This window comes from Ursus maritimus, unplaced genomic scaffold (assembly GCF_017311325.1).
Source record: "Ursus maritimus isolate PB19 unplaced genomic scaffold, ASM1731132v1 scaffold_13, whole genome shotgun sequence".
Taxonomy (NCBI): domain Eukaryota; kingdom Metazoa; phylum Chordata; class Mammalia; order Carnivora; family Ursidae; genus Ursus; species Ursus maritimus.
Window position 1 is genome coordinate 50993599 of NW_024423675.1, and position 144179 is coordinate 51137777.

The following is a 144179-nucleotide window of genomic DNA, read 5'->3' on the forward strand; positions in this document are numbered from 1 at the left end:
CTCGTCTAATTAGCCTGTCATGTTAAATACAGCTTTCTTTTGATGGTTAGTGATTGCATTTTCCTACTTGATCTATGTACACTTTAGAAAGTATTACGCTGTTCAAACGATAGATATACAACTCATGTTTGTTTAATATGATGTGTGGCATCATTTATAGGATTTGGGCATGGGGCTTTAGCTAGGGACTCTATGACAAAATTATGTCTATGGGAAAATCAGAATAAATTTTCAACATTGTAATGTAATGTGCTTTTTTTATGGAATACTCTTTGCTATGAACATAGGGTCCACTTAGATTTTAAAGTATGTATCATTACTATGTTCAGAATAACTGATCCATGTAGTCAAATCAATGCCTGGAAATGGTAAAAGCAATCTAGAAACAAAATTGTCTGTGTTCCAAGAGGCAACGTTGCGGTGCCTTTTGTTTCAAATAATACAAGACATTTGCAATACAAAAAAAGAAACAAAGAAACCAAAGGTCAACCATAGTAAAGGTCTCAGACTAAGCAGAAGCAGGATTGCAGTGAGAAGGAGAGTATGATAATGTACATTTACAGAATTGCTTCCACCTGATGATTCTGATTCCAGCCAGCATAAAACACTGTGGAAGCTCGGGTGCCAATGGCCAAGCCGCTTTGCTGGCTGTGAATACCATCATGGGAAAGAGCGGCAACAGGCATTGGAAAGGCAGGAGGAGGAGAAATTTTAAGTTGAATTCTGTTCTTCCTGAGTGGCAGAAATGAGTATACATTGAAGATAATTAACAGTATCGAAGGTAGATTTTTGTTTAATGATTGTTAATCTTTTTTTTTTTTTAAGCTTTATTTACTTGAGAGAGAAAGAGACCACACAGGGAAGGTAGGAGGGGGAGAAGCCAAGGGAGAGGGAGAGAGAGTCCCAGACGGACTCTACACAGAGCATGGAGCCTGACAGGGGCTCGATCTCACAACCCCGAGATCATGACCTGAGCCGAAACCAAGAGTTGGCCACTCAACCGACTGAGCCACCCAGGCGCCCCTAACAATTGTTAATCTTTAAACAAAATTTAGCCTTCTTATTACCTAAATTTAAATTGTATGTTAATATAACCCCCTACGCTTTTAAAATTATTTTGGAACAGGCGTTCATCACTGATGAATGAAAAGTGTACTGGAGGACGAGTATTCTGTATTCCCAGCCCCTAGCACACAGTTTACCAGTCACATAGAGGATGTTGAACAATTGCTTTTGTGTTTCAGGTCTCAAACCCTGGGTTCCGAATGTATGAGGCACTGCATTTCTCTGTGAAACAGTATTTTCATGTCTGTGTAAGAGTAATGAAGAAGTAAAGAATATTTTGCTTTTATTTTCCTGTTTTTTCCATCAAGCTATTTACATGAATGTCTTAGGAAACGCTCTCTCATATGCAACCAGGGTGTAAGATTATTCATTTTTTTCTGGGTTATAGCCCGAGGCAGGAAGCATGTTTTATTAATCTCTGCATTCCCTGTGCCTGGCATGTTATAAGGACCTGGCACATAGTAGATGTTCAGTTAATTTTGGTTGGGTGAATGAGACAAGCTGTATGTAGGGTTAAATCTCATTAAACTGGCACTTGACCCTGAGAATAGCAGGTGTTGCATGACAAGCACGTGTCTGACTCTGTTTTAGTGCTGAGGACACAGGTGCATACAGCAGGCACACCTAGCCTGAATCAGGCAGATACACAAACACATCTAATATAATGCCGTGGTCTAAGCACCATAACTAAAGTATGAAAGAAGAGCTATGGAGGAACAGGGACAGAAGTGAAGTTTTCCAGATGAAGTGCTACTTGTGTTGGGACTTGAAAATAAGAAAAAATGCAGCTTTGATTAAAGTTAACCAAGAAGTCTTCAGAATAATGTGTTTAATGCAACCAAGACTAGCCATAAAAAAGTAGACATTGGTAAGACCAAGTTTCCAAAGAAATGCATGGATAAATGTAAGTATCTCCCAAGTTTGAGTTGTATAGCTCCTTCAATAAGAAACAAGTATTTTAAGCAACAGAATATTTGAAGGAAGAAGCTGACAGTAGCAGGTCGCTGTTTTCCAATAGTCCCTGGTGTTAAAAACACAGGGAAGGGAAAGGAGAGCATTCTGGGTAGAGAAGCAGCCTATGCAAAGGCACTCAGGTGTTGAGGGGATGGAAGCTTAGTGGGATTAGAGTGTTGTTTGGAAACAGTGGCTATTTTAGTCTGCTTCAGGTGCCTTAACAAAGCACTATAGATTGGAGGTTTAAATAACAGAAATTTATTTCTCACAGTTCCGGAGGCTGGAAAGTCCAAGATCAAGGTGCCAGCTGGTTCATTTTCTGGTCAAGGCTCTGTTTCTGGCTTGCAGATAGCAGCCTTGTCACTCTGTCCTCACATGGCTTTTCCTAGGTGCATGCTTAGGGTAACAGGGGGAGCAAGGTCTCTGGTGTCTCTTCTTGTAAGGATATTAATCCCATCACAAGGGCCCCAACCTCATGACCTCTTGTAACTCTAATTATGTGTCAAAGGTTCCATTTCCAAATACCATCACTGTAGGGGATAGAGCTCAATATGAATTTGGGGGGACGCAATTCAGTTCATAGAAGTGGCTGAGATGGGACTGGACATGGAGGGCGGGCCAGCTAATAGAGGACAGACTGTACCCCGTCTCAGAGTTTGGGACACTTCCAATGTCAACAAGGAGCCAGTAAAAGTTTTTAAGAAGGGAAGGGACATGACCCAAGTATTTTTCAAAAGGTACCTTTGACAAGCAGCATCTCCTGGCTCCTGCCTCCTCTTGCCTCTAGTGACTCTTTAAGTGTCTGGCTGTCGGGAGTCAGGACCTACACCCGGGACGATACAAGGTATTGAAGAATTGCAATTATTCGTGATGTATCATTGGGAAATTACTGCTGAACAGGATGTGTTAATATCTTTTGTGATCATCTTTTTTTACCTATTTTTATCCATGTGAGAAACTTGAATCGTAAGTGTCTGGCAGCGGTTCCATGAACCTTTATTTATTTTTATTTATTTATTTTTTTAAGATTTTATTTATTTATTTGACAGAGAGAGACAGGAGAGGGAACACAAGCAGGGGGTGTGGGAGAGGAAGAAGCAGGCTCCTAGCGGAGGAGCCTGGTGTGGGGCTCGATCCCAGAACGCCGGGATCACGCCCTGAGCCGAAGGCAGACACTTAACGACTGTGCCGCCCAGGCGCCCCTCCATAAACCTTTAAAGCATTTCTTCATGTCAGTGGTTTATTCTCTCATCCTGTTGACAAATTAGATCACTTCTCCTCTCCTTGTTGTGTGACTTTAATTTCAGACAAGTCCCGCAGGGCTATCACTGATGGTCTCATCTCCTTGTTTCCTGATTCTCTTCTTGGAAGAGAATCAGGAAACACCTTTCTTTGTTTTGGACTTGAATTTGGGGGTCTTCACATTATTCCTTAAGGACATTTATTACTGAATAGCCCTACTATTTTACTCATGCCAAACATCTTTAAGCTGATAAAGATCCTTGAAAAAAATAATTAAAAAAAATTTTTAAACAATGATAAGAAGAGGAAAAGTAGGGGCGCCTGGGTGGTACAGCGGTTAAGCGTCTGCCTTCAGCTCAGGGCGTGATCCCGGCGTTATGGGATCGAGCCCCACATCAGGCTCCTCCGCTATGAGCCTGCTTCTTCCTCTCCCACTCCCCCTGCTTGTGTTCCCTCTCTCGCTGGCTGTCTCTATCTCTGCTGAATAAATGAATAAAATCTTAAAAAAAAAAAAAGAAGAGGAAAAGTAAAACTGAAAACAACAGCAAAGGATAATGCTTCTTGTAAAGAAGCAGTGTTTTGCTAACTGGTGTTAAGATTTTGTTGTTGTTGTTTTATTTTGGTTTTTTAGTTTTTTTTTTCTAAGTCACTTAGCTTATGAACAAGATTTTTAAAGGTTTCAAGCATAAAGGCAAGAAAAAAAAAAAAAAAGCACAGCCTTCTTTCCAAGTGAAAAGCCCAAAGGGACCACAAGGTTTGGTGATGTCCTAGATTTCTGGGACAGTCTACACTGAAATGATTATTTGTTTCTTTTTCAGTTGCCACTTTTTTTTTTTTTTTTTTTAGGTCATTGGTGGTAGGCAAAGTCATTAATGCTACTATCTTTTTTTTAGCTCAATAAATCTAAAGCACCAAATAAAAATTTAAAATACAAACACATAATTTGAGACTGTGGTGCTTTTCTATTTATTTCTAGTATGGAACTGTCAGAACTGTAAGCTGTCACATTTCCATAAGCTGCTATGGTTTTATTATTCTGGGCTGAAGATTATCTTCCCTATAGCTGTGACCAAGCCAGGTCCCTGACTTAAGCACCTGTCTGAGTTCAACATATTGGCACTTTTGACCCCTCTTAGACATTTTCTACCTGAATTTAAAAGGAAGGAGACGGTTACTTTTCATTCCAATTCAAGTTGCTATTCCAACTGCAGTGAGACGTTAGTACTCGTTTGAGCAAATTCCAAAGCTGGCCCCGTTTCAGGAGTTGTGTCCTGGCCGGAGGAGAGGTTTGGGTGGCCCCCCAAGAGCTGGGTTCCACTGCATCTTGGTCTACTGGCTGTTTCAGTAGGATTTCCAGACAAAGCAGGGCTGACTGTGGATAGCAGGAGTCTCTCCCCAGTTGACCTTTATGCTCTCATTTGCAAATTTTGGAGGCATCTTTATTTTGCCTGATGAAGGAGACAAAAGAGTACCTTTCCCAGAAGCTGGGACCATGCCGTGGGTGGAACAAACTGTGTTCAGTGCCAGAGAGTCTAAGATTTGCATCCACGTTCTAATCGGGAAAGCCTGCGTATTGTCTACGTGTCCTTCTTCAAGTTCCTTGATTTTGAGTCCATGGGAGTCGTTTTATAATTCTGTACATGGTCAGGAAGAGGCGTACAAATTCTGTCCTGCCGGGTGTGAGTTTTATTGACCTCTGTCTCCCTCTGCTTCTAGTGGGGTGGACAACAATTTTGCTTCCATTTGCAATTCGCTTTACGCTTCCTTTATTCCATAAAACGTGTGCTTCTTGACTTCTTTTTTTTTAAGATTTTATTTATTCATTTGACAGAGAGAGAGAGCACAAGCAGGGGGAGCGGCAGAGGGAGAGGGAGAAGCAGGCTTCCCGCTGAGCAGAGGGCCCGATGCGGGGCTCGATCTGAGGACCCTGCGATCATGACCTGAGTCGAAGGCAGCTGCTTAACCGACTGAGCCCCCCAGGCGCCCCTCGACTTCTTCTTTGAACCAGCTGTACCGACTGCCTCATTCTCTCACCAAATGAGTTTAACAAAATATTGAATGCATGTCCATTTTTTAAATCTGTACCAAAGTCACAGTTTTTTTTTTTTGAAATTAGCTTTTTAACACTCAACTTCCTTATTTGGAGAATGAGCATAATAATACCTCCTTCATGTTCCTCCTGGAGTTTTTGGAATTCAATGAATTATAATTACCTGCGTTGAAACAATACCTAAGAGCTGAAAATGTTCTCTTATCTCCTTTTGTGTTCCTAGTATCTGGGAAAGAGAATCTGCACCAAAGTGCTCTTGATGGTAAAATACCAGACTAATAGGAGGTATTGTTGTTCTTAGCAGACATTATTGGCAGTGCAGGAGCCAGCAACCTCTGACCTCATTTTGAAAGTGGCCAGAGGGTTCACCTTAGGTGGCGTTCAGAGTCAAAGGTAGAGCGCTCACGTGCTGGGCAAATGGGGACATGGTGGTTTCCGATTCCAGGGAAGAGGCATTAAAGGTGACTCTTAAGAGTTGGCTTTTCCTTTCTGGGCCCTTTGCCAGTAGGGGTTCAGAGGTCAAAAATGCTTTTGCCACAGAAACATCAGCTGGTCCAAGACACAGCTGCTTGCCGCCTAAGACACGATTGCTCGCCGCCTCTCCTGGCCTTTGCCTGTGCTGGCTGAGGTGAGCGGAGCAGAGCAGGATTTCTGGAACACAAAATCTCACAGCGAATGTAAAGATTTGTCAAAACACTTAACGATTGCCAACACTTATTGGCTAGGTCTGTGTCCTACTTTTTTACCTTCAGCTTATTTCAGTTCCAAAATATGAAATCCAGAACTTTGGAGTAGGAAGCTAACACTTAAAATGGAGGTCCCTGCAGAAATGTTCTGTGCCGGTTTTTAACAGTGCCAGCATTCTTAGCTTCCATTTTCCCCTCTTTCTCCCTGATCTCAAAATGAACAAGTGCACTAAACACTTTGCTCATGAAACATTACTAACTGGAGGTTCCTGGGAAGGCAACTTGCATTCACCCAGGGAGAATCTGAAGGTGTCCTTCTTTCAGAAACAGTCACAGGCTGCCCAAGGGCTCCCGAAGAGAGCACTCCTGTCCCTGGGATCTGGAACAGTACCTTATGGAGATACAGGTCTTTATAAAAGTGATCGAGTAAAACAGCATGACAAGGGACCATTATCTGGATTAACCTGGTGGGCCCTGGATACAATCATAAGTATCACTCTGAAAGGGGGAATTCAATTCAAGTATCTTCGTACTACCTGTTTCATACGTTTTCTACTGGTTACATGATTATTTTATGTTAAATGTGATGAAACAACTAGAAAATCGATCTTTTCCTCCAGACAGTGTTTTAAAAGCAATTGTTGGTATATAGTGTCGTTCTTGGACAAGTCTGGTATTTCCAAAGAGCTGCAGAGATGATTACATAATCAGACTCTTTCAAAGGCATGTGAACTCCTAGCCAGAGAACTGAGTTTTTTATGTGGCTTAATTATGTGAAAAGAGGGCTTCCAGGTAATTATAACACCCGAAAGTACTCAAAAAGAGGATAAAACTGTTCCCCTTGCTTTCTTTATTTTCCACAGGTTAGTCATAACTTCCAAACAATAAGATTAATGATGACTAGATTTATATATAGACAATAAATGTATCTGTTATCTGCTTTCCAAGCCATTAACAGACTTCAAAGAAGTTTTACAAATTCACGGTATGTATAATTAGTTGACCATAACAGTTTTGAACCTTTCGGAGATTGCCTTGTTTCCACCTGTTAAAGTGGCATAGCCTGTACCACCTGAGGAGAGAAGAAGCATATTGGCCCTTCAGTCCAGAACATCCATACAGGGAGGAAAACCCCCAGACTGGTATTTGAAATAAATCCATATTAATAAGGCTGGAAATTCTTTATAAAAGCAACAACAATGACAAAAAAACTGCTTGGGATTTCCACATGATTCAAATCTTTGGAACAAATGATGGTCTCACTGATTTCTGCCTGAGATTTGATGTTGCTGGTCAAAACACAACCTACTAGTAATGTGTGCTATTTAGGTGCTAATCTTAAGAGAAATCTTTATACAAAATTATCAGGGCACAGCTTTTTTTTTTTTTTTACATTTATTTATTTTTTTAAATTAACATACAATGTATTATTTGTTTCAGGGTACAGGTCTGCGATTCATCAGTCTTACACAATTCACAGGGCTCACCATAGCACATACCCTCCCCAGTGTCCATCACCCAGCCACCCCATCCCTCCACCCCCCTGCCCTCCAGCAACCCTGTTTGTTTCCTGAGATTGAGTCTCTTATAGTTTGTCTCCCTCTCTGGTTTCATCTTGTTTTATGTTTCCCTTCCTCCCCCTACGATCCTCTGTTTTGTTTCTTAAATTCCACATATGAGTGAGGTCATGTGATAATTCTTTCTCTGATTGACTTATTTCACTTAGCATAATACCCTCTAGTTCTATCCACATTGTTACAAATGGCAAGATCTCTTTTTTGATGACTGAGTAATATTCCATTGTATATATTATACCATTTCTTCTTTATCCATCACCTGCTGAGGGACATCTAGGCTCTTTCAATAGTTTGGCTGCTGTGGACATTGCTGCTATAAACATTGGGATGCAGAGGCCCCTTCGGATCACTACATTTGTCTCATTGGGGTAAATATCCAGTAGGGCAATTGCTGGGTCATAGAGTAGCTCTATTTTTTGAGGAACCTCCATACTGTTTTCCAGAGTGGCTACACCAGCTTGCATTCCCTCAACAGTGTAGGAGGGTTCCCCTTTCTCTGAATCCTTGCCAACATCTGTCATTTCCTGACTCAGGGCACAGCTTTTTTCCTAGCTTTCCACCATGTCTAGAGATTCAAGTCACCCTTCTCTTTCCTGGGCTGTGAAAGAATTCGTGTGAGGGCTCTCTGACATAAGGAGACTAACACACATCATACTCCGGGTCTCCGGGGGTGCCTTCACTTACGTTGCAAACGCATCTGCCCTGGAAATTTACGACAGTTGTCTCACTCTTCTTTTTACACGCTATTTGAAGTTGGTTTCTCGGACACTGATAAGTTGTACTTATTTCATTTGGTGGTGATGAAAGAGCAACGCGTTGATTCTTGTAAGTGGATGGCAGACAAGTGCAGCTTGTTTTTCTTTCTTTCCTTTTTAAAAAGGATTTTATTTCTTTATTTGAGAGACAGAGTGAGAGCGAGAGAGCTAGCCCAAGAGGGCAGGGGTAGGGGCAGAGGGAGAGGGAGCGGGAGAAGCAGACTCCTAGCTGAGCAGGGAGCCTGACGTGGGGCTCGATCTGGGGACTCCGGGATCATGATGTGAGCTGAAGGCGGACGCCTAACCGATTGAGCCACCCAGGCACCCCACAGCTTGTTTTTCTATTTCAGTATCATATAACATCGTAAAATACTAGAACGTTGACACATCACATTTCTGTTCAACCCATGGTCTGCACAGTTAAAAAGGAGCTACACCATTAGAGAGTTTCTCTGCAGGTACTGCACCCATAGACGAGGGATTCTGAGCGTGGTCTCTGGACCAGCAGCATCAGCACTATCTGGAACTTGTTAGAAATAATCAGTCTCCACTCAGACCTCCTGCATTAGACGCTCTGGTGGCAGGACCCAGCAATCTGTATTTTAACATGCCCCCCCCACCCCAGGATTCTAAAGTGGGCTTTAGTGCTGTAGTTTGAGAACCAATGATACAGTACGTTTCTATCCGAAGGATAAGACTCATCGGGATATTAACCCCTGTTAGGTCTGATGCAACGATGGGTTAAAAAAGGGGGGGGAGCTATGACTGACATTCACACTCTGCTTGGTTACCTCTTGATTTCTTCTTAGAATCAGAATCTGTAGATGATAAAATTAAGTTGCTTTATAGCTGAAACAAATTTAAATAAAGGACTTGAAATGAGAAGATGGTCTGGTAGGGAGAGTATTTTTAGAAAAATTCTTTAACAGGAATCTGGGAAAGATGTACTACAGAAAGTCGTTAAAAATCTCCAAATTTTGCCACTGGGAGAAACTGAAAGAGACCCTCATATCTGCCTTTGAGAGCAGGTGCCAGTTAAGTGACATGTCATTCGTTACCTAACCACACATCTGAAGATTCAAAAAACCCAGAATTAAATTAGTGAACAGTTAAATGCTGCAGTGAGACCCATAATAAATATTATTGAATTGTGCTAAATTTTTTACTGTATAAAAAGTTGGTGCTATTGCCTTGAGGATTAAAAATAATGATTTCTTGGGAGAAGAAGCTAAAGAGTTTTAACATATAGCCCCATATAAAAGGGAAAATTAAAGTACACGGAAAAGCATAAAAGGTACCTATAATTTTTGCCTGGGTTGGGAAAGGAGTGGCTTGTGGAGGGGTATAAAAAAATGGGAGGGCATTTGAGCATGTAAGGGCTCTGAAGCATGTAAGGATTTATCTATCTATATCTATCTATCTATCTATCTATCTATCTATCTATCTATCTATCTATCTTTCATCTATCTACCAACTAGCTATCATCTATTACCTATACTTATATTTTTAAATTTATTTAATATTTTTATTTATTTCCAAATAAATTTCCGATTTTTAGAGCACTTTTAGGACACAGAAGGTCCAGAGATTTCCCATATACACCTTGCCCCCACGCATGTATAGCCTTCCCCATACCAATGTCCCCCACTAGGGTGGTACACTTGTTGCAATCAATGGACCTACACTGACACATCATTATCATCCAGGGTCCATGGTTTACATGAGGGGTCAGTCTTGGAGTTATACATTCTATGGGTTTGGACAAACTTGTAATGACATGCATCCACCATTATAGTTCGTACAGAGTACTTTCACTGCCCTAAAAATCCTCGTGCTCTCCCTATTCATCCCTTCCTCCCCCTAGTCCTGGTAACCAGTGATCTTTCTACTGTCTCCATAATTTTACCTTTTCCAGAATATCATATAGTTGGGATCATTAATATGTAATGTTTTCAGATTCACTTCTTTCACTTACTAAGTTTGCATAGTTTTATAGCTCATTCTTTTTGGCACCGAACGATATTTCACTGCTGGATATACCGCAGTTTTATTTATCCATCCACATACTGAAGGACATCTTTGGTTGCTTCCAAGTTTTGGCAATTTTGAATAAAGCTGCTATAAATATCTATATGCAGGTTTTTGTGGGGACATATGTTTTGAACTCCTTCAGGTAAATACCATAGAGCGTGATGGCTAGATCAGATGATAAAAGTATGTTTAGTTTTGTAAGAAATCAACAAGGTGTCTTCCAAAGGGGCTGTGCTATTCTGCATTCCTGCACACAATGAATTAGAGTTGCTGTTCCTCCACATCTTCACCCGAAGTTGGTATCAGTGTTCTGGATTTGGGCCATTCTAACGGGTGTGTAATGGTATCCCATCGTAGTTTTATTTTCCATTTCCCTGATGACATAGGATGTGGAGCATATCTTCATATGCTCATTTACCATCTATATATCTTCTTCTTCAGTGAGGTGTCTCATTTTTTAATCAGTTGTTTGTTTAGTTATTATTGAGTCTCATTTTTTAATCAGTTGTTTGTTTAGTTATTATTGAGTTTTAAGAATTCTTTGTATATTTTGGGCAACAGTTCTTTATCAGATGTGTCTTTTACAAATAATTTCTCCTGGTTTGTTGCTTGTCTTTTCATTCTCTTGATAGTGTCTTTCACAAGGCAAAAAATTTTAATTTTAATGAAGCACATTTATCAATTCTTTCTTTCGTGGATTGTGCCTTTGGTGTTGTCTCTAAAACTCAACAAACCCAAGTTCATCTATATTTCTCCTAGATTATATTCCGGCAGTTTTAGAATTCTGAGTTTTACATTTATGCCTGATCCGGTTTGAGCAATTTTTGTTGAGTATATAGGGTCTGTGTCCAGATTCTTTTCTTTTTTTTTTTTTTTGCATGTGGATGTCCAGTTGTTCCAGCACTATTTGTGCAATTTTAGGCTGTCCAGCTAGAGTATGGAAAATAAAGACTTTGGTTAGGCATAATTCTCATCTCATCCCAATTATCTCTAGTGACCAAAATATTCCAATACGTTGTTGAGAGTGGCTGAGCTAACCCAGCTTTCTATTTCACACATGAGGAAGCTGAGAGAATCATTGTTTTGTTCAGGGAAACCCCACTTGTTAATGATAAAGTCAGATCATTCAAGAGCTCAAATAGCCTTACTTCAAACTGAGGTGTTGCTGGATACACTCAAAGGCAAGTTAGAAACAAGGGTTTGGGGCCAGAAGGAGAGTTGAAGAGTGGAAATAAAGATTAGGGGGTCATTTATAAATGTTATGATTGAAGCTGAAGCCATGATTGATTATAAGGCAAAGCCTTAATTAGCAGGAACTAGTCCAAAAACTATAATCCATAATACCTAAAATGTATCCCATATTCTACTTTAGGGAACAATGAGATAAATTATAAGCTTTTGATGTGTTTTTTAAAACCCAACAATTTCTATGGGAAGTCTTTAGAATAGTACTAATCCCAACTCCATCTATTAAATGTAAGACAAGATCTTATTCATTCATTTTTCCAATAAGGAGCTATTGAGCTCCTACTGTTTACCAGGTGCTGGGCTATAACAGCAAACAAAATAAAATTTCAGCTCTTAGGGAGTTTATTTTCTATCAAGGAAGACAGAAAAAAATAGATAAAATGAATATATGTCAGATGGTGATAAGAGCTTGGGGAAAATGAATAAGGGGGATAGAATGACAGTGGTGGATAGGAAGGGTGCAATTTTGTGCAGAATGCTTGATATGTCCTCACTGATGAGCTGGCATGGGAGCAGCGGCTCACAAGAAGTGAGGCAAGGGGCCATATGAATATCTGGAGGAAGATCATTACAGGCAGAGGGAATAGCCATTTCAACGCCCTGAGGGAACATCCTTGGCAAGTTATAGATACAAGAAGCTTCCCAAGGATAGAACAGAGGGATAGAGGAGGGGTGTGAGTGATGAGGACAGAGGCCACAGAGGCTCAGATCAGCAGGGGCCTTCCAGCCTTCATATAGATTTAGGTTTCTCTCTGAGTGAGTTGAATAACCATTGGAGGGCTTTGCCCGGAGCTGGGACATTATCTGTCATATGTCTTAAAAGGATCACCCTGGGGGCTGTGTTGGGAAAAGACTCTAGGAGGCCGTCACAATAACCCAGTTATGAGGATCATGGCAGGGATGAGGTGTTCGCTATGGTAGTGATGACAAGTGTTTGGAGCCCAGATGCATTCTGAGGGTGAACTGATGGATTGGATGTGAGGGGTGAGAGAAGAAAAAGACATGAGGATGACCACAAGGTTTTTGGCTTGCACAAGGTAAAGATGGAGTGCCATTTACTGAGATACAGAAAACAGCCAGTAGGTTTATTATGACACTGTTCGTTCACAAAACTTCCAATTAAGAAGTGTATTTTGTTTTTTACTGCTCCTGATGTTATATGTCTGTAGTAGCCGTCTGTAGCCAATGCCATGGACGTGAACTCTGGGCGGCCTTGGTAAAGCCTCCCATCCTGCTGCTAGGAGAGGCCAGCGTGTGCATGCTTGCCTGCAGTGTAATTACAAAGGGTGGGTGGGATATTAGCTTCAGTGTCTCAGTGACGCTTGTTATGGGAGGTGGGAAGGAAGGGAAAGGGAGGCAGGGAGGGTGGGAGGCTGGGAGGGAGGAAGGAGGGATAGTTAGCAACCATTTCATCCCATCTTTTAAAAGACCATCCGGTCTATGGTCCTTGTGAGGCAGGTGAAGACTTTTCAGTAGGAAAATTAAGGTCACAAAGTAGTATTATATTAATGCTATGCTATATCAGAATGTGTGGGCAGATGCCATCCATACCATAGTTTCAGATGCAGTAAGTTCAATTAAAACCCTTGAAGTACAATGTGTCGAAACTTAAAGGACAATGTATCAAAGCTTAAATGACAATGTCCTTCATTCTTAGGTGATTTAACTGGTAGGCGAGAAGGACAATGAAAGTGAGTTCTACCGTGCTGAGTTGTTGTCCTTAATAATAACGACATAGAGTGTATTTGCAAACTGTCCATAGCAAATCTTTTACCATGTAGCAAAACTCATAAAATTACATTCCTGTTTTTTAAAAAAAATGTTTCCATTTATGAGTGTCCAAGGGCAGTCTTTTACTATAATATAAACATTCATTCCTTCTGTGGCTCCAAGCTGGCATTTCAGCATTGGATTCAAATTTTAGATTAAAATATGATAATCTTCCAAATAAAACTGGCAAAGAATATGGTCACCTAAATTTAGTAAGTTCAATGGAACTGCTTTTTATACAATATTCTGGATATTTCAAATCAACAGAGCTTATACGACTAAAGTAGAAATCAAACATGAGTTTCTTCTTTTGGTACGCGGTGTTCCATGAAAAATCACGAAGTCTTCCTCGACTTATGGCAGTGGTTCTCAATTTTGCCCCCTACGAAATATGTGATAATGTCTGGAAACATTTTTTGGTTGTCATAACATGGGGGTTAGGCTGTGCTACTGGCATCTAGGGGGCTGTTAAAGATCTTATAATGCCCAGGACAGCCCCCACAAGAGTGATCTGGCCCATGATGTCAATAGTGCTGAGATTAAGAATCCCTGATATATGCCATTGCTCACGGTTCATTCTATAGCTCGTATCACTGTCTCATTCCTTTAAGATAGTTCAACTGTTCAACTGTTCAAGTCAATATTTGAGTGCAAAAGGTAGATTGGCACTATGATGTATTTCTAGGATGGGACAAACACATCACTTTGGGGTTACATGATTATTAGTTCATCATTACTTGGGTTGAAAGACTATAGGAGGGGTGCCTGGGTGGTTCAATTGGTTAAGCGTCTGCCTTTGGCTCAGGTCATGATCCTAGGGTTCTGGGACCGAGCCCTGCATCAGGCTCCTTGCTCAATGGGGAGCCTGCTTCTCCGTCTCCCTGCTTCTCCCTTTCCCTGCCGCTCCCCCTGCTTGTACTCTGTCTCTCTCTCTCTGTTAAATAAATAAATAAAATCTTAAACAAAAAAACAAAAAAAGAAGACCATAAGATTCTTTAGTGGAAAATGGCAAGTGTGTCAGATTAAGGCTTTTCACGAAGAGTACCATCAAGGTTAGGGAATTTTTGAAAGATAATAGCCACCTTTATTTCTAAGAATTTGATCTCTATATTGTTTAGTCATTCCATTTCCATAGCTATTTATTCAGATGAGTATCAATTACAGCCAGTAATACTAGAGGCTACAACATTTAAACTGTGGCTTCCAGGTATCAGTGTGATTCACAGGCCTAGGGCACAATATTCTCCACAACGTGTGCATGATATTTTCAACACTGTCTTATTTTAATTTAGGTTTTGCCAAACCCTTTGCATGCCAAATGACTGAAAAAAAAAAGTTTGTGCTATGTTAAAAAATGTTTTAAAAATTTTTCTTGAGATATAATTCACATACCACAAAATCCAGCCATTTAAAGTATATAACTCGGTGTTTTTTAGTATATTCACAGAGTTGTGCAACTATCACTAAGACCTAGTTTAGAACATTTTCACCATCCTATAAAGAGACTTCATACCCGTTAACAGTCGCTCCGTGTATCCCAGCCCCTCTCCGGGGCCTAGACAACCACAAATGTACTTTTTGACTCTCCAGATGACTACTCTGGATATCTCCTGTAAATAGAAGCGTAGCCGATTTTTCTTACTGGTTCTTTCACTTTGCCTAATGTTTTCAAGATTCATCCTTTTGTAAAAGCACGTTATCTGTACTTCATTTCTTTTTATCTTCAAATAATATTCCATTGTAAGTATATACATGTAAGTATATACAATCATTGCAAGTCTATCCATTTGTCATTTGCTGGGACATTTGGATTTTTTCCACTGTGCTTACTGTAAATAATGCTGGTAACAACAACTTTTAGGGTGGGGCTGGAAGCCAACCTGACTGGTGTCTGAGAAGAAAGAGACATCAGGGGTGCGGGCACTCAGAAGAGACACCATGTGAAGGGCGCAGGGAGAAGAATCGGTCTGCAAACCAAAGGGAAACCTCAGAGGAAACCAGACCTACCAGCACCTTGATCTTTCCAATTCCAGCCTCTAGAGCTGTGAGAAATGCATTGCTCTGGTGGAAGCCAGTCGGTCTGCGGTATTTGTTATGGCAGCCGTAGCAATCGGCCACAGGTCTAGGCTTAGGAGTGGAACTGCTGGGTCATAAGGGAACTGTGACAATTTGCAGAAATGCCAGACCATTCATATGTCCATCTTTGTATGGATATATATTTTCTTTTCTTTTTAGTAAATACATAGGAGTGGCATAGCTGGTAAGTGGATGTGTAACTTTTTAAAGAAACGAACCAACTATTCTCCAAACTGGCTGTACTGTTTTTCATTCCCACCAGCAATATAGGAAGGCTCTGGAGCCAGCCAGGGGTCTTGGTGAGTCAGTGGTCTTAGAAAACCTTCATGACGACCCTGCCCGGTCGCTCCACAGATTGTGCTCAAAGACTCCGAAGAAATCAGTAAATCCTTGACCTTTACAAGGAAGACACTCTCTCTGCGCTATAAGGTGTGGGTAAGGCGACAGTGTAGTTCCTGGGAGAATGCAAGCAGGAAAAGCAGCAAATAAAGCAGTTTTTCATGGGGTCACCTTAGCTGCCCTGTTTCAATATATTTGTCTTTCTCAGCGTGATTTATCTTAGATGGGGTTCACTCTTGGTGTTGTGCACTCTACGGGTGTACATACGTGTAGTAGCATAGCCACCATCGTAGTATCCTACAGAATGGTTCCACTGCCCTAAAAATCCTCTGTGCCCTGCTGATTCATCCCTCTCTTCCCCTCCTGCAACCCCTCATTATGGTTTTGATTTGTACTTGATTTGCATTTTCCCTAATACTGTTAATCATCTTTTCTTTTTTTCCCCTTTCTTTCTTGCTTTCCCTTTCTTTCCCTCTTTCTCTTTCTTCCTCTTTCTCTTTTCTTTCCTTCCTTCTTCCTTCCTTCCTTCCTTCCTTCCTTCCTTCCTTCCTTCCTTCCTTCTTTCTTTTCTTTTCTTTCTTTCTTTCTTTCTTTCTTTCTTTCTTTCTTTCTTTCTTTCTTCTTTCTTTCCTTGTCAGAGAGAGAGTGAGTGAGCAAAAGAAGGGGGAGAGCAGGCCGCAGGGAGAAGCAGGCTCCCCGCTGAGCAAGGAGCCAGGATGCAGGACTCAATCCCAGGACCCTGGTATCATGACCTGTCTTTTCATGTGCTTATTGGCCACTTACATAGCTTTGTCTGCAGGGAAGGGAGATGTAGGTACAAACTTTCAGTTGTAAGGTAAGTAAGTTCTGAGGCTCTGAAGTACAGCGCAATGACTATAGGTGACAATATAGTACTGTGTACTTGTAACTGGCTGACAAGAGATCTTAAGCTTTCTTACCACACACGCAAACAAATGATTAAGTATGTGAGGTGATGAGGGTGTTAATTATCTTGGTAATCATTTCACAGTGTGTATGTATATCAAATGGTACGCTTTAAATAGATATACGATCGTATTTGTCAGTTATTCCTCTTGCTAAAGCTGGGAAAAATCCCTGCAAAGTTAAAATGCTACTATTTGTACTGACTACCTGATAAATCATTTCTGAGGTCACACATTTAGTGTCACTATATTGTGGCAATACCAAATACACAAGATATTTTTGAAGTAATTTTATAGAACTTTTAAAATTTTTATGCTTTCAATGTTCATTTTGAAATAAAAATATGTCTACCAAAAAAACACACAAATCCTGAGCACTTTTAAATTGGGTTGTCTTTTTATTGTCGAATATCAGTGCTTTTTAAGGTTGAATTTGCTTCCAACTGGAGAAGAAAACAACCCACGATTTTGTCTAGTATAGGGGCCAAGGGCAGGCCGCCCCAAGATGGGCTATTTTCGCACAAAGATTATTGAATTAAAAAGCAATCAAACCCCAGCAGATTCTGAAAACGCTCTTTACCTCCCCCTCATTACTGTCTAAAAGAATTTAGATAGAGGACCCACTCCAGGAAGAGAGCAATCACCATAGCTAACTACATTATCCTGTGAACTGGGTGAGGCCTGTTTGGTTAAAGTCTTTTGTGTCCCCTTGTTGCTCAGTGGCCCAGCAAACATTTACTCTTTTTCATTTTCCTGTGAATTGCATTTCATCCCTCTGATGTCCAGACCCCAACCCCCTTCTCCTTAGTTCAGAATGACATATATACTTCATTTTGCCTGTCTTGGAGTTTCCTTGTCTGTGTGGATTCCCCATATACTTGAGATTAAATTTCACTTAATCAGGGCGCCTGGGTGGCTTAGTCAATTCAGTGGCTGCCTTTAGCTCGGGTCATGATCCCAGGGTCCTGGTGGGGAAATCCCAGCCCCTAAGTGGGAAATCCCTGCTTTGCTGGGTGGGTGGGGGGGGGGGGGAGTCTCCTTCTCCCTCTGCCCCTCCCCCTGCCCAAACACACACCTACTCTCTCTCAAATAAACACGTAAAATCTAAAAAAATAAATAAATTGACTTTCTCCTGTTGTTTCATGTCTATTTCTTTGTCCACCTAGAAAGATCTCGAAGGGAACAGAAAATTCTTGCTTCCTGACACTAGTGTGAGAGAAACCCAGTAATACCTTATGATGAGGGAGCACAAGGATGGCTGAACAAGGCACAAGCGGACCCCCTGCAACCATCCCTCACCCCCCACTCCAGGGTGGGACGTGTGTGACATTCTTCTAGGAATCTCCCAACTATCTTAATGTTAATGCCTTGCTAGAGGGGAAAACAACCTTAATTTGACAACGGCAAGACCTCTGGTATCTTGTAGGTCAGTCCTCCACAGCACATGAAAGTTCTTTTGAAACCTCCCTTTCCTTACTTCTCCCAACTCCCAGTATTTAATCACCACTCCTCCAGACCCTGGTGTAGCAGCTCTTTCTGCCCACGGGTCCTGTCCCCGGGCTTTAATAAGCCACCACTTTGCACCAAAGACGTCTGAAGAATTCTTTCTTGGTCGTCGGCTCTGGACCTCACCCCACCGGACCTCACCTATATTCCAAAACCACATCACTTTATTATGCTGGAAGGTGGCCTTCTCAACAGAGCCATTGCCCCTTTCTATCCGTGACGCAGACAATGCCTTGTGATTTCAGGGCAGAGCTACCATGGTTTTTTGACAGTTGGGCTCACGGGAATCCAAAAAAACCCAAACAGCTCAACACAATATTAAATAAATCTTAGAGATAAAAGTTAGTGTAACAGTTACTGATATCAAAATCAATAAGAATCAAACAGCACTTACTACCAAATATGGAACACACAGGAATAGTACAGTTAGGAGAAATGTGAAATGATTTCTCAGTGTTTATTAGCTAGCGCTCTTTAGTGGGCAGGATCTTTGCGAATGTTTCAGCAGCCCTCACAACTCTGCTCTGATGTGAACCATGTTTATCAGTCATTCCAATGAATTAAATTCAACGCCCCCCCCATTTACTGCACACACAATGGAAGGTGATGCCTTTTCTATTGAAATCATTGAATTCTTGATAAAATTTTAGAAAATAGTTGCATTTTCTGTTTACTAACTTTTTAGAAAAGGAAATAGCGGTGCCCTTTTTTTTTTGTATTTATTATTCACTTGGGTAAAGAGATTCTGGAGCTTAACAACCATGCATTTTGGGAGAAAGAAAATAAAAACCTAAAATGGGAAATGCCGTAATTATTTAACTAAAGGACTTAAAAGAACCTTCGAGTTCACTTGCAGTTAGATAAAAATCCTTGCCTTTTCTTAAAATCTTTCAGAAATGATTTCATTATCTCCTTCGAGTACCTATTTCATGTTCCAAACTTTTTTTCTTGCAGATACTCAAAATCATATTGGATGCTATACAGCCCTCCTCTGCATTTAGTAGCTACGGTGACTAGCTTCTCCCCACCATCTTCATTCAAAAATGAAACTCTTCATCCTTCCTTACCTGATGTACGAGAGCTCCCGTCTCCACTTACATAGGTGACATGTGACTGCCATATATGTGGATGGGAATAAGGTTGTCATTGTCGATCTGCATATTAAATAAAAGGAAACTTAATTTCTCTTTTTATAAATAATCCTCCCACTCAATATAAGTTCCAATATCTTCTTTCCACACCTTAATGGATCTCCTTGCCTGTTTCTGGAATGTGAAGTGCCACACTAGAGGCCATCATGGACGCCAGTGATACTCATTTTAAAAGCCTTACCCCCCCCCCCCCCCACCCCTGCAATCTTCATCCAGTATATAAACGGTTAGGGCATGTCTAAACATTTTTGGGTATAGTTTCTAAGAAATATTACAATGCTATTTAAAAGCGGCACCCAAAGGTGGTGTGTCAAGTTTCGATCAGAGACACAAAAGCAGCAGGAGAGATCTATTAAAGGATTTATTGCAGGGCATTGGCTTCTGATCGTGGAGGTCGGTTGGGCGAGTCCAGTCTGTAGGGCAGGCGGGAACTCTCAAGCGTGAATGGAAGCCTCTGTCCACATGTAAGTTTCACTTCTGCTCCAAATGTCCGTTTGCTGATTGAATCAAGCCCATCCAGGTCATCTAGAATAATCTCCCTTTAAGTTGGCTGATTATGGACTTTAATCATACCTACCAAACACTTTCACAGCAACACATAAATATTTGATTGAATGACTGAGACTGGCCTAGCAGAGGTGACTCATACAAATTGGCATCACAGGTAAGAACTATCTCCGTGGTCATGGAGTAGTCACTGAATGAGTATCAGTGTTTCATTTTATATTCATATGGAGAGAGCTTTTGGTTTAAAAAGTCAGCTGTTATAAGCAACTCAACCCTTTTTTTTTTTTAACAATGCATGATGCAAAATTAAATGGAACTCCTTGTTATATTTGGTGCAAGATCCACCAGACTTGCATATACTGTTGCTGCTGTGTGGGTAGATTTTTTACCACAAACTTCTGACTGTGATCAATAAAAATGTACATATAGCAAACTTACAAGGACGGCTAGAAAAATTTTGCTATTCCCTTCCTTAATCTTAATGAACAAGTAAGTCCCCAACTGAAGATACTTCAAAAATAGGCTATTGTAGTTCTTCTCAAACTTTTTGGTCTCAGGACCCGCATATGTATCAAACTTACTGAGGGCCTTAGGGCTTTTGTTTATATGGGTTATGTCATTAGTTTGGGCTGCTCCAGGTGCGATGTACTTTCTCCAGGGAGTTGCAAACTATACAATTTGGTGGTGGTGGGGGGGTTGCCCTCTGAAGCTTGTTGGAGGAGCCTCTTCTCCGCCCCCTACTCTCCCCCCCCCAGGAGCCCACTGACTCCGGGTTAGGAGTGTTTGGGTAGGAGTCTGATAAGTACCCTTTTACCTAAAAACTACTTTTCTGATACAGAGACTTACAGTCTCAAAACTGAGGAAAAAGAGAACAGATATGAAGAAAGGAAGGAACAATGGAAGAAAGGGAAGAAAGAAGAGAATTAAAAAGTGGTTTATTGGGTAAAGATCTTTATCTTAATGCTTGAAAGACCAAAACCATTTAAGAAAACTTGCTAATCTTTTGCTCTATGCATAGAGAAAGATTGAGTAAAAATAATCATCCCTTTAAAAGATTTACTATATAAATTAGATGTCTGTTTATCTGAGTTGTCCTTAGCAATTTAGTAGGAAGCCGGAAGTGCTATGTATTTATTTGTACCATATCACGCTGGTAAGCAATCATGTGAGAAGCAGGGCAGAATGGTCACCTGCAGAATAAAAGCACTAACCTGATTAGCAATTAGAGACTTAAAAAGTGAGAAGCACTGAGGAAGGTTTAAGCAAATAAAACATTCCACAATGATCCTTAATAGTTTAATAATTAATCACTGATAAACATCCTGATACGATAAAGCCAGATCAGGCACTAAAATACATTCTCTGTTTAAACACAGGTTTGCATTTACCAAAGACATTTTTTCGTGAAAGGAAAATATTTTCAACACAATCAACAGGCAATAATGATCTCATCTTAGTCAATGGAGATTTTTTATGAAGACTGAAAAACTGACTGGATGTAGCACTCATGTGATTATAGGAAACTGGCAAGATGAGCCTCTGTAGGTCCGAGTACAGAATTAGGGATGTGGTGAATAGAAACTAAATGGTCTTCAAAGAAAATAAACACAAGTAATCTCCATAGACATACTCTAAATAAATTATTAATAAAGGGAGGAGAAACTAGATTTCCAAGGAAATTTGGGCACAAATATTTGCTCTAGAAGGCACCGGAGGGGTCAATGCTCAGACTGTGCTGGGATACAAATCACAGATCTGAAAGGGATGTGGAGCATAAATAAGAACAGGTTTCCAGGAGACAAAGATACCAAAGGGCTTTGGAGGAAGACCCTTAAGAAAAGACTGAAGGGATGAGTTATTTGACAGGAAGAAAGAAAAAGTTACTGAACAATTTAATAACGATAGACACCTATACAAAGGATCATCATACAGATAAAGGAGGCTAAATATTATTTCTAGTTCGCAAGAAAAAGAAGTTGCGTGCATAAGCTGCAGTACAAAGGACTCAGTTTCAACAAATGAAGGAAGGTCAGTTTCAACAAACAAAATGAGTCTTCAGTCACTGACACTAAACAATGGAACAGGGTCCAAGGGATGGTGTGGGACCTTCAAAGACAAGGTATGTGTGTCCTTGAAAAGGCTGACTGAAGGCAAGGGAAGATGTAAATTCTCATGCTATTTTCTGTGTGTGATACTGCACGTTCTAGAATTCAGATGCAACACTGCATACCTATCACAAGACCTGGAATTCTCCTTGGATTATCAATTACCACACACTCCTCTAAAAGGCGGCTTTCAAGTGGTTCATATTCAACCCTTAATGTGATAACATTCTTGTGGGCTTCACTATGTAACAGAGATACATGGAGATTCTCATAAATTTTATAAAATATAGTTAATTGGTCCCACCTTGAAGAAATACTATTAAAGATTAGATTTCCATTACCAGAGTAGAAGGGCTCAAAGTGCATTGCCCGTACTGTACTGTTTTACTGACATTTCATTTTTAAATCAGTATGTCAATTAAAAATTATGAAATGACATGTTACTGGGGGGATGCTGTTTAAATTCTAGAAAAATTGAAAGACACTTTTTAAAATAGGCTCCACGCCCCACATGGGGCTCAAACTCGCGACCCTAAGAGTCACATGCTCTACCTACTGAGCCAGCCAGGTGCCCCTGAAAGGTACTTTTTATTTAATTTAACTAAGCCTGAGGTCATTTAGCATGGGTGATTTTTGCATTTCAGAAAGGCTATTCTGTAGTTTAATAAACAATTCAAGCACACTACATCTTTAATGTGCTAAATCTTGCAAATGAGAGCAGAAGATTTAAAAGACAATTGGTTCCTTTGTCCACATGAAAGGGCAGCTTAAGTTGATGACTAATTACTCTTGCATTGCTCAATTCCATTCCTAAATATTTTTTTTAAATTTTTTAAAAAGATTTTATTTATTTATTTGACAGAGATAGAGACAGCCAGCGAGAGAGGGAACACAAGCAGGCGGAGTGGGAGAGGAAGAAGCAGGCTCATAGCGGAGGAGCCTGATGTGGGGCTCGATCCCATAACGCCGGGATCACGCCCTGAGCCGAAGGCAGACGCTTAACCGCTGTGCCACCCAGGCACCCCGCATTCCTAAATATTTTGATAAGTACTGTGAGTTTGATAGTTATTCGTAAAGCATTTGTGGTTACATGTGCAATTATCATGTCGAAAGTTTTTAGTTTGTTGTTCTTAATATGACACGAAAAGGGGGAATCCCTAAAAAACCAAACACATGGACCACCGCCGCAATCACACACCAAGAGAAAAGCTGAAGCTGCAATCAACAGGGAAGCTACCTGGGTCTGAGGCAAAGGATCACGGAATTAGGCACATGTATTTTACAATGCATTTACCCCATCTCTTCAGTCCTAATAAGCTCAGTTGGATTCATGTAGCAGGGAATGCTTCCCCAGAGCCAAACACATTTAAGCTCCTTAACAATTGGCACGATCTCATTTTTTCTCACTGGTTCATTAGTGCAGCACCCGCTTCTGGACAACGATCTGTGAGCAGAGTGATAGTTCAGAAAATATAAAATGATGGAAGAAGAAAACAAGAAAGTCCTTTGTTTGCAGCCAAGAAGATGTGGGGATTAGATCTGTTTATTTGTTCTGAACAACTGTCTGGAAGAACTGCCACAACTGTTTTGAAGAAATAATAAATGTCTATAAAATACAGAATTCTATAGTATAAACAATTTTGACATCTTTTGTTGAGAGACCAAAATAAAAAACAAGAAATCATAGTGTATGTAATATGGCTCAGAAATTAATAAGTCCCCAAATTTCAATTTCCACTAAAATATTTATTTAATTAATGATATCTTACAGAAATAAATAAGAACAGTTTTTCTCTAATACAGATAGGTATATTTATATATATATATTTTTCCTGTTTTACAAAATCGAAGCATATCAAATTGTTTTCCCTAAAACTTTAGCTCAAAAAGGAATACCAGGAAACAAACAGAAATACTGAAATATGCTCATCATTAAATTATAACCATGGGCCTTCTGAATCTCAGCATGACATAAGATTTAGAGAAAGACCATGAGATTGGGAGTCAGGGCACCTGGGCTCCACTATTTCCTTGCTATGTGTCACAAGCACCGTTTTCTGTATTTCTGAACCTTGGTTCTCTACCTTTAGAACAGGAATGATATCAGTTATATCAACTTCACAGGACTGTTGGGCAAATTAAAGCTGAATGTGAATGTACAGGAAAGCTCTTTATAATATGTAAAGAGCTACAAAAATAATAGTTTTGTTTAATTTCATATAAAAGAATCAATGCATATCTTCCTTCAACTGAAGAATAAGCACCAAAAATGTGTGTGTGTTTTCTTCAGCTGAATTATGTCACCCTATAAGCCTAGAATAAGAAAATGCACCTGAACTAAGCACCAAAGCTTCTCGGACAATGTGATAGAAGGGATATTTCTATTACAGTTTTCTGGGCAGCTAAGGAGGAGCTAATGAGTCCTGAGGGTCATTTAAAACTCGGAAGGCTCAAAGAAAACAAAACAAGAACATTTGTATTACATCAAATGGCCAGGATAAAACAAGCTACTCCTTATTTAGTGATTTCAAAGTCCATTAATTCTTCACAGAAGAAGAAACACTCAGTTGTTATCCCTCGCAATTATCTGCTTATGTAAATACGACATTCTCTTGTTCCAAAGATCAAATACTAGTCCTTGAGAGAAGTCCTAGTGAAATAAAATAACAAATTATCACAAATTTAGATACTAGTGGCTAAAAGGCTAGTTTCCCAAGGACACGGAAAAGGAAAAGAATCCAAGACATCAGTATAATAATGGTAAAAAAAGAAAAAAAAAGAAAAAAAAAAAAAAAAGAAAACCCTGCCATGTTATGATTAAAAACTAAAATTATAAAAATTGCAATATTTACAGATACATCAATCTTAAAATATGTAAAAACAATAAGGAAAATTAAAAGTAAAGAAAGCTGTTTTGATAATTTTACAATAAACATGAATACACTTAAAATGCTAAAGTTCACTGCTTACACTGACACTACTTAACATATCACAGAAATAAGAAAAGTGTTCAATGTTTCAATTTTTAGTAGCAACATACAGAGAAAATAAATACTTGGCTAATATTAACTTATTGTTAGGAATTGTATTACTGTAAAGTTACTATGCATGGCGTTATAGTCTAAAGCTACTCGAATAACTAGGAGTTAATATAATTCACCATCTACTTAAAATATTACTACCAAGATATTGGTGAATCATATGCTAAAGATACTGAAGGCCCTTCCAAAACTTAGATTTAAGTGGGTCAAATATACTAGGTGGTATGAAACTAGACCAGTTTACTCTCTCCTTTTTCCAACTCTTTTTAAGACTCATCTTACCAAAAGAGAAATACACGTTACCTCTCTTAATTCCCTTGCCTCATCAGATACAGTTATTCTTTGGGACAAAAATAAATGTTTCATTAAGAGTGTAAAATTAAAAATCTTTATGGATCTTTTGAAAACAAGATAATTGGAAAGGACTCAGTAACTACTAGGACGCCGTACAACTAAAAAAAGGAAAGAAATTCATTCAATGAAGAAGAGTATTTACTGACATCTACTGGATTTTTTTACTTATAACTTTGCCCTATAAGCTATGAAAAATTTAAATACATTAAAGTCTGTGGATTCAATCAAGTGTATTTCATTCAAGTTCTTCAGTTTCTTTGGTAAACAGGTCTGCCAGGTCAGCCAAGGTTAAGACGGAGGCCTCTGGATGCTTCACTGATGAGTTTGTGTGGCTGTAGGATTTTCCAAGTGAGTAGAGTTAGAAAGAAACCAAGGAATAAATGATTACATTTGTGTTATATTTTGCTCTAGTCCTATAATAACATGAAGACATAATGATATAAGAATATTCTTATAATATAAAAACATATTTCCTCATCAGGATTTGTAAGTAAGCCACAAGAACCTCCAAGAACAAAGTCAATGATGGGATCATTGTTACATCTTGTCAAAATTAGTGAAGACTTCTGTATAGCGCTTTCAGACTTTGTTATAAAATGGCTTGTCTCTCCACAATTCCTGAAACAAAGAAACAAAACCTATGCCAACTGCTGCTAAGGCTCTCACTTTAGAATTTGCCTTCTTACTTCCCAATGTTAGTGTATTTCAAGAGAATTTCAACAGCTCTTCTGTTATTTTATTTAAGCAGCTTAACTGTAATTGCTGAATTCTGTTACACATGGAAACAACATCGACAATAAAAAGCCTTCATGTCTGATGCAAACAGCTTTCACAGTAGACTCTTTCCTTCCCATAAACCACCAATGGAAGGAGATCACTGGTTTCAAGCTGCTTCTGTGCTATGCACAGGGCTTCTGTAGAGACATGCCCCCAAGGCAATTGCTCCTCTCTATCTGCCAACCGTACCTATCTCCCAAGAATGCAGTAAAGCACTGGTTTATGTTTCGAAAAGACTTTGAAGAAAATTATGGAAAAAATATTAGAAAGTTTTATAATTCTAAAGTTAAGTTTTTAAAATTAAGGCTACTCTGGTCTCTCTGCTTCTGTTCTGACTTTGGAATGATTATCAAAATCACCAGCTGAGTTTTAAGTCCAGCTCTTCCTATGTGCATGTGACTAACATGTGTGATATATAAAGCAACACTTTGTAAAGTAAGTATCCTTTTACAGATATCAGACTAAGGCTTTTAGGGTGGGCATAAAGATAGATTTCTTTAAAAAGTAATCCAATATGGCAAAGAAATGTAGGGCAGTTTAAATATTTTTAAACATTACAATCCCTATTATTAAATGAAATCAAATATAGGATGTCCAGAGCATTAACTGGGAAATTTTAGGTGGGTAAAATGTCCTGTCTTGCTTTTAAAAAGTATCTGGTCATCTAACTGAAAAAGTCCCAGACACCTGCATAATCTTAAATAAACAGGAAACATCCATGGGCTTGTAGGAGACTGTTACCTACCTCTTCTCAGCAGTTTTCAGCATTGCCTGCATTCTTTCTTCTATTGTTGCCTTAATTAAGAATCTGTGTACAATAGTAGGTCTAGAAGGTACATAACAATAAATTTAAAAACATCTTAAAACCAATTAGAACAAATAAGACTTCACATATTATACGCTATATTCATCAGTCATGTGGTGCCCACTGTGGCAAATACCAATCAAGGTGCTGGGGGGGTGGGTGGTCAGCAGTGAATAAAACAAACTAGTCTTAATGAATTAACATTCTAATGAGGTGAGACACACAATAAACACATCAACTGGATGGTACAGATAATGCCACGAGGAAGCTGACAGGAGATGAAACATGACTGATGGGAATGAAGCTGCTAAGCCAAGGACATCCGAACAGAAGCAACAGTAAATAAATGCAAGCTCTCGGGAAGAGAACACGCTTGGAACAAGTCGGGCAGGAAGAAGCCTAGCATTGTAACGGAGCGGCAGACAGTGGAAGTGAGATTGGAGAGTGGGCAGGGAGCAGATTGTGTAGGGCCTGGAGGGACATGGCAGGAACCTGGATTTTATTGTGGTTATGAGAGAAAGCCATCTGTGGGTTTTATGTGTGATTTGATTTATACTTGATTATACTTTAGACATCCCTTTGGCTGCTGCACGGGGGGTAGACTGTTAGGGAGCAAAAGTGAAGGCTGAGAAGCCAATTAAGGAGTTCTGGAGGAGTCCAGGTAAGAGGGTGGGCTGAGCTCTGGTTGTATCTGTGGAAACAGTAAGTAGCAGAAGGTCTGGAATATCTTTCACAGGTCGAGTTGGCAAGACTTCAGGGATGGTTTGGATGTGTGGCACAAAGAGAGGAAGTATGGAAAAGTCCTAGATTTATGGTCTGAGAAACGACAGATGAGAGAGTCAGATGATAAGATGGCGAGGGCTGGGGGTGGGTGGGAGCACAGTAGGAATACACTTTCTTTTACCACGTTAAACCTAGGTTTTCCATTAGCTAGGAATCCAAGGGGAGGCGGAGTCCAGATAGTGTGAAGCAGCAGAACTGGGTATGTGAGTCTGAGACAGGAGCTGAAGGGGCCTATCTGGACCGGGGACATAAGTCTGAGAGTCGTCCACATATCAATGCTACTTAAAGCTCTGGGACTGGATAAGCTCATCCAGCAAGTGTAGATGAGAACAGAAAGAACCCTCAGGGACCATTGGCAAGAAGTAGGTCATTAATAACATTATGAACCTCATTTCAGGGGCACAGTGAGGACAAAAACCCAACGAGAAAGGCTGAGAGAGGAGGGGTAAGGAATTGGGAGGTGGAAGTGGAATGTACGAGAGTGTTTTTTAAGACAGATGATATTAAGACATATTTTTGCGGTCATGTATTACAAAAGGAATGCCCTTGAGAATACGAGAAGGGATGGGACCCATGACAAGTGGAATGGCTGGCTTTTGAAAGAAAAGGGACGCTTCTCCCACCGTAATAAAAGGGAAGGAACATACTGTGCCTTCGGGCTTATTGCTACAGACGAACTATCCACACCCCTTCCTACAACCAGCGCTTGCATCGGAGCAGTATTTTGGCGCTCTCCCCTCTCTCCTGCTTCACTAGCTCTCCGTTTCTAATGAATCACTCCATTACTTCTCCCACATGAAAGGAAACAACAACAGAAAAACCTCCTGATCTCATACTCTTCCTTTTCTCTGCTCTTTGCAGCAAAACTGCTCAAAACACGAGTCCTACCAGCGACGTAGAGGCAGGAGTGCACTGCGCTTGAAAGTAGGGACTGGGGAGGCAGAGCAGCGGTGTCTGAGACCCGCCAACACTTTTGCTAGCTATGCGACCTGGGACAAGTTACTTAACCCCTCTCTGTTAGATAAATGTTTATTAATAAATAAATAAAACCCTATTCTCTCTTATACTCAAATCAGGCCATGGCTTCCACCACTACCAAAACTGGTTTCAATCTCCATGCTGTTAAATTGAAGGGTCGATTCTCAATCTTTATCTTACTTGACATTTTAACAGTACATGATATATAGTTGGTCACATCCTTCTTCTTGAGTTACATTTCTTTACTTTACTTCCAGGAACCTTTCTTCTGGTTTTCTTCCCAACTCATTGTTTGATCTTTATCTGTTACCTTGGCTGGTGCCTTCTCTTCTCCCACAGCCTTTAACTTTGGTGTGCTCTGGAGTCCAGTCCTTGGTCCTCTTCTCTACCTATACCTATTCCCTAGGAAATCTCTCTTAGTCCTGTGACTTAAAAATACCATTTATACTGTTGACTTTCAAATTTATCTCTAGCACAGACTTCTCCTGAGCTCGAGACTTGTATATCCAATTACAGAATAGCTATCTCCATTTGTCTAATAAATATCAGATAAACATTTCAAATTTCTATGTAAAATAAGCTTCTGTTTTTCCCTCACCAAACCTGCTCTACCCTGTAGTCTTCCCCAGCTCAGCTGAAGGCTACTTCATCCTTCCAGTTGTCTAGGTCAAAAACCACAGCACTGAACTTGACTTGCTCACATCCCATGTCCAGTCTGTCCACACATAACTGTTGGTTCTACCCTCAAAATAAGTCCAGAACCTAACCACTTCTCACCACTTCCACTGCTGCTACCACGGTCCAGGTCGCCTTTAACTCTTACCAGGACTACACAACAGCCTCCTAACTGTTCTCCCTGCTTCTACTCCCCTGCCCCTGAACATGGCATTCAGAATGATTCTCTCAAAACTGAAGTTAGAACTTGCTGCACCTTCACTCAAAGCCTTCCGCTGGCTCCCTATCTCATACACAGTGAAAGCAAGGTCCTCATAGGGACCTCCTAGGCCCTATAAAATCCCCTCTCCTATCGGCTCTCTGAGTTCATCTCCTACTTCTCTACTCTTTGCTTGTTCTGCTTCAGCAACTCTGGCTCCTTGCTCTTCCTCAAACGTATCAGGTATACTCCTGACAGGGTCTTTGCACTGGGCGTGCTGTCTGCTTGAATGTTATTCCCCATGATATCTGCATGGCTTTCTTGTCCCTTTCAGATGTTAACTTCCCCATAAAAATCTTGCATGCTGGGTGGCTCAGTGGGTTAAGCTCCTGACTCTTGATTTTGGTTCAGGTCATGATCTCAGGGTTGTGAGACTGAGCCCTGTATTGGGCTACGTGGAGCCTGCTTAAGATTCTCCCTCTCCCTTTCTTCCTCCCCCTCCTTTCTTTCTCTCCCTCTCTAAACAAAACAAAACAAAACAAAACAAAACAAAACAAAACAACCTTGCATGCCACTCTGCTCAGCCAAATGTACTTATAACTTACAAAAAAAAAAAAAAAAAAAAAAAAAAGAAAGAGAGAGAGAGAGAGATCAAGACCTTAGCTGAGATCAAGAGTTGGACGTTTAACCAACTGCGCCATTCAGGGGTCCCTAGCTAAGTGCACTCTTCATCCTCCCTTAGCCGGCTCTACTTTTCTAGATCCTAACATAGTGTATCTTTTACTTATGCTATTGTTTACTGTCTGTGTCTCTATTGTCGTGACTAGAATTTAAGTTCCATGACGGTATCTCAGAAGGTGTTCAATAAAAATTTACTGAACGAAGTATATAGGTATTGACGCAGGTAGACTGTTCAAGTTGGTGATGAAAAGATGAGATGCTTTGAATATGACTTCATCTGTTTTCCATGTAATGAGGCAAGACTGTCATCAGTGGGGCAGGAAGTTATAGAAGACTTTTAAGATAGTCTCTTCAGAAAGTGGAAAAATCTATCTACTAGGGAGGCATAGTAGGATTGTCAAGCAGTGCTGAATGGCTTTTTAGACTGTGGTCTTACATCTGAGCTGAACCCAGTCTATGCTTTGGAAAACATTGATAAGAAAGCAATGTTTAAAAATATAAGAAAAAAACAAAGAAGAACAACCAAATAAGATATAACTGCGTTTTAAATGACACTCGATAGTACTTGGAACAAGTGTGCATTTATTACAGTTATATTACTTTGCCATATTTTACTACAGGTTTGTTTGATGAACATGTCTCTTTCCTGCTGAAAATTAAAGTCCTCATTTGTTCACCTGGCAACTGCTTACAGAGCAGTCCCGTTTTCTGAGTAGGTCATACAAGATGGCATCTCCTGTCACTCCTCTCCACATACTCTATACCCCAGCAATTCCAAACTCCTTCTGGTCCCTAGGAGTATCATGGTGTTTATCTCCTCTGTGTTCCTGCACATGCGACTCTCTCTGGCTATGTGAGCACCCTTTTCTAGACCAGCTTTGAAATAATTATTCCTTCGAGACTCAACCTAATGAAGCTTTCCCTGACTCTCTAGGCACAACCGATCGCTCCCTTCTTTTATTACCACAATACTTCTATTATATTTTTGCACACTCTGCTGCAATATTTCTTGTACTACACAGTGACCTTCTTGGGGGAGCAGATTACGTCCTACTCAATTTGAGTCTTCAGTATGTAGCACACATGACATACAGTTGCCACTCGATATTTATTTAATGAATACTAAGTATGGATTTTTTTTAAACATTCAAGGCATCTAACATCTAGGAGGTAATAATACATCTAGGAGGTCTTATGAAGGATAACTGTCTATTCTGGTATCTGAATAAAAGTAGTAGATATTACACAGTATTCACTATTAAGTTTGGGCCCAGTATCAGGTTGGGCCTAAATGAAATCTAATTACCTCTTAGAATAGACCTAAGGGACAGTCTTATTCTAAGGGGAAGGATTTAAAAAGGAGTCATGAACGAGATATGCCTTTTTTTAAATACAGGCTAATTTAGACAATCAAAAATCAATTCTTCTCAAAGTCATGATCGATGCCTTCAACTCTGCAGCTATCTTAAATATTTTACAAAACTGTTTTGGTGACGTGATCAGGGTAGTTTTTGGAGGAAAGACAAAGATCTGGGAGAAGTAGGGGATTTGATGTTTGGATGACGGAGGTTTAGAAATCTCAATATGTTTTTTGGTCATACACCTGAAAATTTAATAAAGACGTGATTAAAAATGAATAGGTTATAATGAACACAAATGAAGAGTTTAAACAGTGATTTGTATCTTAGAAACTTGAAGCAAATTTAACTGATGCTAATTTTCGTCCTTACTTTGTTTGTCCAATTCGGTGCACCCTCCCAATGGCCTGAAGCTCATGGGCGGGGTTCAATATGGGCTCCACCAAGAGAACATGAGTTGCTTCAATGATAGTTAATCCATTAGAACCTGTGTGCAGGGGCAGCAGCAAAATATTGATTTGAGGATCATGTTTAAATGCTGAAAGGTTCTCCTAAAAAAAGAAAGGTACATTTAAATTTTACTTGGGTTACTTAAAAGTAAGAGCAGTATATTATACCTCATATTACAAAGCCTAATAGAATCCAGGTCATTGTGAAACGTAACAATGAAGACAGTTAAATGTAAAATTACCAATTTTAGAAAATGTAAACTTGTTGCCTGACTTCATGAGAAGTATCACATAAACTCTCTTGTTTTTTATGATACAGTAGAAGCACAAGACACATGTACATGATGTATGCAAATTAAACTACATGCGCTTGGAGGAAAAAGAAAGAAAGAGAATGAGTGTGTCAGAGTGAGGATGAGATCAGAGACATGAATCTGCAACATTTGCACTTGGTCCTCTTTGTGTTTTTGTTTCCTGGGGTGTGCGCCTCTTGTTGTGCTGAGTGTAGCGTAAGGAATTTGACCATCTAGAGCTTTGCCTGGCGCAGTGTCCTGAAGACCTAATCCCAGCATGAGGGCCCTGTCCATTCAACAGGTGCATCATAGGCCATCTCAGAAGATCTTTAAAAAAAATGATCTTGCTATGGGTATAAATGGATAGAAAATAATTACAGTTTCTCTACTTTGCTTTTGAAAATTCATTTTATAATGAATCAGTAACTGAAACCCTTACACAAGACAATACATGCAAGTAAACTATTAAAAGCAATTTTAGTTTGCGACTAAATCCACCCCGCCAGAAAAGCAAGAAAAATCTTGACATACCTGAAATGTCTTAACACGACTGATCTGAGCAAATTCCATGTTGTTGTCAGTGAGGGCTTTTGAAATAATATCTAACACATCTTGCCACTAGAACACATAAAACAATAAGAAAACAAATATTTACACAAAGCTATCATAAAAAAAGGAGTTGAAAAGGGACTAAATCTAACTTTTGCACCTCAGAATTAAGAAACATAAAAATAAACCTTCAAATGTGGTTCCACTGATATTATTTCATACTACCAAAATGGTAGCGTTTTTTTGGTTTTTTTTTCTATTTGTTTTAAGTCAAATGCTGGTGAAAGATAAGATAAAAGACATGGATGTCTTTGGGAACTGAATTAAGATAAACATAAATAACAGAAAATAAATGGAGTGCTTAATGGATATAGTAGCTTACCTTATAAAAATAAAAAACTAGAATTTTTACTTGGTATTTTATTCAGTGGCTTACTTTAACTTTCTTTTTCTCCAAAAACCAATTTCATTTGTGAAATGCGACTTTCAAGGTTATAGATTCTAATTTTGAACATATTAATATTAGAAAATCCTCATAAAACATATTAACAGGAAATGTAGCTACAGAAAATGCCTTGCAAAACATCACCGAATTTCTCTAAAAATAATTCTATCCTATGGAAAAATGAACATGGAAAAATCTAGCAGTAATTCTAAATCTCAACTATATTATGGTGAATAATGAACGTGAGTTTTCAGATACAACTGAGCAGAGACAGAAAGCCAGTCTGAGCGAAGACTCAGGGTGAAAACGCTCACTGTACCGTTGAGAAGACGAGTGCCTTGGCACCTGGGTCTCTAAGCTGGATTCTCATCAGAGTTCTGACCACAGCTTCCACTTTTGTAGAGTGGCTGCCCTTTGAACACAAACAAGGAAACACATCACTACCAAATAAAATCTGGTTTATAATGAGAAGGAAAACCACTTTATAAAATACTTGTATTACCAAAACTACACGTGCATCAAAACAAACTATCAGGTGCATATGTGTTTACTCTTCTTTATTTTGTATTTGCTGGAAATTTTCTTTAGCCTCAAACTGTAGAAGCTATAGAACTTACACTCGGGAAAATGGAATATGAAACACACCAGAAACTAATACAGTGCTAAGACTCTGAAGAGAAGATTTTTAGGTTAAAGTGGTTAGGATTTGTAGTTACAAGATTCTGTTATTTTAGATAAGCAGAATTTATATTAAAAATATTAAAAACACTCTTCCCTTCAGATATCAGGGCATTAGAAATGTTAAGAATACAATGAATCAAAATTCCCATGTAAGCAAACTGTGAAGGATCCAACCCAGGAGGGATTCTTTCCTGCAAAGGAATTACAAAGGACAATGACATAGGTACAAATGACATCCCTTGGACAGCAGATTTCTACAAAGCTAGACAAACACTCAATGAGTGGTTTTTGCATTTTCTATAACCATTTCCATCATAAAAGTACGAAAAGGAAAAAAATGAAGAAATAATAAAATGAGGAAATGAGCAAACGTTTTTGTAGCTTTCACAGAGAAAGCTTTCCTCCTGGAATGCTCTGGGAGATGGCAGGACATGAAGATATTAAGGGCATGGGATTTTGAGACAGATCTAAATTCAAAACTGACCAGCCAGTTCTGCATTTTGCTGGTTAGGCAGACTAACCTTTCCAAGGCTTAGTTTCCTCATCTATTAAACAGGGATGATAATTCTATTTCCAAAGATTGCTGTGATGGTTAAATTAGAGAAATACATGTATAGCATTTAACTCAACACTTGGCAGAGGAGATACTCAGTAACTTATTATCTTTCTAAGACACTGAATACAAGCACAGATAATGACACAGATAAGTTCACAAGGGGGCAGGTCTAACCAAAAAGAAGTAAAAATAGTCCCACAGTAGCGTTACTCTTCTCCTCAAACCGACTCCTCGCACCACCTTTACACAGAGACATCAAAGGTAAAATATGTAAAGGAAACAAGAAAGAAAGGCATATCAACTTTAAGTTAGCAAGACAGAATTATGGAAGAAGTTTTAAAACCCTAATACTAAAATCCTGAGTCTACAGAATTATTTTTCTGCTATGCAGATTGCCAATTATACTTGAAAGGTTAAAAAATACAAAGGATCTGTTTCAGTCTAAACAGTGTCTTAAATAGAGCAAAATCGTCTCAAATGAGAGAAAGCAGGAAATCAGCATGAAGTATTGTTTAATGAGTTTAGACAGAAACATTCATATCCTTTGCAAGTTCTCATTTTCAAAAATATTTTCAAATGAAATACCATAATAACTATAAAACCTTCCATCTATTAAGCTGCTTATGAAAAGTTCAAAAGAAAACATAACAACCTTTTATCAGCAACATTCCAAACTAGAGTGCTAACTCTGAGGAGGAAAAGACCAGAATATTTGCTTTTATCAAAATTTGGACAGTTCAGTGGTAGCTTTCAATGATCCCGTACAAATGTCACAGCTTGGAACCATTTGGTCCTAGTCCAGTTACTTCCACTATGAAAGAATAATAATAAGGAAGTGCAGAAATCCAAAGCTCTGCTTGGCAGAAAGCTACATGGGGAGTGAGACTACCTTAATACCCTTTTCTTCCACTTGGACAGAAGTGGCCACTGAGAATGAGAACAATGGATGGACTTCTTAGTGGGTGGCCCATGTATATTGGCAGGTCTTGGTTTGAGCATGCATGCCCTGCATAATTTTAAAAAACAAATCCAATAAATGCAAAATCCTTATGGTAGGCCAATATGTTAAGGTAGCTTCTGTAAAGACAAAAGATTTCCTATTTTAGACTACTTGAAAACATTTAAATTATCATAAATTGTCAATAAAAATGTTGCCTCCCAGTTGCAAGAGGATATGTTGAGTTTATTTTATTTTTTAAAAGATTTATTTACTTGAGAGAGTGAGAGCACACACGTGTGTGTGTGTGTGTGTGTGTGTGTCTGGGGGGGGGCAGACGGAGAGGGGGAGTCTTAAGCAGACTCTGCGCTGAACACGGAGCCCTACATGGGCCTTGATCCCATGACAAGGAGATCATGACCTGAGCTGAAACCAAGAGTCAGATGCTCAACCAACTACGCCACCCAGGCGCCCCTGTTGAGTTTAATAACAATTCCTAATTTGTTGCTAAATGGAAAGAAAATGCTATGCACAATGAAGGATTACTGACCTAACAAGTTAACACAGAAAGGCAGTTAACCATAGGAGAAAAACTGAATAGAAGTTCGATTAGGATCTGGTTTCTGTCTATTTACTGTATCACAAGCACATTTTGGATAACTTTAAAAAAAATTACATAAAAGCTATTGGACAACTAAGCTAACAGAAATATACAGAATTAAAGAAGTAAAATCTTTTTTTTTAAAAAGCCCTACCCTCTCAAAACACCACTAAGAATTGGCATTTATCTTGTTAGACCTCTTTAGGCATTTTAGAAGCTTACATAAAAATGCATGCATACTCCACGAATATTTGTAAACGTGTTTTATAAAATGGCCTTTTCATTTAACATTGTATCTTAGCAATCTATTCCTGTAGGACCTTTATTTTACTTGACCTCAACAGCTGTACAACACTTAGGGTATAATAACTTATTAAATATTTGCTTATTAATATCATTTAGATTCTTACATTCATTTTGCTATTATAAACAATACTTCAGTCATACTTGTTCTTTTGGCTTTGGATGCATGTGAAAATATTTTTGTTGGATAGGTACACCAAAGTAGAATTGTTGGTCAAAGACTCAAAAAATTTACTAGATACTGGGATTTTGGTGGATCAAATCGCCATCTAAAAATGCTGGAACTGGGGTGCCTGGGTGGCTCAGTCAGTTAGGCATCTGCCTTCAGTTCAGGTCATGATCCTGGAGTCCTGGGATCCAGCCCCATGTTGGCTCCCTGCTCCGTGGGGAGTCTGCTTCTCCCTCTCTCTCTCTGCCCCTCCCCTGCTCCTTCTCTCTCTCTCTCACTCTCTCTCTCAAATAAATAAAACCTAAAAAAAAAATACTGGAACTTTTAACTACCAATGGTTAAAAATGTCTGTTTCTTTGCACACTTGTTAAAACGTGATTTTTTTGCCAGTCTGATAGGTGAAACGAGGAGCCAAATTTTCATTTAGTCTACATTTTCCTGAGAGTGAATTTGAATATCATTAACTGGCCATTTAGAATTCCTCTTTTGTGAACTGTATTCATATCCTTTGCCAATTACAAAAAAAACCCCAAACCCTAAGTTTTCATTTCTTACTGATTTGTAGGATCTCTTGTATACTGTACATGTTAAATTTACGTTGTATTTTCCTACCTCTCTGTATGTGGTTCACAGTTGTGTTAAATGCAATAATGTAAACAAAAGTGCTTTATTAATTCATATTAATTACAGTAACCCACAAATATTTGATGAAATGACAACTGGGATTTAAAAAATAAGTATTCTTTGATTTTACTCTTCTATCAGACTTTTCTGTGCTTAACATTTAGCTGTCTTTCATAAGAGAAAGATGAGATTTTTTTTTGGAGAAGAGCACCTTTTCCTCAGTTGTCTTGCCATGGTTCTTTTTTCATATTTTATTTAAGTAGGTTCCATGCCCAACATGGGGCTTGATCTCACAACCCTGAGCCTAAATCCAGTCAGATGCTTAACCGACTGAGCCACCCAGGCGCCCAAACCTGGTGGGCTTTTATCTTTAATCTTTAGAAACCTAGATTCCCACCACATTATGCCCTTATTCATGAACTTTTTTCTTTTTCTTGCTTGTGCTTTTTACTTCCAAATGAAAAAGCAAGAGTCCCAAAATAATACTGAGAAGACTATGGTTGGTCTTACAGCAGAGTCAATGAAAGTGAATAAAAAGATAGGGCAGACTTTCTTCTGCATTTTCCTTATCGCTCAAGTCTCTCCAACATTTCAAGTAAGTTCATATTTGATTATTCAAATCATTCATTTATTTATTCAACAAAAATGCCAAGAACTATATTAGGCACTGGACATACAAAGATCAAAAGCTACACTCCCTTACTCCCCAAAACATATAGTCTAATGCATGTTACAGAATATAGAAAACAACAAAAAAGATGGTTTATACTCCTGGTTTGGCCTGGATGCAATTTAAGTCAATGTTTTATTATACCATCTTAATGAGTACTATATATATTCTACCGCTCTCTTTAATGTTTCTATCTCAAGTGCATAAATGAAGTTTGGCTCAAATCTGTCAGCTTCTAAGAAGACTATTTGATGTGGCCACTGCTACAGAAAATAAGTACTTAGTCTGTTAAAAAAGGTTAAAACACAAAGAAGGGGATGGTTTATATACAGGCAAGGCTGGAGGATATCATAGAAGAGGCACAAAAGAGATTAGGATGAGGAACTGTGCACAGGAATCTATCGCTATGCAAGGTGTTAACAAAGTATGAATATTCTCAAGACTAAGTCCAACTTAGCTTATTTTTTTAGATGTATCAGTAAACATACAGATGCAAAGTTAAGCTGGAATGATATGTATTCGTGAGGAGGGTACATGGGAATAGAAAGCCCACAAAACTGCTAGACATAAATATATTATGTTGATAAAGTTGTACTTAATTATAAGCACCTTCATCCTCTTCTGAAGTTTTTGTCCCTTTCCTCATTTCCATCCTTTCTTGAGAATCTCTTTGGTTTTTCCAGCTATATATCCACCAACCCTGACTTTGTGATCAATGCTTGGCTTTTCTTCATGTTTCTGAAACATCAATGATGAAGGCCCAGCTTTGAAGTAAAGACACATCATCTGTCCCTGCTTTTCACTGGCCATATCTTCACGGTTGTTCTCCCTAAGGCGCTACTTCTAAGGTCAACTGGAGAACCAGCATGGGAGACATACAAAGTGTCACCAGTCAGATCAAGTCAGTACCTCTCCTGGTGTTCCACTCATGAGGTAAGTAGTCAAGAGTATTATAACAGTTAATGAAGACAAAGGATGGAATTTTCCTTCTTTTTAGCAAAAGAATTATATAAAATATTCTTTACAGAAATCTTTGTTCCCTTGCTTGTAATTTAATTAAGAAAAACCAAAGGTCTTCACGCTACATATATAGGTGGTTTTTCTACTTTCTGGAAAATAAACTGCAAAGTTAAAAGCTCTAGACTTTTGGGTAGAAGTCAAGGCAATGAAAAAATAGTGGATACCATTAGGTCTAAAGGCCAACAAAGAATATTTCTTATTAAGTCTGGCCCAGAGGTTGTCTAGTTGCATGACTAAAGATCTGAAATGTTATGCAGCCTCTTAACTACTCTAAATAAATGCAACCAGCTTATTTTCATCATGGAGTTAAACTTGACTGGAGTAGCTCTACAGTCTCAGGTTCATGTTATAAAGTTCCGAGACCCTAAAGTTTGAGTTAAAATTTGTTAAATGTGTTAAAAGGATGGAAAACTCACTTTTGTTTTCTTGTCATATATTCAGTAGATTAAAAGAACTCTAATAATAAAGCTATCAAGTAGTATTGATTTAGACTTTGATCAACACTTCCTCCCTCCAGAATGGGACCAAATATCTCATTAGGTCATTCGTAGAGTGAGGTACTGCTTTTCAACCCCTAAAGTCTTATTATTGGGGAAAGAGGAGGGAATAGGTAAAAGCTTTGAGTATGGTGTAGAAGATACGCAGTGGTTGGTTCACTCTATTTCTTTCATGCCTATTTCCTCTTGCTGAGAATCCTTATTTAGGGAAAGCAGGAAAGGAAGGAGAGGAAATATGAGATCTCCCTACTGTAGCAGCAAAGTGCTATTTGCACTTGATTTATAGAAATAAAACCAGTGCTCTATGACTGGTAAGTTATTGTTGGTTTGTATTATAAACCCTTTGTCACCAGTCTGTCCTTCCTTGAGCCCCTCTAATTTCTCTATTTACTTAATCTGTCCACATTCCTCTCTCAATTTTTCTCTGCAGTATCTATGGAGTCTCATGGTTATGTTTTACTCCACTGGCAGAATTAAGGGCTAAAGTGGCGGCTGGGTCTTGAAGAACATAAGAAAAAAGTCAAACAGTGCAGATGCTGAACGCACTCTTTTCTAATTCTAATTCTAATTCTAATTAGTGAATTCTAATTCACTCTTTTCTGAAACTAATGTTTTCACCGAACATTAGAGAGAATATTGTTTAGAGACTACTTTATGTCAACACGCAGGCCATATCTTTAGAGACTTTACACATATAAATTCCATACATGTGAAATACACACTAGTATATGTGAAACATTTCAAATCATGGCTTACATTAGAGGGGGCTGTTAGTCACTTATCACTCTAAAGCAAAAGCAAAATGAAGTCATTTTCTGAAATTTGCCATTCATACTCATCATGCTAAAATTTCTTGAAGCGGTACAGCACAGTGAAAAAAACATTACAATGAGCATTATAGGGGTATTATAGAAAGTCATGGGGGATCTTTAGCACTAAAAATAGAAACTGATCATAGTGGCAACGCAAATAAGAGAACGAAGGACAGCATTACTTTTCATTGTGTGCCTTCCATTTTATTGAGTTTATTTTTCTTTCTTTTGTGTCAATTATTACTACTAAAAACTAAATGTACTTTTTGTCTACCCTTATTTCTTACAGATGGACAAGAGATTCAGGGGGAGGGAAGAGAGGCCTCTAATTCTGGGATGCTTTTAACGTATCACCTTGCCAGCAAACCTGCCCTCTGAATTCTGTCAGTGCTCGAGTGCTGGGCGCCACTGTGCCTACAGTGCCTCCTCCTGCTCTAGGGTCAAACGGATGCCTAACCTGTGCCACCTGCCACGGACGAGTCTCAGCTTTGTGAGACTAAGGCAATCCCATCTGAAACACAGCAAATATTTTACTTTAATCTTCCAGTTATTAGACAGATTGATTTTTGCAATCATTAAAACATACTACAAAGGTCTTGAGATTAGAGATTTTTTGGAAGATTTCATCTGACTGAAAACAACACTCTAAAGAAGACAAACTTAGGCCCCACCCCAAAAGAGAACTATGTCCTCTAATCAGTAACATGACCAACTAGGATCATAACATGGTGACAGATAATAGATGTTTTTCTCTAGGTTTTCATAGTGGGCTTGTAACTTGCAAATAACTTGAATGTTCAGTATAAAGTCATTTCTGTCTTGGTATTACCTGACTTTTGTTACATTTATTCTGGACTTTTCTTTTTGAAAGACAGATAACTCTTTGAATGCGCCTGTGCTATCCATAGTAGTTTCCGCTGAGTAAGATCAGTTAACATTGTTTTATTTCTGTCTGCACCTGTTCACCATGCTAAAAACCCATGTCAGTAGTGACAGATACAATTTAGTGCAGTTATACAGCTTGTATGATTGGTTTCATGAAGTAGGAACACTTCTCAAGCATATACCTGGGGCAAGTGCTGGGTTCTTCAAGCATTCACATGTTACTTGAATGAAGTTCAATGAAATGCCACCTATGCGGTAGGAAATCTTACAAGTGCATTAGGCCATAAAAATATTCTGTTCCTTTAAACGCTTTGCATAATGATTTCAAAGAGACAGGTTAGCAACTGTAAAAAAGTTAAAAATTTCATTTGTACCCAAAGGCTTTTAGGGATATTATATGTAAATAGTAATCAACGGCTTATCTGTTCGTCCGTCCGTCCATCCATCCATCCATCCATCCATCCATCCATCCATCCATCCAGATATCCACATACTTACTGAGGACCTGTTATATACCAGACATTGTTCTAGATGCTGGGGATACAGCAGTAAATAAACCAAAGTCCCCACTTCACGAACAATGTCCTTTCCACATTTTAATGGAGTTTACACCCTGCAAAGTGTAAGTTTTTCAGAACAGTAACTTCATAAAGATAATTTACATCTTAGAAGTTTCTATTGTTTGATTTTTGTAAGCTATTGCTAACTTTAACAGACTCCTTAACAGTTTAGAATTACAAGTGCTAACTTGGCCAATGAATAGAAATTGTTTTTTGTGATTATAATTATACTTACTCATGACATTTCCTAACAAAAACACACAACTGTATTGTAAAATTACCAGTTAATGTTCACATACAAATATCTTACATAAAAATATTTAGATATACTTAAATATATATATATTAAATTTTATTTATTTATTCGACAGAGATAAAGACAGCCAGCGAGAGAGGGAACACAAGCAGGGGGAGTGGGAGAGGAAGAAGCAGGCTCATAGCGGAGGAGCCTGATGTGGGGCTCGATCCCATAACGCCGGGATCACGCCCTGAGCCGAAGGCAGACGCTTAACCGCTGTGCCACCAAGGCGCCCCTACTTAAATATATTTAAATAAATAAAGCTTGTGGATTATGTTCACCGAATTATTTTAGGCTCAGTCAGAATTTTGGAACCAGTTTTTTTCCATCCAGATGTTTAATTATATTTAGAAAGTACAAGACAGACTTCACAAGTCACCCTTGAATAACTGAACAAAAACTCAAAAAAGAAAAGAAAAGAAACAACAGAATTCTACACATACGATGTGACACATGGTACTGCTAAAATTCTCGGGGAGTATAAGTGTAGAAATACAGTTTTGGTTTTTTTTTTCTCTCTACAAAGAGGCTATTTAAGACATCTCTGCTATCAATAGACTTATTTATTAAAAATGCAGATTCATGGACCAGATCCCAGATCTAATGAGTTAAAATTTAAATGGGAATGGGGCCTGATAAAAATCTTTATTTTAGGAAGCAGGCCAGTTATTAGACACTCAAAAGCTTGAGAAGATGAAGCAGTTGTGCTGTGTGCAGGATGGGTGGGAAGGCTGCTGTTTTGCTGTGGCTACACCCAGGTAGCATATTTGCTCCTGGATAGAAACTTCTTATGATGTAAGAACCGTGTCCATCATAGGGTCAGGGTTTCCACTGACAAAAATGCTTTGTATGAAACTTATCCAAACTTAGAACACAAGGAACATGCCACATGGCGTGTGTGTTCTGCCAGGAAGCCTACTTCACCATCCCAAATGCCTGGCAGTTGTCAGAACTTGCAAGGGGAATTTTGTTTACTTTGTAAAATGCCCAGTACGTTCCAAGGGTCATTTAGGAATACTGTCACACAGACGTTAGGGTAGGTACAGTCTTTAACTTACATGTGTCCACTAAAGAGAACACTGTGATCTCAATATTCAGTTTATTTCTATGGTCCATCAATAGGATTCCTTATATTGTGAAATACCAGTAGAAAAAAAATGTCTTATATTATTGAATACTATTTTTATGTTTTCCAGATATCCTTTATCCAAGACCAGCTTTATGATTATGTATGCTACATTGTTTGCTCTGAGAGTCTTTGACATGACTACTTAGAGTGAAATAAACATTTCAGATAATACAAAAACTTCAATGAAATAAAAAAAATTACTTCTCAGTATTGTTTAATAAAGGCCAGAGATTTGATAATCAACATAAAAGAAAAAAACCCTAGGGTTAGCAATAGTTTGAACTAATATTTAGAAAATTTCAAAATAATGCCTTAATTATTCATATAGAATCATCTTTTTTTAATGTATGATTACTCCCTCAACTTCACAATAGACGGTATGACTGTTCAGTAGGGTAGTTTCAGAAGCAGTTGAGAGTCTGAGAAAACAATAGGCAGATGCTTCAAAGAGGAGGTGGCAGACAGTAGGGCAGAAACGTGACAGAAGTCAGAAAAGGGGACAGGCAGCAGAAGGCAGAAGTGGCAGGAACAAATGGTGACAGTAAAGGCAGCGAGAGAAGCAAAAGTAAATGTGGCAAGAAGCAATGTAAGAATGTGGAAGACAGATAAAACTCATAAGCATAATAGGTATAATATTCGGTCATGTTTAATAAAAAGGAAATACAAGTATATATGCATCTATGACAAAAGAAAAATTAACTTTAGTAAATTCTATAATCATAACTTTTTATGAGATGTTTCAATTAATTTTATGTGTTCATCAGTACGCAGGAAAGACAGGAAGAAGTCAGAGCATAGTAAACAGTATTTGTACACTGATATTCCTGTCCCAACAGGACAACGAATGTAACTGTCCTGACCTCTCTCCTGTGTGTCTCGGAAAGGTGCCATAAAACGAACAGGTGTTTGGGTCTGATGGGCTCCATGACTCAGTTTCATAGAGGCTGTGCTGTTTACTGGTAGCTAGAGCAATCACTTCCTAAACCTCACGGCGTGAAGCCTGACACAGCAGTTCTTTCTCACACTGGTTTCTGACACTGGGATGAATGCTTTTATCTAAGGGTTAGCAGCCCTTTAGCCACGAATGCCATCAGTGGCCCTTAGGATGCCTATGCCAAAGGAAGAGACAGGAGAAGAGAAAGAGGGGCGAATAAGACTATTTTTAAGGGAAGAAGGAAGCTGGGAGGAAAGCAGTTCTTTGGGTGGGGAGGAAGATCAAGTCTGACCATCAAATGCCTCATCAGGGCTGGTCAGCAGATTGCACCACAGACCACCTTTCTCTTCACTACGCAGCTCTTCGGCATTTGGTTTAAAAATACGTATTTATGCAGGGGATTCCCAGAGAGGGAGCAGGACTACACAGCCCCTTGAAATCATGATCCTCTCATCACTTAACCTGGCCAGTTGTGTTATTCCCAGACTGCTCTGCAGTTTCTTCCCACTCCTCACCCTCCCACTTTTTTCTTTCCACTCCCCAACTCTGGTGGTTCCCCAGAAACTAGTGCTTTATGGGCAACAAACTCTTTTCCACTTTTAACCTTTTGTGGAAATACTGTACTCTACTTCCTTGCTTTAACTAGAACCTGGCTGTCCTCTGAGCACACTGCTTTCTCGGCAGGCCTCTTTGCGGAGACATTCACTCTTTCCTATTCCTTGCACTATGAGTACTGGTGTCCTCTGGTCCCTGATGCAGGTTTCAGATCATTATTTCTCATTTTTGTAAAAGTTTCCAAGTTTTGGGCCTCATGAAAACCAGTTATACCCCTAATTCTACTCTTTGCTGTCATCATTTAGTGAACACTACCTTTCATTCACGGCACAATTTTGGTACCTAACTCTATCCCTCAACTCTAGGTGTGATACACTGATACACTCTCGATGTGTCCCCCAAGGGGACAATCCCTCCAACGTTCAAGTCTTACCACTTCATCTTCTACCACCTTGTCTCCTCCACCTCACTTGGGTCACTGCTTCTTCAGTCGCATCTGGAGTACTGAACAAGCTGTCCTTTCTGAAATGACTAAGAGAGCCCACCATCTGACAAGGACACCTACCCTAATAGCTTATTTGCTCAGTAGCCCAACCTCTTCCTGTTATTTGAATGAGATCTCTACTTCCTCTCTATACGTTAGCACTCTGTCTTTTCAAGAAACTTACACTGCAGATTATCCCTTCTCTTTCCTGTATCTTCAAACTACCCTCCTTTGCCAGAGATTAAACATACTCAAGAATATTTATCATTAAAAAAACCCCTAAAACCAAACCCCCAACCCCAAAAAATCCATAAACCCCCTTTCTGCACTTTGTATCTCTTGCTGGTTATAATTCTCTTTTCTACTTCACAGCTAAATTTATAAAATGGTTGGTCATTTTCTCTACTTATTCACTTCTTGTTCACTCTTCATTCCCTCCAATCTGCCTTTTGCATCTAAATTTCCACGGAAAGAGCTCTTCTGAAGTTTATCAGTGACCTTCATTAGCCAAACTGGTCCACAGTGCCACTGAGCCACGTCAGCATCACTGGATGCGGCTGACGACTGCCTGCTTCCTGAAGTAGTTCTCCTGTGGCCTTTCCTCGACTGCTGATGCCTCCAGCTGCTCCTTCCTGGTCTCCTTTTCAGCTTCTCCCCCTTTGTTCAACCTTTAAAGAGCTCTGGATTCCTAGGGGACCTGGTCTGAAGCTAACTTCTGTGTCTCTCCTCAGTAATCTCATTCACCTCATGGCTTCGCACATCATTATGCCAGTGACTCTGAATTTTCTCTCTCTCGTTCCACAGAGCAATACTTTGCTATATAGTTCTACTTGGATGTCCTAGGCATTTCAAACACAGTATGTTTCAATGTGCTCCTCTTCCAAATACCTTCTATCAGTAACTATACTATTATCCACCTGATTTTTCACATCAGAAACCAGGGGGTCCCCTACGAAATCACCATCAATCCCTCCAGCATTCTATTTTACCAATCAGCCTTCGAACACCTCATGACTATATCCACTTCTTTCTATCTCCACTACCACTGACCTAATCAAAGCCACCATCACTACTGCTGTGGCCATCTGACCTGGTCTCTCCAAAGTTTTTGTTTTGTTTTTTTTCTATTTCTGCTAATCTAATTTCCACACGGCAGCAAGGGATCTTTTAAAGATTCAAATTTGATCATGATACTTCTCTACATATAACATGTAATGCCTTTCTGTTTAAAGGAAAAGGAAATTCTCAAATCTTCAGATGGCCCTTCAGCATCTGGCCCCTCTTTGGTTTTCAGACTCATTTCATTCACTTGTCCTTGGTGCCTTCTACACTATAGCCACTGAGTTCCACTCAGTTCTTCCTTGTCTCAGACATTTCTGTGCATTGTCTTTTGTTTGTTTCTGTCTGGCAGCCTCTTCCCCACAGGATCACGTCTCTCTTCGCCTCAGCCTGGTGAATTCATCCATCCTTTAGGCGTCTACTTCACTGTCATTCCCTCAGAGGAGCCAGGTTTGATTTTCTTCTGTAGGGCTTACCACAATTATAATACATTAACTGTTTGTATAATGTCTATTGCTTCCTGCCCCAATTCAAATTCTGTTCCCCCTTTGCCAAACTGTAACACCCACAAGAACAGCAATCATGGCTGTTTTATTCAGGAGTGTGTGTTGTGTCTGTGAGGCCTAGCACACCAAGTGGCACACACTATGTGTCCAATAAACAGGTATGGGACGAATGAATGAATGAAGTTCATTCCAACTTTGGGATTCTGTTTATCTCAACACATTAGAGAACAATGTTACTGATATTTTCAGGTTTTACTCAAATAATGATAGGAATAAATAGCAATTAGACGTACTTTAATTTCACCACACTTTTGTCAGGAGGGGGAGCCCACATTCCTGATAGTTTCCACTTGCAGTTCATTTTCCTCAAAAAAAATACAATCCTTAAAAATAGGATTTTTAACTCAATTACTCCTTTGGGCCTATATTCTTTACTACAATCACATATTAATTTGTCCTTTGTCTAAGTTTGGTTAGGAAGGGAAAAAAAAGCATGTTTAAGGAAGGCAAAGAACAAAAAAGTTCTTTCATTAGATAAAAAAGGTTTTTCATTAGATAAATGCCCCTTAGAAAGTCCAATTACAGATTCTGTTTGGACTTCAAATTCTAGTCACTGTCTTAGAATTCCAAATGAAGCATGGGAAAACATGAGGAAAATAAAGCCAAGTTTTGGCTCTACCATGAAATGCCAATCTGTGTCATTTCAAGTACACTACCTCCTTCTTGTGACCGTCTCCATTAACTTCATAAGCATTCTATTCTTTTCCTCCAATTAGGCTGGGCTCACCCCTTTTCCCTGCTATCTAGGGAGAACGAGAGAATGAGGAAGAAGCTTTCTTTAAGTAAAATGCTAATTTAACCAGAGCTCTATCTGTAGTAGACAGAAAAACCATCAAAGATAATGGAGAACTGAAATTCTAAGGTGTCACAGTGGAGCTGACTATGGCCAGCCATGTTTGAAAAAGCCTTCTTGCCTTCCTCCCACATAGAAAGCGTAGATGGTAAAGCTGAGGCTTTCAGGCTATACTCCTACAGACAGAAACAGTGGTCTCTACACATTCACTGCGCCGGCCTTGTTCTCATTCTGATGCTCTCATGGTCAGATACTGATTCCTACTACATTGCTCTAACTATGCTTCCACATGTTCTTAACCTATTTTACCTTCACAGGGATGTCTTCTTCCTGGCTGGCTTTCTCGGAGGTGAAGACATACGAGATTTCTTTGTGAGAAGTGGTCTGGCGGCAGATGGCACACTTAATGGAGCTTCTGTGAGACCCCACGCTGTACTGTTCAATAATAATTGAAATGCACTCATTACAGAAACAGTGTCCACAGGTCAGTACTGCCCACTGAAAGAGAAAACACACAATATACCTCAGTGAGGTGCTAACAAAGATGCCTTCTAATCTATAAATATATTAAAACAGGGAGAAGGGAGTCATAAAAACTAAGTTGTACTTGAACTATTTTTCAGTTCAACCAGAGTACGCCTTCATAGTTTTTAGTTCTACTCACTCTAATGGTGAGCATAACAGTCAGCCACCAATTATTTTGTTTGGTGTTCTCATTTCTGTATTTAGGAAAAATGCAAATGACTCTTTTAGCACTGCAACAGCAGATATAATCGAGGGACTGAGAACATTAATTTGGAGATAATATCATCCTCAGTATATTCTATACAACTATTCTATATAACTCTTCTATATAACTCATTAAATGGATTTCACATGTTGCAGTATTTATTATATAGAAAATGAGATGGGCTAGTATCTCAGGTTTATTTAAAAGCTGTTCTAGATATATTAAAAACCCCAAATAAAAAGACATTTTTGAAAACCCCTTTGTCCTATTTCAAGAAAAGTACAATAGTTCTCTCTGACTCTTGGAGTCTACCAAAGCAACTCCCTGATTTTGGCAATGAGGGGTGTAGAAGAGTACTGGTTTTAGGTGAGGTGTCAGTTCTAAAAGTTACGGGATCTTATGCAAATTAATTTAACTTTTTCACCTGGAAAAGAACGACAACAAAACCTGAGTGGTATTACGAGTGACTAGGTTCCTAAGCACTAAACTGTGTTTTTCTAGGATTCAGACACGTATGGATGTCCATGGAAAGAAGATGCATGGCTGGGCCCACTTGGGGTGCTTTGCAGGATAGACTAAGAAGACCCTTAGAAAAGAACTCACACTAAGGGGGGGAGAAAAATGAGGTATATAAACTTAGTTTGAAAATAATTTTTGAGGGGCGCCTGGGTGGCTCAGTTGGTTGAATGTCTGCCTTCGGCTCAGGTCATGATCCCAGGGTCCTGGGATCAAGTCCCGCATCGGGCTCCCTGCTCGGGGGGGGGGGGAGCCTGTTTCTCCTTCTCCCTCTGCCATTCCTCCTGCTTGTGCTCTCTGGCTCTCTCTACCTCTCTGTCAAATAGATAAAATCTTAAAAAAAGAAAAATAAGAAAAAGAAAAAAAAATAATTTTTCAGAAGGGGGAGGGGCTGTTTGGGGTTTTACTGGCTGATACTGTTCATGCTGTTGTCTAGCTGCACATCTGCTCTCTTGCATCAGGCCTGGGGAGTTGAGGCTGCAGTAAAATTTAAGAGCTGTTTCATTAGCAATTTTCTTTTTTAAAAGACTTTTCTATTTTTTTGGGGGGGGCAGGGGAAGAGAGAGAGGCCCAAGCAGACTCCATGCCAAGCTTGATCCCATGACCCGAGATCATAACCTGAGCTGAAACCAAGAGTTGGTCATTTTACTGACTGAGCCACTCACATACCCCTCACTAGCATTTTTGTAAACACAGCAGCATTTTGCTGTACCCTGTGTACCTTTAGTGCCCATGGGGATGAAGGGCACTTCCTCTACTCGAGATAAGTTTTGTGGCTCCTGAGAGCTCAGAATGGACAAGCTGTAAAGCAAGTCCATCTACACCTGCAATTCAGGAGAAATCAGACACTTGGCACCAGAGCCTCAGGAGTGACTAGAAGTTGAATGAAGCAGCCCAAACAGAAGACCAGACAAACGGCAGTGCCTCCAGGGGTGTTAGCCAGTATATGAGCTCTCTCTGATCGATTCTCTAAATTAGGAGGGGAAGAGGAGAACTGAGAAAGATAAAAAGGATCTGGAGTTCCTACAGATTGTGGTGAGGAACAGAATTTAAAAAGTGAAGCAGTTACTCTTATTGTAATCCAGTATGTTCTCCTAAGTGAAGGAAATATGGGTTATATTAAAATTAAATGAAATAATGTATATGAAAGAACTTTAAAAACTGGAAATGTTTAAGACATAAACAAAATTTCTAATTCATCCAGTTGCGTGAATCTCAACGAAACTGAAAGTAAAAAAGACACTGCTTACCTCAAGATCCTTTCCATTTTTATCATGACTTTTATCATATTTTTACCAGTGACTTTTCTAAGAAATCACCAGCATCTGTACATTACTATTCTGCTTGGTTTCCAAAGTAATATTGATACATTTAAGATTTATTATCAATAAAATGTCCTTAAAATCTCACTTTCTCCATAAATTATGGAAACTAAAAGGTACTTTCTTTCTGATTATTGCCGGTCAGAATGTGAAGCTCATATATTTAAATTTTACTCTTGGTTCCATAGAAAAAAAAGTCAAGAACACTTTTTACTCACTTTAAATTCTGAGAAGCAATTAATATTCTGATACTGTATATATTGATTTATCATACAAAGTAGAAATTTGTAGTTTTAAAAATCACGGTTGGTAGGATAGAAGAATCTCTCTGAACTAATACGGTGCCATTAAGTTTACAGAAATTTGCACACCAGTATTTGAAAAGAAAGATTTATTCTTATTATAATGGCCTTGTAAAAATCACATTTAAATTCCCCTAGGATAGATATTATTTATACTTTAAAGTCTGGTTATTAAATATTAATAATCCCAAGTAAGAGCTATGTTACTATACCTTTGTAATACCTTAAGTAAATCTACGTATGCTCTATTATATTTCCACACAATTACTAAATAAACATGTTAAACTGACAAAGTCAAATTACTTAGACTTGATCTTGTGACTGGAAACAACATGCAAAACTATGCATCTTTAATGAAAAATGTGGGGTTATTCTAGAAACACGTTTTCACCTATCACTTAAGGAGGAATACTGCTCAAACATATGTGGCACTAAGCTTCTCACCTAATCTTTGGCCCTATTTTTAAGATGGAGGTCATTTTTGCCTTGGATATAAAACTGTCATGAGAGAAAAAGAGAACTATTTACAGGTAAATGCCTTTGAAAAGTGTAAAGTGTTTTATAAATGCATATGCTATTTATTATTATTTCACCTGTTTTCCCAGCTGCCGAGCACAGATTGGACAAGGTTCTGGATTAATGCCTCCTGATGTTTTATCTTGAGACTATTCAAAAAAATAATTAAAGAAGAGATTAGTTGCATTTTAAAACCTGATATGCATTTTACAACTGACTTCATAAATCCTGGCAACTGCTATTTAAATAAACTTGATAATTAAAGTGACTTAATGTACTACTTAATACTAATATTCCTGGGATTTATAAATAACATTCAAAGAACAAATAAAAAATGGAAATAACTTTCATTAGAGTTTATCAAAGTTACTATATTACTAATATGTGTGACTATCGTAGAAGGCAAAGTGAAAAACTGTGATGTAACAGGTAAATTCAAAATTTTACTTTCAAGCTAGTTTTTGTTATAAAGAAATACGTATTATTTTAAAAAATATAATTTGGAATTTTGAAATAAAGGCTCATTAAAAACTATACAGATATTTATTCTGTACATAGACTGGGCAGGTGATCACAGACTTGGGAAGAGGCAACATTTATTTACATGTTTCCTTATTAATACTGGTTTCTTCTCCATATTCTTTTGTAATCTCATTAGGGCAAAGTAACTAACTAGAAAGCAGAAATATCTTTGATTTGAGACTAATTTTGCCTGGAAATTATATTGAAGTATAATAGTTATCTTCAAAATCTCTTTAAAACTATTTCAAAAATTTTCGAGCTTCAAAAAAGTCACCAAATGGATAGGTTTTAATATTGAGGAAAACCTAAAAGAAAGTAAATTAGACTCATAGATCACTGAAGTTTTAAGTCTTTGGTTTCATTAACCAAATAGTTAAACATTTTAAACAATTGTTTTTGATTATCCTTTGACTTTTGTTTAGTAAAAAAAAAAAAAAAAAAAAAGTAAATTGTACACGGATACAGCAACTCTACAGGTTCAAGACAATTCCGTTAGCTAAAATACAAGGATTTTTCCAAAAAAGTTGAATTATTTTCTTCTATTTACTGATTTGTTTCAGGTAAAATATAACAAACCACCTCAAAGTTTTAGTGGCTATAACTAACAGGAGTTTCTCATGATTCTACAGGTCACCTGAGTGATCTGGGGGTGGGGTGACTCGTGTGGGGCTGGATGGGCTATTATGGCCTCATGTTGATGTCTAGCAGTCGGCAGACTAGCTGGTCTGGAGATAGGGCTAAACTGAGATTCCTGCTCCTGAAGACAGGTAATCTGGGCTGCTTCACAACGACTCAAAGTTCCAAAGAGCAACAAGATTGGGAGAACTCCAATGTGCTTGTACTTTTGAAATGTCTGTGCTTGTGTCACAAGGCCAAAAGCAGGTCATGTGATCAAACCCAGAGTCAGTGTGGGAGATCATCCATGAGCATGTATATAAAAAGGGACATTACGTGGCATTTTGTAAACAATTTTTCATAATTTACATCATCTCTTCTTTGAAATTTACTTGAAGTGAGGACTACTATTTTTCCATAAAGGGCCTGGTTGGCCTTGTGGCCATATGGTTTCTGTTGCAACTACTCAACTCTGCTATTGTAGCACGAAAGAAGCCATAAACAATATGGAAAGGAAAGAGTGTGGCTGGGTTCCAGCAAAACTTTACAGTTATTACAAAACAGGTAGTGAGCTGGATTTGTCCCACATGTAGTACTTTGCAGACCCCTGATTTAAAGTTATTAATTTTCTCTAAGCACACCTTACGGGCACATTGTCACATGATTTCTATTTTTGTTCAGTTCAGAACATTTTCTACTTTCTGTTGTGATTTCTTTAACTCACGGGTTATTGAGGAGTATGTTATTAATTTCTGAATATTTGGGGATTCACTTGGTTATCTTTCCTTATTGGTTTCTAATTTAATTCCTCTTATCAGGAAACATAATCTTGTATAATTTTAATCCTTTACAAATTCAAGAGTTGCTCTTTGAATCAGTACAAGGTCTATTTGGGTAAATGTTCCATGTACCCCTAAGAAGAGTATATTTTGTAGCTGTTGAGTCAATTTGGTCATGGCTGTTCAGTGTTCAAATGTTAAGATATCCTTATCGATTTTTTCTGTCCATTTGTCTGACGTATGGAAGCATCTTGCAATAGTTTGCCTCTGCTTACCTTCTTCCTGTGCTGTTAAGCACTTCAGTTCTGTGTATGTTGTATACCCTATACATTAGCATTGCTGCTTTGCACGGTTAGTGTCCTTCTTTATTTACTTATATACTTAAGCTTTCTCTTGCCCTGCATTCCTTCCTGTAGTTCTATCTTTCAGCCTGGGATCATTTCCCTTTGGTCCAGAGAACTTCTTTTAATATTTGTTATAGTGTGAGTCCACTGGAAAAGAATTCTTTAAGTTCCTTAAACCTAAAAACATCCCAATTTCACTTTTAAAAAAAGCATTTTAAAGATGTTGTTCCACTGTTACCTGGTTACACAGCATAAAGCTATTGAAACCTGGTAACAGTGGAATGCCATCTTTAAAATATTAAAAGCAAACAGTTTCTCTGTGTAGTTAACAAGGAGAAGGTATACAGTTTTTGGTCCCAATTCTAGTTGTTTAAAAATTTTTTTCATGATATTTGGTTTCTCATAGTTTATGATATTTGTAGGTGTTTTTAAAAAGTTTTATTTTTATTCTGTTTGGGGGTCTCTGAGCTTCTTGAAAAAGTAAGTCCCATAGGTAGAAAAGAGTGGTGTCAAGATCCAAACCTGAACTGCCTGGGTCCCAAGAACATCTTCTCAACTACCATGCTATTTTACTATAATGAATGTCCAACTTCTCATTTTATCATCACTGGGATTTACTGATTCACTTAAATGTATTTTGTATCAGTTTTCAGGACCAACTCTAGTCTACTGCTTTCCTTCATTTGTCCTATCCAAGAATCTATTATATCTCTTTCTGATAAGGTATTGCCAATAGCCAATTATCCTTGCAATAAAATGCAACTACATTCATCAATGTCCAATATAATACATTGCTCACAACTCAGAAAATGTGTTTTCAATTATATTAAATAATTTATCATTACATCTTCTGATTTAGTAGCCTTCCAAACATTTTATAGTTCCAAATAACAAATTAAAAAAATCTATGTATGTATTAATGAATGCATGTATATGTATATATAGATTATGCAATGCATTTTTTGCCCAGAGGTTGTAATACTTCCACTATTCAAAGTTTTGAATGACAGTCTGTTTATATTGCTTTATACTCTAGAGTGCATACCCTTTACATAAACCGCGTAACTTATATTTTCTACAGGTATCACCTGTTGTGATCTGCGTAGTTACTGTAGCTGTAACTAGTGTTCTGACTGATATAATTAGCACAAAGACTAAAGAAAACCTTGTACCATTAATTATGCGACTAACAGATTAAATGGAAGGAGTTACAAAGGTTTATTGATTTGTAGCATAGGAAAAAGTAGCATCTTTTAAACACAATACCTTCTCCAAGTTAGTTAGGTAAAGAAGCTGCCCAAGTTTTTTCTGAAGCTGTGAAGTAGCAACAGCTTTATCATTTAGTAGTTTTATGCGATTTTGTTCTACCTAAAAAACAAAACAACAGAACTTTTTATCCTCTCTCTTAGAAAGATGGTAAAATTATATTAAACATGTAAAATTCTTCTTCAATTTAAGTGTTCCTATTTTAAGAAAATATGAAAACTGAAATTTGCAAAATGGATACTGGATATTTTAAAAGGAAATACACACACACACACACACACACACGGCTCTACAGAAGACAAAATTCAATACAAAATTCTTTTAAATAGGAAGTTTCCCTATACACTTGACATTGGATAAAAATCAACCCAAATCCTATTTATGTACCATTTTTTAGTAATATATCCGTGGGATAAAGAAAAACTAAATGATCTGCTGCTTTGGTCGGAGTGATTTTATGAAACCCAGGGAGGACTCTCCCTTCACATGTACTCTCACACCTACACCCATACCCCTTCCCTCCTTTGCCCAGTAGAAAACAGTAGACAGAAGATTATAAAAATAAGAGGAATTTGGTTACAAAGGAAAAAATTACTGACAATTCATATTTTAAAGGTTGAGATAGTAGTATTTTTAAATTTTTCTAAGGTAAAGTTTCCAAGCTTTATAGAAAGAAAAAGATTTAAAAGTTAAAACACAAGGGACGCCTGAGTGGCTCAGTCGGTTAAGCGTCCGACTCTTGATCTCAGCTCAGGTTTTGATCTAGGGGTCATGAGTTTAAGCCCCTGTGCTGGGCTCCAGGCTGGGCATGGAGCCTACTTAAAACAAAACAAAACAAAACCAAAAAAACCCCCACATACAAGGAATAAAATTATAGAGGAAATTATATTTTAATATGGGATATAAAAGGTTGGGAGAGTCATTGTTTAATCTTGGGATATAAAGAGGGTTTATTAGAACATAAGTTGTCAATATCTATTCACCAGTAGCAAAGGAAAAGTGCTAAAGAAAAGTTTCTGATTGTTCTTAAGGAAGGTAAGATTAATCAAAAACTTTTCTTTTGCATTTTTCCTTTGAAAAAACTGAGGTAAGAAGGACATATGTCTAAAAACTGATTGAGACCCCCTTTAGATTTTGGCATACAGAAGGTGCTCAGAAACACATGAATATGCAATCTGAAGAAAAACGAACCGAAATAGTGAATTCTATGCATGTATTAGATATGACATTGTTCATCTTTGCCCATTTTGACCTATAAAACCAAACACTTTTATATGGCTCAAACTAAGAGCAGAGAATCACTGTCTTGACTTTTCTATGGACCTTGGATTTTTGTGACACCTATTCGCTGTGTTCTTTTCTGTGATTTACTTGCAAATTACCTCATGTGGTTCAATGATATGAAGAACAGGTGGATTGGGCTTTGGCTCCCTAGGATCACGTACTCTTAGTCGTTCTGTAGCCATTGCAAGTTCATCAATAGCAGATACACGATTCCTCAGAGCCATCCAATACTCATGAAGCAACTAAGAAAACAGAAAACACAAAGACAGTGGTAATTAATACACAGAATTACAACTGGTTAAAAACACCGAAATGTGCCATGATCAAAAGTCTTCAGTGAGGTCTAGGATTTACACATTTTTTTCATTAAGTGTCTAAGACACAAGCAATTTTGGGGCCATTTTTTAGGATGAGGCTGTATGACTGAATAACCTCCACAGGCCGCTGCAGAATATTGCGCCTTTAGATTCTTAGGAACAGAACAGCAGAAGCTATTTTGGTGGGACCACAGATCTTTATAGGTCAATATTAGCCTGGTGGAATCTCTGTTTTGTTAAGAAATATTTTTTATTATAAAATATTTCACATTTTCAAAATCATATGTATATATGATAATGAGAATACTCAAATACACAACTGAGGACTCAACATTCAATTTAAGAAAGAGAACAATATCAATGTCTTGGAAAGTCTCTGTTCCTGGCTCAACTGCATCCCTCTTTACTTGCACATTCTTCCTTCAACCCCCTACAATGGACTAAACACTATTCTGAATTGGACTTATTCTGTACTTTTCATTTGAGTTATACTAATCTACACATTCTTAATAATTTGGTTATGTATGTTTCTGAAATTTATGGAAATGTTATCAGACAGTATAAAATCTTTGATATGCTTTCTTCACTAATATTATGCTTTGAGGTAGACCCCGACTGATGTGTGTCACAGTAGCTTATTAATTTGCATTGCTGTATAAGAGTTCATAGAGAAAAAAAATTCACAAAGATCCGAGAAAACTGCATGATAGGCAATCCTCTGAGACATAGCATGTTGTCAAAATAAGCCCAGAGGAAAGATGCAGGGGCAACTGGACACTGTATATAGTACTGTCTTCCAACTGCTTGCTGTAATTATGCATTAATGTGCATTTACATTTAGAATAATAATGTGAGAAGAAAAAAATTATTATCAATCAATAATTTCAACTATAAAAGTATTATTCCCCAACTTATCAAACATATGAAATGATATTATAGATAGCACATTTTCTCTTCCTGGATAGAAATTTTTATCTTGCTTTAAAAGTCAAGAACTTCAGATTTTTAAAAAAGATATAAATGGAATTATAATATAAATAAAACAGTTCTTTAATTTCCTCACCCATCTCACCTGCATAATGGGATAATGGATAACAAATCCAACTCTAAATAATTCAGAATTAATGAATTTTGGAATCTCATTCAAGTACAAAGTTGTGATATGATAAATTATCAAAATATAAATATAAAGGGCTACTTTCTACTTTATTAACTGCAATGGTTTCCAGTCTTGTAGGTTGAGAAATATTTACTATGTTCTCCAGTCTTCAAAGTTATTGATGTCTGGTTGTTACTCACAGAGCAAAAGCAAAACAAAACACAACACAACAAAAACAAACAGAACTCTAATTTCACAGAACTACAGTGTAAGATCAAGCTAAGAATAGAATAAAACAAAACACTTTTACAACTAAATAAAAGGCTTCATATCAATTTCATTTTAATAATGACTTCCTGTTACTAATTTAACATATAGAAGTTCCTTATTTGTTCAGTATTATTGTATTTATTTTTCTTCATTAAAATCATTACATTTTAGGGAAACAGAAATTTTGATAGCTCAAGTCTCTAAAGTAGATTTTTAAAAAACTCTGAAAAGAGCAAAGTAGTACTTAAAATTAATATAAAGAAGAAAAATTTTTAATATTGGAAAAAATATTGAAATATGTACCTTATATTCCTTTTTCCATGCTTCAAAAAGGTCCATTGAAGTACTTCCTTCATCAATGAATTCAGCATCAAATCTATGTGACTTTGCAAATGATAGTAATGCTTTCATAGATCGCTCTGTCTCACTTACTGCCCACAGACCCCGGCTAGTGGTGGGTATTCGATCATCCACCAGTCCTTCTTCATCTTCTATCATCTCCTCAAATATTGCAGTCTGGCCTTTGACTCTGAAAACATATGAGAACAAAATAACAGTAACTACTGTTAGTGGGTTAGCATTGTAAAAGTCCTATTGGCAGAGCCAATAGAGAAGGAAGGTCAATAACTTTCCATCAATAACTTTCAATATCATGTCTACAAGATCATGCTTGCAAGTCTTTGGAAAATTACAGCAATTCTAAAAATGCTGGAGGCATTATAAATTGTCCTGTATCTTGACAGCAATCTGACATAATAAAAAATGGCTATAAATTATGCTAAAATCTAGCTCTGAGAATTACCATAATACAAAACACAAACTACCACCACCACCACCAACCATGCAAAAGCAAAACAAAAAGAAAACACTGGCTGATCTCAAAATACACAATCTCTCTTTTTCAAGGCAATCAGAACTTAGCCTTTTCTCAATTTGTTTGTAAAACAGGAATAATTTTGCTAATACCTCACTAGGTTAAGCACTCACTAGGTACCGTAATCCTTGACACAGGATGAGAATTTCCAATGTGTGTTGGAGAAAGTATATTAATAATGAAAGTTAACCTTTTACAGAACTCTTACTATGTATCACGCACTATGCTAAGCAATTATGTGCATTTTAAAATTTAATATTCATAAAAAACTCAATGAGGAAAGTGTTGCTTTATTTTCATTTAATGAATGAGGATACTGAGGCTTACAGAGGCAATCTGCCCACAACAGTGGGCAGGGATTTGAGCTGAAACGTGTTGGACTTTAAAGTCTGTCACTCCCCTAAACTGTCCCTTCATAACACATTACCTAATGACATGAACATTTGGGGGTAACTTCTGTATAAGTGAAACTGAACATGTTGAATAATCACACGCCAAAATTCACTGAATTGATGCAATTAAAGAAAAAACACAGGAATGTTACTGTGAGGAAAATACATAGTCTTATAAATCAAAACACCAAGTCTTGTAAACATTTCATTCTCCTGATGGTAATCAATCAGAGAACTCACGTGTGGGAAAACAGCTTTGATTCATACTCTGTAAACAATTCATCAGCCTTACAAAAGACACAGCTGAAAAAGAAAGAAATGATCAGAGAAATATTTATAAATATAACTAGCAATCGGGTAATTTCTAAAAGAGGCTTAGTGTCTTATACTTCACTTTTTCTTTACAACCCATATGCCACTTAAGAAAAAAAAATACAGTTTTCAGTATGTGGTCCTCGAGAGTTTTTTAAGTTAGATTAACAATATATTTCTTTCCACTTCTGTCTAATTTAAATGAAGAAACTTTTGTTAGATGAGCCACTGTTTCTTCTCTCAGAAGAAATGTAGCTGAATGGAATGACTCTGTATCATTGCGTGACTTCTCCTATTACTTACCAGTTGAGAGGAAGTCTGATTGGTCGGAGGTGGCAGATTGTTGCCGATTCAATAACATTACGAGATGGAGGTCCCTCCAGGTTTTTTACAGCCTCTCTTACCAGCTTCTGGAATTTATTTAGTTCCTCCATTTGTGTTGTAAGTAAGAACTGAAGACCTCTGCAGTCATGGAACCTGATTCCCATCACCAGCATCACACACAACACAAAGAAGAGTACGTCAATTTCCTCAAATTCAGAAAATGGTTGCCAAAGTATTAAAAAAAACTGCAACATTTTACCTAGCCTACCTTGAGTGAATTTACCTTAGTAGTATGCTCAATCTACTACCAGACAAAGTATAATAGCATTGGGTTATTTACTATAAAAGATATCAAAATTTTGATGGTCTGTCCTCAGGAACTGAAACAAGAGTCTGCAAAACTGTCTCTGTCTCAGGTATGTTTGAAAGACCAAGATTGCCACATTCTTTCTTTTTTAATGCTGATTGACTACAAATGTCCCTCCTGAGATCCTTGCTTTATATGGAAAGGTGACCCCAGGATGAAAAATAAAGAGAAAAATTGAGAAGAAAGAAGAAAAATAGCCAAGAGTTATACTGCTTGCTGCAAAGAGCTTATAAATACATACATACATATATATGTACATGTATATATCACATATATTTTATAATATACACATATTATTTACATGTATATACATTTTATTAAGCATTTATTATATGATGCCAGGCACTTTGCTAAGCTCCTTTCCTGTATAACCTCAACAGATACTACTGTGCTCATGTTACAGATGAAGCTTAATGAATTAAAATAATTTAATTAAAGTCTCAAAGCTTTCATGTAGCAGAGTTAGGAGTTAAACCCAAACGCAATACTCTTTTTTTTTTTTCAGTTTTTATTTATTTATTTGACAGAACACAAGCAGGGGGGATGGCAGGCTGAGGGAGAGGGAGAGGGAGAAGCAGGCTCCCTGTGCTGGATGTGGGGCTCGATTCCAGGACCCTGAGATCATGACCTGCACTGAAGGCAGATGCTAACTGACTGTCAAGTTCTGTATAGTGAAAAAGATGATGACTGTATATCTAATTAGTAATGACACATGGAAAATATAGCACATCTTTTTAGGGTTTTAGCAGACATTTGGAAAGGCTTTTAGAAGAGTAAAAGAAAACACTTTAAAACATTTTAAAGATATTCTTATGCTGAATTTTTCACTGAAAACCAACATTAATCCCAAGGCTGACCTTATACTGGGATGTGATCTGAGAAGCAATAAAAGATCCTCTCTCATCCCCTACCTAGAATCAATAGTCCTGCCACGATACCTCAAGTCTCCACATTAGACTGACATTCCTTTGGGTTAAATCACTGTGGATACTTTTGATAAAAAATAAGTTTGGTCTTTGGGAAGATTTACCATTAATACAATAAGAGCAATAATCCAACTTACCTACAGAGACCCTGAAGAATGGTGAGTGTTGATGAGAAGAAAGAAAGATGGGGGAGACAGCAGGTAACGCTACAACATAAAACCTGGGCCACTGTGGTGCTACGATGCTTAGCTCTTTGGGGGTGAATTACAGAGCAGAAGCATGAATGCCTTACCTCAAGGACAAATTTCTCCAAACAAAGTTTATTTCAAAACTCTGCTTAGAGTTGGGTTTGATCCGTCCAACAAAGATACAAAGAATATACTTTAAGCAGATTAAAAAAACACTAAAAAAGGACTTAAAAAATGATTAATACATAGAAGAAACACAGGTTTCTTTTTTCAGACTTATATCTTTGTTTGAAACGTACTCTTAACAATATGTAAAATTTAGATGTTAATAACCACAATACGTTCTGATAGTTAATTGTACCCCTTAACATCAAATGATCTGAATATTTGGGGTCATTACTCATAAAGTTATTCTATTTTGTACTATTTTCTTACTTCTCTGACATAGAAAGCTTGCCAATTTGTTGCTTGTAGTTGCTTGTTATTTCATTTCTTACTCGCTGAACAAGTTCCTCATCAATAGCAAATTCTATTGCTCTGTGGATCACATTCAGCCACCAAGGAGAATTAGAATAAATCTGTAAAAATGACAACAGCTCATCAATTCATGTTTTTTTCAGTGCTCACTATGTTTCTATCACTGGGAAAGGTGCTGTGAAAAAGTCAAAGGAAGCAATAAATACTAGTCTCAAGGGAATTATAACAGTGGGGGAGATAAGCATACATACTCTATATACAATGGGTGTGTACAAGTTTTGCATACATAATTAAAGAGAACACCTGTTTCCTGACTACTGTGGATGAATGAGAATTTACTGTATATATTTGTGTTAACACAGTTGTGCTAAAAAAAATATATTACCAAAATGAAAACTCAGTATTCACTGTATATATCTGAAAAGGTGACAGGTCTCTTTCTCAGCATAATAAAGACATCCCTCTAATCATCAACTAACTGAACTAGATTCTATTCAATAATACTCTATGATTACTAGCAAAATTCTATGCCTGAATACTAAATAATTAATGAATTAGGAAGAATAAAGTGTGGAGTAACTGGTTAAAATAAAAAAGTGTGTTTTGTGGTAGCTTCCTCTTTAGGCTTGCTACTGACTTCATAAAAGAGAAATTTTATAAATGACAAACGGCATGTATTCCATAAGAAAAATACCCATGTTTCTAAAGTTCTGACATCTTAAAAGAAAAGATTTTGGAAACATACATATCTAAGATCAAAAGGAGGTTATGGAAGTCTTTACTTTCTTCAAAAGACAACTTACTGTCTACACGAGATAAGAGAAAAGCCATCATAGCTTTAAAAAAAAATGAAAGAGAACAACTTCCAAAGAGGTGAGTTATCTACACACTTGTTCATTCAATTAATAAACACTGAGAACAGCAAATACATTTTTTATTATGGGACAGGCACCCTACTAGGTGCTAAGAATTCCAAGATGAATAAGAAAGTTCAAATTTTTCTCCAAACCAAGACAAAATCCAAAATGCTACACTGAGACAGACACAGGTGAGCAAAGTCGCTGTGTGGATGTACCTTTCTCTGGAGCTCCCGAATGGTCTGCTGCACGGGCTGCAAAGCTTGCTGGGCTTCAGCGACTTCTGTGTTACACTTGCTCATATAATGCTCTCGCAGTTGTTTGGCCTGTGTTGAAAGACAAAACAAATGTGAACCTTCATTGCAGGACTAGAAAATAATTCAGTATAATGTTGCAAGAACAATGTGGTATATTTTATGTACATAAAGCTACTTACCACAGTTTAAGCACAGAATTCTATATACTGTCAAGAACGTAAAAGCCAAGCTAGAAGTTCCGAATACGGATATTAAAGAGACATTTACTTGGAAGTCACAAAATTTAAGAAATCCCAAGGGTCTGCTTCCTAAATTTCTATCTAATTTTTTAATCAAAAAAAAAAAAAAAAAAGGGAATGGGAAGAACAACAGTATTTCAAATCATGAGGCAAAGCAATCTTTTAGAATTCTAATTTAGAAACTACAACTTTTTGGAATTACTTCAGTTTGGAAATAATACTTGAGGCAGTATACAGTAACATAGGTGTTGTGGACATGGGATAGTGGGAGGAAAACCAGAAAGACTCCTGAACAGGAAATTCTAACCCTTCCGCTTAGAGGCGGTTGACCCACGTGAAGTTGCCAACACTAGACCCTTTGACTTACAAAAACGGCAATTTCATGAGGTTCAACTGAACAGATACATCTCTTTGGGCTAGCCATTTCACTTCTCTGGGCTTCTGTTACTTCATTTGCAAATGTTGGTGGTTGAAGTTGATGATTTCTTGGATCTGGGGCTTCATATTCTATGAGAGGCATAAATGATAATGTGGTCTCCTTGGAAATCTATCTGTCCAGTGTGACACATTTTTCCTTTTCCTTCTCCCATGATGCATTTCTCCTTTTCCTGTCATAACCTTCCCATTAATTTCCATTAAAATTCCTTGGCTATAATGATCTGGTCATTAGAGCTATCTACTAATAGATTGGACAGTCTCTTAGAGTTTCTGTCGCTGAAGGCATTTAAACAAGTGACTGATTGTATGTAAGATTAGATGCCTCCGATAGGAATGAGATTTCACTCAAAAATCTCTAACACTTAAGACTGTCACCTAACATCAAGAAAGGGCTGTATATATGCAATCCCACTTTGTATCTTAATTCAAATAAAAAAGGTCCCATTTACAGGTTCAATTCATTTCAAACGTTATCTACTACACTTTTGATTTTAGCTTTGCCATCTGACTTTTAAAAAGGCAAAAATCCATGGGGGAATTAGCATAATAGGCTCATTAACAATTTACAGGGAAATGATTTATACTATACTTTCTGATGAGGCAAGACTCACTGCACTGCAGAAGGAACTTCTTTGAGAGGACATAAGAAATACCACCAAAACACTGAGTTTATTTACTGCCTTCGGTAATACACAGAAAGATGGAGGAAGCACAAAACTTTTTATTTTTACTAAACTACGTCTTTTGCAGATCTCCCATGAGACCAACAAGGTCTTCCTCCTTCCTTCCTTTTTCTATGTGCTGCTGGCTACCAACGCCATATCTATAAAAGCAGTTACCATATAACTACAAGTCGATCATAAGAGAAGCAAAATAATATGGAGTACTGCAATTCCCTACCACCCAAAATCACCAAAGCAAAATTTGGAAGATAAAAGCAGCAGGAAAACATACGATTACTTTTATTTAGATGTTGTATACCCCAGGAAATATTAATGAGATGGGGGGAAAAGTCTGAAAAAAAAATTCCTTTACAGACCAAATAAAACAATAATTACCTCTTCCTCAAGTCTGCCATCTCGTAAGGTAGGTGGTATTCCTGGGTGCTTGGCTACCAACAATTCCATCAAGTTATGGGTAGCATGAAGTCTCTACAAACACACAAAAGGCAGTAATTTTGAGAGCCAATGCAATGGACTCTAAAAGGAGAATCTACCATCAATATGGCATACAGAATACTAACACCATGTTAAGATCAGGTCATTGAAAACTCCTCTAGCACAATTTAAGCACCAACCTCCTCAGAGAAAACCAAACCCGTTTCATAAGTAAAGGTCTTAATTCATAATGGCATAACCCTTCTTCAATTAAAAATACAGTCTTTTTTTTTTTTTTTAAGATTTTATTTATTTATTTGACAGAGAGAGACAGCCAGTGAGAGAGGGAACACAAGCAGGGGGAGTGGGAGAGGAAGAAGCAGGCTCCTAGCGGAGGAGCCTGATGTGGGGCTCGATCCCAGAGCACCGGGATCACGCCCTGAGCCGAAGGCAGACGCCTAACGACTGCGCCACCCAGGCGCCCCAAAAATACAGTCTTAAGAAAATAGTCTTATGAAATATGTCTATGCATTTAGCTGAATGTGTAATATAGGTATATTTCTTCTATTATATGTGCTTTTGTCTATACAGGGAACTATGCTTATGCCAAGTAAGTGAGTCAAGTAGAAAGACTGACTGCACAGACTTGACTGATTCCTCTTCTGGGAAATGAGTCTGCATAAGCCTAGCAATTATGAGAAAAATAAGGATAATGAAATATATAGGAAAACAGGGCTGTGACCTGGATCTGTTGAACTTAAGGGCTGAAAAGGGGAAAAGCTAGAGGTAAAGATGGTATAGGAAGAAGGGGAAAACTATATCTTTTATCTCTGTACTCAGTATAAGCCAGGCTTCTCACTGTGATACTGAGTCTGCAGCTGGGTAGAGGCTCCCTCTGGAGTAAAGGGCCGTGAGAAGAAATAAGTCATTTATGCTAACTTCACTCTTTACCTGGGAAGAGAGCTAAGGACTAAAGGATAAGCAGGAAAGAGTCATGGCAAGATCTGATTTGGTGCTAGTGGTTTGAGACTATAAAGGTTTCCTCTGTCTGGCTACAGGTTACTGGCCATGGTACAGATCTTTGTAGAGTTCATCTTTGAAGAGTCACCTCAAATGTCTTAGATCTTTTCAACATGGCTTCATAGATAATATAATCAGCAACATGATCAGATTGAGTAGCCTGTAAATGACACTACGGAAAGAAACAAAGTGGTAGAAACTCCGTTCCTCTTCTCCATGTGTGCTTGTGGAAGAGGACTTCTGTTGCTTCCTGAACAAGGTGGTGGAACAGACTGGAAGAATGCCTGTCTTTTTCTATCCCCTTACACATTTTATCCCAAGAGAGCAGAGTGGCTAATCTGACTGAATAGAGCAAAACATTCAGTGGGCCATGGTGTACACTAGATAGGATTATTAAAACCAAAAGGAAGAAACAGGCTGATTGCTTACTCTTCACTCCTGGACACAGGCATACTGGACTTAACCTGTCTTCTTGCCCACTTTTCTACCTCTGCTTTTTTTTTTTTCAGGAGCATGTTACCTTTGTATTTCTGCCTTCTTCCAGACACATTTGCTTAAGACCCAAGGTCTGACTTCTGTAATCCTCATCCATACAGAATATAAGCAGGCTTGCATTTAATTTTCTCCTCATTCCCCCAAACACTCCTACTAATACTCGCTAAGGCACATGTGAACACGTGGGTCCCAAGGTCTAGATTGTGAATGATAAAGAAGTCCCCCCAAGGACTCAAGCCTAAACTTACTAAGATTAATAAAAGTGGTCCTTATTTACCATTTAGCTAGAAAGCCTTGTGTACATACCACTGGACAGGACTAAGAAAGGGAAGAGATTCAATACTTAAAATAAATGTTATAATTCAAATACCCAGATTTTCCTAAGAGACCTCCAAAAATTAAATCAGAAGATCATGAAAAACTATTTTGTAAAAACTAAATAGACTATATACTTGAAATTGTTTAGTGTTTACTTACTTGAAGTGAATCTGTTTTGAGTTTTCCTTTGTGTTCCTCAGATGAACGCAACACTTCTCTGTATAGCTCTGCTGCCAACGCATACTCACCTGAAGAATTAAAATGTATTTAAAGCATAAGAAAGTCATATATTTAGCTTCCAATGTGATCTAGTTACCTAGTATCTAAAAATGACTACTGTAAAAATATAACAATGATTTAACAAAACCTCACTATTTTTTAAAGAAAAGGAATCTGACTTGGTATTAATATGACTGCCAATAAAAAAGCTGATGATAGCTCTGTTTGCTAATTCCATAGCACAGAACACCAACCAGATATACTTATGTTTTAATATTATACTGAAAAACAAACTCTGAATAAACTTTTAATTTACATGATTTTCTTCTTACTGAAATTAAAGGGTGCCAATTAGTCATTTTGATGTTTGAAATTAAAAACAAATTTATAAATAAAATATTCAAAACACTATGGTCAACCTACACATAATTCTCAGATAAATGACATATTCCTCTTAATGGCCAAAATGGTTTGTAGTTAAGAACTACATTTCAAAAACTTCAGGATTCTTCTTTCCATTTCTGGTCACATAAATCACAATTAGTCTGAGATTAATGCTGTTTTTTATTATTCATAACTAGCAGCTCATTCAAATAAAGTAATTTAAAAAGTATCAACTAAAATATAAGCTGGCAAACTATGGTCCATGGGTCATATCTGACCCTCTGCATTTTCGTAGGGTCCATGGGCTAAGAATTGTTTTTACATTTTTAAGAAGTTGAAAAAAATTCAAAAGAACGTTATTTTGTGACATGTGAAAATTATATGAAATTAAATTTCTGGGTGCATGAATAAAGTTTTATTGCAACTCAGCCCACTCATTTGTTTATGTACTGTCTGTGACCACTTTTGCATTTTAACAGCAAAGTTGAGTAGTTACAACAGATCTTCTGGATCTAAATCTAAAATATTGATTATCTGGTTCTTTCAGTAAGAGTTTTCTGACACTTTTATAAAAGGAGACATGACACATTTTAAATGGCTTGAATAATAGAACCTATTATATTTGCTGCGTGGGGATAAACTCAAAACTGATAATTCACAAATACAATTGAAATAAAAATCTAACAGCAGTAAAATCATAAAATACAAAAAAAAAGATGTTTTTGTTTACTGAGAAAGCTTTTTTCATGATCATTACACACTTGCCTTTTTTTCACTTCAAACCAATTTTTAAAAAATCAGTGTATTTACGACTTTGCTCATAGCCACAATGAAAAAAATACATATATACCTTTGTAAATCATGTTGACTCTCTTTTTGTTAAAGCTGATTATATATAAATATGTACACTTGTTTTATTGTGGTGAAATACACCTAACATAAAATTTACCGTACCAATCATTTTTAAGTATGCAGTTCAGAGACATCAGGTACATTCACATTTTTGGGCAAAACACTTGCTTTTATACAATTGCTTTATATTTAGAGTTCTACAAGTTACCTATTATAAAGTGTTCTAAAGCACACAATATTTTACAGTCAATTTCTATTCACTTTGATAAAGGTTAACATTATTTTTGCAAAAATAATATCACATTATAATGAAGGAGTAACACTCAATTATCTTCATACCAAGAAGCTCTCCTTTTTTAGTTTTTAAGATTCTCATGAAGCTTTTCAAAAGACTAAAAAAGATTCTATTAGTATTTATACTATCATTTATAGAGAATAATTCATTTAATAATTCTCCTTTCATAATTACCATACTTTTTAAAGATGGTACAATGACTAGGCTATAGTATAAGCAGTTGAATTTGAACTATTCACTATAATCCTTTTTAAAATTTTTATTAAAAAAATACATGCCTTCTAGAAACACACAAAAATACACATATTCAGTTAAGTTTACAAGTTTAGCCAAATTTAGAAATACCCATTCTTTGCCACTAGATGGCACAAACATTTCCAAGTATTGAATTTGATACTTGCCAAGCTTAATTTTCTCCAAAAAATATGTGCAGAAAACACATTGTACAAAGTTGGAATAATACCATGTTTTTAAAACCATAATCAGTAAGGACCTTAGAATATATATTATATATCATACATATATGTTTGTATAGAATATAAACACATCCCTTGAGTTTGCAGTTAATTTTAGATTTCTTTCAGAAAGCAGATCTTTACTATCTGATTTCTATATTGGAAGAGATTAAATCATGTAAGTTAAATATATGTTACTTTTAAAAATGTTTAACGTACCACTATGAAGCAATGGGAACTAAAAGCAGGAAATCTATCATAATTATGTTTATAATTACAATTAAATTAAGAATGGACATATGCTTTATTAATGGACTTTCTAATAGGAATTTCTCTTAACAATCAACAAAGTTTTCATTGCACAGAAAGACAAAGAACCCTAGTGAGAATACAGTGGAAACTATCGGCAAAGAACAGTGAGGCACCTCCTGTTATACCCTGGCTTGGTATTTTGCCACACAGCCCACTACACACTGACCCCTCTAGTGTGCTACATACGGTGCTTAGAAATGATCAGATGAATAATTCTTTTTCATAATCCTCATACCATGCATAGCAACACAGCAGGGAAAAGGAGGCAATAAATCTGAAGACTAGAAAAAAGGCCAAGTGAAGAAATTCATTTACTTTCTAAGCTTGAGTCATAAAAACATAGAATAAAATGAGGGTTCCAGTTTTAGAATCAAGATGAGAAATATGAAATTTATTTTTATTATTGTGATAATCTGCAAGTAATATATTACTCCATTTTAGAAATTTTTGATGAAGAGCTTCAACCTACTAAAGACAGAATATTGAGGTTTAAGATGTCTATTTGACAAAGAAGCATAGTATAATAAAAAAAATTAAATTAATTTGAAATCAAAAGATCCAGGGCAAATTCTCTGTCATTTATTAGCTATAATCTTGAGAAATCAACTAAGCCTTCTGAACGTCAGGTTTTTTTTAAAGATTTTATTTATTTATTTGACAGAGAGAGACAGCCAGAGAGACAACACAAGCAGGAGGGAGTGGGAGAGGGAGAAGCAGGCTTCTCACTGAGCAAGAAGCCCCATGCCACTGGATCCCAGGACCCTGGGATCATGATCTAAGCTGAAGGCAGATACTTAAAGACGGAGCCACCCAGGCGCCCCTGAACGTCAGTTTTCTTATGTAAAATGGGGATAATAACTCAATCATTGGGCAATAATGAGGATAAAACAGAATATATACATGAAGTGTTAAGCATAATACAAAATCCTTATAGAAAATGATCATTTCTCAGATAGGATGCTAGATTTTTAACGACCTGAAAATACTGAAATAGTACATTCATTATTTATGTATCTCTAAGAAGAAGCATACATATTTCTTATCTGTGACACTCAAATATTCTGTAGATTTTAATCACAATTATTTCACTCATTTGGGACTGTGAGAAACTTATTAGGTAGGACAAATAATTTGCCAACTTTTGCCTAATTATTTCTAAGTTGAAATAAAGTTTAATTAAAAAAATTTTTCTATTAAAACGTAGTATGGTGACAGATGCTAGCCACACTTGTGATAAGCATAGCATAGCATAGAGTTGTCTTATACACCTGAAACTAATGTAACATTGTGTCTCAACTATAGTTCAATTTAAAACAAATGCTGCCTTATTTAGTCCTTCACTATGCATTGTAAAGCACAGATCATTTCAGATTTTAGATTGATGCTGGGAATACTATAGTCACAGGCACATTTAGCAACTGAGAGGGCAATGATAATGATGATTAAGAATTACCTGAGAAAATCCAAATTTGTAAACACTGCTAGCTGAATGAAGCATTTCCTAGGCAATGTCCTAGAGAGAAGATTTGCACACAAAGTTGCATGTGCTATTTATGTTTGTACAATTTATCAGGAATATGTAGTAATATGCCTTTTCTCCTATCATTAGTTATTGATAATAAAAATCTGCGTTCTAAACAGATTGAAAGTGGTAAGAATCTGAGATCACTTTAAATTACCATTATCAGTAACACCACTCTTCATTTATATGTTTCTATAAAGTTTACAATGTGTATTCACACTTCACATTAAGAATAATACTTCAAAGGAAGCTAAGCCAGTGATACTATCTGATTTTATTGATAAGGAAACAGATTCATAAACCTTGGACAATATACACAAGTTCAGAGGGCTACAACTATAGCAAAGAAGAAGCCCATCTTTTTCAGTTCTTGTCTAGAGCTACTTTTACTCAGCTTCTGTGAGTCTTCCGAACTCTAGGCAAGTGTTCAGGACAAGAGACACTTTCTAGTTCTGGTTCTGTTTTGCTGAAAAGTTAATAACCAGACATACCACTCAGTTCCAAGAGGCTTAGAACATTTCCTTGTATCAGACAAAACCACAAATTCCTCTGGGAAACTGATTTCTTTAAGGTCTTATTAGGTAAATTATGAGAAAAATGGTAAATTCTCTCCATAACTGTGTACCCAAGTAGACTAATGGATTAATAATCTTTATGGGAAGGTCAAAAGAATTGGAATTTACCACAGAATGCCTTTTTAGTTCTAACAATATCATGAAGAGCTAAAGACACAAATTTTGTGAGGAATGTAGAAATAAAGAAACATTTGTATATAATAAGTTATAAAAGTGCTTAAAACTGTACATTATTTCACCATTATGAATACTTATATGATTTTAAGAATTATATTCTACTTAGTTTTGGAGAGACTAAAATTGAATTATCTAAACCAAAGCTATTAGAGAAGATTTTAAAGGTAGATTTTATAAAAAGGCACATTTGCATCAGTAATTTCCTCATTACTTACAAGAAAGCTCCTAAAAGTCATTATGGTATAAAAGCTATAAAACTATGCAATCTTATTATATTACAAATGCAGTAATAGATGAATAACAATAGACTCTGCTGAACAGAGTATTCAATGATTCATTAAAGTTGCAAAAAAACCCCCCCAAAAAAACAGTTTAGTTCAGAGAGCCAGAAAAGTTATCATAAAAAATTAGAATAAATTTCTGCAAAGAATGAATTAATTCTAAAATAAAGATAGAGGCACTGAGCTCATTGCAAGTTTATTATAAAAGTATGCTGAGGTCATGGAAATGAAGCTAATGAGTAAATGAAGTAACAGAAAGATGGCTGTACAATTTTATACTCTCAATATCAACGTATGAATAAGAATTCCAGTTGTTTCTACATCCTTGCCAACATTTAATCTGTTTAATTTAAGCCATTTCAATAAAGGCATATAGGGATGTTCTTGTGCTTTGAATGTGCATATACGTAATGACTAATGATGATGAATATTTCTTTTCATTTCCTTTTTGGCATCTCTATATGCTGACTGAACTCTCCAAATATTTTGCCTATTTTCCTTGTGTTGTTTTCCTATTATTGGGTTTTAATAGTTCTTTTCATATTCCGAATACAAATCCTTTCTCAGACATGTGATTTGCAGATATTTTCTCTATTCAACACCTTATCTTTTTATTTTCTTAAGAATGCCTTTTGAGAAGCAGAGGTTATTAATTTTGATGAAGTCAAATATATCAGTTTTTTATGGACTGGGCTTTTGGTGTCATCTCTAAATCTTTACCTAATCCCAAATCACAATTGTTTTTTTATCTTTTGTATTTTTCTAGAAGTTTTATAGTTTTAGGTTTTAATTTCAGTTTAATATTCTCTGTATTATGAATTTTTTATATGGTGCAACACTGAAGTTTTATTTTTTGAATATGGATATCTAATTGTTCCAGCATCATTTATTGAAATGCTAACTTTTCTCCACTGCAATACTTTTGCATCTGTGCTGAAAAATCAAATGAACATAAATAAGTGGGACTCTTTCTGGACTCCTCTTGTCCATTGGTCTACTTTCCTATCTTTATGACTATGTCACACTGTCTTGATTATTATAGCTTTAAAATATATCTTGATTCAGGTAGTGTAAATCTTCTCATTGTTTTTTTTTTTTCCAAAGTTGTTTTGGCTGTTTTAGATGAATTTCAGAATCAGCTTGTCAACTGCTATAAAATAGCCTGCTGAAATTTTGACTGGAAAATTTTGATTGCATTAACTATACATCAATGTAGGACGAATCAGCATGTTAACAATAATGAGTTTTCTGATCCATGAACATGATATAAGTAGGTGTTCTTTAATTTCTCTCAGCAATGTTTGTAATTTTCAATGTTTCTGTGACTTCTGTAAACATCTTACACATCTCTTTTCAAGTTGATGCTTAAGTATTTCCTATTTTTTCGATACTACTATGAAAGGTATTGTCATAATTTCTTTTTTTTTTTTTTTTTTAAAGATTTTATTTATTTATGTGACAGAGACAGCCAGCGAGAGAGGGAACACAGCAGGGGGAGTGGGAGAGGAAGAAGCAGGCTCATAGCGGAGGAGCCCGATGTGGGACTCGATCCCGGTACGCCGGGATCACGCCCTGAGCCGAAGGCAGACGCTTTAACGACTGCGCTACCCAGGCGCCCCGGTATTGTCATAATTTCTAATTGTTCATTTCTAGCATACAGAAATAAATTTTTATATACTCTTCTTGTATAATGCAACTTTTTAGAACTCACTTATTAGTTTTAGTAGTTTTCCTACATGGACAATCATATTGCAGCAAATAAAGACACTTTCACTTTTTTTGCTATTCAAAAACTGGTAACTTTTATTTCTTTTAATTGTCTTTTTTTAAAAAAAAGATTTTATTTATTTATTTGACAGAATGAGAGACAGCCAGAGAGAGAGGGAACACAAGCAGGAGGAGTGGGAGAGGAAGAACCAGGCTCCCAGCAGAGCAGGGAGCCCAATGCGGGGCTCGATCCCAGGACCCTGGGGTCACTCCCTGAGCGGAAGGCAGACGCTTAACAACTGAGCCACCCAGGCGCCTCAATTTCTTTGAATTGTCTTAACAGCACTGGAGAGAATTCAGGTACAATGTTGAAGAGAAGTGTTAACAGGACATTCTTCACTGTTCATGATCTTAGAAAACATTGTTTTTAACCATTAAGTATAGCATTAGCTGTAGGTTTTTTATAGATGTCTTTTATCAAAATGAGAAAGTTGTCTTTGATACTTAGATTGTTGAGAAGTTTTTATCTGGAATGGATGTTGAATTTTGTCCGATACTTTTCCTACATTTATTGAGATGTTCACAAGGTTTTTCTTTCTTAGTTGTTAATTTGGTTAATCATATTAATTAATTTTGAATATTAAACCAATCCTGCATTCCCACATAAATTCCACTTGGTCATAAAGTATTATTATTTTTATATATTGTTGGATTCATTTTGTTAAAATTTTTAAAGAATTTTGCATCTATGTACTTGAGTGATACTGGTCTATGGTTTCATAATCAGGATAATGCTGCCTCAAAATAAGTTGGAAATTATTCTTTCCTTTTAATTTTCTGGAAGAGTTTATATAGATTTGACATTTCCTCCTTAAATGTGTGGTAGAACCATGAGGGAAGTCATCTGGGCCCAGAATTTTCTTTGTGGTAAGTTTTTAAATAATAAAATTAATTTCTTGAATAGATACAGAGCCATGCAGGTTATCTATTTCTTCTTCAGTCAGTTTTGGTAGTTTGCCTTTCTGAGTGAGCTTTGGCAGTTTGTATCTTCTAAAGTATTTTTCTATTTATCTAAGTTGAATCTCTGGCATACAGGTGTTCATAATATTCTTTTATGATCTTTTAAATACCTGTACACTCTGTAGTGATGTCACCTCTCTCATTACTAATTCCTGATAATAGTAGTCTATGTCTTTTCTTTTTCCCTGACAGTTTGACTAGAGGTTTATAACTTTCTATTGATCTTCTTGAAGAATCAGGCTTTGATTTCACTATTTTTCTCTACCGGTTTTGTTTTCCTTTTAATTGATTCCTGCATTGATCTTTATTATTTTCTGTCTTTTGCTGACTTGGTATTTCATTTGCTTTTCTTCTTAGTTTCTTAAGGTATCAGCTGATATCAATGATTTACAACTTTTTTAAAGTTGGTATTCAGTCCTATCAATTTCCCTTTAATTACTGATCAAGACTCTACAACTCTTAATGTTATGTTTTCATTTTAATTCACTTCAAAATACTTGCCAGTTTCCCTTTTGATTTAGTCTTTAACCCAAAGATTACTTAGAATTATTTTAATGAGTTTCAAAATATTTGGGGACTTTCTAGTTATCTTTGTTTGACACCTAATTTAATTCCACTGTAGTCAGAGAATGTATTTTTTAAGACTTGCATCCTTTTAAATTTACTAAGTTGTTTTATAGCTCAAAACATGCCTGTCTTAGTAAACATTCCATGTGCACTTAAAAAGAATTTCTTTGGTGGGGTAAAGTGTCCTATAACTGGCGGACTATGTTAACTGGTTGTCCGTGTTGAGTTTTCCATGCCTCTATTTTCTGTCTTCTCGTTCTGTCAATAATTGGAAGAGGGATGTTGAAATCTCTGACTTTAATTGTAGATTTGCCTATTTCTCATCGTAGTTCTATCAGTTTGTGTTTTCTTTTGAAGCCTTAGTTTTAGGTGCATAAACATTTAGGATTATTTTCCAGTGATAGATAGAATAACATATATCCTTGGTAATATTCTTGCCTGGTGGTAATATAGTCAATCTAGCTTTCTTTTGATTAGTGTTAATATGGCATATCTTTTTTTATCCTTTTACATTTGCATCTTTAAATAAAAAGAGGACTTCTTATAGATAGTATATAATCAGATATTGCTTTTCTTAAAATCCATTTTGAAAATCTCTGCCTAAAGGGGCATTTAGACCATTGTATTTAATGTGACCACTGATATGCTTGGGTGTAAATCTACTATCTTGCTGTTTTAGATTTGTCTCATCTGTTCTTTGTTTCACTTTTCTTTTTTTAGATTAAGAATTTTTCATTATTACTTTTTATCTCATCTTTTAGATTATTACCTCTTTTTTTTTTTTTAAGATTTTATTTATTTATTGGACAGAGAGAGACAAGCGAGAGAAGGAACACCAGGCAGGGGGAGTGGGAGAGGGAGAAGCAGGCCTCCCACTGAGCAGGGAGCCCAAGGCGGGGCTTGATTGATCCCAGGACCCTGGGATCATGAACTGAGCCGAAGGCAGATGCTTAACGACTGAGCCACCCAGGCACCCCTACCTCTAACTTTTTGTTGTGTTTTCAGTAGTTGCTTTAGGGTATATAGCACATATCTTTGTCAGTCTACTGTCATGATATTATGCCACTTCATATATTATTTATTTATTATATATATATTTATTATAAAAACTTTACAATATTATATATCCGTGTGTTCTCCTCCCAGATATTGTGCTATTATTGTTCTATACTTTACATTTTCATTTTATAAACTTTGTATTTCTTTATACATTTTTCTTCTTCAGAGACTTCAGTACATTTATATTACACTACTTCAAGTTATCTACAATCTTATTGATGCTCTTTTCAAAATTTTCGGTCTTTATTCTCTCAGTTTTTCATGTTGAATGGCTTGTACTGCTACTTTATTCTTTAATTTTAATAATTTTTTTTCTACAGTGTCTAATTTACTATTTATTAAGTATCAAACACTGAAATTTGCATCTCTAGAAGTCTAAATTTATGTTTCAATGTCTCTACTTAACATGTTTAATTTTTACTCTTTACCCTACAAAATACAGCCTGATGATTCTCATATTTATATGGAAAGGGGTTTACTAAATGGTGCTCATTAAAAGAGCTAGTTAAGTAACTTCTACTTTTGGCCATGACAAAATAACAGGGAATATGAATTTACTCTCCTTTCTGAAATAAGTAAAATAACATACAAAATATATGAAACCACAGACTGTCAAGACACTGGACATTAGGCAATAAAAAATGGTAATCCCTGAGAGATGGGAAACACCAATTAAACATTTTTCCATGAAATATAAAATTCCCTTTTAACATGCTTATATTTTATGCATAACGTGTAATAGTATAACTACAACCATACACATTGTGTGTGCATTTGTCTATCTCTCCTTGTTAAGGATTTAAGGTCCATGAGATCAAAGACCATACCCTGTTTTACTGTATTATTTTTAGTACTGAGATCATAACTGGTGCAGGGCAGACACTCTAATATGCAACGAAAGGATGAATTTACAAACAATGTTATTTTGTAAACTGATGACTAAGAGCCCCTGAATGTGTCAAAATTTAACCATTCTTCTATTCTTAGGTATTTTGCTTGTTTTTAGTTGTTCACTACTATAGACTAAGGTTAATAATTTATTGCCAAATTTTTGTTCAAAACCTACTTTCCCTAAACAACAACAACAAACATCTAAAGTGGAAATGTTTGGTGAAAGCATATGTAAACTTTGAAGGTTTTTCAAATGTTCAGCATAAGTGCTCTCCATATGGTCGAACCTATCTAAATTAAGATCAGTAGTGTGTGAGAATGTCTTTCTACAGGGGATTTTAATTTCTACTATAACTAATCTGTCTCATTAAGTGTTTAGAAGAATCAGAGATAACAAAGCAATCACCTTCTACCTTTAATGATGTGGATGCCTGCTAAGCCATTGAGAGCACAAACTAGTTGCCGATGTGCTTCTTCACATTCAGTTCCACATTTCTTCTGCAGAGATGTCAACAGCTCTTCCATTGTCATGGTGCTAAAAGAAAAGGCAGATTGTTCAGAACTGAAAAGAAAATCCTATGTGAGAGTATTACATCACATAAGATCAACATCACTCAGACCATTATAGAGTCTTTGCGTATCTTCAGGATCTTTCTCTTCACCTCCATTTTTACCACTATCACTTTTAACTCAAATTACCTCTTACTATTTTAGCAAGCATTCTTCTATCTGATCTCATCATTCTTTCCTTTTTCCCAGTTCAGTTAATGGAGAAGAGAACTAAAAAATCTTCCTAAAATACAAAGTACAACATGACATATTTGAAACAGTATGGGTGTCAGAAAGTAAGATTAAGTCTGGATCCCTAGCATTATAATTTAATTAATCTCCATGGGCCTGAATTTCTTTTTATCTGTAAAAACAAAACAAAACAAAACAAAAAAAACAAAGAAAAAAAAAAAAAGAAGATTTTTCAAGGATCAGATCAAATGCCATTTCCACCAAAAGGCTATCTAACATGAACCACTTATATAGAAATTATTTCCACATTCTAATTCATTTATATGTACCTCTTATGAAATATGTTTGTTTGCCTTACATTATAGAAATTTATAATTTTCGTCTTCTCCTTTATTTATCCATAAACTGTGTAAGGGCAAAGACAAAAATATAATTCCTCTTCATATTTTTTAATAACACCTCATCTTTTTAACACCAGGTGCTTAAAAAAAAAAAAGGCCAGCTGCTGAGTCACAGTCTGATGAATGAAAACTTTCTGGGATAACAGACTACTGTGGACATAAATACCTTAATATATTAGGTGAAATAATCAGACAGACTTAGCACAATTATAAAGAACATATGTAATGGTAATCTAACTCATCTAATTCCTTGATGTGGGAACCAAAAAATATAACAAGAACGAAAGCCTTTCATATTTGAAGTATAGCAAAAAAAAAAACAAAAAAAACCAAAAACAAACAAAAAACCCTAAAACAAAAAACAACAAAGTAACAAAAGCCCAAAATAGTCCTAACTCTAAAAGAAATGTTTAAAACCATGAAAATAATTTTGATAATATGACTCTCCTTTCATAAATGGGCTTCCACACCAAAGAAAAACCGCATTACTAAAAATAACTGACAACTCTGTTATAACAGCCTGAATGAAACCATGGGCTAGGTAGCTTATAGCTTAAATACGGTCTATCACTACTATATTAGCAATTGCAGTATAAGGAAACTGGTAATAAACCTTTTCTGGAGTGGCAAGAATTCCCCACGAACGGCCTGCGGGTGGCAGCAGGCCTGCCTGAGCCTCAGCAGTGGATACAAGATGGAGGTAACGGTCCTTCTGTCCAGGCTGCTGAGCTTCAGCGCCCAGTCAGAAATCTTCCTGAGTTTTACTACAGCATCCTGGCAGCACACTTCATGCTGACGGTGATAGAAATGTCTTTCCACTGGAGAAAAGTGAAGCCAGTGGACTTCTTCTGTCTGAGGGGGTATCTGGATCTGTAGGGAGAAGAAAAAAATGATTTCACCTGAAAATTTAACTTTCCATCCCAACTCTTAGTTCTCTTTTCTTATAATATCCTTAATTAGTAAAAACTTATCCTACTGACTTGGTCAATCACATCTTTCTTTGCAGACCTCCAAAGTATCTTGGCAATAAAGCTGTAGAGGAGCTGAGGATTCTTCTTGCAGTAAGGGCGATAAAGAAGTCGAACCCACCAGTGTTTGACACAGTAAGGTTCAATACCAAGAAAGACCACCAACCCAAAAAGATCTGAGAAGAAAACAAGAAAAAAGCACACTGAGAATAACTGTTTCTATATTTCTTCATTACTATTTTGAATAACCACTTTCACAGACATTACACAGCACATAGTATTTTCCATGAATTAAAATGCAGATTGTAGAGACTCCTGAATCTGAAAGTTAATTCCACTTTGACGTACATTTGTTGGGTATTTATTTTGCTCTAGGTTTTGTGCTAGGAGCTAATATGTAGAACCACTACACAAACCTTGTACTTAATTCAAAGTCTGGTATTTCCGTCAGAAGTAAAACTAGAAACTGACTCACTTGTGTGAGTCTGACCAAGAGATACATAAAAAGAGTCAGACACTGAAACTACTGGATGCAAGACTTGCTGGATTTGAAAATAAGTCTGAATGACATAGGTAATATGAAGAATATTCACTGATCCAATATTCGTTAGTTACACTTTTTGGTCTAATTATTCTACTTTGGGGAAATAAGACTAAAACAATGATAAAGAATACACAAGATTAATCCACATGTTGATATTCACAGCAACGACAAACAGAATAAAAACGACTCAAATAAAGGAATGATAAAATAAATAGTGTAGTAGTCTCCATAAAACAAAAGCTTTCTTTTTCTGATCCAGCAGGTCTTGTGTTTGTTAGATTTACTGCATGGTACTTCTTACAGAGTTCATGATTGGGCACACTCAATTTTATGTGTCATTTTCTGCTCACTTAGCATTATACCTTATGCAGTTTTCATATCTATGATGAATTTTTAAAACACAGAAAACTGCTTATATAATGAAAAAAAAAAGAACATAAAATGATGCATGTAGTATGAGGATAAATATATAAACCTTTATATAAAAAAGAATGGAATAGGGGTTGTATCTTCAAATGAAGATTATAGCTGAGTATAATTTTCTTTACATTTTTCTGTACTGTTAAAAACGTTCACATTGGGCTGTTTTCTCTTTAGAAACCATGACAATTGTTTTTACAAAAAGGCCATGCATTTATTCTGAATATGTCCAACAAATATTTAGGTTGAATTAAGTTACTTTGATGATTTCTGACAGTTAGTTAACATCTGAAAGACATACTGCCTATATGCAGATATCGATGGATATATTATATATATATTTCTGTTCTAATCAATCTAGTTGCCTGTGTGCTACCTCTTCTTGAGGTCCCAAAGGTGCCTCAAACTCAACTTGCCAAAATCAAATTCATTATCTCTTTGCCCAAACATGCTGCTGTTCTAGTGCTTTTCACTGGTAAATACTGTCACTGTCCATGGATGCAAGTTAGAAGTCTTGGCATCTCCTCATCACTGTTAAGACTTACTAATTTTTTTCCTTATCCACTTTTTTCCATTTCTTCAGGACAGTCCTAGTTCAAATCCAAAGTGCCAGCATCACTTATCTAGATTACTTACTGTAGTCAACAGAGATGATCCCCAACCACTCTGTTTAAATCCTTTCAACAGCTCCTGCTATTTGTAAGAAAATAAATAAAATTCCTTATCATGGCCTACAGAATCCTCCATGGTCTGGTCTACATCCATCTATTCAGTTTCTCAACCTACTGTGTTTTCCCTAGTTCTCTGTATTATAGCCATATGGATTTCCTTCTGTTCTCCACCTGCCTAATCATCTTTATATTTTGTTTCCTTTACAATAGAGAATTCTCCCTCCCTCTTTACCTATCTCATGTTAATATTTCAGATCCTGGCTCAGCCATCATTTCCTTCTGTATCCCTATTATGTGAGGTCACAGAACCAGGCATCTTTTCTGAAGCCTATTATAGTTTGAATTTTATATTTATTTCATACATTAAAGTTATCTTGACCACAATCTTCTATATGTCTAAGTACTTAATAAATATATCTTCTCCTTTAAGCTGTAAGCTCAAGAAGGTCAGGGACCTTATCTACTTTTTGCAATAAATGTACCACAGAGTACTTAAGTAATTTAGAGTGTCAACACTTCCAAAGAAGCTAAAATGAATACATGAATATATAAATGCATAGTTAGGAACAACAAAAGCAGCAGTGAAGGCAGCTATCATTCACTGAATATTTAATACCTGCCAGGTACTGTGCTAAATGCTTTGTATACTTTATTATACTTAATCTTAAAACATCTTACTTTACAAATTAGGGAAAATAAAAAATATGAACGTTTACGTAATTTCTTTATGGACATACAACTCAATATGTGGTCAACCTGGTTGTTGTGGAGTAGTGCAATTTTGCCCCCGACGGGATATTTGGTTACGTCTAAAAAACATTTGTAGGTGTCACGATAGCAGGAGTGTTACTACCATCTAGTGGGGGGAAGCTAAATATCCTAAGATGCATAGGACAGGTCCAACAAAAAACTATCCCACCCCCAAATATCAGTGGGGCCATGGCTGAAAAACCCTGTTCTAACATCAAAAGAAAAAAAATGAGACTTCCACTTCCAACTGCAACATAGTAAGTCCTGGCAGGCTGAGATTTCTACTATAACAGCTACAAAAAGAGAGATACAATGAAGAATCATAGTGTTAAAGAAATCAGGGAAATATGGAAACAAAGAGGAAAGATAAACTATACTTCCAGGAAGTTTAGAAAAGCTCTTTTTCAACTAACTTGGGCTTGAGGAGACCTATGGGGTGGATCATCATAATTGTATAAACAGATTGTATATATATTCATATATACAAATGCATATAAGTATGTTAAAAGTTTACAAATTTTATATTTAAAATATTTAGTTTTATTATGTATCATTTATACCTCAATAAAGTTGTACAGACATTTCTTCAAAGAAGACATACAAATGGCAAACAGACACATGAAAAGATGCTCAACATCACTTATCATCAGGGAAATACAAATCAAAACCACAATGAGATGTCACCTCACACCTGTCAGAATGACTAAAATAAAAAACACAAGAAATAACCAATGTTGGTGAGGATGCAGAGAAAAAGAAAATCTTGTGCACTGTGGAAAATAGGATGGAAGTTCCTCAAAAAAAAGGCAAAATAGAATTACTGTATGATCCAGTAATTCCACTACTGGGTATTTACCCAAAGAAAACAAAAACACTAATTCCAGAAGATAAATGTATCCTTATATTTATTGAAGCATTATTTACAACAGCCAAATTATGGAAGTGTCCACTGATAGGTGAATGGATAAAGAAGATGTACACACACACACACACACACACACACACACAAAAAAACACTAATTCCAAAAGATAAATGTATCCTTACATTTATTGAAGCATTATTTACAACAGCCAAATTATGGAAGTGTCCACTGATAGGTGAATGGATAAAGAAGATGTACACACACACACACGAATATTACTCAGCCATAAAAAAGGGAATGAAATCTTGCCATATGCAACGTGAATGGACCTAGAAGGTATATAATACTAAGTGAAATAAATCAGTCAGAAAAAGTAAATATATGGGATTTCACTCATATGTGGAATTTAAGAAACAAAACAAAATGAATAAATTAAAAAAAAAGACAAACAACGAAACAGACTCTTCAATATAGAGAACAAACTGATGGTTACCAGAGGGGAGGTGAAATGGTGAAGGGGATTAAGAGTACACTTACTGCAATGAACACTGAGTAATGTATATATATAATTGCTGAATCACTATACTGTACACCTAAAACTAATGTAACACTAGATGATAATTATAATGGAATTAAAAAAAATACTGAAGAATTTGTTAAATGGTGGTAAGTGCTTAAACACCTGCCAACACCTTACATATCCAAAATAGCCTACCCAGGAAACTGAGGAATTATTGTTCATATTCTTTCAATGTTAAAATTCGAAAAATGTAACTCTGATAGTCACATTCTTTTTCTTGTACCCTCTCAGCTAACTTTTGAGTCTAATGAGATCTTATTAACATCTAACATCAATAATTTGGACAATTTCCAAATGTAATAGCAAACCACTAAATTTGGCCTTTTAATTAGTCTGATATTATGGTATAAATAGGTATCTTAATGTAATTTACTAAAATTATGCAAATATCTAAATACATACTTAAAGGCTTCCTAGAAGACATTCTGCCCCTAAAAAGAATATTCAAAAAATTATTGTTTTTCAGATCATAATAATAAACGCTGATAATTTTATTTTAAAAAAGTGTTAAGTTATCCTGTTGAAAACTATGTATGAAAACTTGAAGTTTCAGAAGTTCTTTTTTTAAAGAAAGGTAAGTTTTAAGGATGAACATTTGCCACAGGACTTCAAGAGTATCTACATTATATTTATAATTACATTTTAATGACAGCTTTTCTGAAAATTTATTATGTAGAACAACATTTAATAAAACTTTTAGTTTTAAATATTCACAACTTGAATAAAATTTATAAAAATGCAGTGTCTGCTCTACAGAAAATAAGTTATACAAATGAGAGGAATGTAGAAGCATGAGTTAAAATGTGTGTATGTAAGTGGGGGAGAACTCGACACAATCTAAACGTCTAAGAGGAACAGTTGAACGAATGATGGTGTAAGCTTACGGAGTGATCCTATAAAGCTATGAATACTTTACAACTCTTACAATTAATAAAACTGTGATCCCACTATTTATGGATCAGCCAATGAAAATTATGACCTTCATTTTTATAGATACAGCCAATTGAAATTAATTCCTTTTCCTTCTCCTCTCACTCTTTCTGGTTAGGTTCTTTCTATTTTCTACCTACCACTTTGGAACTCTGAGTTAACAATTGAGACCTGCATCTGCACTGCTGAGGGGGGCACAATGACTGTTTGACTCAGGACTATCAGACTACTCACTGTGTATCTGTCCTCATAAATAAAATAAAAAACCACTTAATTCCATTTAAAAAGACAAATGCTTGAACCACTAGGAGTAAAATGCAAATATATGTACAATCACTTAAGTAAGGATTTCGAGAAAGGTTAAACATACTTGTTCTTCAAAAAAGCAAGCTTTTTAAACGCACGCAAAATGTGAGGAAAGCACACATTACCCTCCAATCCTCTCTGCACTGGAGTGCCACTGATGCACCAGCGATTAATCCCACTCAAGCGCTGAGCCATTTCCGCGGCCTAATGAGAGAGAAGTATGAAACGGGAGGAAAAAAAGACAGGAAATCAGGAATACGTTTACTCCTGAGAACAGCCCATGAAAAGCTATGTTTCAGGGTCAGACATATTTGTTCTTATTCAACAGTTATAACACTCAAAGTTGAATGTCAAAATCAATGGGTCATCTTCTAGCACAGCGGCTCTCATTAGTAGCAGGCTGCCATGTGCCCTCCCCAAAAGAGGAAGGGTAGTTCAAGTTCATGTAGAATGAAAAGGCTCCCTGAATACATCTGACTGAACTGATACATGCCCTAAGCCACCCATCCTTCAGATGTGAACCAATGTACTAACAGATGAGATTCATAAATTGAGTGCAGGTTACAAATTGGCCACAGAAGATGGAATAAAGATAATATGACGAACAAAGGCTGAATCACTACTCCCTCTAAAGTAGCATGGTCTGTTACGATATGGTCTCTCTGATGAAAAACTGCTGAAGTTCACTTTGGCCCAAAGCTATCAGAGCCTACATGATGAGCCTTCCACTTAGCAGAAATGCTTATAAAAGTCCCTAAACAGAGTTTACTTTTACCTGCACCACACATAAATTGCCTACTATCTTATTCAAATACACATAGTCATTGCATATAGAGCAATAATTCACAAAGTACCAAAATAATTCCTAAGGGTTATGTAGTTCATGGCACAAGAGAAAAGCTAATGTAGTGTGTTTAACAGCAAACTGTTGGCCAATATCAATACTGTGGGTCAATTACACTTAAATTATTAAATTTTCTACGGACAGCTTCCCCAATCTCTTTCTTCTTTTCTCTTCCCCAGTGCTCAAAAGATTTTGCAGAAATTCTCACTTTTACAGTAGGACATTCAACCATCTGGGCTTCATCAAGGCAGATCCTCCACCACTCCACAGCTACTAGGGGGCTGGGAATGGCCATATAGCGCTTCTGGTTCCGTAAGCGACGCCCATCTTCACTATTGCTGTGTGGGATATCTACATAGTTCAGTTCTGAACGAAGGACATCATAGGTAATGATAACTATATCCTGTTCAGCCAAAAAATGAGGTTGTAAAAAACCATCTTTCTTCACTCCTTGGTATACCTAGGAAATAATCAGCACAAACACAATTATTGCAGAAAAGCTCATCAAAGAGAACTAAAATATTCATTCTTTTATATCCTTACCAAGCCCTTTCTATTTTTTTAGTACCAAACATGCTATGAGATACATTCCACACATGCCTAGAGAAAGATACATTTTTAGGGTGAAAGACCAATGACATAAGCAATGTGAAAGGAAATATAACAGAAGTAAAAATGGTAGCACAGCGGAAAGACCAATGCTGGAACTAAAAAGGTAAATTCAGAGAGCAGTGAAAATTTGAGATGGATCTTGAAGAACATTTAGGAGTTCTCCCAGGTGGAGCAAGGGGAAAAGGACTTCTAGGTAGGTAGATAGGAGGTAGGTGCAAAAGCACAAAGGTACAAAGAAGTAGAACAGTAAGGGCTATAATATAATTTATGTTGCGGACACTGTGCTGAGCTTTATCTCCTAATTTCAGTAACAAATCTTAGTAGTTGTTATTACTCCTATCCCACACATAAAAAACACGAAGGTTCTTGCTCAAAACTGGCAGCACCTAGATTCAAAACAAGGTTTATCTACCCCACATAACAGAGCTCCTCAATGGCAAAGATGGTGTTTTACTTACTACGGTATTCTCTCTCCACGTCTATGATAGTTGCTGAAATACTGAAAACCTTAAATGACATTTGTGTGGAAAGAAAAGAACAAAGGGAGTGAAGAATATTAACATTACTCAACAAAATGGGTTTGGAGAGAACATACCTCAACATAGTAAAGGCCATATATGACAAACCCACAGCTAACATCGTACTCAATGGTGAAAAACTGAAAGCTTTCCCTCTAGGGTCAAGAATAAAACAAGGATGCCCATTCTCACCACTTTCATTCAACATAGTAGTGAAAGTCCTAGCTGCAGCAATCAGATGAGAAAAAGAAAGATAAACTATGCTCACAGATTGAAAATATTAATATTGCTAAAATGTCCATAGTACCCAAAGCCATCTACAGATTCAGTGTAATCCCTATCAGAATACCAATAAGCATTTTTTCTATTGGTATTCTGTATTTGTTCTGAACAAAAAATAAAACAATCCTAAAACTGGTATGGAACCACAGAAGGCCTTGAATTGCCAAAGCAATCTTGCAAAAGAAGAACAGAACTGGAGGTCTCACAATCCCAGATTTCAAGATATACTACAAAGCTGTAGTAATCAAGAATATGGTACTGGCACAAAAACAGATACATAAATAGACAGGAACAGAATAGAAATAAACCCATGCTTATATGGTTAGTTAATCTACAATAAAAAAAGGCAAGAATACACAATGGAGAAAAACAGTGTCTTCAATAAATGGTGCTGGGAAAACTGGACAGCTACATGCAAAAGAATAAAAGCGAACCACTTTCTTACACCACATAAAAATTAACAAAAAATGGAATAAAAATCTAAATGTGAGACCTGAAACCATAAAACCCCTAAAAGAAAACATAGGCAGTCACCTCTTAGATGTTGGCCTTAACCACATATTTATGGATATGTCTCCTCAGGCAAGGGAGACAAAAACAAAAGTAAACTACTGGAACTACAGCAAAATAAAAAGCTTTTTGCACAGCAAAGAACACCATCAATACAAAAAAGCAACCTAGTGAATGGGAAAGATATGTGCAAGTGATATATTCACTACGGAGTTAATATCCAAAATATAAAGAATTTATGTAGCTCGACACCAAAAAAACCCAAAAACCAAAAAAACTGATTAAAAAATGGGCTGAACAGACATTTCTCCAAAGAAGACATACAGATGGCCAACAGACACATAAAAAGACGCTCAACATCACTAAACAGAAACACAAATCAAACCACAATGAAATATCACCTCACACTAGTCAGAATGGCTATTATCAAGAAGATAAGAACTAACAAGCATTGGTGAGGATGTGGAGAAAAGGAAATTCTAGTCTGGTGGTGGGAATGTAAATTGGTGCAACCACTCTAGAAAACAGTATGCAAATGCCCCCCTCAAATTAAAACAGAAATACTACATGATCCAATAATTCCACTACTATTCACCCAAAGAAAATGAAAACACTAATTCCATGATATAGTCACCCTTATGTTTATTGCAGCATTGTTAACAACAGCCAAATTATGGAAGCAACCTGTGTTCACCGACAGATGAATGGATAAAAAAGTTGTGGCATATATACATTGTGGAATATTAGTTATAAAAAAGAATGAGATCTTGCTATTTGTGACAACATGGGCCTAGAGGTATTAGCCTCAATGGAATAAGTCAGAGAGAGAAAGATAAATCCCATATTTCACTTGTATGTGGAACCCTAAAAAACAAACGAACAAACAAACATAAAATAGTATAAATACAGAGAACAAACTGCTGGCTGTCAGAGCAGAGGGAATTGAGGGGGTGGGTGAAATAGGTGAAGAGAATTAAGAAGCACAGACTTCTAGTTATAAGATAAATAAGTCACAGGGATGAAAAGTACAGCATAGGTAATAAAGTCAATAATACTGTAATAACATTGCATGGTGACAGATGGTAACAACACTTATCATGGTGAGCACAGTGTAATATACAGAATTATCAATTCACTGTTATATACTAGAAATTAATATAACATTATATGTCAACTACACTTCAATTAAGGAAAAAACAAAATACCAACATTAGTAAATTACAATGTGCTGTGTACCAAAACTTTATCAAATCATTTAACCTTCACAGTAAGTCTGTGAGGGGGTACTATTTTTAGAACTTAGCAGAGTTCCTAGTACATTACAGGTGCTCAATAAATATTTGTTGAATGAGTAAATTTTATTTTACAGATGAAGTAACTGAGGCTTCAGAGGACGATTCTGGAGCTAAGGTGGGGGGAGATCAGACAAGTAGCTACTGTTACACAATGCTGTCTTTGGACTGCATTTCTGTCTTGAGAGTATAAATGCACATATGAAGTCTTTTTTGTTTACATGTTGAATTCTTTCAAAAGCTTTCACATCTTTTCAAAGTGCTTTAATTTCTGAATTAAATGTCAGACAAGAATTAGAATCTACTGCTTTATTTCTTATTCTCAATTTCCTCTTCAAGTTCTGACCTCATATTATCTTATTAAGTTAATTTTTGGGGTAAACAACAACGTGACAAAGATTATAAAAATTATCACAAGGAAGCAAAAATTGACATTTTCCTATCCCTTTCAAGAGCCCAGATTGCCTTACCAATACTCGAAGAGATGATGACCTCACATGCCTGTTGATTTCATCCACCCACTGATGACAGATGGAACTGGGCGAGATGATTAGAGTTGCTCTTGTTGATACTGGCTCCATCGCAACAAGGCAGTGGGGGCAGTAAAAAGGTTTAATCTTCAGATTCTTCTCTTCATAATTCACACATTTTGCATGTTGCCACAGGTGGCATTTCAGGCACTGAACACGAGGTTTACGGTCTACCTGGTCAAGTTCACCACATATACATTCAAAGCGATAATCAGAGGAATTACAGGGACTCGTGACAGTAGACTGTGGCACATCACCATCAGCAGGGTTTAGAGATTCAGCTTGATCCTCTGCTGCACGCAGTTGCTTTCCTTCAAAGATACATGTATTTTTAGATGCAGTAATATCAGTAATTCCAGAGTCACTGGTAGCTGGACAATGATCTTGTGAATTGAGATTGATGTTAGGTTGACCTTTTCCCTTTTTTGTAGATGGAACGGGCCTTTTCCTGAATTTACTACGATTTTTCCGAGCCTTATAGTAATAATAGTAAGGATCATCATCATCATCGGATGTGTTTGATGGCAAGTATTCAGAATCTGTGTCTTTGCTCCCTGATTTTCTGGATTCTTTCTGAATTTTCCTTGGACTCCCTACTGTCTATGAAAAAATATTAATTAATTTATTTCAACATAATTACATTTTTGAAATTAAATTCCCAACCTTATTTATGAGTTTTCCATAAAAGTCCAATAGCCACTCTTTGCTACCATTTTCCCAGGGGTGAATCATTCCTGATCAGTTGCTTTCAATCTGCCCTCTAAAAAGGGTCTAAAAAGGAAGGTTCTACTACTGTGTAAGTAAAATTTGAAGAGAATAAAAAGGAGAAAGATAGGGAGCTACTAATATCTTGATATTAACCTCTTATAATTTATAGTCTGCCTAAATCAATAAAAGACTAGTAGTTTATAATACATAAACATACAAACTAGGGCCATCATAAACATACCACGTATTAAAATATAGCATTTATAGGCTGGTGATGGGTAGTAAGGGGGGCACGTATTGCATGGTGCACTGGGTGTTACAAGCAACTAATGAATCATCGAACTTTACATCAAAAACCAGGGATGTACTGTATGGTGACTAACATAATATAATAAAAAAAAAACATTAAAAAAATATAGCATTTAAAGAAAGTGAAAATTAATCTACTAGTTATTACAACTAGCAAACAAATTTCTTCTTTGTCCTTTCTACCTTTGTCCATTCCTGAAATCATTTACTGGATGCCAATTTTGTGCCAGGCATAGTGTTAGATGCTGGGGATAGAAATATGAGGAATATTTAGCTCCTGGTCTCCAAGGGGGTCTGTTGGAAACGGAAGAACAATAAAAAGTGAAGCGATGGTATAGGAATGTGTAAGGGGGGGTATATAACAGAGGGGCTGTGACGGGAAGGTAGGTGCCAGCAACAGCTTCCTAGAAGTGATGTTAGAGCTGAGGTTGAACAGAGAGTTGAGACACTTAAAATGAAATGAATGGCATTAATTGAAGACTTTCATTTTTTGGTGACAGAAGGATTACCAGAAGCACGGAAGTTCACTGTAGCCTACTACCCTGGCTGGGGAAAACGTTGTAGACTCCCTACTCTAGAAAACGAACTTTTCAATCTGCCATTTCTTTCGCAGGACAAGCTGGTAGCCCCATACTTTGACTTATCATTAGTCTTTACCTGATTTATTTATTTATTTTTTAAAAGTTAGTTAGTTAATTTATTTATGGTAATCTCTATACCCAGCATGGGAGTTAAACTCATGACCCTGAGATCAAGAGTTGCATGCTGCTCTGACAGGGCCAGCCAAGTGCCCCCTTTACCTGATTTATGTATGCATAGCTATGTAACTAATTTTTTTAAAAAGCAAATTTGAAATTAATAGCCCCCAAAAAGCAGTTTTATAACAAAATGTTAAAATTTTGTAAGATGATGACATGGGAAAAATGAGAGTTTATATAAAAAACTGAAAATGTATACAAAGAGCTAAGCAAATGTAAGGTATCTAATATTTTTAAACTACAGAACATTGCCTGGGTGGCTCAGTTGGTTAAGCGTCTGCTTTCGGCTCAAGTCATGGGATCCCAGTTTCCTGGGATCAAGTCCCTTCTCCCTCTGCTGCTGCTCCCTCTGCTTGTGTGCACTCTCCCTCTCTCTCTCTGAGAAATATATAAAAAATATATATAAATAAAATCTTAGGGGAAAAAAAGCTATATAACAGATTTTTTAACTGCTATCAACAGCATGATGAAGACACAGTTATTTTACTTACTTTTTTCTCTTTAAAAGATATATTCTTTAGAGTTATTTTAAACTTTATAATGTGCTTAACCCACTAATATAATTCACTCAGAAAATATTTATTGAGTATTTGCTATGTGCCACGCACTTTTCTTTGGGTTTAGTAAACATAATGTCTCTACTCTGATGAAACTTACATTCAGGAAGTAGAAAAGATAAGTCACAGCCATATGTGAGTTTTTAAGTTTGTTTTTTACCTTCAGTCTCTAACAGTCTCAGTATCAAGTGGAATCTGTCAATACCTTCCATAAGGCATCACATATAGCAACTTAACAAATGTTGTTACCTGCTTTTTTGTTTTATCATATATATCCTCTTCCTTGTAATTCTTCCCCAATGTAAAAGTTCCGGAAAAACCATGGCCTTTGATCTGTTTCACAAGACCTTCAAAAATTAAACATTTCAGCATCCGTTTCAGAAGACTCCTGTTCCGCTGAACATCATATCTATATATAGAACTGACATACTTATAGATGGAAAGGATGGAAACTCCTTTTTTTCCATTCATTTCTTTCACAGCTGTCAGGATCATCACACGTGTAGCTACATGGAAAAGGATATGCTAACTCAGTCAAAATCATTAAAATTTAAAAAAAACAAGCAATTAATCTTAATATGCATTGAGAACTAAGTTAAGAAAAAATAAAACACAGATTTATTGAAGATATGTTATCTGTATATCATCATTTTAAAGAATATGCAAAAATTTATCTCAACACATTAATAAATTACTGTAATGGAAATAATTTAAGGAAGAATTACTCATTAATTTGTTAATCTTACAAAGCAACTGTCATTTGAAATTGTATTTTAAAAAACCTCTCACAATTATCTACGTATATGCTACAATTAGTAAGGGAAACATTCATTTGCTAGCAGAATTTGAAGTAGCTATGCTTGAGAATAAACAAAGCCTGATTTAAACTGTAAGATAAAGAAATTCAAATATAAAAGATTGAACAAGAAGTATCTAGACTAAAAAAGAATGAAGCAATCAAATGAAAGAATAAATCTTTACTTTTGTTAAGATAACATGACTTGTAATCCACTCCATTTATACAAAGTTTAAACGACTATGAAAACAATTATTCATAACAATTGTAAGATAACTCCATATAAGGAATACAAGAACTATAACAAAGATGACTGTAACAAGGTATTTTCTTTAAGAGATTTCATACTTACGAGGGCACTGAACTTTTTCTTTTGGTTCAAATTCCATATTCTGGGTTTCTGTGTTTTTTACTTTTCCTCCAGAATAATGTGATGGAATGAAATAATTCACCACTTTTCCCTGATATAAACAACATTCAGTAGTCACACAGTGTTTTGCTTTCAGTAACTGGAGTTGCTTAATAAAATTAACCCTCCTTCTATTAAGGAGATGCAAGAGTTGTAAAAAATGATGAAAGAGAAAGCTAAAATGCTATTCATACATACCAACCTTATTTTTTATCTTAGGGTTTACCACTAGCCATCACTTTTTAAAATTGTACATATTGTCTTAAATTACCTAAATGTTAAGTGTGGAACTTCTGAAATTAACTTTTAAAGGCTTGTTTAAATATGGAATTAATATAGAAGTTACTGACAGTTAAAACTATATATTCCAACTCATTTTTTTTTAACAATGAAATAGGTATTTTCTATTCCATACTCAAATCTATGAGGTTAACTTCGCAAACCTGACCCTATCAGAAGATCACATTATCACTAAGTTGTGAGCACAGTGGGCCCTACAGGTAATCAATTATACCCTTAACTAGTGTGCTGATTTTAGATTTGGTTATTGGAGATTATGAGCTATGAGCTGTATTTGCCTCAGTGGAGCTGTTTTTCTTTTTTATCCCCCATAAACTCTAAAATTTATATTTTTAAACAATTATATATTTTGGAACAAGGACTTAGAGTTTGATTCGTTTAGCAATCTAATCACTAATTATTAGATTCTATGATTTACATATCTATGATGTGTACAATTAAAAAAAAAATATTTAGTGGTAATATGGAGGCCTGTAGTACTGACTAAACATTTGAGGAAGTAACTATACTTTCCTTGGAGTATCCCTGCCAGCTAGAAGGAAGCTTGATAAGTTACAGCATAACCCCTTCCTAGTTGGCCAACATCACTTACAAAAACCCTGCCAGGTCACAAACATCCTATTCTCTGTGCCCACTTGAAGTTAACTAATAACTTGTAAGAATCATTAGCCTCCGAGTAAACTGGATGTTGGCTTAAGTGCCAAGCAAATGTTGGCCATATGATGCTTTTTGAGAACATATGTCCCCTGCTTTCTCAGCCCTACGGTACTCCTCCTACCTCAGGAAGAGTGAGAGCATCTTGTCTGACATCTTGTCGAGTATGTGTCAGAATCAGAGCCAAAACCTCCACTGTCTTTCCGAGACCCATCTCATCTGCTAAGATTCCACCAAGCAACTGTGGCCCAGCATTTGGGTAATCACGGATGATGCTGAAGGGAAAAACAAGAAAAACATATCACAGGAATGCAAGTAAAAAATATATTATTCCTAAAGAAAACTGGAAGAAATCCATAAAAGTCTAAGTTTTTTTTTAAACTACATTTTAGGGTAAAACAATCTGAAACCCTAGGTCACGAATAAAGAACTGTGATAAAAAATTGCCTGAGCTGAAAACTAACTCTGCAGAAACAGGAGTGGCACTGGTAAATGCCCATCATTTTTTTCTGTTCTATAAATAACAGGAGGCATGTCTGCCTTCTTTTGTGTCTGTGAATAAAAAAGTAAGGAGGACAATAACTACCAATTCACCCATTATGTTATTATATTTAATGATTCCTAAGACTTTTATAGTAGAAATTAACAAATTTAATGAAAATATAAAAATTGGTCCATAATAAGATGATTTTCATTTAAAATTATAATCTCTTTAAATGTCAACAACTAAGCATCTTAAGTCTATCATAGTTCATTCATTTACTGAAAAATGACAAACGTTATTAATTTCTTTATCCTACCTATAAAAATGATAAAAATATGAAGTCTAACAAGACTAACATAGTATTTCTTCTTACGGTTATTGTCAAAGCTAAAGACCTATGCTACCAATCTCATACAGGTTTTCATAACATTTATTTTATTACGTTATGTTAGTTACCATACAGTACTTCATTAGTTTTTGACATAGTGTCCCGTGCTTCATTGTTTGCGTATAACACCCAGTGCTCACTACAATACGTGCCCTCCTTAATACCATCACCAGGCTAACCCATTCCCCCATCCCTCCGCTCTGAAACCCTCAGTTTGTTTCCTGGAGTCCACAGACTCTCATGGTTTCTCTCCCCCTCTGATTTCCCCGCCTCATTTTCCCCTTCCTTCTCCTGATGTCCTCCATGCTTTCTCTTATGTTCCACATATAAGTGAAACCATATGATAATTGTCTTTCTCTGCTTGACATATTTCACTTAGCATAATATTTATTTTTAATACCAAGCACATGAAGTTTGTCTTACCAGCCTGTATACGGATTGTAGTAGAGTTTCAAACCCTCAGATGTAACAATCTCACGCCATAAGAAGTGCAGGGCATTTTCTAAAGAAAAATATAACCATAAGAACAAGTTTCTGTTTGTCTTGCCTTCTGCCAGATAATCACATTAGAATAAAAATAAGCTAGCAGTCAGCATGCCCTGGGAAGCCACATACACATGGGAAAAGGGTAGGATCTCATTCTTCTCTTCACATATTATTCTCATGTTTATTCTTCCTTTGCTTTGGACACCAATATTTTCTACATACAAGTATTAAGACAGAAAAAAAAAAAGTGCAGCAAATCAGAGGTTTAACAGGAAAAGAAAACTAGACGTAACCAACTCCCACCCAATAAAGGAAAGTAGCTTATCCTTTATAAACCTTTTAAAAGTTGCCTAAAGTTTTTATTTTTATTTTACTTTTATTTTTTTAAATATTTTATGTATTTATTTGACAGAGATAGAGACAGTCAGCGAGAGAGGGAACACAAGAAGGGGGAGTGGGAGAGGAAGAAGCAGGCTCACAGCGGAGGAGCCTGATGTGGGGCTCGATCCCATAACGCCGGGATCACGCCCTGAGCTGAAGGCAGATGCTCAACCGCTGTGCCACCCAGGCGCCCCAGCCTAAAGTTTTTAAATAACTCAACAGATATATGCTAGTGGGCTAATACATTAACCTAAATCAGACCTAACTTTTAACATGGGTCTGAGAGTAGGAGGAAAGGCTTACCTAACTGAGGAAATAGTATCTTGAAACACTGAAGTACTGAGTGTATTTCAATCAAGATCTTTCACTGTCTTTTCCCTTAAAATTTTAAGTTGTTTAAACCAACTGCCAAATTAGGAAGCATGTCTCTACCCACCAGTGAAACAAAAAGTAATTTTTTGTTGCCTTTTTTTTTAAAAAAGATTTATTTATCTGACAGAGAGCACAAGCACAAGCAGGGAAGCAGGGGGAGCAGAAGGAAGAGGGAGAAGCAGACTCCCTGCTGAGCAAGAAGCCTGATGCAGGACTCTATCCCAGGACCCTCGGATCATGACCTGAGCTGAAGGCAGCTGCTTAACCGACTAAGTGACCCAGGCGCCCCTTTTGTTGCCTTCTTTAGGGATTGATAGATGAAGCAGGAATACAGACACATAGGGTTTATAAAATGAAAAAATTAAAAGACAAAAAGCTTCAATTTATGGGAGTCATAGGGAACATAACTATTAAATGATACATGGGATTTAATCAAGAAAATCCATCCTGTGGAGAAAAAAGAATGGATTACTGATACATGCAGTATGGTTGAAATCTCAAAAACATTATGTTGAAAAAGGCCAACTTCACTCCCACCTCAAATGTCCATATTTTGCCATTCTACTTATTGTTTCAAAAACAGGCAGCACTAATTTATGGTGGCAGTAGTTGTCTCCTGAAGGGGCTGAGGGAGGAGAACTGACTGGACCATGAGGAAACTTTCTGGGGTAATGGAAATACTTCATGTCAGCACTGTAAAATAGATGTAAAAGAATAGGTAAAATCAATTTTAACAATTTTATTTAGCCTAGTATAACCAATATATTACATTTCAATATGTAATCGATATAAAAATTATTAATGAGATATTTGGCATCTTTTTTTTGTACTATTTGAAATCTGGTACATATTTTAAACTTGCAACACATAATTTGGACAGCCACTTGAAGTCTCAAGAGGCATGGATGGCTAGTGCCTTCTGAGAAAATCTAGTCTGTCTTAATTGGGTCACTGGTGACACAGATGCACAGATTTGTGCAAATTTATCAAACTGTGCCCTTAAGATCTGTGCATTTTATTGTAAGTTATACCTTAATAAAATTACTTAATTATAAGAAATGTTATTTCATTTTGGAGAAAAAAATAGTCATTTGTGGGAAGCTACAGAGCTAACAATTTTCTCAATGGATAAATTATAAGAAAAAATACAGAATGTGAGGAGATAAAAATCTATGGATTACAGAAATTTAAGCGACAACAACTAATTCCAATGTATGAAGGTTATTTGGTATCAGATTTGAATAAATGGTAAGAGAGAAAGAGAAATAAAAAAAGAGAAAGGGGAGAAGAAAAAAGGGAGAGAGGGGAGAGATTTGGCAATATTAAGGAATAACTGGGTTTAAAAGCCATTATAAGATATATAAATTTATTTCTGTTTAAAGGAACCCTTTTAATTATAATATTTATATATAATATGTTTGTTTAAAGGAATTCTTTTAATAAAATAAATTGAAATATCCAGATTAAATGATATGATATGTGAAATTATTACTTCAAAATAATTCAGAGTATGGGTATGGGTTGAGGATGAGTGGGAAGAAATAATGTTGGCTATAAACAGATATTTATTTTCCAAAATTAAAAATTAAAAAAAAATTAATTTTGTTGGATTAAAAAAGTACAAACTGGAAACTATGGGAGAAATATGTATGTGCTATCCATCATTAAAATAAATCTATACAGAAAGAAAGTGAAATAGACATTTCACTTCCTAGAATCATGCAAAAATCTCACCTTGTGCCTATCTCTTTAAAGATAATGATAAAGAAGTGGCATAAATGACTCCCATAAATTTACTTTTATGAAAACACTTAATAGACAACATTTTATTTTATTATTTATTTTGTGGTGGAGCAAAGAAAATAAATGCAAACTTAGTCACACATTAATCTCCTACTTTTGTAAATTTGCTTTCTGTTGCTAATATTCATCATTATTGTGAAGCCTCTTGCAGATAATTAACAAGATTCCCATCTAATCAGGTTCCAAAAACAATTCTTACTTGGAAAGGCATGTAATAATTCTATCAGTTTTTAAAAATTCAATGAAGGTAGCCTTTATTTGGGCAGGAAAAATTAGTTCAAACACTTACAGATGAGGGTACCTACAAATGCATTTCTCTAGATTTCAATTTTATTTTTTATTTTTTTTTAAATCCTAAGATCTTTTTTTTTTTTTAAAGATTATTTATTTATTTATTTGACAGAGACAGAGTCAGCCAGCGAGAGAGGGAACACAAGCAGGGGGAGTGGGAGAGGAAGAAGCAGGCTCATAGCAGAGGAGCCTGATGTGGGGCTCGATCCCACAACGCCGGGATCATGCCCTGAGCCGAAGGCAGACGCTTAACCGCTGTGCCACCCAGGCGCCCCTAGATTTCAATTTTAAAGAATTTCTTATACTATCATTTTGTTCATAGTAAAACCCATTCTTATCTTTTCAATATGATTTGTTCAACAATGTCCCTCATCCTAATTATCTCTAATATAATCCCTCTGATCAATCTTTCTTTAAGCATCTTATACTTGCCACTAGTAGGAGCGCTTCTGAAATGCTCTTGTTGTAGCATCCAGTTGACAGCCTCTCTCTGGTATGGTCTCAACACAGGAATCAACGCAGGGTGCTGGACATCCACTTGGATGGATTGTGTTTCTTGCTGATGTGTTTGCTTCACAAACTGATAGAGCTCATCAACGTCCTGTCCCTCTGGCTCGCTCTCTGAATCTTCCTCATCCTCTTCCAACACATCTGTACATCCAACAGTAAATGTACTCAAAACAACCCGATCCACTTTTTATAACTACATGCAATTCTTATTCTAAGAACATACTATGCACTTTTCCGTCTCTGGGGCCTTGCTCAGTGTGTTTTGGGACTGGAAGGCCCTATTCTTAATTCTTCGCTGATCAAAAATCTACCTTTCAAAATAGTTCAACTATTTCCATGGCATTTTCTTTTGTTTTCCCTGGTTAGAATTAATGTTCTCCTCTGTGTTCGTGTAATACTCTTTTACTTTGGATATAGTGCTACATTGCAATCTGTCTGGCAGTGCAATCATTTATGTGTATTCTTCCCTTGTGCACTGAATTGTTATGCAAAGGCTGTCTTCTGTTTTTATAGCTCCTCAGAGCAGCTAGCACATGCTTTGCCCATTGTAGATATTTAATAAACATTTGAATGTGAAAATCTTTTGCAGTTTATAAAAGGATAATTTATTTCACTTTTACGTCTTAACATAAAAAAACCCATATGCAGACATAATTTTTCTATGTCTAGTAAGACAAGGGTTCCCATTTCATTTCTTATGCTAAAAAAGGATAGGCATTTGGTAGTAGCAGGAGCCAAGTGCTTAAGCCACTAATATGCATTTGTAAAAAATAGCAGATACATTTCTTGGGCACAACTGCCCTGTGAAAGAAGACTGGTGCTTACTGTAACATGAAAAAAAATTCAAAATCCTGAATAAATGTACAAAACTACTTTAAGTTATGATTTATTTCTCAACTGTTCCCAAAAGGCCTATCCACTTTTACAGAACATACCTCACATGCCATAGAATGAAGACTGTACCACAAAATACATAATTTACTTTCTTCAATAAAAAATATGCCACATGAGATTTCCAAAATTTTATAATTAATGTCTAGTTTTATGTGTGGTTATTTCAGACTTTTACTATAGATGTGTAATCTAGTACTGATAACTAAATTGAAGTTTTCCTTTGAAATCCTTTGACATTTTCCTTTGAAAAGTCTAACTTGTATTATTGTTAAAAGGCAGAATAATTCTTAGCATAACTTTAAAAATTCTAGATGTACTTAAAAGCAAGCCCTCCAATTCTGAAACCAGAGATTTTTCTCCTTTAAGTCTTTAACATGCAAATGATTTATTTTTATGAGTATTTTTTTTTTAATTAAGTAGGCTCCCCATCCAACATGAGGCTTGCACTCACGAACTTGAGATCAAGAGTCACATGCTCTACCGACTGAGTCAGCCAGGCACCCCAACTTTTATTAGTATTATGAAGCTTTGCAAAGAATGTACTGAAGAAACAACTCAACAATAAAGCTTAGAAACTGATTTCCCAAATATTCCAGTATGAAATGTTCTGTAATTTGCACCTGAAATAATGCTGACCCACCATGAGCAGGGCTTGGAGAATTTGAGCCGTTTTTCCAGTAGTGTTGATAGGGTGCACCAAGCCATACACACTTTCCCCTTGGGAACCAATGGCAGACAACTCTGAAGCTGTAGTCCTGACCAAGGATGCAACATCTTGCCAAGAAACAGTAGGAAAGTTAACTGGTCTTTATGGGAAGCAGGCTCTTGAGATTATTTGTCAGACTGCAAAGGAGAGGTGGGATAAGGCCAGCCAAGAATCTCTGGCCATGACAAAATAAAAGCACAAGAATAATGCAAAAATTCCAATCGGCTCAGATCCCTTTAGATTCTACTGACTGCAAACATTTCTTGCATACTTACTCTAAGGTAGGCACAGTATTTAGCAAAGAAAGACACAAATTAGTGGGGGCATTTCAGATACATATAATTTTGTCATACAGTGATTTTAAAGAGACTGTTTAATTTTATTATGGTTTTATCGTTTTTCTGCTTGTTATGTATATGATTTGGGAAAAACCCACAACTCTTAAAGCAATAGCCATTTTTAATTTACCTGGAATAACAAAATTGTATAACTTTTCCATCACTCTTTTCATGAGCTGATTAAACTTCTTCATTCTTGAATTTGCATCACTGAAAAAGTCTAGTTTCGCTAGGCCACCTTCCAAAAGATAAATTCCAACCTACAAAGAATTAATCAACATAAACATAGTTTTAATTGCACTAATACATTCTTTATGAGGACATGAAAAAAACTTTTTTAACCATTACTGTTTTTAAACATATTCGCAGTATTTGCCCCACAAACATTAGATACATACCTACACCAAATCGCCCTCACAAATTCTTATTTTCAATAACAAACTGATTCTACAAATGCAGTGCCTAATATGTGAAATGCACCATTCAAGTTGCTAGAAAATAATACTTCCTAAACTGGACCTGAACCTGGGAGAATGTGATGAGAACACCAATTCTACCTAACAAGTCAATGATTTCCAAACTTGATGAATAACAGAATAATCAGAGAAGTTGGTTAAAAATGCAGATTCCCCTAGAAGATTCTGATGCACATACCAGGATTCTTAAGCACAGTTAGGCTTGGGAATCCCTATTACTAGATCAAACACTAAAATGTATAGGAAAACAGATGTTGATTAATGTAATATATCTTAATTCTGGTAGAACAATGCAGTACGAAGTTCTGCAGTCAAAAGATCTGAAGTTGAATACTGGCATTGGTATTTAAGAGCTAAAAACCAGGCAAAGTAATTGATTTATTTTGACCCAAATGCTGTTATTTGCAAAATGGAGAGAAGCCTATAAGAGATAGCCTATATAATACAATTTTAAAACTTCTTGATGGTAGATAATAAATGCATTTTCCTTCATTTCCCTATGTTATCCTGGACCTGATTCCGTAATCATGGAGAGGCTCATCTTCTTTTACTAAAGAACTAGAATCCAACCCAGCATTATAAAGGAATGAGTAACAAAGAATATATTTCATTATTATTTGTACTCTGCCTTGTGTCTATTTAGAGTTAGCTTACTACAACAGCAATGAGTGTTTAAATATTTATAAAAGTTGGGATAAGAATACAGAATAGATCAAGACTTGGTCTATGGGGAAGGTAGACAGAACAAATATACAAGCCACGAATTCTTACATCCTTGCTATCACTGAGCCACAGTTTTGGAATGCATCATCAACAAGGAGAACATAGTTTCATTCTCCAGGGAAGAATTAATTACAATCTAATGCTTCTAAATTTTCTTTCCTTTTGTCAGTTCTGAAAGTATACTAATATGATTACTTTTTCATGTAAGAAAGACACACAAGACAGTTTTCAACTGAACAAAAGTGAATTTAACATTTTAGAACTTCTTTTCCTTTCAAATTTTGGCATAAAGGCATATTAACCTGCTTCATAGTTTATAAAGGACGTCTACTTACAGTATCTCACCTGATTCTCAACATGACTGAGGTAAAAAGAATGATTATTATTTACATTTTACACAGAAAGATGATGAATTAGAGCATTTAAATGATTCACATAGTGTTACTTAGCTAGTAAATAGCAGAGCCTAAAATGAATTATAAATTTACTCATTCATTTGCTGAAAACTTGTTCAGTATCAGGGTTTTACTAGGCTGTAATGATGAATGACTTCATAGTCGCTAAAGAAGAAAAATCTAAAATGTAAGTACACTACAAGTGGCCAAGGCAAAAGTAAACGTGTATGGAGTATTATGGCGGAAGGGCGTGTAACACCATCCATGAATTTTAAGAAAAGATCTCCCTACAGAAGGAAACTCTGAGCTGAATATTAGAGAATGCCCAGGAGTTACCAGGGAAAAGGAAAGGAACAATCCAGGCAGAGAACCATGAAAACAAAAGCAAAGATGCAGAAATATGGCCAGAAAATATGCAGGAAATAAATCAATCTGGAATTTCTGGGACAAAATTAAAAGCAGATAAAAGATGAGGCTGGAGAAGTAGATAAGGGCCTATCAAAGAAGGGAGTTATGTGCCAGATTACACTTCATTCTGCAGTAAAGAACAGAATTCCATTTCACATTATACCAATTCAGAGACAAAGCAGATGGGAGTTGAAAAGACAGGCAGGGCAATAGTTAAAGGACTGCTACAAGAAGAGGGAGAGATGACAAGACATTGAGAATAGAGCCAGAAGGGAGGAATCCGGGATATCTTGAAAAAGGACAGCTTGGAAATTATTATCTACAGTATACATTTTTTACAGTTATTGAAAGCCCAAAATAAAGTATACTTTGAAACTTAATAATGAAAGGCTTATTTCTGGCTTTTTAGACCTTCCTTCTAAATTAACTTCAAAATGGGACTGCCCAACGCAGAAGAACCTTAAAAGACACCACAGAAATTGAGTACCTTGATCACGTGATTTCCGTCTGGTTTTTGGTAAAGTTTTATTCTTCTCTTCTTTTGTAGCCATCCCAAATCTTCTAACATTTCACCACTGAAGGATGACTCCACTCGAATACCCTTGTCACAAATACTAATTGGCTCACTGAGTCCTTTTCCTTGTTTCTCTACATCTTCACATTCTGAATTAACATAGATCAGGAAATGATTGCTTGACTCTGAACTCATCAGTGTAAAACTCCTTTCAGAAAAATGTTCAATTAAACACTGTTCGGGAAGAAGCTGAAGAGTTAATTCTCCCAGAAATGCCTTCCAAGAACTATCAACGTGATAGGGAGAAATCACGATATTCAGCTTTACAGAGAAAGGAGAAAAAATGCCACCAGTCTCTTCTTTACTGATTGATTTTGAGATGTTCGCTGCCTCGGAACACCTCTTCTTATCTTTGTGAACCACTTCTTCCTTTAGACTATCATCTAGGATGATACAGTGAGCAGAAGAGAAAGCTGAACCTGAGGAGGGGTGCTCGTCATCAGTTAGGGTGAGAGGTTCATTCCTTCTGTCTTCATGCATATTCCAGTGAAGCTGCTGTTGCTTTTCCTCATCAACTCTCACTGGAGGAGCACGTTTCCGCCGGCTACTCATTTTCAAGTTTTCTTGGTTGGTAAATATGAACTCTAGAAGACAAATGCAACAAGTAAGCATTCCAAGAGAAGATTTTAGTATCAAAGTGCTCCCAGATGAACAATTCACCATAAATTAGAGGCCCACACATGATATGAAATCTTAAGAGAGATACATAAAGCAATGGTTAATTTTTTTAAAATAAGTCAAATACAGCTAAGGAACTCACTGATCATAATCTCATGAATCACAGAAATTCTAATGGTCTTACTGGTCCTTTAATGGATAAATTTAATAAAGATAATGTGTTATATAAAATAAAATACATTCTAAAAATAGCAGGAAAAATTAAATAAGCAGCAGTAAGGTAAATTTCTCAAATATACTGGAAATGCATATTTGAAGAGTTTTAGTAACATTTAAACTCATATCATCACAATAAAAGTTCAATTTTGTTTTATAATACCAAAGGGTTAACAAGACTTCACTTGACACTTACATAGCTAAAAAATTCCTAAAAATATATCTTCTCTTTCAAAAGAAGACAATGAAAATACAGAACATATTTCTTTTTTGTGGGTTAGCAGAAACAAGAATAGCTGGGCAAGGAATAAGATGGTGATGGCAACCAGGGGAAATGGAGCAGAGACAATAAAAGAAGAAAGAAAAAAAATGTAGGAAAAAAAAAGAAAGCTTTGTCATCTCAGAAGAGGTAATTGGTCTGACAGCAACCTGTATTAGGTAGGCCCAAACTACGCTTTTCCCAGAATAATAGCCAATCCTGTATGAAACACACAGCAATCACAGAGATTAAAATCATAAGGCTGTAATGATGGCGGATGCCTATTCCACCTAGTCCAATGATGTAGCTGGAAAAAGAAAAAGGATGTATAAACAATTAAAATATGGCTTCAGGGTAGTTTCAGAAATATTCTCAATTTGGAATGTTTATGGACTGGAAGACGCAAGATGTCAAAATATCAATTCCTAGATATTGATCTACAAAGTAATCCTATTCAAAATCTCAACAGGCTTTTTTTTTTTTTCTCCAGAAACTGACAAGTGATTTTGAAATTTATATTAAAATGCCCAAGACCTAGAAGACTCAAAATAATTTTGAAAAAGAAGAATAAAGTTGAAAGATTCACACTGACTCCAGGACTTACACTGATGGTAATTAAAACAGTGTGGTAATGATATATAGATAGACACGGTAATCAAAACAGTGTGGTAATGGTATATGACAGATATATAGATGAATGTAACAAAATAAAGCATCCTAGAATAGACCCATACACCTATGGTCAATTGATTTTTTCCCCCAAAGATTTACTTATTTATTTTAAAGAGCGAGAAAGAGTGAGCCTGTGTGTGTGTGGGGGGGGGGATGTGGAGGGTGGGAGGGGCAGAGGGAGAGAATTTCAAGTATACTCCCCACTGGGTAGGGATCCCATTCAGGGGCTTGATCTCAGGATGCACGAGATCATGACAGGAGCTAAAGCCAAGAGTCAAACATGTTTTAACTGACTGATCCACCCAGGCACCTGGTCAATTAATTTTTGAAAGAAATTCAAAGGCAGTCAATGGGCAAAAATATCCTTTTCAATAAACATGTAGCCACATGCAAAAAAACTAATCTTGAGCTTTACCTCACACCACATATAAAAATTAACTCGAGGGGCGCCTGGGTGGCACAGCGGTTAAGCGTTTGCCTTCGGCTCAGGGCGTGATCCCGGTGCTGTGGGATCGAGCCCCACATCGGGCTCCTTTGCTATGAGCCTGCTTCTTCCTCTCCCACTCCCCCTGCTTGTGTTCCCTCTCTCGCTGGCTGTCTCTATCTCTGTCAAATAAATAAATAAAATCTTTAAAAAAAAAAATTTCAAATAAATAAATAAAATCTTTAAAAAAAAATTAACTCGAACTAGATTATGAACTGAAATATAAAAGCTAGAACTATAAAACTTCTAAAAGAAAACAGAGGAGAAAATATAAGTGACATTAAATTAGGCAAAAAAAATTTAATAGGGCACAAAAAGCAGAGAATATAAAAAATTAATAAAGTTTCAACAAAACTACACAAGTTTGAAGCTCAACAAAACTTCAAAAGATACTGTTATAGAAAGGAGAGGGGAAGCCAGATGGGATACAGTATTAATAAAACAAGTATCTGATGAAGGAATTGGAAAAAAAAAAAAAACTTTCACAAATCTGTAGTAAGACAATCTTAAGAAAAAATTCTGAACACACACTTCACCAAAGATGATCTGCGAGTGCCAAATAATCACATGAAAATATCTTCACCATCATCAGTCAAAGCAATGCAAATTCAACCTACAATCCAGGATAGGAAACTAAGTATGCACTAGATAGGCTAAAATTTAAGACTGTAGAGGAAGAGCAACTAAAACTGAATTCTCCAACATCAGGAAAAGTTTGTCAATTTCTTACAAAATTAAATACAAACTTTCTGTGCAGCCTAGTAATCCTACCTAGATATTTACCAAAGAGAAATAAAAAACAGATTCACAAAAAAGATTTAAGCTTGAATGTTAATAGTAGTTTTAACAAAAGCTAAAAATTGGAAACAACCCAAGTGTCCATTACCTGGTAAATGGATAAACAGGTGGGATATTTCTTCATGATAAACTGATACAAGATACAATGACATGGATGAATTTTTAAACCATTATGCTAATAAGCGAAGGAAGCCAGATGTGTAAGACCATATACCGTATGATTCTATTTATATGAAATTCTAGAAAAGGCAAAAACCTACTGATAGAAGACCGATGAGTGGTTACTAGAAGTGAGGAAGTGGGAAGAGGTAGACTGATAGCAAGGAGCAGGAGGGAAAGCTTTGGGGTGACAGAAATGTTCAACTGGTGTTTACGTGATTGTATATACTTGTTAAAACTCATCAAATTGTACACTTAAGATTGTTGGATTTTACTGTATGTAAAAAGCACAAATAAAAAGTAGATGCAGAAAAGATTTAAAATCAAAGAAAATAGGGTACCCGGGTGGCTCAGTCAGTTAAATGTCCGCCTTCAGCTCAGGTCATGATCCCAGGGTCCTGGGATGAAGAGGAGCCCACGTCAGGCTCCCTGGGAGTCTGTTTCTCCCTCTGCCTCTGCCCCTCCACCCCCTGCTTGTGTTCTCTCTCTCTCAAATAAATAAAATCTTAAAAAAAGATAAAATTATAAGAATATTAGGAACAGTTTTATTCTAATAAACCTGAAAAATCTAAATAAAATGAGTAATTTACTGACAAAATATAAATTAATAAAATTTATTTTCTTAGTAGCCACGCTATATGTGGCTTTTTAACTTTAAATAAATAAAATTAGCACTAGCCACACTTTAAGTGCGCAACAGCCATATGTGACTAGTGGCTATTATACTAGACGGTGCAATTATAAAAACATTCTCAAAACTGCAAAAAGTCTATCAGGTAGTGCTGGTCTAAGTCAATCATGAGACTTCTGGTTCCTTAGCCAGTGCCTGCTTTATGAATGCGCAGGTAATAAACTGTAAACAATCTCTTACTATGGTTAACTATAAGCATCTTATTTCCTTTATTATCTTGGAAGAAGAATACAGGAGGCCCTTAATAAACTATGTGTTTATCTTTGTCCAATTCTCATCAGAATATAGGCTAGAACACTGGAATTTGGTCATTCTGCTGGAACTTTGAAAAGTTCAGCTGTATCAGCTTATTAGTTAACTATGGCCCCAAATATGCTGTATAATATACCACTCCAAAGCTCAATATCTTGAGATAGCAATCATTTATTCTCAAAGATCTGCACGTTAGCTGGGTAGCTGAGGATTGGCTGACCTAGCCTTAGGTTTCTGGAGGAGCAGTTCAGCTCTGCTTAATGCAGTTCTCATCCTCCTCCTAGGACCAGCAAAACAACCCACAGATGTACATGGCTGAGGTGTAACAGTGTAAATCCAATCACACAAGTACTTTTCAAAGTGGGGTCACCGCAAAAGCACAAGGTTTCATGAGCTAAAGCAAGTCACGCAAATGGATCCAAAGTGAAGAGGTAGGGAAATGGACCATACTTCCCTACTGGGTAGAACTGCTTACGGCAGAGTGTAGATATGTGGTAGGGGTCACATAATCTATTATACTAACCATAATATTAGTAACATGGTAATTATGGAATTGTTAACTCTAAAAGCCCCAAAAGCAACTGGCTATAGAGTCTCACATCTGCAAAGCAATGTGGCTTACAGGAGAAAAGATTCTAATTCTAGCTTTGGCATTTACTGTGTGGCACAGGAATAGTTATTTAACCTCTCTGTGCCAGTTTTCTCGTTTCTAAAGTGGGGATTATGGGATTATGCTTAGAAATAATGTAAGTATAATAGTACAATTAAAAGAAATTTAGTATATATTCAGTGAGCGGTAGCTGCTACCATCATCATCCTCAGAACAATTCATTATATATTATAATAACCAAACTTTAATGTGGCAGGATGGACGACCATATATGTGTGTGTCTCAAACCTGACTGGACATTAGAATCATCTGGGGGAATTTTAAAAAATCCTGATGCCCAGGTACTAACCCAGCCAATTACACCAGAACTGAGCATACATTCATGACAAAACAAAAACAAAAACAAAAACAAAACCACCTCATTCCAACTGACTCTTTTCTTAAGGGATTTCTATCCAGGGATAACTTCTTGAACCAAGAAGATATTATTTGATCAAAACCACTTATAACCATAATGTTAACTGGCAGCTAATAAGTCAAGTACTAGTAAAATTCTAAATATTTCTAATCATATTACAAACTCTTCTCCTGGTTTTCTTCATACCACACGAGTCCCACTTTTGGTCATTCTACTTCTTATTTCTCCTTTTTAAATATCAGAGTTCGGTGAAACATGATTATTTGCTGTTTTTAAATCTGGACCACACTTTAATTGTCCTACATTTAAATGTAAAAAGCCTTTTGCTTGAAATCCCCTTTCACACTTTTCTGCCTGTTGCTTCCCCAACCTTCCCCAGAAAACTTTCCATGACCAGGCATGCTGAGTTTAGGGCCATTACTCCTTGATCCCAACTGCTATACAGTTCTAACTGTAAGACTTTGAAGGCCATGAAAGCTAGGCAGGAACAGTATCCTATTCACCACTGTACCCCCAATGCCAGGTCAGTGCCAAGATAGAAATGATATACAAAATAAGGTGAAACAAGTATCTCTAACTCCCCTAATACCTAATAGCCTCCCTCTTTTTAAGTACCATGTTTCTTTTTAGACAAGAGTCTCTTAACCACATTCTAGAAGATTACAGGTAATGTGAAACTATTCTTTACTATTTCTGGCCTTGAATGAAACACAGAAAACTGACTGACCCATATCTTCAACAGAAAACAAAGATAAGTTATTTGAAAAATAAACATAAAATGTTAAGTTATTAAGACAATATAACAAATGATTACCAATTAAACTTAGATTCAGATTTTTTCCCTCCAAATTATTATCTCTTCATTAAAAGACACATACAAATCCTGACTTACAACAAATCCGTGGTAGGCCTGGATTTAGAATTTAGGAATAAGAAGTATACATCTGCCATACTGCTGCCCAAAGTGAGCCTTACGCAAGCAAAGCCCAATCATTATGGATTAGTGAAAAGCTCCTAATGATCTCACATTGCCACCATCTTTCTGCAATAAGTAGTAACTTCAGCAAAGATGAGAGTGTTTTCATCTGTTGAACCCCAAAATATGTTAGTCACAAAAACTTTAAAACTGCCCTCAAAAGAAAATTTTTCACCAGCACATTCTGTGTCCCCAAATTTTTGTAGCCTGAACTCTTAATAAAAGGTTTGTTTTAATAATTCTGAAGTGCAGTTGTAAGCTTGGGCAAAGAAGAGACATAAGGATACCACCTTCTTTCAAAAGTAAACTATTTTATTCTCAACTGCTAGCTTATTGGCTAACTAGACCTGGGAAGCTCTAGGAAGCACAGGTTATCCAGTACAGGCACACTTCTCTCACTGACGCTCAATAATACTCGGCTTCTAGCATGGTTTCTGATCATAAACCAGTGAGTCTTTCTGGTGACAGTACAGATATTATAGATCATTTCTATTCATGGGAGTTTCAACAGTCTTGCTACCACCCAAGAAAATAATTTTAAATAGCTGTAATGACTAAAATTATTTTATTTTGTTCAGTTAAGGCGTTAAGGTAATTTAAATATAAGTAGGAAAACATCAAACATCTAGTTTCTCTACCTCCTGGGTCATGTACAATCACTCAGAAAAAAGGCACGAGCTTAATGGCCATTAATTAATACTACTATATCTGAAAGTGACAGTCAATCATCAAATAACACATCTTTGTTCACAAACCTAGGAACGACCACGAAGTCAAAATGTACAACGTACAAGGATGGTTTTGAGAGCGAAAGTAATTAATCTGACTCCAAAGGTAACTGAGAACTTTCAGACTTAACTTGGAAGCCTCGCCTCCCCTTTACCACATTACAACCCCGCGCACCAAGACGCTAGGCAGGTGCCCAGATCCAGCCTCCAGGGGCGTGTGTGTGACGAATGGTGATACCCAGTCGGTTTCTTCCGAAACTCAAAAGCGGTTCACGGAGTCAGAGCTGGGCTGTCAGCGCCAGATCGCTCCCAGCAGGCCGGGCAAACAAGCTACCCGCGAGGCCGAGGAGCGCGACGACAGTCCCTCGGACGCTCGATCTAAACACCGCAGGCCCCAGCCCCCGGGGAGACTCACAGCCTCCTTTCCCACGGTCCTTTCTTCTCCCGGGGAAGCCGTGCCGGTTCAGAGGCCCCCAAGTCTGGGATGGGAAAGGGTCTGGGAAACTCGCGCTGCGTCTCCCTCTCAGCGCTTTAGCTTCCTGGGCTCCAGAAAAACCGAGTCTTCCCTTCTTGGGACCTCCACCTCCGTGGGGAGACTTCTTCCGTCCCCGACCTCTGACCCCTGACCCTCCATCGCCCAAGCGCCTACCTAGGCTGGTTCTCAAGCCTCTTCTCTGCGCCAAGGTCCGGGGATCTTCTAAAGCCCCCGCAGGTCCCGGGCACGCATTCGCCACCCACCGAACACCCGCCTGAGATGAGCACGCGCGCTTTATGCTGGTTTGTGTTGGGGTTCCCGGGGGGCCCAGAAACCACAGCTTCCAGCTGCCGGGTGCGCGCTGGAGCGTGGGGTCAAGGTGAACGCGCACGTCGGAGCGCCCCGCCCCTTTTCTCCGGCAATGGCTTCATAAGTCTCATCTGCGCAAGTCCACACTGTTAAAGTCTACCGGAGGCTACAGTTGGAATCTCGCGATAGCGCTGCCCCACGACATTAGGAGTACAGGATTGGCTGGAATTTCTAAGGAGAAGGCGGGAGTCTAAGCAGATATTAGGTGTGGGCGGGGCTCCCCCAAAGAGGCGGAACTCCGCCTGAAGCGAGTGTTGGGGAGTGATTGGTGGCTTTAGTACACAGGCGAAAGAAAGCTCTGCCTACGCGCGTTTTTTATTACTTCAAGAAAGCAGCCGCAAGCTGGGTGCGGATGAAGCTTCTCCCTCTCAGAAAAGTTATTTTAAAAGACTTTTCAGGGAAATGTGAGTAAACAGTTTAAGAGGAGAGAAAAACTACATGTATTGTGCTGAGACCAGCCTTCCAGTATCTTTTTTTTTTTTTCCCCCTGAGAGGCAGCCTCTTTCTCATGAATGGAGACTTAGGTTTAGTTAACTTTGGGATAACTCTGAGGGGCTTCAGGGCCAAGAACTTGTAAAATGACCCCCAGGAAACATCAGGCACTCAGTGACTAATGAGTACCTAATAAAGATTCAGCATTATGCTGAAAAAGGGTGTCTCGGCTTGTGTGATCTCAGAAGCACAAAAGTAAGTTCTTGCCTAAGAGAACATCCGTTGTAGTTGCAGAGACAGTACAGAATGGTCCAGCTCCTAACCAATACAGAACTTCATCATAGACCTCTAAGCCTGAAAGAAGCCATTTACGTAAACTAAATCCTGTAAAATTTGGTGGAAATAAGTTATCTTACCCCAGGCTTCATGAGGCAAGTTTAAAAAGTAATACCAATGCTGGAGCAATGGACAAGCGGAGTCCTTCAAGGCAGAACCGATCATATTACTAAGTACAAGAGGATGTACCCTTTCTTTTGGAAGTGCAATTTAAAAAGCATTTAAATGTATATTGAGCTGTAAAAGGTTATCTTTGATAGTTTCATGTCACTTCTTATCATTGGAGCCGAGAATTAAGTTCATAGTTTGACTGAGTTCAGCTGGTGCCAGGCAAAAATATTTTAAAATAAGCACAGCATCATTTCATCATCCTTCACACTAACTGGGATAATTAATCTCTATAGACATAATTATTGTTAACGTGTGCAAAATAATAAACTACAGATTCAGTTGTAAGTGTGCAGAGATGCAATTTCAACTATAGAGGTGGAATTCTATACACTATGACTCAGTAGTTTAACAGTTAAAATTCTTCCTCTTGAATATTCCAACAGTGTGTTTAATCCTTTATTTGCAGGGTGAGTGCCCTGTATATTCTTTGAAGAATTTCTCTGTGGAGTAATGTGTTTCAATATTAGAATAACCAGAGCTAATGTTAGAAAACATGGTTCATTTTTGCACCTTAGCTCTCTGGAAGCTCCCAGCTGTGAAGCACCTGTTCACCCCTGACAAAACTGAGTTCACCCACCTATTAGATCCTAATGATCTAATACCATCTCACAAGTATAACGAAGATATAAATGAATGAGTGAACCACCCAGTGTTCATAGAATTCAACTGGTTCTTAAAACTATAAATGTGATGACAGTCAGACCACTTATTTCCCGAGTGGTCTCACTAGGCCAAAGCTCTACATCCAGTTCCTTTTAGGAAAAGTAGCTTTATTGTAGCCGCACCCTAACTCAAGTCATCTTTTTGGAAATGAACAAGTTGTTCTTAAGGAGGAGGAGTGGTTGAAAGAGAATAGGTGAATTAGTGCAAATTTAACTCCCTTTCTGGGTGGAAACAGGATAACTGATGATATATGAGTAGAACTTTCTATTTTGCAAAGCCCTTTCATGTTCATTTTTATATTTGATTCTTAAAATGATAATATGAGATATTTAAAATTCTCATTTTACAGAGGAGGACTCTGAGTCAGAGAAATTTGATGATTTGCTACTGTTTAGCTCTGAGAGACAAGAGGACATAGAACTCTTCTTGACTACTCCGTCTAGGCTGTTGCCTCTTATTACTAAGTCATGTATTTGTCTATCAAATAAAAATAACCAATTTATCACCAAATTTCCTAGGCTGGCGTGGGAAAAATGAAGGCAAGAAGTTTGTAATTATTTGGTGACACAGGGCTGTATATATCAACAATAAGGATCAGTCTGTTTTTTCCTTAATAGATCATTAGTACAATTGCTTGAGAAGTTTATTCCATGTTCTACTTATTTTTGCCTGCTCTCCGGAAGTGATGATGATGATGCCCACTCAGTATGATTGAGGCTTGCCAAAGATGACTCTTTGTTGCCATTTCCTCTACTACCATCCTGTCTTGGCACTGCTTTTCCTCCTCCTGACGAAATGAAAGTATTAGGGTAAAAGTCATTATTCTAGAGTGAATTGCAATACCCAAAGCCACTGTTAAAATGTGTGTAGTTTTAACAGAGAGTGGAAGAAAGAAACACAGTCTTACAAAATTGGTGCTGGCAGGGGTGATCAGCTGTGCATGAGGGAGTGATGCCAACTGGTATCAGAGGGATTGGGCATGTTTTGCTGTAGCGTGAGCAGAATATGTTGAGGGGCAGGAGGTGTGTGACCTGAACACAAATCTTCATGGCTAGAACTTCATGGTTTTTCCTCCGGCTGGCTGTGGATAGGTTTGATTATTAATTTTCAATTTAATTTTTCCATGGTGATTTGCAGGTCGGATTTATTTCAAACTCCAAAGTTTGTTCTGTTTCTCCTGCTGCAGACTCAACCTGAAAACTGAAAATTCAAGCTGTGTGCCTTCTGCCTCTCATAATTTGTAAAGCAAAATTTGTAATCTGTACACAAAATGCTGCATTGGACATGAATTTATGACATAAGGAGAAGGTAATTCACCATTTCTTTCTAAGTGTTTATTTTGGTTGTTAATAAAGCAATACTTATAAACTAGGTAAAAGTAAGAAGGTTGAAGGTGAGTCTGTTGGGTAAGGAAAGGTGTGAGAATGTATTTAGTGTTTCTCAATGAAAATGGCATAATCCATATCATTGGTCCCTTGCCCGGCCCCTTTTACTCTCCATTCCCAGTTGTTACTTTTTTCTAAATTTTTTTTTCCAACCAGTTTTGTCAATGTGGCCTGTAGGCATTAAGCAACAGGAATATTGTAGCTGGTTCTATTGATGCTTATGACTTAAGTAATATTTATTATGCAGTTTTGAAAAAATACAAATAAAATGTTTTTTGAACATTTCAAGAGTTACTATCATGTGTCATTGTAAAGTACAAAAATAGTTATGAAACACTTTGAGAATGAATCTAAGATCTCAAGCTTGGTCATAGTACAGTTAGCACAAAGTGATACTTGCCAGAGAATAAAGAATCTTTCCAAAGCTTCCATCTGCTAGAAGGGTAGCACCATGCTCAAACATTAGCATTGGTGCATTGTTTAGGTCAATTCTTGAAACAATGGCAAAAACAGCCTGAGTGCCATCACCTTTAAATTCTGTTAAATTTTTGAATCCCTCTTTGAGCCCTTAAGTAAACTTAAATACTTAAAACCTTAAATACTGCACAGTAATAGCATGTAATGATCAATCATGTCCATGTGCCGTAATACTCCTGTTTTGACTATTTGCTCCTGAGAATTAATTTTTAGACAATAAACCAAACTATCCAACCATCTCATAAATTCTAGTGAAATCAATGTAAAGAAAGATGTTTGGGAACAACTTGAACAGATAATCTCCAACATATGACCTGATTTCTGGATGGTTAAAAAGCAAGCCTGTATAAATCAAATAAATAAATTGTCATGTCTATAGCCATGATGTTATAAACTAGGACTCCAATCCCAGAAACGTATATCATACCTTAGAAATATAAAAATTACTTTTACAAAACTTAACTCTCAATGAATTATAGACCTGAGTGTAAAATGCAAAACTATAAAACCCCTAGAAAATAACACAGGAGAAAACCTAGATGACCCTGGGTATGGTGATGGCTTTTTAGATACTACACCAAAGGCATGTACATGAAACAGATAATAAGCTGGACTTCATTAAAATTAAAATCTTTTGCTCTGCAAAAGACAATATCAAGAGAATTAGAAGACAGGCCATACAGTCTGGGAAAACATTTGCAAAAAACCCATGTGATAAAGGACTGTAACAATAATAATTAAAGAATACACAAGCTAAAAAAGATATAAGATGATATAAAAGTGGTGGGGAAGTAAAACTGTAGAGCAGTAGAATGTGATTAAATTTTAAGCTGTTATCAATTTAAAATAGACTGTGATAGCTATAAGTTGTTATATGTAAGCCTCATGGTAACCACAAAGCAAAAACCTGTAGTAGGTACACAAGAGATAAGGAGATCACTAAAGAAAGTCATCAAATCTCAAAGGAAGAAAGCTTTTAACAAAATGGCCATAAGTACATAGATATCAATAATTACTTTAATGAAAATGAACGAAATTCTCCAATCAAAAGACATAGAGTGGCTGAATGGATGAAAACACAAGACTCATCTATATGCTGCCTACAACAGACTCACTTCAGATGTAAGGACACCCATAGACTAAAAGTGAAGGGGTGGAAAAAGATATTATTTGCAAATGGAAACCAAGAAAATTGGGGTAGCTATACTTATAGCAGACCAAATAGACTTTAAAGAAAAGACTGTATTAAGAGACAAAGAAGGGCATTATATGATAATTAAAGAGGTCAATCCAATAAGAGGATATAACATTTATAAATATTTATGCACCCAACATAGGAGCACCTAAATATGGAAAGCAAATATTAACAGACCTAAAGGGAGAAATAGCAGTAAAATAATAGCAGGGAACTTTAATATCCCACCTACATCAATGAATAGATCATCTAGACAGAAAATCAATAAGAAAATATTGGCCTTAAATGACCCATTATACCAAATGAACTTAACAGATATATACAGGAACATTCCATCCACAAGCAACAAAATACACATTCTTCTCAAGTGCTCATGGAACATTCTCCAGGACAGATCATATATTAGGCCATAAAAGAAGTCTTAATAAATTTAGGAAGATTGAGATCATAACAAGCATCTTTTAAAAAATTTATTTATTTGACAAAGGGAGAGAGAGAGCGAGAGCGAAAGAGCACACAAGCAGGGGGAGCAGCAGATAGAGAGGGAGAAGCAGGCTCCCCTCTGAGCAGGGAGCCTAACATGGGGCTCCATCTTGGGACCCTGAGATCATGACCTGAGCTGAAAGCAGATGCTTAACTGACTGAGCCACCCAGGTGCCCCTCAAGCATCTTTTTTGACCACAATAGTATAAAAGAAGAAAACTGAAAAATTAAAAAAATATGTGGAAGTTAAACAACATGCTACTGACAGCCAGTGGTTCAAAGAAGAAATCAGAAGAGAAATAAAAAAATATCTTGAGACAAATGACAATGGAAATACATTAAACCAAAATTTGTGGGATGCAACAAAAGCAGTTCTAAGAGGGAAGTTCATAGCAATAAATGCCTATATTAAGAAACAAGAAAAATCTCAAATAACCTAATAATAATATATAGTACTACTACTAATATAATAAACATATAATATAATTATATGTTCTCAATAGATGCAGAAAAAGCATTTGGTGAAGTTTAACATGCATTTGTGATTAAAGCTTTCAAGGAAATAAATACAGATGAAACTTACCTCAACACAAAAAAGGCCATGTGAAAACAACAACAACAACAAACCACAGTTAACACCATATTTAATGGAGAAAAAAAACGAAAAGATTTCCCTTGAAGATCCAGCACAAAACAAGAATACCCACTCTCACCACTTCTATTTAACATAGTGTTGGAAATTCTAGCCAGAGCAGTGAGACAAGAAAAGTGAAATAAAAGGCATCCAAATTGGAAAGGAAGAAATAAAATGATCTCTGTTTGCAGATGACATGATCATATATGTAGAAAACCCTAAAGACTCCATAACAAAAACTGTTAGAACTAATAAACTAATTTAGTAAAGTTGAGGGATATAAAAGCAGCATCAAAAATCAGTCACATTTCTATACACAAACAACAAACCATCCAAAAAGGAAATTAAGGAAACAATCCCATTCACAATAGCAACGCAAAGAATGAAATACTTGGAATAAACTTAACCAAAGAGGGAAAAGCCTTGTACACCGAAAAGTATGAAACACTGATGAAGGAAATTAAAGAATACACAAATAAATGGAAAGACATTATCTGTTCATGGATTCATTCATCATTGTTAAAGTGTCCATTCTATCCAAGGCCATCTATAGATTCATTGTAATCCCTATCAAAATCCCAATGGCATTCTTTAGAGAAGTAGTAAAAACAATCCTAAATTAATATGGGACCACAAATGACCCTGAATAGCCAAAACAATCCTGAACAACTTCCTGATTTCAAAATATATTACAAAGTTATATCAAAACAATATGTTACTGGCATAAAAAAGACAGATAGACCAATGTAACAGAATGGAGCCCAGAAATAAATCCATACATCCATGGTCAACTGATCTTTGACAAGGGTGCTAAGAACACAATGAGGAAAAAATGCTTTCTCCAATAAATTGTTTTGGAAAAACTATATGTCCACATGGAAAGGAACAAAACTGGACCCTTCTCTCACACCATACTTAAAAAAAAAATCAACTAGAAGTGGATTAAGGAATTAAACAGAAGACCTGAAACTGAAAGACTACTAGATAAAAAATTAGAGAAAGTTTTTGTTGAGATTTGTCTGGGCAATGATTTTTTTTGAATATGACACCAAAAGCACAGGTAACAAAAGCAAAATAGACAAGTGGGATTGCATCAAACTAAAAAGTTTCTGCACAGCAAGGGAAGTAATCAAGAGTGTAAAAGCAACCTACAGAATAGGAGGAGACAATATTTACAAACCCATATATCTGATAAGAGATTAATATCCAAAATATATAAAGAAACAACTCAATAGCAAAAAATCCAAATAACCCAATTCAAGATGGGCTAAGGACTTGAACAGCTATTTCTCAAGAGACCATGCAAATGACCAACAGGTATATGGAAACGTACTCAACATCAGGTTAATGCAAATCAAACCCACAATGAAATATTATCTTACACATGTTAGAATGGTTATTATAAAAAAAGATAAAAGATAACAAGTGTTGGCAAGGATATGGAGAAAAATGAACCCTGGCACAGTTGATGGGAATGTAAATTAGTACAACCATGATGGAAAATGGTATGGCAGTTGCTCAAAAAAATTAAAAATGTAATTACTATATGATCCAGCAACACCATTTCTGGGTATATATCCAGAAGAAATTAAACCAATATCTCAAAGAGATATCTGCATCCCTACATTCATCGCACAATTATGCACAATATCTGATATATGAAAACAGTGTAACTGTGTGTGTATACACAACCTTAAAACAGAAGAAAATCTTGCCATTTGCAACAACATGGGTGAACCTGGAAGATATTATGGTAAGTGAAATAAGACAGACACAAATACTGTATGATCTTCCTTATATATGGAATCTAAACCATTTGGACTCGTAAAAGAGAGAGTAGAAAGGTGTCTTCCAGGACTGAGAGATGGGGCCAATGGGGAAGTGTTCGAAGAGTGTACAGATTCAATTATGCAGGATGAATAAGTTCTGGAAATCTAATGTACAGCATGGTGATTGTAATAATGTATTGTATACTTGAAGTTTGCTAAGAGAATTGATCTTAAGTGTTCTCACTACCAGATAGTAACTGTATAACTACATTAATTAACTTGATTGTAGTAATCATTTCACAATGTATAGTATATTAAGCCATCAGGTTGTACACCTTAAATATATATATTATGTTTGTCAGTACCTCAATAAAGCTGAAGAAAAAGAGTAATCACTGAGAAATCTTAACAATTTGAACTGACCTTGTCAAAAAATGATTCATTTGTAGTCAAATAGGTTTTATATATTTCATTGTATTTTGATCCTTTGAAAGATGATTAACTAGTTAGAAGAAATTTTTAGCCAAACAGTATGACAATACCTATATGCATTGTCTGCCCCTGATATTTTGAACAAAGTTCTGTTTTCTACATTTTGCTTGACAAAGGGGTGGGAGGTAGTATTTTTCCTGTTTTTACCCGAAATCAATGAAGGAGTCTTATTGCTTTAATGCCTATTTTCTCCTGTGCAGAATATTTCTTCAGTTTCTTTCCAGATGAGTGTGATATATTAAAATCAAACTGAAAAGCACAAGTTTTCTATCATTAAGGAGGGTAATTCATAATGGATGTGTTAGCAGAAATGAAATATTTAATCAGGTATTTAAAATAAATTTAAATCATCAGTGTTTATTGCCCTGATTACAAAAGAGGCATCTTCTTATGTAAAATAGAATATTTATGGATGTGTGTTTTCAATCATTTTGAATACAGATATGCATTTAGAAAACTCTTCAGTTTTATTGAAGTTCTTCTACTCTAAAGGACCAGTTTTAGTTAATGAGTTTTTCATCATCCTCATCCTTTTTATGCTACATACTTACAGGAGATATAATGGAGTATTTCTGTAGTGACTTCTGGCTGTACAATCATTAGAAAATTCAAAATGTTGAAATGAATAATGGGAAAAAACTGTAGATGTAAATAAACCTTGCTTCTAGATTCTGTGTACCATATGCTTTATTTTCTAATTAGAAATAAATATAACTACATGGAAGGAACATAAAATGTTTTATTGCTATTATCTCTTATGGGTCCCATTGCTGTTTCAGAGTGTTTTTTTAAAAACACTAAAATCACTTGTAGCAGCTATCACAATGTCAATCTCGACAGGTTTTCTAACATAGTCTGAATTCCTTATAATTTAATATCCTTTCATTTCTTGTAGAAACATGAGTGCCTTGCTACTGTGGGATCTAGTCATAGGAAAATTGTTATCACCCACACTTTGAAGGAAAATGCTGTGGCTTGGTAGAGACCCTGCTTGAAAGTTATGGGAAGCTTTGCTAGTTTGGATGAGGTTTCAAATAATCCACAGAAAATGTCAGAATAGAGGCCAGTCTCTATACAGAGTTGACTTCTCTGCCACCTTACTGCTAATGTAATGTGAAGGAAAATTTATGAAGTTCATGAGGTAGATGTATCCTGGGCAGACACAGTAGGAAAATAGTAATGTGAGAATAACTTAAAGGATACAGAAATCATCATCCCCACCCATGACTCCTTCACGTCTAAAATAGCTTCTCACATCTGCCTTGGTTCTTGAAAGTATATAATTCAATATTTATTTCTTTGGATAATGATACCACATATGCAGGAATTCTTTTTTTAAAAAAAACTTTACGTATGATAAATTCTGCTTAGTGAAAATCTTACAAAACTGTGTGTCAAACACTACAAATTTGGGGGAATATAAAAATGAATGAGGTAGAATCCTTGCCAATTTTCTGTCTAGTAAGAAAAGATAAACATATGTTAAATAAAGTGTGGTGAACTTTTGTATGTGCTATGATAGAGAGTGCAGATTAGTGTGAGGGCACAGATGAGTGAATGACAAACTCTTTGTTGGGATGGTTAGAAATTGCTTCACAGAGGAAAGGATAAGTGAGTGTTGAAGAATTAGTGCATATGTTCCAGGTAGACAAGGAGATAAGGTATCCTCAAGTGAAAAGAGCTCCTTAAGTATGAAGTCCTGGAAATGTAAAGCAGATTGGGTTATTTGAAGAAATTACAGATTGTTGGACATAGATGGAATGAAAAGTGAAAGTGAAGAAGTGGTGAGGGAAGAGCAAGAAGTGAAGTAAAATGGGGGAGTAGCCAAGAGTTTTCTTATTGGGAACATTTTATACCTGGATAAGGCATTTGGAATTTATTCCATTGTCAACATGGAGGGGTGCATATAATGATTTCAGTCAGGGAAATGGTATGGTTAGATTTGTGTATTAGGCAATTTTAGTTATGCTATTGAGAATGGAATGGATGGGAGACTTGAGATGGAGAGACTATTAGAACAACACTGAAGCTGGTGAGCTCAGATATGTTGAGGCTGTGGACTAAGGCAGTATCAGGAGGAATGGAGAGAAGGGGAACATCAATAGGTTGGGTAGTGTCTCTTATAAAAGAAAGATGAAGAGTACATCAGCAGGTACAATTTGGACAGAAAGATAATTTCAGTTTCAGTCTTGTTGAGTTTCAGATGCCTGTGGATAGATATGCACATAAGGGACACTTGATTTAGATGACTTGAATGATTAAATGAATGACTACATGAGAATGGGGTTAGAGAAAAAGTCTGGGCTAGAGACAGAAATGAGCACATAGGCGGTAGAAGAAATCAAGGGAAGGGATAAAAACACTCCAAGACAGCTACAAAACAGGAAGAGATAAAGACCAAAATTAGAACCCTGGGGAGCACCACTGTTTAAAGAGCAAAGGTAGGAGCAAAAGCTTCAAAGGAGGTGGAGAATATGTGGGCTAAATGGTAATATGAGAAACCCAAAAAGCAAGTGAGGACAGAGTTTTACTGTTGAGGGAAGAGTTAGAAGCACTGAAACACTGAAGAGAGATCAAGTATGCAGAGAACTAAAAAGATCCCAGGGATCTTTTAAGGGGTCATTGAGGAGTTTAAGTAGTGGTGAAGAGGGAACTTGCTTACAGAGGGCTCAAGAGTGAATAAAGTGAAGACATATGGTCATTCGGTGTAGAGTTTATTTTTAGGAATTTGTTGTAAGTGGAGAGAGATACAGTAAGAGATGGAGGGTCAATGGAGGAATTTTTACTTATATGTTTATTTTTTAACTGCTTTATTGACATATATGTATCGTGTATGTTCAAGGCGTACAACTTATAATCATTCTTGTCTTGTGTTTGGTGTCTATTCCTGCCTTCAGCACCACTGTCTTCCCAAATAGGGATTGATTCTGCACTACTCATTCTGTTCCTCCAGCAAATCTACCCAAAACAAGCACTGAACTGGGAACAAGGAAACTTAGATTCCAGTTAATGTCTCATCCCAATGAGTTTTATGAATCTATACAAGTCCTATAATTTCTTTGTCTCTAAGATTACTTATTTTTTTAAGAGAATTTATTTATTTGTTTGTTGTTTATTTATTTATTTATTTATTTATTTATTTATTTATTTATTTATGAGAGAGAGAGAGAGAGAGAGAAAGAGAGTGAGCGGGGGCAGGAGCAGAGAGAGAGGGAGGGTGAAAGAATCTCAAGAGGACTCTCTGCTGAGTGTGGAGCTTGATCCCAAGATCCTGAGATCATGACCTGAGCTGAAACCAAGAGTCGGACACTTAACCAACTGACCCACCCATGCACCCCTTGGGTTACTTTTAAACTATAACCATTGAGAAAGCCCTCTCCACTCTATCTTTCTATGTTTCTTTGATAACTCTTGCATACAAAGGTGTAAACATATTTGTTAATTGATAACAAGTTAAATGGCATCTGTCTTTGGGGTCGTTTGTGTTGTCATAGTATTCAAAACCTTTAAGAAAAATTCTGACAAGTTAGATTCCAGATACAAACAAAGGGTGGGGGATTTTGGAGGGCACTGTACCCTGCTGGCACCCTAGAAATTATTCCACATAGATAGAAAGATTCCACCTTTCCTACATGTGGATATCAACTCTTCCTTATGTTGTTTGAAATGAGAAGCTAGCTAAGAAACAATAGCCGAAAAATAAAACAAGACAAAATCAGAGAGGGAGACAAACCATAAGAGACTCTTAACCATAGGAAACAAACTGGGGGTGGGGGGGTGGGAGGATGGGGTAACTGGGTGATGGACATTAAGGAGGGCATGTGATGTAATGAGCACTGGGTGTTATATGCAACTAATGAATCACTGAACTCTACCTCTGAACTAATAATACACCATATGTTAATTAATTGAATTTAAATAAAAAATTTTTAAAAAGAAAAATTTAAAAATTTTAAAAAGAGAGGAAAAAAAAAAGAAACAATAGCCAAAATTTGTTCCAGACCCTGGTAATGAGGCAACCTTTGAAGCCTGCTCGTAGTAATAGTTTATGATATCTCCATTCTTTCAAAAACTCCTCGTTAAGCCAAAAATCTTAGACTCATCCTTGATTCCTTTTTTTTAAATTCCACCCCACATTCATTCCTTCAGAAAATCATATTGGCGCTACATACATCCAGAGGCTGACCATTTCTCACCATCCCTATCACTACCAACCTGGTCTAATTTAGCCGCCATTTTTTTTTTCCTGTATTATTGCAGTAGTCTCCTAGCTGGACTTGGTGCTTCTACTCTTGCCTCCACAGTATATGCTTCTCAAAGTAGCCACAGTAATCTTATTAAATCATAAATCAGGTCATGCCACTTCTTGTTTAAAACTGTTCAATGACTCCCCATTTCATGCAGCATAAAAACCATATTCCTTACAATGACCTCTCAGGCTCTGTATAAACCTGTATGTTCCTGTATGTTCCCTGTATGTTCTCTGATCTCATCTGCTACTTCTCTCTACCTCATTCACTTTTTTTCCAGCCTGATGTCTTTATGTATCTTCAATCATACTGAGAACTCTCAAACCTAGGGCCTTTACCAGCTGTTTCCTTTGCTTGCAACACTCCAATACATCTTCGGGGCTCATCCCCTTCAAATATTTGTTCAAATGTCACCTTCTCAATAAGGCCTGACTGTTCCATTTAAAATTAAATCTCACTCTTTAGTCTTCAGCTTATACCTCTATTCCCTAAAACCCGCAGTTCTTATTTTTACCAGGGCACTTGTGACATGTATAATTTACTTGTTTATTATGTTTAATATTTACTTTGTTTCCAGCAAAAAGAAATCAGAGATTTTAAAAATTATTTAATTTATTTTTTAAAATTGGAAGTGTAGTTGACACAATTACATTACCTTCAGGTGTTCAATATACTGATTTGACAAGTTGATATGTTGCACTGTGCTCACCACAGACGTACACCATACAATCCTATTTTAATACCATTGACTGTATTCCCTGTGTTGTACTTTTCATCCCTGCGATTTATTCATTCCATACCTGGAAGCCTGTATTTCCCACTTTACTTCACCCATTTTGCCCATCTCCCCACCTCCTCCCCTCTTGGAAGCTGTCAGTTTGTCCTCTGTATTTATGGATGTGTTTCTGTTTTTTGTTTGTTTGTTTATTCATTTTTTTTTTTAGATTCCACAAGCGAAATCATATAGTATTTGTCTTCATCTATTTGACTTATTTTACTTAGCTTAATACTTCTAGGTCCATCCATGTTGTTTCAAATGGCAAGGTGAAATCAGAGATTTTTTTGTTTGTAGTTAGTTCACTGATGTGTTCTAATCACTTAGAAAAGTGACTGGCACATCGTAGGCACTCAATATTATTGATTGTTGTTGAATTAACAACAGTGGCTACTGTTGTCTGAGTGTTTGTGTGTCCCCAAATTTCATGTGTTGAAACCTACCGCCCAAGGTGATGATTTTAGGAGGTGGGGCCTTCGGGAGGTGATTAGATCATAAGGGTGAAGACCTCATGAAGGGATTAGTGCCCTTATTGAAGGGGCTCCACTTAGATCTCTCCCTGCTCCTGCCATGTGAGGATACAACCCTAAGTCTGTGACCTGGAAGAGGGCTCTCACCCGACTGTGCTGGCACCCTGATTTTGGAATTCCATTCTATAGAACTAAGAGAAACAAATTTCTATTGTTTATAGGCTATGCAGTCTCTTGTAGTTTGTTAAAGAAAGCCGATAGACTAAGACAATGGTTGTTTATATTTCCATAACAATGTGGAGTTTCAAAAATACACCGACTTAATTTTTAGGAGGCTTTAATAAATATGGAAATGGCTTGGGGGCTCTTCCAATAACCAGTGTCAACCAGATTAGTATGAGATTCTCCTGGGACAGTAGAACCCTAAGGGACTGGGAGAGAGGACATAAACATTTGATAAAAAATGACCCTGCAAAGTCTGTTACACTCAGGTGCTTTTGTGAGTGGCCAGTTAGATTAATGATTTGTTGGTTGGGGCTATAGAAGATAGAAAGAATGGTTCCAGAGATGAGGTAAAGAAGGCATTAAAAAATGAGCATTACCTTAAGTCATAATTTTTTCTATATCTGTCCCTGTTTGAACATTATAATCAGAGAACATTGTGTTTGATTGGTTAGGACACCAGTTAAGGAACAGAAAAATTGGTTTACTTTTTAAGTCATGCCCAGATTTGTGTATGTGAGGTTTATGCATTGAGCATACAATAGGGAAAATGCCACGCAAGCAATTTGAGAATAACAATGAATGACAATAGATATCCTGGAAGACTAGGGGCCTTTCTTATGAAATGTGCACGTTTACTCTGTGATATACCAGCCTAATGATTCCTTAGTGGTAACAGAAGAAAATCCCAAACCAATTTTATTTTTGAAATATTAGCAAATTTAGCATACAGTTAAGAACATCAAAAATATCTGTCATATATTTTGTGGAAAACAAAGCTATTTGAACCCGTATAATCAAAGAAATATTTTATTTCTCCCTGAAAAGATCAAATATCCCACCAGGGAATAACCATTTACTTTTAGCTACAATAACTAGACTAGACTATGAAGCAACTGAAGGACAGGGGTATCTCCCTTGGGCAGAAAGAGAAGGAAGCTGTATTTTGTAAATTCTACCTATGGTTATCTGTGACATTTAATCAGTTTAATAAAATTAAATAAACCTAATTTTGTAACTGAAACATGTTGTGAATGGAAGATTAAATATAAAAGAATTAGATTTCAGCATATAGGAATATGTTCCTCTGTCTTGAAAGTAAATATGGATATAGAAGATGTTTTGTTTGCTAGAAAGATACTAATTATATCTTTAAATAATCAGTGAGAATATGGAAAATAACATAAGCTGAAAATATATCATCAATATAATGAATTAACAACTCTACCGTTCTGTTCACATATATGATAGAATACATTTAATTTTTAAAAAGCTTTTTCTTGCAAAAATATACATGACATGAAACTCTTCTTCTAAGCTCTTTTAAAGGCTTTGATGAATTTACCATTCAGCAAATAATAGTAGGAATGAAAGCCATGGAGCAGTTTCTCCCAAATTAAACCATCTATATATCTGCAAGGACAGTTGTTAAATTATAGGATTTTTAAAATATGATGTCTACTTTAAATCTAAAAGTTGGTCTAACTAATTTTTCCACTGTAACACCCTTTAGAACTTTACTTCATTTCTTTTATTGCATATCTAGCTCCAACCACAGGAACTAGATGTCCAATTAATTGATAATGAACTGTTTAGTTTTTTTTAAAGAAAAATAATATTTTATTCCCAATCTCTTGAAATCACGATTGAAGATAATGAGACCAATGAATAATTATTCCAAAAACAGTATTTATTTATTTATTTATTTATTTATTTATTTTAAGATTATTTATTTATTCGACAGGATAGAGACAGTCAGCGAGAGAGGGAACACAAGCAGGGGGAGTGGGAGAGGAAGAAGCAGGCTCACAGCAGAGGAGCCTGATGTGGGGCTCGATCCCATAACGCCGGGATCACGCCCTGAGCTGAAGGCAGACGCTTAACCGCTGTGCCACCCAGGCGCCCCCAAAAACAGTATTTAAAAACCCCTCCCATTGGTAGAGAGAGTGTCATCAAGACAGATTGTCCTAATGTCTGGGAGGAAATGATCTAGAGGTAAATATAATTTTTTAATAAAAAATGCATGGCCATTAAAAATTGTACATTTTTAAGCGTTACTTTTATCAAATGGGAGGGGTTTGATATGCAATTAACAGAATTCCTGATGGATTGTAGCTTAAGTTAAATAAATAAAGGCAAGAGATCTGGAAAAGTTGATTACAGGCTGGCTATAACAGCTTCAGTAGCTCAAGGAGAACATTGCACTTTGTTAGCATCTCCATGCTTCCTTTGGCCTTCCTTTCATGATCTCAAGGTGGTTACAGTCACTTTAGTCAGTAGGGCCACATGACCAGTATCCTAAGTAGAAAGGAAGAGGCCAGGATACAAAACTTTCTTCTTGCAAGTACTGTTTTTTTATCTGGCAACAATGTTTTTTATGTCAAAGCTTCCAGGAGACTTTCTCTTATGCCTCATTAAACATAACTGTTGTCATATGGCCACCTCTATCTCCATGGAATATAGGGAGGAGTATCAAATGAAGGAGAATGGAATAATGGGATTTCTGTGACAAGTTTATATTAATCATGAGACATTTTCTAGGGTTAGCAAAAAGGACTACCATTCCTGAGATCAAGGAATCTTAGTCAGCTACCTGAATACAACTAAGATTCAGTTAGGGAAGACTTGACAAGTTACAGAGAAACATTTTTTTTCTGCTGTTCTGGAATTGGCTAATTTGACTAAGACCCAAACCTGGCAATAAAGACAAAAAGTATTCCACCTATTACAATACACACCCACCAGCAGTTGGGGCTAGCCATTGTCCTTTAGGGCTTACTGATATGTGCCAGTTCTGAGAACAGTCTCTGATGGCACCCACCTGTCTCATCACTCATAATCGCTGGAATTTGTAATCATTGCAATCATTGGAGTTTGGAAAAATGCAACGTTTGTGAAGAAAAGCTGTCTCTCTCCTCAAGCCTAGGGGAAAGGGTGCTCCAAGAGAGGCTGTAAGATGGATCTTGGCATTTAGTTTCCTGTATGATAGCCACTCACACCTGCCCTTCAAATTTTTGAATTATTAGCATGGACATAAGTGATTGAGCGAACTCACAGAAACTACTTGTCATTATTTCCTTATTCTCTGCTTTGTGCATAGATTCTTATTATGTAGGATGGTTTTGTTGACTCCTGTGCCTAATGTTTCTGAATAGTTATGTGAATATAGTTATTAGAAGTTAATGGTGCTATTTTGGTGGTACTTCAGCTAGGGACCAAAGAAAATCCAGATTCTCTCTTCTCACTTCTCTTTCCTCAGGTTTCTGTGCAAGCCACACATCTAAGAAACAATAGCAGAATAGGCATTATCAATCATCCTACTGGCTTTCAATAACGCCTGGTAAAGTGGAATTGGGACATGCATCTTAGACTCAAGCCCTAAGGAATGACCCTATTCTATTTGGCTCCATTCCTCACCTGGTTCATGTATACTGAAGAACAGAGGAATCAGTGCAGTGAAGAGGCCAGAGAAGTGAGAGGAATGTGAAAAGCAGGTATCTCTGCTCCAAATCTAAGCTTCTAGAGTCACAGACCTAACTTGGGTTAGGATGAGTATATATAAGAAGGTCTTTGAATCAGATATGTAATAAAATTTTTTAAATGAAGAGGACTAAGTCTGCAAAACTGAGATTAGATTGTTCTAATAACTAAAATAGCTAAAAATTATATTATCTGGATGCAGTGGTGAGGGAGTAGTTCCTCAGAAGGAAAAGGAAGTCCAATTGGAGAGATTTGGTATAGCTTTTTTGCAAAAAAAAACCAAAAACAACTATGTCAACTTTGTAACTAAATAAACCAGTCTCATAGATATATGTTTGTGACTGTCAAGTACATGGTTGTCATGTCTGCACTGTAGTGTGTGTGTGGGGGTGGGTGGGTGGGTGGGTGGGTGTGTTTACGTAAGTATATAGATACATATGAATTAATATATTTTTAGCTATGAGCTCAAAATAGAAAATAGAAAACTTATATGAAAGGACAGCAAATTATTTAAATCAAGTAAAGATCAATGGTAAAAGCAAGGCACCAGTGAATTTAACTGGGGAGAATTGATGTAGTTAGTAGGAATTGATGTAGTTAGTTAATATTTAGACCGATGTCTGTCCAAATACTCTAGAACATTACTCACAAAGTAAGCATTATTCTTATGGAGCATATGCTATGAGTCAGTCACAGATTTAACTTTGAGTTTTCTAGAAGCCAATGCAAAGCAGAAGCATATTTCCATATGTGATTCAAGGAGGTATAATATAGAAGGTAAGTAGTTGCTTGAAAATATGGTAATCACTAATACTGAAACCACAAAGAGATGTCCCCTGAGTGTCTCAAAAGAACACCGTGTACTATAGCAACGATATCCTTAACATCATCCTTGCTGAAGAGCCAATGACAAGTTTTCTGAGGTTGTATAAAAAATGAAAATTTGGGTGAAATAAAGTAACAGTAGCCATTTTGATTACAAAAATAAGTATATTGCCTATGATAAACATTACACTATTTTTTTTACAAGGTACCCTTAGGATTTTTCTCATGGCTACTAATTTGGTATTTGAATGTAGGGGTTATCTGAGTTAAAGGAAATCTCAAGTAAGTTGGCATTTCCATCATAGTTTCCTCTTTTGAAGAGGAATGATGCATATTGTTAATATAACATGTAATTTAATTTTGAAAGGAATGAAGATCAACTGGCTTTTGTTCAGTTAAATACCCACCTATTTGCTATTTCTGGTTCTTCAAGATCAACATATTAGAACTAAAAACATGTGTTTTGTTAGTTATTGATCCCTGCAGAAGAGTTTGGAATATATATGTATGTGTGTGTAAAGGTATGAGTGTGTGTGTGTGCCTTTAACAAATATTTGCTGAATGAATAAATGAATGGATGAATATATTCCTTTTATTCATTTACTGGACTGATTCCTGGAGTTTCTGGTGTTATGCCTTATTGTCTGAGACAAAATTTGAACACTTCCTATTGAAACAGACATTTAGCAATATTATTAGAATGCTTTAACACATGGATCATAGAATGACACAATTTTTAATAACTTGGATACAGGATGGCTATGTGAGTGCACAGTAACACTTTTATTTTTAAGCTTCAAAGTGAAATCAATAATTACAATAAGTCCTGACCCAAAATTAAGATCTGAAAATACTTAGTAACTAGTCATTAAGAACAACGTATATCCCCAAGCTGTTTTCTTTAGCAGGCTGTTTCTATGTTGAAATCCGTAATTGGCAAAAACAAAGCAGAACAAAATTACATGCATAGGGAAGAAGAGCCAACTGCAACTCCTTTGTATCTTAGAGATATTCACTGTCTTTTTGTTACATACCCTAGAGCAGGATACTAGCATGTTTTGGAACTTCTGATTTGGAACTCCTAAAAAACAAACAAATGAACAACAAACAAAGCAAATGATGATTTAGGTATAAAATTTCTGGGAAGCAGTAGATAGTACAGATAGCCCTACCAGTCATATCAACAATTAGGTTGGTTTTATCCCCAAATATATGTCTTCTTTTTCTTCCAAGCTAATCTTATTTTTCAGCTCTGTAATGCTTTATTTCCACATACAAATTTCTTTTAACAGAGTTGATTTCTTGACAAGTGCTTTTCTCCCCTTTTTGAAGCTTTAAATTGTAGAAATAATCACAATAAATAATTATATGTGCTTAATCTTTTCATCCTTACCAAGGATTTGAAACTAAATTCCAGTCTCTTCTCTTTCATATCATTCTCAGTCATCCTGGGTGGCTTCAGGTACCAAATGAAGTTATTCCTGCACTTTTTAAAAAGATTGCTCAATTTTATTGCTCTCATTCTACTTATACAGCACTAGAAATTAATTAATTAATTAATCAATTATTGAAATATGCTTGACATATGTTATTTTAGTTTTAGGCATACAGCATAGTGATTTTATAATTCCATATATAACTCAGTGCTCACCGTGATAAGTATAGTCACCATACAACATTATTACAATATTATTGACTATACCTCCTATGTTATAATTCCTGTACATTTTAACATTCCTCATTTTGCTCCATCTGCCTCTCCAACTATTTTCCTTTTCATCACCTTAACTTAAATTGTTGGCCAATAATAGAAAAACATGTGGATTGGTCCCACGGATTTCAAAAATTTTACCCTCAGCTGAATCCCTATTTTGTCTTTAAATTCCTCTATCCAGCTTCTTTTCTATTTATATCAGTGGTATTTCTACTCATGCTCTACTTTCCTGGTTCCTCCCAGACATTTTGCTAGAAACTAAGGATGTAATCAGACATAGTGATTGACCTCAAAGAATTTTCAGACCAGTGCTGGATATTAATGATCAGATTTAGCAATAGCACCATATATTTGCCATCCTTCAATTCAGAATAGCATCTCATACTTGATGTGTCTTAATGTGAACCTTTTTGTGTTTATCTTTCTTGGAATTTATTCAACTTCTTGGATATGTAGATTTGTGTCTTTTACCAACTTTGGGAAAATTTTGACCATTATTTCTTCAAAATTTTTCTTTGTCCCTTTCTCTCTCTGTCCCCCTTCTGGGACTCCCATTGTTCATATGACATACACTTGATGGTGTTCCACAGATCTCTGAGGCTCTGTTAATCTTTTCTTTTCCTTCCTTTCCTTTCCTTTCCTTTCCTTTCCTTTCCTTTCCTTTCCTTTCTTTCCTCTTCTCTTCTTTTCCTTTCTTTCCTCTTCTTCTTTTCTCTTCTTTTCTTTTCTTTTTTCTTTTGTTTTTCTGTGCTCCTCAGGCTAAATCATTTCTGACCTATCTAGGTCTGACAATCATGACCTAACTTCAGGTTTGCTGATTCTCTTTTCTGCTTGCTCAAATCTGCTATGGAAACCTCTTGTGAATTTTTGTTATTGTACTTTGTTTTTTTAAGATTTTATTTATTTGAGAGACAGAGAAGAGAGAGTGAGTGAGAGTAAGAGCACAAGTTGGGGGGAGAGGCAGAGGGAGAGGGAGAAGTAGACTCCCCACCCAGCAGGGAGCCTGATGTGAGGCTTGATCCCAGGTTCATGATCCGAGCTGAAGGCAGATGTTTAACCAACTAAGCCACCCAGGTGCCCCTGTTATTGTACTTTTTATCTCCAAAATTTCTTTGGTTCCTTTCTATAAAATTTCTGTCTCCATTAATATTCTCTATTTGTTGAGACATTGTTGCTAAGGTTTCCTTTAGCTTTTTTCAACTGTTCCTTAGTTCTTTAAACACATTTAAGACTAGCTGATTTAAAGTTTTGCCTTGTAAGCCCAATGTCTATACTTCTTAGGGACAATATCACTTAATTCTTGTGATTACATCATACTTTTCTTTTTCTTTTCTTTTTTTTTTTTTGCATACTTTGTAATTTTTGTTGCAAACTGGACATTTAAAATATTATAGTGTGATACCTCTGGGGAATCCGATACTTCCCCCTCCTTAGGGTTTACTTTTATAGTTTGTTGTAGGTAATACTTGTTCATTTACTTAATGAATTTTCTACGCTATTTTTGTAGCATCTGTATTATTTTTTGTGTGTAGTCTCTGAATTGTTTAGCTTGCATTTAGCTACGGTGTTGGCAAAAAAATTATGAAACAAGAAAGAAAGAAAGAAAGAAAGAAGAAAGAGCAACAAAGAAAGAAAGAAAAAATGAAAAAAATAAAAAAGAAAATAAAAGTAAAGTCTTCAGGTCCTTGCAGGTTTGCTTTATGTTAAGGGGTTCTCTTTCAAGTCAGCAAGGCTGTTTACAGCTTAGCCTTAGCCTTTTCTTCCTGCTTGTGCTAAGCCTAAAGATCAGTCAGAGGTAAAAGCCTGGACTTCTTAGATTTTACTCTAAGCAAGTGCCCTGTCCTGTTCATGCATGCAACTTTCTATATTCTCCTGTTTACATGGATGTTTTTCAAAGCTGCTCCCTGCCCCAGCCTTTGTTTTGTTTTGTTTTTAAAGAAATGCCCTTGCTCTTCCTCCAGGCTTTCAGTATGTCTATTGTTTGCCTCAACTGTAATCTCTTGCTTTTGGTGGCAATGGGTTGCTCGTTTGTCTTACACTGGTCTTAACCTCTGAATAGTGTTTTCAGTCCTCTGTGTAGCACTTTTTCACTCTAGAGAGTTCTGAGTTAAGTGAAACAAAGTCAGGTACCTTGCATTACCCATTCTAGGAGCCCCCAGGCAGGTTAAAACAGACAAACATAATTATTTGAGAATTAGGTCTTCTCTACTTCTTCACAAACCAGGGACCAAAGTCCCATAGTGGGAATATAGGCTATCTTCAGTATCACTGTCAAGCTGGGGAGGGGGATAGGGCAAGAGCAAATATAAATGCCACAGAGCTTTCCTACAATTCTAAAGTTCCTTTTTTTCTTGATTCAGTATTTACTAGATTACTATAAATCTTTGATTAATTTTCAGAGTTCTGACAGAATTGATTTTGACAATTTTTGCTTTTTCTTTGATGTTTCTCTGGAGGGACAGGCCCGTGGAGTGATTTATTACACCATTTTTGCTGACATCGTCTCTACTATTGGGTTTATATTTTTTAAATGTTTTAAAAAATCAAAAGAATACTATTTCATGGCCTATGAAAATGGTATGAAATTCAAATTTCAGTGGCCTTGAATATTTGTTGGAACATAACCACACTCATTCATTTAACTGTTGTCTTTGTTTTCATGCTACAATGGTAGAGTTGAGTAGTTGGGGCAGAGACATTTCTGCAGCCTAAAATATTTAGTGTCCCTTTACAGCAAAAATGTGCCTACTGGCCCTGTTTTAAAGTACCTCAGCCTCTAGTTTTCTATTTCTTTTAACCCCAAAGATTTTTTTATAGAAATCTCATCCAAAATGTTTTGATTTGTTTAAAATCTTAGCTTGGCTTACAAGGTGCTTCTCAATCTGATCTCAACCTGCTTTTAAACCTTATCTCTCATCCCTTCTCAAGGTTCATACCAATTATTTTATACTTCTTATTCTTTCCCTTAAATGGCATGTTCTTTCATGGTGTTTATTCATTGCCATATGCTATTATTTCTTGGAATAGTCTTTCAAACTTTTTTCACTTGTGAAAATTTGGCTGTCTCTGGAACGGGTTGAATAATGGCTCCCTAAGATATATGTTCATCTGGAACCCATGAAGGTGATCTTATTTGGAAAAAGGATCGTTGTAGATGTAATAGGGTGAAGATCTAGTGGTAGGATCTGGATTAGCATAGGCCCTCATCCAATGACAAGTTTCCTTATAGGAAAAGAGAAGGGGAAAAGACACACAGAAGAGAAGGTGATGTGAAGACAGAGGCAGAGATTGGAGTGATGTATTTACAAGCCAGCAGCCATCAGAAACTAGGATCAAGACATAGAATGGAGTCTCCCTCATAACTTCTAGAAGGAACTGAGCCTACCAACACCATGATTTCAGACTTCTGGCCTCTAAAACTATGAGAAAATAAATTTCTGTCTTTCCAGCCAAAGTTTGAAGTAATTTGTTGAAGCAGCCCTCGTCCTTTAAAGACCTGGATCACTTTATGAGGGGTCACCTAATTGCCCTTGACCTGGACAAAATTATTTGCTCAGTCATCTTTTGTATTATAACATTTACCATGTTACACTTCAATCTATGTGTTTAAATATTTATCTTCACTAAAAGCTATGAACTTGTCCTTCATACTTAACATGTTACCTGGTCTACAGTAGTACTCAGTGTTTATTGAATGACTGAATTATAGTAGAATATCAAGAGATATCGCAACCATTGCTTGGAGTCAGATTATTAACATTCTACATTTGGTTCTAACATGTAAAACCTTGGTCAAATTGACTTTGGTCCTTAGCTTGCTCTTTGATATACTATGAGAGTGGAATTAAGGCCTTTCTAGCTCTAAAATTTTAAGATGCATCGTTTCTTTTGGGTGATTTCTTTCATGTCAGTCTCTGTTTCTGTGATAGAATCTGGAGAATAATATCTTTTAGATTTTTCAAGGTAAACTACTACATTAGTAACACTGAGGATGTTTAAAAGGACTTTAAAGATTTACCTCCTTTCTTTTATTCGTAGAACAAAATTGGAAGTAATGTGATAGGGATATGTGAAAGACTTTCTGTTGATACTTTCATAGCATACAAATTTTGCTGCTTTAAGAGTTGAATTTTTGTGCTTTGATAATCAATCTAGCTTCGAAACTAAATTTTTTTCAGAAAATATTTTGTAATAGTAGTTATTGATCATTTAAGGTGTATATATTGGTACTTTAAAAATAGATGCATATAAAATACATTAACTTTGTTATATAAATGACAAACTCAACTGTAATATGCATAACTGCTTTATTGTTTGTAATCGAATCTGAAATGGATTTTCTTTTTATGTATTGTTCAAATTATATATTTTCCCCTCTATTGTCTATTTTCAGTATTTCTGTTGTGGTAAAATGCTAATACATCAGTCAGTTGATGATATATGCACTTGTGTATCCACATGTTAGGAAAGCAAGTTAAAACCCAATGAAACATATTATTTGTACATTATTTGCCTCATTGAAGATGCACCTTTATATAGGCCCTTTTTCACAGTGCTATTAGAACTTTGACTCATCAAATCACTTACAAGGTAATTATTACAAGGTAATTATCCCCACAGAGATAAGAAAATAGAATTGTCAGTATAGTTACAGAATCAAGGCTAAAAGTGAAATCATTAGTCGAATTTGAGTCAGAAGTTGAGAACCCAACTTCACAGTGAGGCCAAGTATTTTTTTTTAAAAGGAATTAGGAATCCTTATAATAAAAGCTCCTTAATTTTGGGAGCGCTTAAAAACCACACCACTTGTTTAAGCTTGAAGGAAACCTAGAAATATCTTGCATTCGGCATTTAGGTCTTTTCTCCCATGCTGTTCTCAGAATATTCTAACTATTTTTTAATACAACACTTTTTTATTAAGACTCTCTTTATGTGCATGGATCTGTACCATAGGTTACAAGAATACAATTTGATTTGATGCTTAAACTCAAGAATCATGTAGTCTTTTCTTCTTAATCACGTAAGACATGTACAATACAGATACTTTCTTGTTGTAAATCTAAATGACACAGTCCAAAAGAGATGAGAAAAGGCAGCAATTGGTACAGATCAGTATTTTGTGAAAGCCTCCCAACAGGACATGAAACAAGAGCTGGGACTTCTGCGATGGATGACATTGGCGTGGCAGGGAGAAGACAAGCATGAGATAAAGAGGCAAGAATAAGAGTAACATTCTTGAGGACGGTGGAGAGATACATTGACAAGTGAATATTAACTATAGGATGTGAGTCAGGCTGGACAGATTGCATTTAAATCATCCTAGAAATATAGTGCTGTATTCTTTAAAGTCTCATGGAAGTTTGAGCTCTTTACTAACTGAAAGAACTTCACGGTCTTTGAAATAGAAAATACCTTATGAAATCCAATCCCCAGATTTATAAAATCTTGGGAATAAGTTATTAGGCCTACTTAGATTTTCACGTGCTGTATGTATATCACAAGTCTCCTTGTACAGGTCCTAAGATACCTCATATTGAATTGGGAGTGGTAAATTCATTTTTGACATGGCAGTGCATGCCAAGTTCATTTTATCTCACTCACCTACAATATTTAAATTATTTATTTACTTAATTAATTGTGGTGTTTACTTACTTATTAATCATGTAACTATACTAGCATTTATATTTTCTTATTTCTTTGTGAGACTGTAAGTTGATAGATTAATCCATTAATTAATTAATTAATTCCTTATATAGCAACCTACCACAATCTCCAAAGGTAATTGAAGACATTCTTGGTTATGGCAAGACCTAGATTGGGAATCATGGCCTACAAAATTTCCATTTCTCCATTAACATCCCTGTTACATTTCCTCTTATCATTTCCTGCTACAAGAGAGAATTTTTCATTTCACAGTTTGAACTGATTCTGGAATATGAGAAGAGTTTATTTTATTGACAGTAATTGTAAGGAAGAATGAGGGGCAATTATTATAGATTTTTTTTTCTTTCAAAGTAAGGTCACTTTAGAATTTATTCTAATCCCAGTCAAAATTTGTTTTGTTTCATTTTGTTTTTCGGTTGCATGCGTGTAATATTTCTTTTTTAAAAATGTATTTATTTTTATTCAAGTTAGATTAATATATAACGTATTGTTGGTTTCAGAGGTAGAGGTCAGTGATTTATCAGTCTTATATAATACCCAGTGCTCAGTACATCACATGCTCTCCATAATGTCCATCACCCAGTTACCACATCTCCCCATCCCCCTCCCCTCTAGCAACCCTCTGTTTGTTTCCTATGCTTAAAGTCTCTGATAGTTTGTCTCCCTCTCTGATTTTGTCTTGTTTTGTTTTTCCCTCTCTTCCTCTATGACCTTCTGTTTCTTAGGTTCCACATATCAGTGAGATCATATGATAATTGTCTTTCTGATTGACTTATTTTGCTTAGCATAACACCCTTTAGTTCCATCCATGTCATTGCAAATGACAAGATTCCTTTTTTTGGATGGCTGAGTAATATTCCATTGTATATATATGCCACATCTTCTTTATCCATTCATCTGTCGATGGACATCTTTCTTCCCATGGTTTGGCTATTGTGGACATTGCTGCTATAAACATTGAGGGGCAGGTGCCGCTTAGGATCACTTCATTTGTATCTTTGGGGTAAATACCCAGTAGTGCAATTGCTGGGTCCTAGCGTAGCTCTATTTTCAACCTTTTGGGGAACCTCCATACTGTTTTCCAGAGTAGCTGCACCAGCTTATGTTCTCACCAACAGTGTAAGAGGGTTCCCCTTTCTTCGCATCCTCACCAACATCTGTGGTTTTCTGAGTGGTTAATTTTAGCCATTCTGACTGGTGTGAGGTGGTATCTCGTGGTGGTTTTGATTTGTATTTCTCTGATGCTGAGTGATATTGAACATTTTTTCATGTGCCTGGTGGCCATTTGAACGTCTTCTTTGGAGAAACATCTGTTCATGTCTTCTGCCCATTTCTTGGTTGGATTATTTGTTCTTTGGGTGTTGAATTTGATAAGTTCTTTATAGATTTTGGATACTAGCCCTTTATCTGATAAGACATTTGCAAATATCTTCTCCCATTCTGTCAGTTGTCTTTTGGTTTTGTCGACTATTTCCTTTGCTGTGCAAAAGCTTTTTATCTTGATGAAGACCCAATAGTTCATTTTTGCTTTTGTCTCCCTTGCCTTTGGAAACATGTCTAGCAAGAAATTGCTGTGGTCGGGGTCACAGCGGTTGCTGCCTGTGTTCTCTAGGATTTTGATGGATTCCTGTCTCACATTTAGGTCTTTCATCCATTTAGAGTGTATTTTTATGTATGGTGTAAGAAAATGGTCCAGTTTTATTCTTCTGCATGTGGTTGTCCAATTTTCCCATCACCATTTGTTGAAGAGACTGTCTTTTTTCCACTGGAAATTCTTTCCTGCTTCATTGAAGATTAGTTGATCATAGAGTTGAGGGTCCATTTCTGGGTTCTCTATTCTATTCCATTGATCTATGTGTCTGTTTTTGTGCCAGTACCGTACTGTCTTGATGATTACAGCTTTGTGATAGAGTTTGAAGTTCGGGATTGTGATGCCACCAGCTTTGATTTTCTTTTTCAACATTCCTTTGGCTGTTCGGGGTCTTTTCTGGTTCCATACAAATTTTAGGATTATTTGTTTCAGCTCTGTGAAAAGAGTTGATGGTATTTTGATTGGGATTACATTGAATATATAGATTGCTCTAAGTAGTATAGACATTTTAACAATATTTGTTCTTCCAATCCATGATCATGGAACGTTCTTACATTTCTTTGTGTCTTCCTCAATTTCTTTCATGAGTGTTCTATAGTTTTCTGAGTACAGATCCTTTGCCTCTTTGGTTAGGTTTATTCCTAGGTATCTTATGGTTTTGGGTACAATTGTAAGTGGGATTGACGCCTTAATTTCTCTTTCTTTTGTCTCATTGTTAGTGTATAGAAATGCAACTGATTTCTGTGCATTGATTTTATATCCGCTACTTTGCTGAATTCCTTTATATGTTCTAGCAATTTTGGGGTGGAGTCTTTTAGGTTTTCCACATAGAGTATCATGTCATCTGCAAAGAGTGAGAGTTTAACTTCTTCTTTGCTGATTCAGATGCCTTTTATTTCTTTTTGTTGTCTGATTGCTGAGGCCAGGACTTCTAGTACTATTTTGCCAGTCAAAATTTAAAATATAAATATTCTATGACATTTGAAGTCTGCTAAATTTGAACCAGCAGAAATAAAAGTTTATCAGAGAGTATGGGCCATATTTCTTCAAGATGATTACTCTCCTGTGAAGATGAATTATTTTTGCTTACTGTTACAGTCATGCTGTATATACTGAATTTGACAACACCCACTAAGGAGGAGGGAAAGGTCTAGTCTTACATTGCAATCCCTGGGCCACAAAAGAAGACTGTCAGGTTTATTTGTTATTCTTTCTCCAAACTGTTGTGGACTAAATTTTTCTTTCCTTCTATCTTTGGGGGCATTGGTCATTGACAGGTTGACCATGTACTTTATCATTCAAACCAGGATACTTTTAAAGCTAAAAGGATGTGCTAAAAATTAACAGGCATTAATTAATCTATAAGAGAAAAAACTGGGTGTGTCCTGGGCAGACCAGACATATAGTCACCTTCTGCCTAAAATGTAAGCCTTTTCTATCATCAGTTATAGCTGTGAATATGATCTACACTGGCCCAAACTCCACCCTGACTCTCTCAAACCCTTCTAATACACATTTCAGAATTTTGAATCCATGATCGTAAAGCTTCCTCCATCCTTAACCTTTTGAGAGCAGTAGAGTATAGCAGTTAAAAGCATAGACTAAGGAACCAGAGAGCCTTAAGTTGAATCCTAGCTGTGACACTTATTAATTAGCTGCATGATGTAGGCAAATTACCACATTTCCCTATACTTAAAACCTAATCAGAAGCCTTTGTGCTCATCTATGTATTGCAGGGTACTTTGACTTGGTTTTCTCTTAGGTACCTTTAACATGAGAATACTTCTGTCTTTCCTTTTGGACCCATCACTTATAAGATTACCCAGAGAAGCATCCTTCAATTTCCTGCATGGAAGACATAAGCCTGGATGCCAATTTTCAGACAGATGAGTAGGGTAGAGGGCAGGGGAGTGTGTCTCGTCATTCTGATTTCTATTTCCCTTCTGCTCGCCTCTGTAAAATGAAGAGGGGCAGTTAACTATGTAGAATAAGTGAGGGGGTCTGAGGCTCTTTCTGCATCTTAAACTTTAACCAATTCTCTTATTTTTTAGCCTCACCCTCATCTCTACTTGTAGAAGTAGCTGGTGCCTCCAATTTCTGGATATAGTTTCTGTGGTATAATTGCAAATTGCCTATGGATTTTCTCACTGCCAATTTAAAATTTAATTTGCTTGAATTTTTTCAATCAGTAGCTTTTTAAGCTTACTTTCCCACCCCTCCCCCTGCATTTTCTCATTTCTTATTCTCATTGCCTTATAGATTTATGCCTTAAAAATCTTACTGTCATTTTAATGAGGTTTATTGAGGGAACAAAAGTAAATGAATGTGTTCCATTTGCCCTCTTTTCCCAGATCTAAAGAATATATTTTTTAAAAATTTTACTTATTTATTTGAAAGAGAGAGAGAGAGAATGTAGGTGGGGGAGGGAAAGGTACAAGCAGACTCCACACTGAGTGCAGAACCCAATGCAGGGCCCAATCTCGACACCTTGAGATCATGACATGAGCTGAAATCAAGAGTCAGATGCTCAACTGACTGAATCACCTAGGTGCCCCTAAAGAATATTTTTTAACTAGATATTTTTCTCTTATCAGTATGTAAGAAAGAAGTTGCTTTTGGTATAGCATCTTTGCAAAACTCTCTTATTAATTTTTAAAATGAGTCTGTAAATTCTCTTGGGTTATTCTGTATCTAATTAACTATACAAATCACTTCAGTCTGTTTTCTACTCTCAACACTTGACCAAATTGCCCTTGCTAGGGCTACCAGTTTCCTCCATGTTGCTAAATTCAAGGGACACTTTTCTGTTCTAATCATAATTTGTGTTTCAGCAACAGCCTGCACAAAATACCCATTCCTTCTTGAGGTCCTCTTCTTTCTTAGCTTCTTTAACATCTTATCCTCCTAGTTTTTCTTATACTTCTCTGGATGCTTCTTCCCTCTGATGGCTCTCCTCCTTCAGCCACTTGGAGTTTTTTGGAGCTTATACCTGGGCTCTTTTCTGCTACTTTGTTATCATCACCATCACTACCAACAACTATTATTGTTACCATTATTACTATACAATTAGCTTTCATAACTCCCATGGCTCTTTTAGAATACCAGATTTTTATGTCATAAGCTTGAAAAATTAAGACTTTACAAATTTCCTAGTTGTTCAAGCAATTGATAAATTCACAGACATATCATGACTTACATGGTAGGAAAGATGAGATTTAAGGAGGAAAAATATTAATTGCAAGAAATGCAGAAAAACGTCTAAGAAACTCTTATGTTTCAATCTTCAATGACTTGGCAATAATAAGCTTACTTCAAAATTCTAATCTGTGTTTTTAGGAGGCCAACCAAACTAGTTGATATGGTTTGCTGGGCCAGCTACCAGAATCAATATGACAGTCCCAACTGTATTAATGATACAACACACAGTGTATTGTAAGTGCTTCCATGTGAACTGGATTGACTGGTTTGGCCATGTGAAGAATTTATATATTGGTATAAGCTCAATATATTTGAATGGCTTAAATGAGTTTATTCAAGTATGGAAAATAACTTTATTATTAAGCCTACAAAGCAACTCTTTTCATGAAAATTCTGAGCTTCAGTGAATTATTCATACCCAAAGAATGTACCTGTTTCAAACAGGTGTGCAGTCTAGCTATAAGACCTTTTTTTTTTAAGATTTTATTTATTTATTTGACACAGAGAGAGACAGCTAGTGAGAGAGGGAACACAAGCAGGAGGAGTGGGAGAGGAAAAAGCAGGCTTCCCAGCAGAGCAGGGAGCCCGATGCAGGGCTCGATCCCAGGACCCTGGGATCACACCCTGAGCTGAAGGCAGGCACCCAACTACTGAGCCACTCAGGTACCCCTAGCTATAAGACCTTTTTTATATACATCTCTATCTCTATATCTGCCACCTATTTCCCATCTGTAGTTTGTATTCTCATTTTCTTACGTCTTTTGAGGAACAGAAGTTTTTAGTTTTGATGAAGTTTAATTTCTCAATTTTTAAAGTTTATGGTCACTGCATTCTGTGTCTAAGATATCTTTTCATTCCTCAAATGTAGGAAGATATTCTTCTCTGATTTATTCTAAAAACCTTCGAGTTCAGCAGCTTTTAAACTGTTCTTCTTGCTTCTCGTATTGTTGAAGTCCATAATTCCAGGTTTATCAGGGTCATTTTTCCAAATCTTAAATATAATGATGTGACTTATCCTTCCTCCACCAATTTCAACCTCATTAGGCCTATTTGCTACCATGTCACCAAATTCTTTAACATGGTTTACAAAGCACTTCATCATGTCTTTTTTAATCAAGGAACATCTTACCTCTACCCCCATCCTCTATTACTTTGCATTAGTGTTGCCAAACCATTTATAGTTCCCCCCAAACACCACACTCTCCTTTGTTTCTGGACTGTTGCCATTTCTCTGCCTGGACTATCTTTTTGCCTATTCATTCTTCTCTTCACCTAGGTAACTTCACTTGTCTCTCAATCTTTATTTTATTTTATCATTTTTAAAATTTTATTAATTTTTTTGTCAGAGGGATAGAGAGAGAGAGAGTGCACAAGCAGGGGGAGCAGCAGGCAGAGGGAGATGCAGGCTCCCCACAGAGCAAGGAGCCTAATGCAATGTGGGGCTCCATCCCAGGACCCTAGGATCATGACCTGAGCCAAAGACAGACACTTAACCACTTAACTGATTGAGCCATCCAGGCATCCCTCTCAATCTTTATTTTAATGTTCCTTTCCCTGGTAGGCCTCTCCTGATCTTTGAATACTGGTGTCCTTCCCACATGGTCCCATAGTGCTTTGGGATTTCCACACTATTCTGTACTGGTTATTTAACAGCTGTGTTTCTCACCCCAAGTTCCTGGAAGGCCAGAGATGTATCTTGTTTACTATGGTGTCTTCAGTATTCAAAAGAATTCTTATTACATAAAAGAAGTAATGGAATATCTTAGATAGTAGATAAGGCAGGTGAAGATATCACGTATGACCTAGTAAACTTGGTTCCTTGAACCCACCATCATTTATAGAAGATATTTGGTAACTCTTTGATTTGCTTTCCATCTTAGTATAACATTTTAATACATTAACACATATTTATTGCAGAAATTTTAGGAAAGAACATAGAAAAAATGAAATTATCTATTATACTACTTTCTGTAGCTAATAACTGTTAATATTTTGATGTAATTTCCTTTCAGTCTTTTTTAGCTGTATATGTGTCTTGCATGTTATTTAAAAATAAAACTTAAATCAAATAGTGTATGCAGTTTTAAATTTTAATCACTATTTCCTAAATAACTGCCAATAAATCCATACACTATGTGACAAAAATAATGAAAATTTAAAAATATAGACTCATATTTTTATATCCAAATGATTGTTACTCCCTTCAGAAAGCCAATGGTTTTGCATTTGCTCATTTTTGGACCCACTCTTCAGAATTGTTTTTAGAACCAGAGGAATATGATGTCTTCAGAATCACACTTCATTTTAGATCCAAAACTTATCTATTTATTCAACAAGTAGTTGTTGAGGTATAGCTAATCTTTAAGGTTCTAGAGTGTCAATTATGAGAAGACATAGTTCTCTCTCTTCAAGGAACTTGGTTACTTTTTATTATTTAAGAATTTTGGTACCAATTGTCCACTCCTAGAAAATTAAATCCACCCTCAACAAGGATGATTATTTGCTATGATTAATGATATTAAAAACAATACATTACTATTTGTTAAATAACTTTTATCACCATTCCAAAAATATTTTTATTAATGGCGATATAGTTGGAATAAATCACTATTTTGAAAGTGACAACAGCAGTTGTGAATGAGGCTAGGTAAAATACAAATTTAAGAAAATTAGTAATATTCTTTTACAGTGTCATCTCACATAAAAGTGCCAAATAAGCACTTTTATTCATGATTTCCTTCAGAACTGGAAGCTTTCATAGATAAGTTGAATTTGAAATGAATATTTGAAGAAGGACATATACACAGAAAAGAAATGAAAGATGAGTAATTTTTGTTTTTGTTTTGTTTTTTGGTGGAGTGAGAGGTATGAACTTAGGTATGGAACAATGCAAGGCTTATTTGGTTAGAAAAAGTATAAGTAGGAGAATGGGATGAAATTTTATCAGTAGCTTTCAATTAAGAGTCACATCTGAGTTACCTAGGAAACTTTAAAAAATATGCCTTCGCTATTCCGATGACTCCTTGGGCCCATTTGGGACAGCTTTCTCTGGTCAGCTGCTCACCTCCAACTTTGCCTACTTTAGGTAAGGGAAGGGGTGGGTACAAATAGTTCCCATGTTTTGCTTGAATGAACCCCCTCCTTAGTGGACTTTGGTTGCCAAGTTGAAGAATTTAGACATTATTCCGGTAGCAACTGTAATATATTGTAGGTTTTGAACCATGCAGTTGAAAGAAGGGCTGTGTTTTAAGTAAATCAGTATTTTGGTGGTGTGCTAGAGGGATAACGACCATGTTGTAGATGTTCTGTTCTGTGAGGCAGGAATACAATATATTGCTTTTTAAACAGGAATAATAATTTAATTTCTTGTGTAGGTGAAACTGTAGTAATATAAAGCCTTTTCTAATGAAGGCTTTTATTGGATATGAAAATTTAGATACTTTTCCTTCTTAATTGTTCAAAAGTTGACTGTGAGACTGTGCAAGTAGGTTACTGCCGTTATTAGAACTGTTATAAAAGACGGCTATTTTAAGCAAATAGAACAATCACCTGTAATGCTTATGCCCTCAACTGATGAAAGGCCCAAAGGAAAGGAATTCAAATTCATTTTCTTTATCATTTAAGCATTTTCTGAGAAGAAAGCATCAGTTTAAAGCCTAAGGAAACATGAAAATAAGTAACAGCTCAGTCCATATAGTTGGTTTTTATGAACTAATAAATTTGGAATAAATGTAGTATGATATGGCACTATCCCTGATTTGTTCACTAAGCTTAGGCAAGGAACAGATTCTTGGTGCCTCAATTTTCCCTTCTATGGGACTAGGATAATATGCCTGTTTTACACATCTCAAATGATGGTTCTGAGAATCTTTTCAAATGGTTATTTTCAAATCATATAGCCACAACATTGGATAAAGGTGAGTTCCATTTATGTATTGTCTTCTTTTTACCCTTATAAAGTTTTTAAGTTTTCATTTACTATTGGTGCAAATGCAGTACAGTAATGAAAATAGTTTCTTCACATCTGGAACAAATTTCAGTACCTCAAGTGAAACAAGGTTTGTAGTATAAATATGTTTCAAATGATTTAATACTAATTAGGTTAGTTACTTGCACTTGACAAATAATTGCAAAGTAATTATTCTTCTGACATTATAAGAATAACTTAGAAGCATCTATAAACTACCTGGCTTTGGTGTTTCTAAAGAAAGGCGTAAAAAAGATGATATTTTTAGTGTTCAGGGAGAGTGTATCCATTCATTTAGTCAACAAATATTTTAGCCCCTATTATGAACCGAACATTATTTTAGACAATGGGATACAGCAGGATATAAAGCAGACAATAATTGTAGCCCTTACTGTGCTTTCAGAATAATTGTGTTTTCCTTATTCTCTTCAATTGCATTTTAATACTTTAAAAATAAATGTTTGGAAACTTGTGATGGAACAATATGTGGCAAAA

General features: G+C 36.5%; 1 protein-coding gene across 1 annotated transcript; it reads right to left on the reverse strand.

Moving 5' to 3' along the window:
• Nucleotides 1–23716: 23716 nt before the first annotated feature.
• Nucleotides 23717–109530, reverse strand: SHPRH (SNF2 histone linker PHD RING helicase). Its single transcript, XM_008695024.2, has 30 exons — nucleotides 109297–109530; nucleotides 101680–102350; nucleotides 99321–99450; nucleotides 97175–97393; nucleotides 93833–93911; nucleotides 92662–92812; nucleotides 91527–91635; nucleotides 90628–90884; nucleotides 87987–88646; nucleotides 84511–84762; nucleotides 83584–83662; nucleotides 78407–78570; nucleotides 78040–78296; nucleotides 76698–76819; nucleotides 66128–66216; nucleotides 64097–64189; nucleotides 62323–62430; nucleotides 61206–61348; nucleotides 59269–59442; nucleotides 58894–58956; nucleotides 57691–57916; nucleotides 55800–55943; nucleotides 54418–54519; nucleotides 50969–51040; nucleotides 47815–48003; nucleotides 33692–33784; nucleotides 32910–32996; nucleotides 32009–32187; nucleotides 26903–26983; nucleotides 23717–25712 (listed from the first exon to the last, which is right to left on the reverse strand). The coding sequence occupies exons 2-30, from the start codon at nucleotides 102316–102318 to the stop codon at nucleotides 25616–25618; spliced, it is 5058 nt and encodes a 1685-aa protein (XP_008693246.1). The 5' UTR covers nucleotides 102319–102350; nucleotides 109297–109530; the 3' UTR covers nucleotides 23717–25615.
• Between the last annotated feature and the right edge of the window lie 34649 nt (nucleotides 109531–144179).

Bases quoted from the DNA above. Each gene is read 5' to 3' on its own strand.
- SHPRH (XM_008695024.2), bottom strand. From the start codon at position 102,318: ATGAGTAGCCGGCGGAAACGTGCTCCTCCAGTGAGAGTTGATGAGGAA. The intron at 93,912-97,174 runs GCAAGTATAAGA...ATTTTTCTTTAG, and splicing joins CAGAAGCGCTCCTACTAGTG to AAAATGCCCTGCACTTCTTA. The intron at 54,520-55,799 runs GTAATTTGCAAG...TTTGTTTTTTAG, and splicing joins ATATCATTGAACCACATGAG to GTAGAACAAAATCGCATAAA.